Genomic DNA, 121,896 nt, shown 5'->3' on the forward strand with positions numbered 1-121,896 from the left:
CTTTTTATAAGAAATATTATGCTGCCATTCTAAACAAACCAAATGCAGGTTCCTGTGGTGATGGCTTTTTTATTGTGCCTGCACCCTGCCCATATGACAGATGCTTTTTGCAGAACTGATTTAAAGAAGCTTTCATTTACATTTACCTTCATTGCCCTGTGTTTCAAAGCCAGGAGAACTTGGATGGACAATGCAAGGTGTGAATGCATTGATCTCAGTGCATTTCCTCTGTCTGGGTTTCCAAACATCCTTCCTGAGATCTGCTGGTGCTGCAGGATTATGAAAGCAATCCAGTCTCTTTCCAGCATGTGTCATTTGTCCCTGTGTTTTAAAATCCAAATTCCTAATATGCAGCAGCCTTCTTAAAAAGCCTGAATCCAAATTCTGTGTGCTCCTGTATGACAGCACAGGTGAGGGACATGCTGGCTATAGAATATCGGCATTAGAACATCAGCATGTATTACACCCTCTATTATACAGCTCCCAGGCACCAAGGCAGCTATCACCTAACCTGATTTAAAATTATTAACATTAACAATTAAAAAAAAAACACTGGGAGATTTTCCATTGATTTAAAAAGACTTTGGATGCAGAGGAAGAAGCTGTAACCAAGGTTTGCCCTCACATCTCAAGGCCTGCAGTATTCCCATGCTCAGTGAAAATCCTGGCTTTATAAGGCATACATGCATACACAGAGTAGTAAAATAATAATCTATGTCTTTTTCTAAATTGTAATCTTCACCAAGAAATAAAAACCAGATCTTTTATTGCAGCTAATGGGATTAATGTTATGGGATTCTTCTTTCATTAATGAAAAAGCAAATTAGTATGATTTCATTATGTTTCTTCAAGGAATTAAAGCATCATTTTCTGGTAGTTAAGTTTAAGAAAGTGACAACATTTAAATAAGTATTAGTTTTTCTCCTGAACAAATTCTTGGTTTATTGAATTACCAGACCTGAGTAGTTTATTAATAGTTTGGGCTAAATACTTAGAGGAATGTCAGCAACATTATTTTCTGCTGGAAAAGAAGACTAAAATAACAAATCATTATTGAAAATACCTCAAGCAAATCCAACAGGTTTAATAGGAGGAAGGATGTTTCTTGCATTGTATGTGCCAATTTAAAGATTTTGGTGCAGTTTGTTGTAATTAAATGGGAATTAAAAAACAAATAACTTCTCAAACTCCCAGCTTTATGCTTCACCAGAGCAAGATTTGAATGATGGTTTCTGATTACAAGGCCATTTTAAGGCAGTAGACCTCTGCTATCTTCTTTTTTTTTTAATTATTGAATTCTGAAGTCAGAGACAAATTGTACTCTCATTTACATTTGTGTAAATACAAGAAATTGCTTATTTTTGTTTCCATTTTTTATATAGCTGTTGTAATTAATTCAGTATTCAATTATAGAAGCTAGATGTACTGGATATTTCAGTGATGCTAATCTTGTAAGATGAACTACTTTTCCTAAAAATAATCATGTCTTTGTTAGATGACTGTTGGATTGTTACTTATTATATAGTTTGACTTTTTACTTACTTGCTGTTACTCATGGCATTCCCTCATCTTTGCAGGAATAACACAGCTTATTGATTCATAGCCTTTATTTTAGCACACTAGACTCCATGCTTAGAAATTGTAAAAAAAATGGTACTGATGTCTTTCCCCAGGGAGATTTTAAAGCAAGTGATAGAATGGTATAATTTTATGGGATTTCCTTGCCTTTAGTGATTAGGAAGGAAAGAAATGATCACAGGTCTGTGCAACCTGTGGTGAGATAAATTAGACATTGAGTGGAAAACCTCCCTGGGTTCATTTGGGATATTTGGGATATATTCCATTTATATGTGTATGCCCTCATTAAAGATTCCAAAAATAGAACTATGTGGCATGAAAAGAGAATGAGCAGAGAGGAGCAGCACATCAAGACTTTGAGAAAATGTTGGTGATGCTCAGGACACCATTCATTTTAATCAAGAGTAAATAAATTACTCACAGTGGTGACTGTCTGATGATTTAGCCTTTTAATTTTTACAAATGTGTTAGTTACCAGAATTTTCTCAAATGTTTTCTAAGAACATACTTCAGCCAGTAGATTCATGCTAAAATATCTACTATGTCTAGAAGCATTTCTATTTTTCCTTCCTGTGTGTGATTTACTGTGCTATTTCTGCCCAGGACTGAATAAATAGTACCATTTGATGTTCTAAATTTATTTTTCTACCAAATATTTTTTAAAAATAAGTTATGCTCTGAAAATATTCAACATCACTTATATCTGCTGATTTATATTTCATGAGCATTCCTAAGACATAGTTTGTAAAACATCTGTTACAAGAGCTTAGCCTTTTATTTTTGATAATATTCTTAGAAGTAAAATTCAAAATATAAAATAGTCATATAGATGATGTTCATATATATGATATGTTAAAGGTTGTAAAACCTATCAAAATATATTTTTAAGGATAAAAAAAATAAATATTTACCAGGCACTTCTTAAGAGTCATTTTTCATTTCCCTGCAAAATCTAAAATGTCCCTGCTGCATTTAAATGTCAGATGGAAGCAGGAGGTCAATGGAATTCCTTAGATTTACTCCAGTAAATAATCAGTTTGTCCAGCCTTAGGTGGAGCCACAGATGCCTCTGTATACTGCAAGTAGCTTCTGCTGTTATTTCTCATTTACTCCATGACTTTGCTCACCTCCATTTCTGCAGTTGGCCTTTAAAGTCCTTTCATTCCTCTGTGTGTGTCTCAGTGGGATCTCTTCCAACCCCTAGACAGAGGTGAGGTGGATTAAATATGATGTGCATCCAGTTCCCACTTTTCCACTTTATTCTGTTCCAATCTGGAGGATCTGGGTGACATTTTTATTAGGTTTGGATATTCTCCACAGTTTCTTAAATACCTTAGGGAAAAATCCCCAAAACCATGAAGCTGATATGTCCCTACATAAAACCTAAATGTCTGTTTATGAGCAATCAGTCTGTGGAGATTACATATAATTCTAGATTCAGATTTTCCCCTTGGATTCAATTTGTTTTGGGTATCATGTCAATCATGTGTTGCTTGTCTTTCAGCTTGCTGCCTTTTCTTTCAGCAGCTTCAGGAAGCAGTTAGGAAGGAGCCTGGTAGCTCTCCTATGCTCTGTGTATTTCTGTGATGACATTTTTATCTGTCACAGGTGCACAGTGAGAGAATGGACTCCCATGTCCCTTGATGAGTCTGATGATTTTCTGAGTCCTTTCCCCTTTACATTGGCAAATTTTATATTCTTGAGCTGCTGCAGGATATTTTAAGAGACAGAACTCTTAACTCAGAAGAGTTATTTCAGAATATATCTGTTAATTCAGAATATATCTGTTATTTCAGAAGTAACTCTGCAATTTTCTAATGCTGTAAAATTCAGTGAAGCAGTCTGCACAGCAAGGGTGTGAACAATACCTAAACCTGCCTCCTGAGGGGTACAACTGTCTCTGGGACAGAGAAATAAGACATAAAGTAGGCAGATGATTTTTCAGAATTTTCTGTAGTTCCTTGGTTTTAGAGGTGGCTGAGCCATCTGCCACTTTTATTGACTTCAGTGGAAGCCAACATGCTCATCACTTACTTGAGCAGTGTGCATGTTCAAAAGAGCCATGTCACAAAACTAAATTAATTGTTTGATGCATTTAGAGCTTTGCTTCTTTTAGAGTGATGAGAAATGAGTCGTGAAGCAAGCCAATATGGATGCACAATCTGGCTGATATTTTAAAAATGCCTTGACAGAACAGCATTTTTTACTGTATATGGTTGGGTGCTTGTTTGGAGAGTAATGATGGGGTGACAACGTTGTTATATAATAAATCTGTTTCTGCTGGGATTTTGTTTGTTTGTTTGAGGTTTGTGTGGGTTTGATGGTTGGTGGGGTTTTTTTTGTTTGTTTGGTTGGTTGGTTGTTTTTTTTTAATTTGGCTTTAATACATCCACGATAGAGGAAGAGCAATGAATTTAAGGAAAAAATGGTGTTCAGGACATACAGCATGAGTGGAGATTTTTGGGACTGAACTTACCTTTTAGTTCTGTGCACACAGAACCTATCACAGACCACACAGACCACTGGGTCCACAAGCAGACTATAGAACATTTATGTTTTGGAGTGCTGCTCACACCCAGACAGTGTGAGAACTGTCACACTTGAAAGTACTCTTGAGATAAGTAAGTGAGCCAGAGATCTGTGAGCACAACACACTTCAGTGTCTCCAGGCCAGCAGTTTTCCTGGAAAACCATCCTGCTGAGAAATGCAGGAGAACTCTTTGCAGGCAGTGATACACTTCCAACAGATATTGGGACATTGGAAATGAGAAATGTATAAAAGACAGGTGAAAATTATGCAACCCCCTCCTTTTGAAGAAACCCTTCATGTTCCTCAGTGCACAATAAGCTTCTTTATTGAAAGGCTGTGACAGTGATGAAGAGTTTTTCATTCTTTTCATCTTTGTAGAGATTTCTTGAGTCTTAAAATGAAAGGCTGGTTTTAGGGAGGGGGAAGATAAAATTGCATCTAGGGAAACAGATTGCCAGTTGGCTCTGTAATAAAAATAATTTCAAAATTTTTATTCCAAGAATAAGCAGAACTGGAGAGGTTAAAGTGCTGTAAAGGTGAAAAATTGAACAGCTGGAATGAAGGAGGAGACTGCAGTAACAGTTACACAGGTGACAAATAAAAACCAGGTATTGTATGTTTAGTGATGCTCCAGAAACTACACAAGAGGAAATTTTGAAGTCAGAAACCATTACTCTAGGAATTTTAATTGAGCAGATGAACACAGTGCTTGATGAGGGGTTCCTGAGCTGCCAAGATGCAAGGCACGCTCACCTGCCTTCTATTCTTTTGTTTTAAATGTGGTGTAGTTTATTTAAAGACTCAACTCTCCCTGGTGGCAGTACTGAACTGGGTGTTGGGCTTCAGTGGCTCACTGGTTCCTGTGTCTGTGATAATGTCTGGACATCTTGTTGCCAGGTGCATTGAAAACAATGTTCAAATAACTCTATTTCTTCCAGATCTCTGTGCCTGGTGTTTCCAGCTCACTGATTCTCAGTGCTACCCCATCACTTAGACTCTGGTACTCAGGAGTGAGAAGCACATAGCTCTTTTCACTGACCAGACACAGTTTTGTGCAGCTCTTGCCACGTGTGGGAATGGCTCTGAGAGGACACTGTGCTGATCTCCAATTCCCTCATGAAATTTTTATTGATGCTAATGGATAACATGCATGTGGGAGCTCTGCTAAAATCAGGGCTAGGTTAAGAAGCTGTTTGTCTTGTACTGTCAGTTTATGCCAGTGTATCTGAGCCCTTTGTGTGATGAATGGAATGGATTGAGGCTGCAGCTTTCTGGGGATCACCCAGGCTGCAGACAAAGAGTACAGAGTATTAAATCACTGCTTGATTGCTCCTCAGAGGTGTTCATTCCCAATAGATACAAGGGGGAATTACCAGCAGACACTGCCCCAAGCTCCTGCAGAAATCTTGCTTTTCTCCATGGTCAGAGTGGCACCATAACAACTGAGCTGGTGCTTGAGTTGAACACTGATGGGTGCCTTGGCTGTCTGACACAAAACCACTTTGATGTTTCAGGGTCAAAAAAAGGTTCTTCCTTTCTGCTGCTCCTCCTCTGCAGTGCACTAAGCCGGCTGATGTCAGCTTCCTGAGAAGGAAAGGAACTCTTGCCAGACCCACACAAACACTGACTCTTGGGCAAGGGACAAGCTAATCTGTAGGTACAGGTGTTCAGAGCATGTAGATGACTACTTGTGGCATCCTTTTCAATATTTGACCATCCATTTTTACATTTTGATCACTATATTTTGACTCATTTTCTGTGGTGCTTATAAGATAACCTTTAAAATCACAGATTCCAAACAACCTTGCAAAAGAACCATAAGAATGACAAACTTCCTATGGAGTAAATAATAAAAATGAAGCCCCAGGGCAGGCTCACTTGAGACAGTGACCTTTTCAAAAAGTGTTTTTCTTTCACATGAAATGTACTTTTTCTTTCATTTCCAGGAGAGAGAGATGACAAGAGAAAAAACTCCAGTATTTTATTGTTCTATAATTTATTTTTCTATGATTTTTGCCTTTATAAAACAAAATTAAAGAGGCTTTAGTTCTTAATTTAATATTTCAGATTGAGAATCTAATTTTACTTCAAATGCCTTTTTTTTTTAATGTGGTTCCTCTCATTAGGTCTTAAAAGGACATACTAAGCTTTCTGGAAAAGGGTCTAATTTCTGAAACTAGCAGTCAGTCACATGCCTTCAAATATTCTCCTTCTGCATTATTCAGAACACCTACAGCTGAGTGTGTAACTTAGGCAACCTGGCTTGATATTGAATAATGTAGTCACTGCCGTGGCACTCAGATGTCTGTACCCAGTAAATGCTATTTTTGTGTGTTGTCTTGTTGCTTGAGGGATCACAAAAAACTAGCCTGAGTACTACATTTTATTTCCCAGAAAGTATATGATTTGGATGTGTGTTTACGAGTTTCTTGGTTGCTTCTTTTCTTTTCCTCTGCCTTTGTTTATTACCTCAATACATGTTTAAAGCCTACCATTAATTGCTATTGAAGTGCATTTAATCTGAAGCAAAAGTTTCTGCTATTTAAGTCTCTTGTCAGGAAACCAAGTATTAGAGTTGTTTGGTTTCTTATTTCCGAGGCTGTTTAATGACAGCATAAATATTCAGCCTGACTCTGAATAGGTAATTAAAGCTGACTCTTGGCCAGATGTTCCCCTTTGTTGCCTGGCTTTGTGGAGCTGAGGGAAGAGCAGGAAGCTGCAATTCCAGTGCCCCTGTCCCACTGCTCGCTGTCCTTGCCTTTGGAAATTGTGGGAGTTAGTGAGTGTCCCCAAGGACAGAAGGTTTCTCCCATGAGAGCAGAGGAATGAGCTGCTGTCCCCTTGTCCCAGCATTTAGAAAATTCCGTTTGTGCAGCTGATTTTGGGAGGCGGGAGAAATGAGTTCTGCATTTTCCCCAGATGAGACAATGGGATTTCAGGATGAGACAGTCTTTTAAGTGTGTGCAGGGTGGGTGAAGGCTTTTGAGATGACTCAGGTGTGCAGATGTGAAGATATTTACAGCTTTAAATTCTGTGCCACACCTTCAGTCCTCAGCCGCAATAAAGCTCACAGGGAGCACAGCAAATGCCATTAGAGCAAAAAACCAGGGAGCAAATAAAGGGAGGTGCTGAGAGGCACCTGCAGTGTTGGGGCTTTGCTTCAAAATTCCATGGTCCTCAAGGGCTTCACAGAGATCCCACCTTGTGTGAGCAACAGCTTTGGTGAGGGGACTTGGGAGAATTTTGGGTGGATTTTACACTGTCCTGGATATCAGTGAGCTCCTGAGCCCAGGAGTCAGCAAGGACCGAGGCTGTGCCTGCAGTGAATGCCCTTATTTATTTCACGTGAAATACTAGCACTGATTTCAAAAGGCAAATGGCTGCTGAGGCTGGAAAGTAAAGGAGAATTATACCATGAAGCACGGGTGGACAAGAGGAAAACCTTTTCTGGCTTCAGGACTGTTGGGAGGATACCTGCTTTATGCTTATTCTCTTGCGTTTGTAATGGTTTGTTACTTAGTTTGGATAACTCTTAAACTTCATCCTGGATCGAGTGACAGACAGTAGGGGTGTCTCTCTCCCAGGTCCTGGAGACAAGTAGCTAAAAAATCACTGGAAACAAGAAGTTCTTGGCCTGACAGCACTGCAGAACCTCACTTCGGAGAGCTCACTCCGAAGACAAATATAAAGAATCCCATGCCGTATAAGCCACCCCGAAATACACGACGTCAGGGGACCCGTCCATGATTTCTGCCTGTCCGGGTTAGCTGTACCCACACCCCTGACGATCGGGGGAACAGCTGGGGTAACCTCCGCAGCCTCCTCACGCTGCATCCCTGCAGGACCCCGGCACCGAGCCGGGCTGTCACCCCCGGCCACAGACAGGGGTCTCTTTCTGCGGCTGTCACCGCGGACGGCTTTCCGCTTCGGTGGCCGTGAAATCCGCATCTGGGGCCGGCCGGCCCTCACAGGCGGCCCCCCCGCCGGTGCCGTCCTTGTGCGGCTGCGGAGCGGCGGGGAGGGGCGGCGCAGCCCCGCAGCCGGCGCGGGAAGCCGTCAGCGCCGGCCCGGCCGCGCAGCCGCTCCCCCTCGGCTCCGCACCGGCCGCAGGAAGGCGCAGCGGGGCGGGGACTACACGAGCAGCGGAGCCTCCCCCGGGGTGGGCAGCGCAGCTCCGCCGCCGGCCCGTGCCCCGGCGAGCGCGGCGGGAGCGGGCCATGTCGGAGGCGGAGAGCGGTGCCGCAGGTGAGGCGGCCCCGCCGCAATGCAGGAGCGCTGCCGGCTTCCCCCCGGCTCATGGGGGAAACGGTGTGGAGGAGAAGGGAGCCCCGTCCGGAGCAGGGGAGGCGGGAGGCGGCAGACAATGTCCCGGCTGTGGCCGCGCGGGCGGGGCAGGGCAGGGCCGGGCCGGGTTGGCGGTGCCCGGCTCGGGGGATGCCCCGCGGGCAGGGCCGGCTGAGGGAGGCGGCGGCTCGGTGCGGAACCCCCGCCCGGAGCCGGGCAGCGCCGCCGCTCCTCCACGTGCGGTGCCCGGGGAGCCGGTGCCGCACCGCGGGGGGACCCAGGTGACAAAACAATGCGGCGGCACGGCCGGGCGGCGGCGAGGCGAGGCGGGGCGGACGCCCTGGCCGGCGCCGGGCGCTGCGGCGGGCGCGGCATCCCCGCCGGACGGGCCTTTGTGGCTCCGTAACCCCGCGGGTCGGGGTCTCTCCCTTTCCCGGCAGAAAGGGCGCGGCCAGAGGGAGGAGGGCTCGGACTGGAGCTCGGGGGCTGCTGCTGACATAGAGGCAGCCCTCCTGTATAGCGAGAACCCTGATGCACTGGGAAAGAAAGACCTGGCAGCCGGGTGGGAGAGACGGCGCTGTCTGGCTGAGCGCCTGAGCATCCTGGCGCAGTCCCGGGGACCAGGCGAGGTGTAGGGGTGGGGAAAGCCCCACCGGTGCCGTTTTACCACGTTAAGGGGGGCACATGTCTCTGATTCTGCAGACTTGACTCGAGCTGAGCTGTATCGTGTTTTGCCTGGAACAAGGATGTTGTGGGTTTGATGCGTTTGGGGTTACCCTGCCCGATAGGAACCACACAGCCTTTGCAGGACGGGGTGGGCTCTCCTTGTGTGGGAACGGAGCTGGGGGAGGGAGGAGGGTTCCTAGGATACAAATGATATGGGTGAATAACCCTAAGGGAAATGCAGACTCAGCCTGATTTCATTCCATCTCTCCATGACTTCTTCCTCACTGTAGTCTGCAGACTTGAGGAAACTGCAGTGCTGAGCCAACGGCGCTGGCAGAAATGTATAGGGAAACTTAAACTTTTAAGTTTGATTATAGTAGGATTTGGGGAGCGTTTAGAATGACATAGCTTAATTTCAGTGTAAGTGGAATAATAGAGTCATAAAGTGTCCATTAAAAAACCCCAAACTAAACCAGAAAACACTACTTAGAAACTAGTCGAATCTTCAAGATCCTCCACTGGGTTCTTCCACCTCTCTACATCTAAGTGTTCTCTCAATGCTTCCTAAATGAAATCTCTGATGTCTGTTTGGTTTGAAGTAATCTGTAACAATTTTCTAGCATGCAGCTGACGAAGGGAAGAATAGACTGACAGGTTCATTTGTCTTTCAGATGACAGGGTATCACGTTTTGTGTTCTGCCGGGTTGCAAGGTTGGTGCAATGCAATACTGAAATGAAGTAACTTGTGACATAGGGAGAATCTGTGCAGGAGGGATTTGGTTAGAAGACAGAAGACCAGGTAGTAAAGCAATGATTTGTGATGCCAGAAATCTTTATGTTCTTTCCATGCGCTGGAATGCAGAGGCTGTCAGGGGAAAAAAAGGCTTGAGGGATAAAGTGTGATTTAGTGTGTGTTGTATTGACAGTATTGAAGCTGCAGCCACTTCTTGCAGCACAGTACAACGCGTAAAGGAAATGTCTGTATGTAAAATAGCTGAGTGCTGGATGCAGTGCCTGCCCATCATCTTTATAGCTCCACTTAGCACAGCACTGCGGTATCTGCAGCTTGCTTAGTGAAACTGTTCATACCCAGGAGCTACTGCATGTAAAGCTTCTAATTATACTGATTTTTGGCATTTTTCAAGCCTTTGGCTGGTAATTGGGTAATGCTGGTTGAGCTGACAAGTTTTCCTTCATGACAGGCACCCTGTAAGCTTTCAGTCTGAGTGTTTGGTTCACTCCCATGGGGACAGCACTTGGTGCTCAACAGATCTGCCCTGCTCTGTCCCTGTAAAGTCTCCCCAAAGCTTCAATCAGCTGTAGAGTGGCCCCAAGAGGTCTGTTCTGTCCAGAGGCATTTTCAGCTGATGCATTTCTGGGTAAAGGGGCTTTATCCTGGTCCACGGGGAGTGACCAGGGTTTCTGACAAATGCCACTGTCACCAGGAGCTGGAAGAGGATGCTGCAGCCTTGGATGTCAGCTCGAGTTAGAGCAGCCTCTGGGAGGGCAGGTCTGTGCAGCAAGGCCAGAATGCTGCCTCTGCTATAAAAGACCTGATCCCTTCATGAACATGGCAGGGTTTAGGCCATGTTTTGTTTTCTAACTGTGTCACTGCTGCTTTGGGTTATATGGGACTTGACTTGTGCTTTTTTTCTGCCAATGCTTCTTTTGTTGGTTGAGTTGATGTGACCTGCCATGGACAACTTTTCCCACTTTCATGGCAATGCTGTTGAAATTTTTTAGGCCCCTTCTGGACATCATATCTGCTGTTGCAATTAAGTCTGGATTTCTTTTCTTTTTTCCTTTTAAAGTTACAGATCTGGTCAAATATTTTAAAATTTCCAGTTACTTATTCTTCTAAGCTGTTCCAGGGGATTAATTCCTTTTTGCTCCCCTCTACTATGATTTCACCTGTTCTCTCTATAAATTCACAAAGCAGCCATCCCTTTCTTAAAAAAAATCTCAAGAATATACTTTTAACTTTAAAACAATAATATTTAAAGATCCCATTGTGTCAGTTTTCTGTACCTGAATTGGTTCTGCCTTTTGACGATGTGTCAGATGGGATTTCACAAGTATTTGACTTCAAAGAGCACACCAGTTATGGTTTCAGAAACTTCTCCCTGTGGCTGTTTTAGTCTGTAGGTATTGAGAAGAAGCAAATTACCTTTTTGGATTTTTAAAAAGCTGTGCTGGCTCCAAGTAAATGATAATGGAAAACGTGAAAGGAGTAAAAACAATGCACGCAAACAATGCTACTTTCAATTAGGAGGATGAGAACAGTCATGACCTTAATTTGGTTTGAAGCAGCATGACCTTTTTGGGGAGTTTGCATCTGTTCCTTTTTTGTTTTGTTTTCCTTAGGTGAACTAGCTGTTGATATTTTCATTATGCAGCTTTAGTGAAATCTTTGTCCTTCCATAGATGATTTCTTACACAATTACTCAGCTCTTGCGTGGCCCTTGTCACATTTCTATTAAACAGCCTGGCTGGTTGAAAAGGAGGGTGGGTGTTGGTTTTGGTTGTTGGTGTTTCTGCAGTGGTGAGAGAGGTGCCAGGAGGGCTTGCAGTTGTTTGAGGGATGAGCTCTGAGCTCCATGGGCAGTGGCAGTAAGTGGTACACTTGCTTCACAGATGTTCTGCTGCAGAGTGTGCAGCTGTTTGGTGCTGTAAGGTCACAGATGTTGGTGTTGCACTGAGGGAATGCTGCTGCCAAGGCTGAGCCTCGGTGATCTGCAGTGCCTGTGACACATCCACAGGCTTCCTCTCCCTCGCTGTGACAAGTGTCCTGGCTCCTGGGTCACTGCATCCAGTCTGCCTTTTCTCAGTGACCAGGCACATTTTTGATATTTATTGATATATATTCCTTAGCTCTCATTATCCAAAATGTGTCAGCTCTGGCCTGTGTGCTGTGCTGTTAAGAATCATAGTGATATGCATTTAAAATAAACAAATGCAAGTTTAAAATTTTGCTAGAACTGCTATTAAAACAGCGACTTTGCAGTGTTTTAAAATTAGCATGGCAGTGGTGATCTGTGTCAGTAATCAGTATTAAAACAGGAAATTCCTTCAAAGGCTGTCTCAGAGGGATTTGAGAAACGTTTTCATGTAAATGAGGAGGGAAATGCAGTCATTTCTAAGAAGTAAGCAAATAAATAAACAAAACTCCTCAGAATATGGTGGCCAGAAAGCCTAGAGTGCTTTGTTCTTCCCCCAGGAGTGCCTGAGGGGCTTTGGGAGCTGGGCTGGTGCTCCCCTGCCCTGGCTCGCTGCTCTCCCCTCCCCTGTGAGTCACTGGGTGCTCCCTGGCCCAGATCTGCAGCTCTGGTGTTACAGATTTGCAGGCTCTGAGCACATGGATCAGTTCCAAGGGTACCTACATCTGCAAGAATGGGAGACCTGGAGAGGATTTTGCTTTTAGCTTTTAACTCAACACTCTCAGGCTGTGCTCTGCAGATGCAGTTTCCGAGGAATATTGGAGAGAGATTTCTAGTAATCATTACCAGTTGGAGTCCAGAAAAGTGTGGATGTGAATGTAGTTCAATAATAGCAATTCCATGTCATCTAAGGGAGTTAATCCCCATTCTCTCTCTGAAGAAAATCAGTTCCTATTGCAGGAGCCTGCCCAACCTGCACTAGTTTCCTTGGGCAAGGAAGCAGAGATAAATTATTCTCCCTTTGCTACTTCCTTTGCCCAGAGGGAATGATCTGGGAACACAACTTCAGTTTGTCCATTTCTGGATACATCCCTGCTTCTCAGTGCTATTCAGGACCAATCTCTAGGGTGGAAGCAGCTTCTCTCAAAGGGTTTTACAGTCCTGAGTACTCTGTGTCCACCTGTCCCTGTGAGGTTCTGTGCATTTGTATCCATGCTTTCTTTTTTTCCTGTTCCCTGTGAGGTTGAAGAGTGACTATTTGGGTGTCTCTTTCCTCATTACAGGGATTGGGATATTTTTCTCTCTCAAAAGACCATAACACCATTAAAATAACAGTTTCTCAGTGCATCCTTGCCCCTCCTTTTGTCACTGTTTGGGAAATGTGACCACGTGGTCAGTTTTACCATCATTTGAGGATTCTAGATGCCTTCTCCATAATTAAAGATCAGAATACCTGTGATTAAACTGGGCTGACTGGCAACTAGTCCCATTCCCTGATGCCAAACAGATCCAACAAATTTAACATCTATTTCTCAAGTTTCCATGGATACCTGAGCAGAGCACTGCCAGTAATCAGAACGGCAGGGCATGCCACTTCCAGCAGCTTTCAGTGCTGGCACTGTGCAAGTGCTGCATTCAAAAATCACCTTTTGTAGGAGCTCTCTTGCTTACTCAGCTACTCTCCTGTTACGATTTTAGCCACAGGAACTCCTTTGAAGGTTGTGCCAGGGGCTTGTCACCGTGACAGTGTAAATTTGCAGTGGTTTTCTGGCTGGTCACTGTGGTCTGTGCATGCACTGTCATGGCACTTGAGCATAACCCTGATGGGTGTTAGCATAAAAACCTCTGGAAATGGATTTTGGTTGGTGACTCCGTGATTTTGTGATCTACTCTGCAAATACTCATCAGGTAATTTCTTCTTTTCTCATAAGGTATTTTTTCTTTAAGCCTGGTAACTGGATTCGAGACTATCAAATAAAAGAAAGAAAATCTGGTTTTTGATACAGCAATGAAATATTGCTCAGGAGATAATCAATAGCCATAGACTATGGTTTCATAGATGACTTTGCTAATGACTTTTCAAATGTGATACCTATATTTGACATTTTGTCATAGTTACTGTTCCTTTATTTTTCCATCTTTGAACAAAATTGGGTTTAATAGCCTTGAAGAATATGAAGGGATTTATATACAGCATCACTCATGCTGACTACTATAAGTAATGGCTATTCTAGTTTGGCTTTTCTTTTTACCCTGCCCCCTGCTTATCCTTTTTTTTTTCCCCTGTGAATTCATGAGAGTGGTTGGTTTTCTCTTGTCAAGGCTGTGTAAATGTGTGAATCATGTTAAGCCTTCCAGAAGATTGTCAAAATGAAGACAAACATATTCAAATTTTTTTCCCAATTCATGTTTTAAGAAAAAGGTGTCACTACATTCATCCAGCTTGATGCATTCTGAGATGATGTTCCTGAATCAAGGAATGCTTGGAAACTAAATAACCTTTTTGCCTTCTAAGTGAACAAATTCCCCCCAAAATATTCTTATTCCTGTGTGCTGGATGCACAGTCTGAAAAGCTGAACAGTGATTCTTTGAATACCTTGATTGAGAAATGTAGGATTGCATTCTTTTCAGGATACAATTGTATCTTGACATGGTTCTTAAATAGAAACTTGTAGTAAAACATGTTTATAACTGCAATATTTTGATCTTGTTTTTAAAAAGAAAAATCAGTGAACCAGTCCAGTTGAGCTGGGAAATGGTGATTTTCTCAAAGACAGTAATTAACATCACAAATGTTCTGTTTTATGAGCATGGTCCTGGGAATTAGAGCATAATCTCAGTAGTGCCATTCCTGACAACCTTTCAGTGAGCCAAGTGGAGGAGGTGGATGAGGGCAGACATGATGATGGAGGAGAAGCAGCAGGAAACCTTTTCCAGGAAGGTTTCTTTTCACCTGAGTTCTATACATCTTGGGGTTTGTTTTCTGTTCCTTACCTGTTCCTGGAAGCAGCAAGGGAGGAGGTGAGAGGTACAGGAAGGCAGTGCTTGCAAATAGTGCAGGAAGTGTGAAGGAAGCAAATTCAAAGAAGAGCTTGTTGAAGGGAGAGAAGTTTAGTTAGTGTGCACTGAAGGTGTCTCTTACAGAACTGTGCCAGGGAATATTCAGGGAAATCACGGAGAATTGTCTTTTACCACTCTGAGCTGCCAGATCTGTTGTTAACCCACCCCTATCACAGCATAACACCTGCTGCCTTTTGCTGGAGGTAAACCAGGATCAGAGTTGTGTCTCCTGGCTGTGGAGGAGCTGGGATGTGGGAAGAGAGGGATCCCTGCAGGGCACTGCCGGTGAGTTCCCCTCACCCCAGGCTCTGGGGTGTGAGCAGGTTTTGAGCACACTGCAATCCCATCCGGGGTGGGGAAGGAAATGGGAGGGAAAAGGGAGCTGGCTGATCACAGAAGCTGGAAAACTCTCAGGGCATTCAGGGTGGAGCTGGATTTGGCACCTTGCAGTGTAGAGGGTGGAAGGGTTTGAGTTGAAGGCAGCTTAAGGACACACGGAGCTGTTGGTGAGGAGCTGCTGAGGCATCACACACCCAGTGAGCGTGATTGCTCAGCTTTAGTCCATCTTACCAAGCATTAGAGAGATCAGATGAATTGTAAGTAAAGTGTTTTAGCCTATGTCCTGTCAGATAGAGGAGGAGTGAACATAACCCATGTGGCATTTTCAGGAGGTTATTGCGAGTTCTTGCGTGTTTCTTTCATCTCAAATTAAGTTCACAGAAAATTGGTGGCGTCTTTTGGTCTCCCATTGCTGCTGAGGCTCAGGGAAATTAACTTTGTCCACAGAGTGAGTGATGGGATGAAACTGGGGTTGGGTTTTGATACTCTTAACAATAATGGTAAAATCTTAAAATTACCTTAGAAAGCGTTCATAGTGTAGTCAAAATGTAATCCCTCTAGTCAAAGCATAATTGTGATGGGAGACAATATAGAAGCAATAAATGGAAAAGGTCAAAGTTGTAATGACAAACATGTCTTATTTTTAGAATTCTGTGCAAAGTACTGGGAGATTTTTTATTTATTTTTTTGTTACTTAGGAAATCCTTGTGCTCTAATTGGTATCAGTGCAATGAATTCCAGTTCTTCGGGGGACTAGATATTATGAAAGGGTATCAGGAAACTTGGATTTGTATCAGAGATCAGCTATGGCTGTGTTCTTGGAAGAGAAGTGTGTTGCAGTCTTCAGCAAACCAGCTGGATGCCTGCTGGCATTTTAAAACAAAGAACTTTAATTGATGGTCATAACAGTGGTTCCATTGGTTTCAGTAGGAACAGAAGGTTCTTACTTCTGCTATGAAATATGGGATCTTTTTATTATGCATAAGAATATTTTAAGATTTTTTTGCTTCTCTCCATCTCTTTTTTTATTTTTCTGTAATTATTTTAAAAGGCCATCTTTGTATTTACAGTAAAATGCTCTAGGTTGTCACATTGCATTTGGAAGCTCTGACATTTTGTTCCTAATGCAAAGGAAAATCTCAGCAATAGGAAAAGCTGAATAAGGTTTTCTTCATCAGTGCAGCAGTTGCCAGCTAATAGCAATATGGTAAACCCTTCTTTTCTTGGGCAAACATCATTAGGAAGGTTTGCTTGGGTCAAAATTATTCTGATGCTCAAATTTTTTGAATGAAACATAATGGGTTTATTCCATTTTTTTTGTTGCCTGATAGCTAATCTATACCTGTGTTTGGTTCAGTACATCCTTGTTTCCTTTTTATTTCCTTTTTTTTTTTTTTTTTCCCTAAATTTTAAATCCAGATGTGGTGCCTGAATGGGAAATAAAGAATTTGGCTAAGATTTTGGTATTACCCACAACCTGACTGAGAGCAGAGCAGTGTATATACACACAGCAGCATTCACCTTTACCACATGCTGGAGGCTGGAAATTGCAGACAAAGGGCCATGAGATGCTTGCAATGTTTGATTTGTGACACGTTCAGTGTGTTCATGGTGAGTTCAGTTAACATGGATTTATTGGAGCCACAAAGATCAGCTGCAGTAGTGACATTTTTAGTAGGTCTAATGCATCCAACTTCCCCTGTGCACCTGGATCAGCAGCCTACAAATAGCTGAGATGGGATGATTTGGCATTTGGAGCAGTGGCTGTGCATTACACAAATCAAAAAGAGTTATTGCAGCTTTCCTTTTGAGCCAGGGTGGTGTCCTGCACCACTCTCAGCTGGGAGTTTGGAAAAGGCTGTGCTGGGACTCGCTGATGTCTTTATTGTGAAAGCACTTACTAAAATACTGGAACTCTGATCTGAAATGGAGAATGGTATTGATCCAGTTGTTGATTCAGAAAATTGTGGGAAGAGTTTGTGTTGGGTTTGTGGCCACTCTGTCAGGACAGCAATACAAATTTACTTATGATTGGGATATAACACAGACAGGTGTTCGGGCGTGTTCTTACAGATGCTCCTTTGCTTATTCTTTGGTTTGTGAAACAGCTGTAGGAGAGAGATCCAGTCACATGGGAGTGAGGTCTGAGAAGGTTTGGAAAGTGCAACTTCTCTGGTGAATCCTTTGCTTTTGTAGCCATCACTCCAAAGTAATGCAGAATGTACCTGAAATGGTTTCTGATGGCAGACTTGGGGCTTGAATCCTTATTTCTTCATTTTTAAAAAGTTGTTTCTTTTCCATACACAGAACTGGTGACACGAGGCACATTCAGAAATGTCCCTCCTTCCCTGGAGTGACAGCATTTCTGGGCATCATGCTGCACAGCCCCACACCCTGATTCCCAGGTTCCTGATTTACTTGTCCTGTTAAATTCTCCCTGGTGAAAAAGCCCACTTTAGCTTATCCATTGTTTATGGCACCTGGGTTAGACAGAATCCTCTGGCATCTCCTTCACTGAGGAAATGAGCAAGGTCCATAATATATGAAGCAGAAAATTTTACTGATGCCTTATGTAGCTGAATTACATACAGATGAAAACTTTTTCAGACAGATTTCTTATAGAAGAAAAGTTGAACAGAAAAGAGAAGATTTTGTGTGGCTGCTGAATTTTTTTGTTTTTTTGAGTACCACCTTAGTGGCTTGTGACTGGGAGGTCCAGCAGTGACCCTTCTTTAGCTGCTGGCTTGAAGCTGATTTTCTGGGACTGTATTGGTCCATGGCTGGCTTATTTAGTTGTTCCCTAAAGTTCATTTATCCAGTCCTGAGTAGGAATGTGTGGCAGGGGCTCTCAAAAATTCAGAACAGACTGATGGCCTTCCAGCTGCCATTAACTGATCTCTCTAATTAAATAATGAGCTTGGTCCTGCTCTCCAGATCTGTCAGAAAATCAGATTCAGCTGAACACGCAGTCAGTGAAATATCCACACTGCATCAGCAAAGTTTTTATAAATGTTCTGGACTTTGCTTTTAGTCTGCATTCTTTGACACTTAAAGGTTAATCCTTCGTTGCATTTTGTCAAAATCTACAATGTTGCTGATCATTTACTGAAAAACAGAAAGAGCTAAACAGATTAGGGATTGCAGGAAACCACAGAAAATAAAGTCTTGCATCTGTTTAGATGAAAAGAAGGATTAATTTAAATTAAGTCTGCTAAACCAGCAATTGGAGCTAATGTGATAATGGACATGATTTCATTATTAATACAATATCATCTGATCTCATAATTTTGCTAATTCTGTAATGGTTTGGGAGCCTTCTCTGTTTTCCCTTCAACTTCTGATCACCTTAAAAATGCACAAGGTGTTCTTTGCCAATTGCTTAGATTAGGACTTAAGTCAGAAATCCTAATGTGTTCAGATTTAGTCTATACATATTTATTGAAATTATCCAAACCATATTCCAGGTTAATATTCAACTCAGAAGTAAATATAAGAACTTTTATTCAAGAAGATTGCATCATATTTAGAAAAAGAATATTTTAAATACTGGTTTGTTTGAGGACTTATTTAATTTGGATTCTAAATCAGATTCCTCAGTTTAATTTGGTGCGTAAATTGGCAAGAATTTAAGTGTTTATTTAGTGCATACTGTTTAGCTGTGTTTTTGTCATAGCATGTAGTTTGACAGAGATAAAGATCCTTAGTAAACATGGAGATAAAGCTGGAACTTGAGCTATGTAGAACATTACTTGATTATGTTTTTTTGTTGCAGAAGCCATAATAAGTCATTCTAAGTCATTCTAATTCTAGAACTGTTCCAAATACCCTCATCCTATCCAGGACAGTCTAAGCATCATTTTTCAGTTTCATGGTTGCAAATCAGGTTCCTTGGAACCCTTTTCCCATTCTCTGGCTTGGAACAGATGCTTTTGTTTCTGTCAGATCAACCAATCACACAGTGCTTTAGAGATAAGGGATTTTTAAATATCCTGGAATATCCATGCATTTACTGTTCTTCAGAACACAGCTGTAAAAATTGTTACGCATGCACATTTTTTCACCATGGAAACACTAACTCAACAAAATACGAAAGCTCCCACATAGACAAATATATTTTACACCTTGCAGTTCAGATGGGGTAGATAGTATAATGTTACAAATATCTTAATTTCATTTGCTTTTAACCTGCTGAGAAGTTTTGCCATTAGATCCAGGATGCATTGTAGAATTATTTTATTTAGCTGGGTATTTGCAGGAGGAGCCATGAAGGCAGTGCAGGACAGTCATGGGTTTGGAAGGGTCTTTTTTATTAATTAACTAGAATTAATTCTTGGTAGAACACCACCAAAGTCAATGGTTTCATTGGATGGATGTCAGTATTGCTCTGGATATTTATTCACTGCTCTCTGAGATACTGAAATGTGTATCCTGTCACAGAGAATTTTCTGAGTTGCACACAGAGATAAAAATAACTTTTCAAGGCTGATAGCTGAAGACAGGTTGGAAAATGCACCTTAGAAACACAGAGTAGTTTGGGGGGTTGGAAAGGACTTTGAAGATCATCTTGTTTCAACCCCCTGCCATGGGCAGGGACACTTTCCACTGGGCCAGGTTGCTCCAAGCCCTGTCCAGCCTGGCTTTGAGCACTTGCACAGCTTCTCTGGACAACCTGTGCCAGTGCATCTCCAGTGTCACAGTAAAGAATTTCACCCTGATGTCTAAATGTCTAAATCATATCCTGATGGAAATCTACCCTTTTTCATTTTAAAGCCCTTACCCTTTGTGCTGTCATTGCCTGTCCTTGTAAAATGTCCCTTTCTGACTTTTGTAGGCCCCCTTTAGGTACTGGAAGGTGCTCTGAGGTCTCCCTGGAGCCTTCTCTCCCAGGCTGTCCCCACAGCAGAGGCGCTCCAGCCCTGTCATCATCTCTGTGGCCTCCTCTGAGCTGCCCCAGCTCCTCTGTGAAACATGAGTGCCGAAACAGGTAACCAAAAAGTGGCAAAGTGAAACACTGAAAGGACATGGTTGGATGTCTGCATTTTGTGCTTCAAATCAGCATAGTGGCAAAGTGAAACACTGAAAACACATGGCTTGATGTCTACATTTTGTGCTTCAAATCAGCATCCTAAGTGTGGGTAAAGTGCAGGTTTCCAAAGATGTTGAGTCAGTGTTGCAATGTCCTGCTCTGCTCAGGAAGTATAGTTCAGCCAGGAATTACAGCAGGATGCAAGGAATGTATTTTGTTAGTTATTTAATTATATTTTTTTCTGTGCTGAGATACTGTTTTTCAATTCTAAAATAAATACCATGTTGCTGGTGCAAAAATTTAGAGGTAAAAATGGCACAAAGGAGGCTGATAACAGCATCTGTTCCAAAGATGTCTTAATGAACAGAGCAGATTCTGTGCTTGTCACATTTGGCCTGTGACTTTTTGTACTTCACTGCAAGAGGAGTAACTTAATATATTCCTGGAGAATTTGTGTAGAAAATGCAAATACTGTGCTTCTGCAAATACTTCTAAAAATCAGGCTGAACATGCATGTTATATCTTCAAGAAATATATGAAGTTTCAAGAGAAAAATTAAGATTTGGAGGAAGATTTTTTTTCCCTGCAGGCGAATTCTCTCATACTTGCCCACTGCAGGGTTTTTGAATCTTCCCTGGGAAACAAGACATATTTGATTGCCATTTTTCCCTATGTAATTCTGAGGTCTTGGAGAGCCAGTGTCATCTTGGAGTGATGCTCTGAATTGTCAGTCATGTCTAGGCATTACATGCTATGAATAAACGTGTGATGGATCCAAGTAGGCGATAAAAATACATTGAAATGTATTACTTATTATTTAATTGTTATAAATAATGTTCAGAGGCCTATTAAATCATTCTGCTTTACATCTAATTACAGCTTGTATTCTGTGGAAGAGAATTCAGTAAGCACTCAGGGCTTAAATTTTGGAGCAGAGGGGTATGAGCATGGACAGGGTGTGGGGTACCTTTTGTACGTTCTATTTTGATAAACTATTGCATTCTTCATAAGAGTACAGATTATATATAAATCCATCTAAGCCATCAGTGCTTAATTTGTTTTAAGCCATTTCCTTTTCTATCATCATCAATGTAAATGTAAGAATGAAAAATAAAATGAGTGCACTACAGTGTTTGTCACTGATTTGGTCTGTGCCTTTAAATGAAGTTTTAGTATTGTATGCCGGGTAGAAATATTTCTTTGATGACTTGTTAATAATGCTTTCCTTTTTCCCAGCTGGATTCTGTCCTGCAGTAGTATTAACAGCTGCAGGATGTTCCAGTGCAGGGTGTAGTGAAGGATAAAAACAGAGACAGTATTGGGAAAGTTTCAGAATAAAGGCTCAGGATGGACGAATTGCAGCTTACTCTTCCTGCTTTCTCCAGTTGCTCTCAGCTCCTCTTTTTCTTGTAAATGGGTCTGTCTTTTTGGATCTCCCAGCTTGTGTTTAGTTTCTGCATTCATGCATTTAAATCCTAGGCAGTGTGTGGTGCTCAGGCTGCTTGTACCAACTATGATTTTTGAATATGTGTAGGAAGACTTTTAAGATTGCACATGACAATGTAATAAAAGAATGGTAATAGTCATGAAGGTCAGACAGACATTTTAAAACCAAAACAACAGTTGTGTCTTAGCATGTTTTAAAGGCAGAACATGTTTTAGATGGCAGCTGTGGAATTTGCTTTGTGTTTTAGCAGATTCTTTACAACTGGAAAACAGTTTAGCAGTGTGCAAAGTAACTGTTGTATTTACTCCTTCTGCTTGCTGACACTGATGGGTGTTTGCTTCCTTTTAGATGCAGTTTCCACATCTGCTTACTCATCACCAGCCAAAAGCTTGGGAGACCCTGGAATAACTCCACTGTCTCCATCACACATTGTGGTAAGAAATGCACTCTTGAATTATACTGCATGCTTACATCACCTTCTCCTGCCTAATTTCTTTAGAGTTGTGATTTACCCCACACTGATTCCCTTTATGTTATCCATAGTAGTAAGTGAGATTTTGGTCACACTGGAGTTGCTGACAGAGCTCTGATTCCTTTCATTGGGCTCCTGGTTTTGCTGGTTTTCATTTGCTAAACTCATTGATATAAAAATATGCTCCTGCATATCTTTATATCAGAGGGGCTTCTTGATCCTCAGGGTTCCCAAGGTCTGTCCCTGTCTTTATCACTGATTTGTTTAGGCAGCCCCTGAAAAGTATTCTTCCTTTCAGAAAAAAAAAAAATGGAGGATATACATGGTACTCAACAGTAAAACCCAAATTCTCAGAGAAAAGAATCTGCCCAAAGAGAGAGAGAGATGTAGAAGCTCTAAATAGAAGTAACTGGATTTATTTCTTAAGGAGAATAGCCACTTCTGTAAGCTTTTAGAACCAAGAGCATGTCCCATAGGTAGTGTGGTTTAATCTCTTGTACATTGTGCTAATTTTGTTGCTAAACTCCTATTAAAACTAACTCCCACCCTTTTTTAAGATCACTTGTATGATTTGTAACACAGTACATGCACAGTGTGCTTTATGTTATTGCAAGGGATTGTGTTCAGAACACATTTGTATCCTTGTCAGCCTATGGTGGAACACTGCCGTAGCTTTCTGATCCAAATTCAGAATTGTGCAAAAATCCATCTTCAGGATTTCCAGTGCTCTCTCCCATAGTTTTTGGCTCTTATTCCCTTCTTTCTCTAAATACTCTTGAAATTCCTCTTTTACTTCTGTCACACTGATGAATTACATCATATTTCAGTTCAATTTGCTCCTTAAACTTTGAGGAAGACATTGCCTTAGTTGAAAAACTTTCATTAGGAGAATCCAAACAAGTCTCTTATGATTGGAGCCAAAACTTGTTGCTCTTGTTTCTCCATTTCAAGTAGCAGGTGTATGGGGAGATCTTGGAAAATGTAGGGAGACAACAGGAATGTGCAGGAAGTGGGAGGTGTGGAATTAACAGAGATCTGTGGTGGAGCACTGCCCAGAGAGTGAGGCCATGAGGCAGCTGCTCTGTGAGAGGTATCATCACCTGCTTCCAAGTGTTTCTGAGTACAGGCTGAGCAGTCCTGGTGGATTTAGGGCAACAAGGCTGGTGAAGGGTCTGGAGCATATTGCCCTGACTGTGCTTTGCAGGGATTGCAGGATTACAGGTGAAAGGCAGGAGAAGGATTCAAATTCATCATGAGCAGCTGAACAGCTTCCCTCATTCCAGCACAGGCAGGAGGAGTGCAGCACGTAGTGCTGGCTAAATGGGTGTTGTATAAATTCTGCTTTGTAACATGGGATGTAAACCTTATTGCTGTGGTTTGGGTGGGTTTGTCTCTGTTATTTTTGAATGGTAATTGTATTTCATCTTCATGCTTATGATATAGTTAACTCCTAAAACCACCAAGTAGGTCCCAAATATATCACATGGATGGACAAGTTCTTCAGTTGATCAGTTCAAGAAAAAATCAAGCAAACCAGCCCCAAACCCCTAAGTTTTAATAATACAGCATAAGAGGTATTCCAGAAATGAGTGTGAAGGAAGCTTTGAATAGAAAATGATGTCTAAAAGGCTCTAGCATATATGTTGAGTCATGCACTGAATTTCCAATTCCATTGGAATGTGCAGCTTTCTGGTATCAACTTCAGTCACAAGGGCAAATTTAGGGAAGTCCTCATGGACTCACTGAAGAGATATGAAGGTCTTGCAGAGCAGAACTTGTGGCAGGTTACAAAGATTCTAATCAGTGACTGTGTGTGTTTTGCTTCTGCTGTTTAACAGAAGGACTCTGATGCAGAGGATGCTGTAGAACAGTTATTTCTTGTTGTTGTGGCTATTGATTTTGGCACAACTTCCAGTGGCTACGCCTACAGCTTCACCAAGGAGCCAGAATGTATTCATGTAATGAGGTAAGGGCTGCAATGCAGCATTTGCTTTGTGGCAGTAGCCATAGATATTTTCTGCAGGAGCCTGAAGTGTCTGGATTTGTCTGGCATTATCACAGTGTGCAGATTTCTCATGGTTATGACTTTTTGTTGCATCTTATTGTATTCTGATTTGCCTTAGCAGTCTATGGGAGCACATCCCCTTTCTTATTTTGCTGAGGTTACAAGATGACAGAATAGAAGGAGGAATCTGAGTATTCAGAATTGTTCAGGGAGCAGAGTTAATAAGTAAGTCAGGATGCCCTTATCTCAGACACTGATTTTCTAAGGTCATGACATTCAGGAGCTGCCCATCCCCTGGAATCACACTGTGTATAGTTGGGTGTACAACACCTGGTTATTTGCACTGGGAGTTCGTTTGGCTGATGTAAACTTTGTGGTATTAAATCTGAATCAAATCTATGACAATGGTCCATTGAAGTTGGGAAATAAGCAATCAAAAGGCATGAATGTGAAAATGAAGGTTTGATGTGAAATCTGGCTGTGTTATATGTGTGTAAAGGACAGACTTTAGATGCTGTGATGTAGGGAGTTTTTTATTTTTTATTTCTTTATTAAATCAGCACAATATAACTCTATGCAATCACAAATGCAAAAACTGTTATGGCAGCTACCTGGGATGTTTGCCCTGCAAACCATTGCTATAATATTTTATAGTATTTTTAAAATTTTATTTATAACTTAAAACATATTTAATTCTTATCATAGTATACTTAAAATTACTAATGAGAGCAAGATGTAGATAATTTTAAACATAAAAAATTCTATATGGAAAGCTCAACCATAGCTGTTCTTGTAAATGATGCTGCTGTTGCAGAAGTAGGTACTGTGCTGTAATGCTGAGAACAAAAGGTCAAAAAGCCTAATTTGCTGCAGTCCAGTGTGATATACTGCATTTTTCTAAGCAGAGGTGGTGGCTGAATGCAGCTCCCTAAATCTCAGCAGACACTATTGATTGTGCAATCAGCCTGCATAGTTGGTTTGTGTATAGCTGCACACTAATGCAGCTGAGGGATTTAAAATACTGTCTAAAGGAAAGTAAATTTAGAAATGGTACCCTGCCATCCAGTTGCAAAGATATCTGCCTTTTGCAGGATGGACAAGTAATGTTTTCCAGGTCTTTTCTGCATTTCAGCCATGTCTTGTTCTCTGAGCAGCACAGGAAGGTGCACAAGGCTGAAGTGAAAGGACGCACCCTGTGTTGCTGCCTCAGACGGCTCTCAGGGTGGGCAGGCTGGAACCCGTGTTTATCAATTCCTGTTCTCTTTGGCAGCAATTAATTAATTAATTAAAGTCCTTAAAGAAGTTTGATGGAATGAGAGAAAACATCTCTAAGCTGTGTCTGAGCAAGCCTAAATTGTGTTTGGAACAACTCTGTGTTGCTCCTGTAAACGCTGGAGGTTTTACTGTGTGGATTCACTGCTATTTCTGGGAAAGTCCTTGAAGTGCCTTGGGCTCAATTTTACCTTAGGACCTGGTTTTGCTGCTGGATTCACAGAATGGATTAGATTCTCCTTCCCTGGGGAAATCCCTTCTCCTTACCAGGCTTCCTGCTGTCAGTCACTGGGACATTGAAATCCAGATGCTGAGATTATATTCCAAATCTCAGTTGGCATTTTGCTACTTGTGGTTCAAAATATGACATTTTACTCCTTATGCAGTAATGGCAGCATGACTGTGATTTCAGAGCTATGTAGCTGTGATATGAGATACTGAAGTTGAAAGAAATGAAATTAATTACTTTATGTGTTTCCAACTAGAGGGGAGGAACTTTTTTGGGGGGGTGTATTCATATTTCCAACAGGTATTCCAATCAATGGCAAATATTTTAATACCAAGAATTATCTTAATTTTTTAAATAGATATTTCTCTTTGGAAAGGATTTTGACAAGATATAATTGAAACAGACTTACTAAATAATATATGTAATATTTTTATATATATTTATATATATTAATACTCATGAAATCATGAAATTCAATCATGAATTCAACCATTCAAAAGAATGATATATTCATTAAGGTAAGTCTGCAGTAGTTCAGAAGGTATTAAGGGCTGTATATAATGAGGCTTGCATATAGGATGACTTACAAATATTTCAGCAGAGTAAATGTAGCTTCCCGCCAGCACTCGAGAATGTTTACATTAAAATAAAGCACACCAGTGATGCATGGTCCTCTCTACTTCCTAACATTTTTTCCACCTTCCCTCCTTAGTGTTGATTCTTTCCAGATACTTAGGTTTCTGACTGCCTTTTAACAAAGCTGCTTTTCTCTAAAAGGGTAAGATGGGTTTGTTTAGAAGGTCCTACTTTGGAAAAGAGTGAACACACAGGGCTTTAGCTCCAGGTTTGAGTGTAGTGCCAGCAGTGCCATGATTCTTGTTATGTAATTAGGATGCAAACAAAGTCACATTTTTGACTGTGTGTTTATTTGCTGTGATGCCCAGTACTAAAAAAAATATTTTATAAGCATTGACTGAACGAAGTTCTTTCAGCATATATTTATCTTTAAATGTATGAGTGGCCTCACTCATCTCAGCATGTTTGGAGTTGGGTGTGGGTTTGTAAATGTTCAGTGAATGACTTCACTTTGATTGCAAAACATTGGTACTGTTTTATCAGTTTTAGGTAGTACTGACAACTCTTGATAGTTGCCCCCAGCTTCTGTTACAGGTAGCTGTGGTTCAGGTTCTTTTTGCAGAGGGAATGTGTTACAATGAGTGCTCTTTGCAGCACAATTTGAGACTGGAGGAAAGGCATCTGAGCTGCCTGGCCGTGAGCTCAGCACTTCAGTGAGCAGGGCAGTGCCAGAGCCACACAGAAAATTTGCTGCTGTACAATGAGTTAATAGCATCTCATTTGGAGGGAATATATGAGATATTACACAGTTGTGAAAAACTCCTCTTGGGTTATATGCACTTACATGAAGTTACAGATGTTTTGGCTACTGGCTAGGTAGCTGAATGGGAGTATTTCACAAATGGAAATTAATGAAGAAATGCATGTGGCTATGAAACAAATGGCAGTCTGTCTTTGGAAGGAGGGAGAATGTGGTCTCTTTTCAGTGCAACTTCAGGTTTTTCCCCTTTCCCTCTCTTCCCTGTTTGACTGTAATTATTGGGAGGCACACACCTGCCTTTTTTCTGCATACACCGTGCTGGTGGCATTCAGCTGCATTTTGATGACCCCAGTGTTTCATTTCCTTGCCTGTGGTGCTGCAGCTCTGGATCAAATTCCCATCACTCTGCACAAGTCCCTCTCTGGTCTGTCTTAGCCAGATTGAAGTGGAAGTAAAGGCATTTCTCTAACCTTTGTATAACCTCGTCCTTCCTTCCCCACTGACTCTCTTTCCTCTATTTTCACTTTAGTATACAGTGAGATGCTCTGTGGCTATAAACACGTCTATGTTGTTTATATTTCTGTTCAGATACTTCACTTTATATCATCCTAGGAACTCATATGTCTGCATTTGGAAGAAATCTACCTTGGTTCTATTTGAATAGTTCTTTTAACTGTGATTCTGCACTGCAAAAATATCCCCCACATGTATTTATAGCAGTTCTGGCTTGTATAGGTTTATGCCTTTGATAGGCATTTCCTTTTTATTTTTCCTGATTTTTACCATTATTTTGCCTGTGTTGGAACCATGAAAGGAAACTGCAAATGAAAGCATTGCAGTCCTAGTCCTACTAACTAAAATCCTCCTGTAGCTGGAGGGAGGCCAGGGCTCCACCTGGCAAGAGTGTTGCAGCCAGGAATTACCATTCCCATGCTTTTGCATCTGCTTCTCTCTAGAAAAACATCACACAGGAGTATTTCTAAATCTCTGATTGCAGATGGTAGAGTCCTGCTTCCCCTTGTCTTTCCTTGCTGTCCTTTCTGTGACTGAACAATAATACAAGCTGGGGGCTTTAGAAGGTGCTGAGCAATTACTGTGTCCAGTTTCCATCAGAAACTCATCAGGAAGCAAACATCCAATTCTCCAGGTGGCTTTGAAAATTTCATCCCGCGGCGTTGAACGTAAATTTGTCTTCATTTAAACTGCACCTTAAGCGTGCTTATTCCAGAAAGAGAAAATGTGCCTGGCCATAATGAAAAACAAAGAAGCATTGTTATTAGCCACAGCCTATTTATGGCATTTCCCACCAGTGACTCAGAATGAATCATTAATGATTCCAAGCAAAAACGATATCAGTCTGTCTCCTCTGTGCTTGCAGCGGGTGTGTGGGATTTAACAATCTGCTGCAATAGCAGTGTTTTCTGTTCATGAGCTGTGAGATCCCAGCTTCTTCACATTGGAACCATATGTTTGCTGTAACACCTACTCAAAGGTTTTGGAGTTGACCAAGTGCATTTCTAGCAGCAGGTTGGAAGCAATGACCTGGAGCAGAGCCCTTGCCAGCTGATGATGGCTCAGGGGCTGCGCAGCGGAACTGGGCAGATTTAGGGAAGTTTTTTCAAGTGAGTGAATGTGGAAATCATTCCACTCCTCATCATGCTGTTTCTGCTTTCAGGGCAGTGGAATTGTCCTCTGCACTGAGGGAAGTTCAGATGTGTTATTCTCTGCTGCTTGAGCTAAAAAGAGAGATTTTGCTCTGTTTGATCCAGCTGATTGATGTGAAGGGGTCCCAGCCCTTCAGAAATCCCATTCCTTGTTACTTACCAAGTACCAACCCCTTAGATTGCAGTTTGCCATGTCAGTTTTCTGCCTTGGTCTGGAGGTCAATCAATGTTCAATGGATTCAACTGTTTCTGAGAGTGAAATGGAAATTATTTTTTCTACATACTCTTCCTATGTCACATAAGCAGCTACCACAGAGCAAGGCAGACTTTTTGTGCTTCAGAATGAGGGCTTTGGCAGGAGTATGTTCTGAAAGTGCGTTTTGCTATCTTTAGAAAAAGCAATTGACGTGTAGTTTAATAATGAATGCAGTTGCCTGTGTGATCTTAACTTGGCTCCTGTTTGAGCTGTGTTATGATTATGTCTGAGAGCATAAACAGATTTTCCACTGATGCCTTTTTAAGAAAATGTTTTCTGGTAAATGTTTGTTTCTCATACAGAAAGTACTTGTATATGGTGGGGGGAGGAACAGTAATGTGAGTTTCTTCCATTCTGCCTTTTTTTTTGGGATGGAGCAGGAATGCTCACAGCTGTTTCTACAACTTTCTACTGTCTGACCTTTTTGTCCTGCCATGCCCCCCTTCAGTTCCTGCTGCTGGGTGTTCCCATATTCAGTGTTCCTATTTATTTCCTTATTTATTTCCTGATCCATTCAGTGAAAGCAGCTTTGGGTTTACCTTTGCCTTAATACTTTCATGGGTATCCCCTAAAAATACCATCACAATCTTGATGAGTTAGGATAGTTTTATTCACCAGTAGTGACAGAAATATTTTGGTGCCTTTAACATCCTTGGAGGTTGGGGAAGTCTGCTTCATTTTTGATTTTTTGAAACTTGGACAGCATTTTGGGTATTTGAAACACAAAATCCATCAACTTCACATGAGTAGAAAATGCAGTGCAGAGAGCTCAGCATCTGCAGGCATGGATGCCTTCAGAGTTTCAGGTGTCTAGGAAATGAAGCACATGATCAGATGTTGGTTGAACTGGCTTGTCTTGTTTCAGGGAATGTTCTGGGACAGAAATGGGGATTTACTCAACCTCCCCCTGGTGATGTTAGATGACTTAAGCAGGTGCCTAATTCAAAATGGGAGAAGTATCCCTTGCAAGTAACCATTCATGAAGTCTGAATCACAATTGGAAAGGCCATATTTGGGTTTTTATTAGTAGTGTTCTTGGATAATTACTGATTTTTTTCCCCTCTATAATATATATTACATGTGTTGGCTTAAGTAGAAATTTTAAGTACAAAACTGTTTCCTTAATTGTGTATGGCTTACTTCAGGAAACCTGTGTTCTTATCTGAGTGTGATGTATCCTTAAGAATTATACATAATCACAAAAGTGTGTTGAATTACCTGAAATGAAAATTGCACTCCTATTTTCTTAGGTGGAAATAAACCCACTTGATTTTTGTATTGTAAGGTTTGAAATTACTATCTTTGGAGGGAAAAGCAATCTGTGCAATTTGCCACCTCATGGCTTTTTCTCATGATACACTTGTTTTTTTCCTGCTGCTCTAACCTTGAGCATCACTCACTGGAGCTGTTTCACTTTTTGGCCAGACGATGGGAAGGTGGAGATCCAGGTGTTTCCAACCAGAAGACCCCAACCACAATCCTCCTCACACCAGAGAGAAAATTCCATAGCTTTGGCTATGCAGCAAGAGACTTCTACCATGACTTGGATCCCACTGAATCAAAGCACTGGTTGTATTTTGAGAAGTTTAAGATGAAGCTGCATACCACTGGTGTAAGTAACACCCAAACTGTGTTTGCTACTCAAGTTGTTTTCCTCTGAACATTACTAAATTTTTGTGAACTGGAAGTGAAGCTCCTCTACATTTGCAGAGTAAATTAAACTCTTCATTTAGCATTATGATTCCTTTTGTCTCTCACTGCATTTGGCAGCTGTGTATTGCCAGCCTTTCTTGTAGATCTTAAAAGTTCAGAATCTGCTTTGCTTAGATCTTCATGTCCTGTCTGCATGAGGTTGGTTTGTTCAATAAATATGGTCAGCAGGAATGGGATATAAGAGCCAGACTGAGCTCTAGAGCAGCCAAGCAAATTCACCCAGAATTCATTGCCAGAACTGCAAGTGCCAGTAGGGCTGTTAATTTGACATTATTCCTACTGATTGTGTTTTTGTCTTTAATCCATTTTAGAGCTTTGGGAATTGGCCAGTACTTTGTGTTTTGAGGTGTTTTCTGGTTTCATCTGTTGGTGGGAAACCAAGAATCTATACTCTTCACTTGGATTAAGTATCTTGCATATGCAACTTTATTGCAGTTATTTACAGATGTATCTATTGCAGTTGTTTAATATTTAGTCCATATTTCTTTCTCTGCCTGCAATTATCTGTAGGCATGGTAAGTGTTTAAAAACAAAGTCTAAAATAAGCAGCAAAGTGTCATGATCCAGGAAATTCAAGTGATGAGTTAAATCCTCTTCAGAACAGGTTTGTCACTTTTTCCTAATCAGGTGAATAATGAAGAGTTCACTGTCCTCAAGCACTGGGAATTAATTTGATGTTTGCCTTTTTCTTTTAATAACTTCCAGTTATTTTCTTTCATGTAGAATCTTACCATGGAGACAGACCTGACAGCTGCAAATGGCAAAAAAGTCAAAGCACTTGAGATATTTGCTTATGCTCTGCAGTTCTTTAAGGAACAGGCATTAAAGGTGGGGTAATGCTTCCTTATCTAGATTTTCTGTATTTATAACTAGTATAAATATGAGCTTAATATTTTTGGCCTTGCCAAGCTTTGACCTAAGTTGTATTTGATGTAAACAAAGCAAGGCAGGTGTAGAAACTCTAGGCAGGCTGTGGACTCTGGAGAGCTCACAATAGCCTGAAGTAATTTCCCCTTGCACAGGTCAAGCTTGATTCACTAATAGCATCCCTGTGATGCAGAGTTCTGAATAGCTTTTTACTGGCTTAGGTATTTTCTACTGTATTTTTAATGGGGGGAAAAAAAGGTACATTTGACAAGAAAATTTAAAAGCTTATTATTCTCCATTTCTGATTTGAAATGTTGCAGTGCTTATTTGTTGCAGTCTTCTTGGATCACAAGATTGTTTTTCTTATTCTCCAGTGGAATACATGTCCCCAGTAAACAGGTTTTGAGATGTTAAATCTCATGTAAATAGTCAATTGTGAGTTAAGTAAACATTGGCTTCCAATGTGCCACTATAATGTCAATGTGAGCAGAGCAATTCCTGGGTCAAATCAGAGTATTCATCCAAGCAAGTGTTGTTTAAAATAGCCTTGTGGTTCAGAGCTAACCTACTTTTTTGAATGGGTTTAATTTATTTTCTCTGAGATCCCAGTCTGTTCCTTATGGCTGCAGAGAAACAATCCTGCCACTCCAATGCCTCATCTTGTCAGGGACATTTTTAACTGTACTTTTTTGGGGTTGGTTGTGGAGTCACAGACTTGGACCTGTGTGTAGACTGGGGACATTTTTAGCAAATATGAATGTTGGATAAAATCCCATATATTTGCTGTTCTGCCTGCTCAGGGCTACATCCTTTTCCTGGTGTTAATAACTAAATCCCTGGCATTTGTGAGTGAATCCTGGAACTAATTAGACATGCCATGTAAGTGAGCTGTTACTTTGCACTGTGCTGTGTCTGTCTGTGGTGCCCTGTGCAGTATAAAGGTGCTCCTTTTCCAGCATGGATTTTTGAACTGCAGCATAGCTAAACAAACACAACACCTTGGCTCAGCACATGCAGAAGCATTTTTTTTTCACATTCTAAAGGCCTGTTGTCCACCTCTCTGAACCTTTCTCTGTTTGGATGGAGATTTAGATAGGACATATGGTAATGACATTTTACTTGGAACCTTGCCCAAAACATGTCAGTATATCACCTAATTTGCAAATGCAGTACAGACTTCCCTCTTTTTTAAGGGGAGAAAAAAAAGGACAATAAAAGTACTAAACTAGTCTTGAATGTTTGCTTAAAGCAAAATTTTGAAGGACCAATCACTCAATTTTTTTATAGGGGTTAACTGTAACTTCCCCTTGTTAACTGCATTATAAAAGTTTGATTTAAAGGTAAGTGGTGTATAAAGAAGTCATTGAAAAATCCAGATTGTAAAACATAAATGTTCATCAGTGATGCCCCAAATATTTTTCTGTGTATTAATCAAGATGTATGTGTGAATTCTTCAGGCTAACAGCAAATCCCACACCATGGCTAAGGATGTACATAAATGTGCTGTAATATGCTGTAAATTGCTGCTTTTGCCAAAGCCAACTTTTCTGCTTTATTTTGAGCACTAAACTTTTCTATAGGCCTCCTTGAGAAAGCTTCAACCTTAATCCCACCTTTTGGCACAGTAAAGCATTCTTGGCAGGTTGGAAGTAATTCTGATTTGTAGCATGGATGTAACAGGAAAAAAATTTGAAAAGAGGGTTACTGTTATCAGAGCCAGCAGAAAAGAATGTTTTCCTGTAGACACCCATCATTTTACATTCACCTCTATTTTCTTTTCTTTTTTGTTCTTTCCCTTTTTTAGGAGCTCAGTGACCAAGGAGGCTCGGACTTTGAAAACACTGAAGTAAGATGGGTGATTACAGTGCCTGCTATATGGAAGCAGCCTGCAAAGCAGTTTATGAGACAAGCTGCCTACAAGGTAATATTACAGGCTGAATGTAGAAATACCCCTCTAAAGGCCTATTTCATAAGCTAAATGATAAAATTTATTTGGGGCAATTTAGTATAAATACAGTCTAGAAACGTTGAAAGAGGAATTAGCTCTACCAAACAGTAGCTGTAGGTTGTATGTATTCACCTCTTAAATGTCTTTTTCTTGCTATTACTTTTATATATTTGTGTCCCTCACTGCAGACTCTGATATTTTAGTCATCTTGGACAGTGTATTCCTGCTGAGTTCAGTGCACGTGGAACAGATGCAGTTTTGAGACCCTAGGGAAAGTTGAGTTTAAAATATTGGACACAGTTTTGTTTTGTTACTTTCTTTAGGTCATCACAGACTTTAAAGTTTAAAAAAAAGGAAGGAAAAAGGAGGGAAAGAAAAGAGCCTCCTTGGTGGGACTTTTTTCCAGTTCCCATTTTCCCACAGTAAGAATGAAAGGACTGTGAACTGGATAGTCTGGATATAAAATTAAATTCAAATGTTATTTTCACCAGCAAGAGTTTTATCTGCATTTAATTCTTTCCCCCAACTGCCTCTCAGATATTTGCACTTCCCATATGCATGTCCTTTATTTCAAATTCAGTTTGTGTCTCTAATACATGAGATGTACACATTCTTCTTTTCATTGGGATATTCATTTTTAGTTTTTTTTTTTTCTTTTTGATTTTTGGTCAGAGACTTGCGTAACCCATTGGCAGCAGCTATGCAATGCAGTTTGTAAAATACCTTCTAGCACATGAGTAATTTGCAGAGTGCTCCTGGGAAGCACCCAGATTTTTCTGACTCTGTTTCTGACTATCTCTAATGTTGAGCAACGTTTTTCTTAACAGTCTGTATTGTGGGATTGCTAATGCTAGTGCCAGAAGCAAAACACTCTTAAAGTTCTGATGGAAGGACACGGTTGTAGGTAAATCTGAAACACTAGAGACCCATTCATTCTCTCTGTATATTGTTGTCTGCCTGCTGTCTGTGTGCATGTGTGCTCGTGAAGTGGGAGCTGTGGAAGGAGCAGGGCAGGGTGCAGGTAGATCTCTTGGCATTTCTCATTTGTGGCACAATGGAATGTTGTTAATTAGTGTCTGTGTCTGTGGTTGTGTCTGTGGTTGTGTACTTCTATGGGCAAGCTTGACAAACAGCAAGGGCTGACAAGGCTTTTAACTTGGGGTGTGTGATCCACTGCAGGAAAACTGGAGTTTAGGGAAAGAATTCATGTTAACTTGACACATGGCTGGATTTTTTCAAAATGTGGGGATGAAGAAACAGATGCAGAAAACAGAATTCTGAATTGCCCTTCAGTCTTCCAGATTCCTGTTGCTGCATCCAGGTGTTCCTCATGGATGGATCAGAAGTTGCAGCTCTTGTTAGCTATTGGAACATGGAAGCATCTTGAAAATGAGGGGCATCATGTAGAGAAAAGTCTGGAAAGGCAGTGGTAGCAGGAGACACACTGAAGTACAGCCACCAGTCTGAGAGTTAACTTGCAGAAAATATTAATGAGCTGTGGAAATCTGCTGAGCAATCTGTGTCAGCTGAGGTAGCTCCAAGAGAAGTGAAGTACTGAAACAGCTTCAGTCACTGGCTCACAGTGTAAAGCCCAGCCTTCCTGGAATGGTTAAGGAGTTCTCTAGGCAAAGCTAATGGAATTCATAAAGTAAGGTTTTGCAAGTCTGCTTCTGTGCTCAACACCCATCAGCTTGTGACCAACCTATGATCTCAGTGCACCTCTGATGTCCCCTCATCTCTGCTTTGCCTTAAACAAAACATTGCTAACCTGGATCTCCTCATCTGCCCATTGTCCCCTTCCAGCTGCTGTGCTGCTTCCTCACTGAATGAGGAATCTGCTTGTTCCCTTCAGCTCACAGCTCTTCCTCTCTTTCCATCCAGCCTATCAGAATCCTGCTAACTCTGTCTGCATGACAGCTTTTCCTGCCTTTGCACACTGCTGAGCTTTCATCCAAGCTGTCAGGGATTTTGCGTCTTGGTTATTGCAACATCATTTCCTTGGCTTCAGCAGCTGAAGTCTGGCCTGGTTTGGATCTCTATAGAGTACTGCCCCAAAAGAGTTTTGTAGCCTTGCATTTGACAGGGAACCAGCCCACATTTGACTCCATCTGTGTCATCTCAGGCATAAGCTGCATGAACATCTCTATTGCTTACTTATTTTCCTCTTCTGAAACTCTTTTTAAGATGCTGGGTTTTTTCATGCCTACAAAAACTTGACTGTGATTAACCCACGTACATAAGAAAACTACTCCTCATTGCTTCTTGCTGTTGCTCTGCCTGCCCTATCTGTATCCATCTTTTGTGCTTTTGTATCCTTAACAATTTTTATAGCTGAGTTACTACCTCTTTGAAGCAGGTATTTGTTCTCTCTGGGGCCTTGTGAGGGACTCAGTCTGGCAGGCTGTAGAGAGTTGCATGTCTTTACAAATTATGTTGCTGAATCAAAATTACTTTATTCCTGAATGGCAGTTCACAGATGCTTTTTTCTGTGCCTCATGTTTCATTCCCATCTGTCCAGTGATGTCTCTGAGGCTCTGGGACACTTTTGAGGTCTGATCAGAGCAGGAGAGAGCTCGGTGGCAAGAGGAGAGTTTTAACTCTCTAGGACTCACTTTGCTTTAAGGTTTTTTTCCCAAATCATGTCTGCTGGGATTAGTGTGCCTTGCATCAGTGTTCACTACATCCTTAGGAATGACTTTCAGGGTTTATAGTCATATTTGCCATTCTCCCTGCTGGTAAGCTATAAGACATCATAAAATAGCATCAGCTTTTCTTGTTTCTGTGTCTCAGCTGTTTTACTTCACATTCTTTGAGCACAGAAAGTGCAGAACAGAATCTGCAGGCTGGAATTCCTTGAACATGCTATTAGGAATAAAGTCTTAAGGAAGAGTTTGGAGTGTGACAGGAGTATGTGAATGCAGAAGCTGTGAGATAAGAAAGTAAAACATGGCATAACAAATGCACTTAGGGGCAGGGCAAAAGAAGGGAAAGGCTGGTGCATTTTCATAAGCTTGCCCAAAATACTATCTGGGCTTTCAAACATCATTCAGGTGGTCTAGTCTGAGATAATAGTGAGGGTTCTTTTCTTTTTAATATGAACTCTTGAGTTTTGAAATAGAGTTCTAGAGCTCTGAAGTAGATTTATTTTTCAATTACAAATAGTAAATAAAATCATTTGCATGGTAAGTTCATATAAACAAAAAGAGAGGCAATCTAGGTTATAGGATTAAAGCATGTGACCCTAAAATTCCAGAGGCTTTATTTAACCAGCTCCTATGCTGAACATTTATTATTGTTTTCACATCAGTGTTGTCATGGAATGTGCACAATGAGAATTATTTAACACATTGTGTTCTGGGGTCAGTGACATTACATTGATCAATATTGCTTTGCTCTGGAGAAACCTTCTGAGAAAAATAAACAAACTTGGCAAGAGAATAATGTGACAGCACAAGAAATTCCTTGCTAATAAAAACGTGACATGAAGTATATTTGATTTTTAAAAGGTGGCTTGGGAGGCTTAACCAGATTGAAATTTGTGATGCTACTCTTATTCCCTCATAAGTCTGTTCTGTACATAAAATACATGCAGCTAAAATTTATTTGTGTAGGGGTCAGGCTTCTGCTATAAACTGCCTAAGAAGGTGTAAGCAGCACTGGGAAGCTGCTTATTTTTCTGAAACAGAACTTGTTAGTGAGGCAGATGAGGCAGAAGTGTGTTAACACATCAACGATTGTGGGGGTCTGTTAAGTCTCTGATTTCACTTTTGTGATGTTAAGATATTTTTTAATTATGAGGATTAAATTGTTTATTGGGTGATGTTGGGGAAAATTCTGCATCTTATACCTGTGCTTAGTCAGGAAATGATAACTAACTGAGGGCTGAAGATTACAGAGTGGAAAAATGTGTATTCATTGATCTCTGCTCACACATTTGAGTTCCTCAGCCAGGAAGGCAGAGGCATCTGCTAATCCTGTTTTGTCCATTTCTGTTTGTCCACTTTTGTGGCACAAGTTGGAGCATTTGGAGTTTTTTCTTTTTCTAAACAAGCAAAACAAGAGGTTTTCATAGCATTCTCTGTAAGAGTCAATCTGTGCCTCTCTGTTAGAAAGTTTTAAAACACATTTCTCAGATTCTTAAAAATTGACTGAAAGCAACAGAAACAGCCAAAAAATGAATCTTCATTCTGCCTGATGGAAAGGCTGTGCTAGGTGACATTTACCAGCCCAAAAAGAAAATGATGATCTGAAAGGCTGCAAACTACAATCATTAGGGAGTGATAGAAACCCACAAACGTAACTCAGCATGGACAGGGTCTGAAACTAATGGGTTGGATTATAATAAATTCATAGAAAGGGTCAATAGATTGGTCTGAAAGACATCTTAGATGCCAATATTCAGTTACAAAGAAAAGAAATATGAGCTGAAATTGGAACTGTAGGGAAAAATATAAAGGCAAAATGAGAGTGCTCAAGGTACAGAATAAGATGCATCTTACAGAAAATAGCAAGCAGCATTTTTCTCAGTGCAGGTCCTTGTCAGTGAGGGCCACTTGTGTCTTTTTAGTAAAATCAGCTTGAGCCGTAAGGAGCCACAATGAGGATGCTTCTACATAAAGGGAAGGAGAGAGCCTGAGACATTAGGAAGACTTGAATAGGAAGAGTCAGGCTTTGCTGTTGTGGTAACTGGTGCATGCCCCGGGTACAAAAAGCATTTCTAGAGTTTTATAACATTAAAAATTGAAAAGCTTATGAGAATTTAATGGCTTCATTTTTCTAATGCACGCTACTCATCAAACTTGCAAGTAATGTTCTCCTGCACCTTGGGGGATATAAGGTAATGCAGCAAAAAATTCTTGGTAATGCCACTTGGAGCTAAGCTTTCAGTTACTGCCCAAATGTTATCTGCGACAAGAGTCCCTTGGGAAGGAGCTGCAGCAGCATCACCCTGGAGAAATATGGACCAAATGCCACTGTGGTCCCATTCCCAAAAACCATGACTTCTACTTGTTATCATTCAGCAATATGTAACTCAGCTTTAGTAATGCTAATTTGGATTTATTTGTATTCCCATTACCTGCGAAACTTTTTGAGGGCATGACAAAACAAGCAATTTGTGCGAAGAAAAATGTTGGTGAATTCAGTCTCTTGTGGTTATTCCTTACCTAAAAAATGATCCAAGATTCTTCTGCTAGGAAAATTGTGTCTGGGATTGCTTCTGAGAACAAAATGTGATACACTGGATCTAATGTCCTAAGTAAGGTTTGCTGCAATTACTGATGTTCTGTCATGTCTCACAAATACAAGAAATCCGGTTCTCTCTCATGAGGCAGAAATCTTCTGCCTGGCCTGTGTGTAGCAAGAAATTATCTTTCTTTTGAGCAGTTAATAAAAGATTTTTGTCAAATAGGCAGAGGTAAACTCCAGAACCTTCTCCATGAATTGTAAACAAAAGTGCTGCTTCATGACTGGTGATCATAATTCAGATATTTCCTGCCTTATGTTCCATCTTTCCTCCTAAAAAAAAAAAAGGCTTTATAAAATAAAAAGGGTGAATTGTAATATAAAATCTAAAAGACCTGATAGTATAAATTTTACTAATAGAGTCAAGCAGTCTCTACAGTTCTACAGAATTCCAAGCTCAGGTTGAAAATAAAAGAATAGATAATAAAAGTAATGTATAAAATACGAAGTATAGAAATGCTCAGGTAAAGCAATTTGTACTCTTAACTGGGTAATAGCAACACCAGAAGAATAAATTGAGGCAGTCTGGCTGTGCTTAGCAAAGGCATTTATCTCAATCAGACAGCCTAGCTGTCTGTAACAAACTGCTTCATCTAATCAGTGGCCACACAAATGCAGCAGTTCTGGCTGCAGCCAGTGCAGCTCCACACATTCATTATTTTAAGTGTCCTGAAAATAAAAGTCACACTTCATTATGGTTCCAGGTGCCCCATTTGTTCTCTTGCTTTTCACAATGAGATAATGCCATAGTTTCTAGGCAGCCATTAAGGGGGAGAATTGTTCCATGTTATTTCTTACCACAGGAATAGCTTTACTGACAGGTTAGCAAACAGAAGTGAAATATCAAATGGATTCTGCTTTGGCCCAAAGTGACTTGCTAAGTGACATGGTCAGGTATGTGCATGCACAGACAGCCAGGGTGATTATTCAGAGCCTGAGCACCCCTCATTCCAGCAATCTTCAGCAACAGCTCCACTGAAAAACTTAGTATTGATTTGGGCACACAGAAGTTGATGCTTTTTCATTAGTGGGTTGTTTCACCAAATTTGTTCTTAGTGATTTACAAAATGTTATATAGGAAGCTGGTGGCAGTGCTGAATGCAAAAGCTGGGTTTCAAGTCCATGTCTGCTATTTGTATCCTCATGTATTTAAGCATAAAGATCATTTTTACCTCTACAACTAATGAATTAATGAGTGAGAAACTGAATTTCCTTCTCTGACAAGACACTGGACTGAGGCAGATAATTTTTTTGAGTGCAGATTGTGTTAGTGTTGTAAATTCAACTTGTGCACCCCTGATGCATTGAACCAATTGTTTTCCATATGATGCATCACTTTTTAATGTGGCTCATGGCTGATGTTTAGGATTACGGGATTACTTGAGGCTGTTGTGCTCTATATATTTTTAGCTTTAAAAATAAAAAAAATATGCTGTGACAAATGTTTCCTTTTGATTGCAAGACAGTTGAACAAAAGCTCTAATTACTTTTCATACAGAAACCTGTGAGGACCTGAATAGCTGCAGCAGTGAGTCTGGTCCTGCTGTCAGCCTGTCAGACACCATGGGCTCCTTCTCACTGATGCACACAAGGATTTGACACCAGAGTCACAGAGACAAGGAGAGAAAAAGTGTGAAGGTTGTTAGCCTTTGGGAAGGATTCCTTCCTGCAGTTCTGTCCTTTCCCACTGTAGGATACCTGGAACATTTTAGTCATGGAAGCATTAAGTGGGAGTGTTGGTTGGAGATCATCTAGCCTGACCTTCCATGTGAAGCAGGGTTATTGCTACCCTGGGTCAGCAGTGGCTTTATTGAGTGAAGCTTTAAAGCTCTCCAAGGACAGAGATGCCTTTCTGGGCAGCCATTCATGTGCTGCATCACCATCTTAGTAAAAAAGGGGTTTAGTACCCAATTTGGACCCCACAAGCTGCAGTATATGGCTTTGTCCCTCCTTGTATCTATCTCCTGGCAAGACTGAGAAAAATTGTGTTCTGCTTTGGACCTGCCCTTCAGAGAGCTGCAGGGAGCTGTTAACTGCTCCTTGACCTACAAGAGTTACTTTCACTTCAAAACTAATTATATCTGTAGGTAAAATGCTAACCTGAACCTCTTGGTCCTTCAGCATGCATGGTCATGCGCAACTATAAAGGGGGAGTAGTGTAACTATTAATTGGAATTAATTTCTGTGCTGTCCAGTGATGGTCACCAAACCAGCTGTACAGGTGCCACTGTGAGGGACCTTATTGCCATCTATCCTAATTGGCTGCAGATGGGAGGATTTCACCCAAAAACCCTTCACAGGAGCTCACAGCTTGAGTTCCCTGCTTGAGTGGGAGCAGCAGTGGGTTTGGCCCAGGTGGAAACTGTGGGGAGGTTGTGAATTTTCTGTGGGTTAAATTCCTTTACACAGGCTTCTGGTATGGGCAAGCCCTGGGAATTCAGAAAGCACTGCCAAGCCTACACCCTGGTATTTTAAAAGCAGAGAAATAGTGTATAAATATATGGTGGCAGTATCTATATGGCAGAAGGAAAAATGTATGAAGCCCCAAAAGAGCCCTCTCAGGATAAACCCAAAATCCCAAGAAAGGTTCAAGGGCTGATTTATACTTTGGATTTCAACCTTTTATGCCTTTCATGTTATTTCATCACTTATATTTGTGTGAAGTGAGTAAATTAAAACTATTACAGGAGTCTCTTAGCTTCCAGTTTGTGCCCCTCCATTACTGGCTTTTTCATCTTCTATAGCTTGTGTTCCTCTTGTCTGCAAAATGAAATTACTACTGTTTTACCACAGCCTGAGATGGCCTTTGTGCTTTCTCAAGCAGTTTTCTCACAGAGGGATGAGTATCTTTGTCCTGTCCCTGAGCTGTTCAGATGGGGAAGCTGACACTGAAAGAATTCTGCAGCTGTGACAATTATCCACAATGTTCTCACTTGTGAAATGCAAAGTATCAGTGACACCTGATCAGGCTGGGATGAAGGACAGCCTGTGCCACAAGCCTGATTTTAGTTCTACCAGCAGTAATAGTTTGAAAATGTATACATTCATGTATATCTGTATATTAGGTATATGCATGTTTGTGTACTGAATGTTAAGAGAAAGCAAAATGCTCTTGTTTCTGTGAAGCAAAAAAATGCCTCTGACATTGTAGATGTCAGATCTTTGCAGGATCAACTGCCACCCAAACATTGTGTTGATTGGATTTTTTTGAAAAAGTCAATATTGAGTTTTCATCTAGGCTCTTCTATCCAGAGTCTATAATTTTGAAAGAAGGGAAGCACCCAGCAGCTCTTCCCCCTGCCTTTGGGAAACCCAGCTCTTTGCTGTGGTCACCAAGAGGAATCTTTGAAAATCCTGTTTATTTTGTGGCTGTTGAGCAATTTTAAGAATCTGTCTTTGAAGAGATAAGTGGGCAGAGCTAACTGGGCTGTCTGACCTCAGTCTATTCTATTTACCCACAATATTTCCTGTACTGCAGCACTCCTCATCACTCTGAAGTCTAAGAGCAAAGCATCAGGCTATGTGATGGCGTAGTGAGTTTCAAACATTTTTTTTTTAAATTTCTCCAGGCTGAGGATCCAGTCAAAGTGCATTCACTGTGCTTTTCCTGCAGCTTTGTGGTACCCACTCACCCCACTCCCTGCCAGCCCTGCTTCCCCTCCTGTGCCTCTCTGGGATAATGCTGGGAGTCTTTTCCCATGTTGCTCATCTTCTTTCCTGGCACGCTCTGCCTCCGTAATTAGATCTCAGTGGTTTATTTGTGACATCCCAGTCTGATGCCATAGGACTGGAGAAAGTGCTAGCAAGTGAAAAACGAGGAGGATTAGAGGAGCTCACTTCCCAAGGCACTAAGTGGATGGTGTTATCATGAAGCCCTTAACACAATGAACTGATTAGTTTAAACACTGGAAGTTTCACAAGGCACTTAATTTCCAGCCACTGTTTTTGTGTTGCCTTGATTCAGCCTCACAACACTTTCTCATGCAGCCTGCACAGTGCTTAACTTGCAATCATGCCTTTCTTATTGTTACTAATTATGATGAGTATCTTGGAAAATAGGAAAATGTTGATGTTAATTCTCAGCTTCTCTTGTTTTGGCTGAATGATGTTGTCCTCTAGAGCTTTGTTTCCTAATAAACCCCATCGTTTTTACAGAGCTGTTTCATGGAATTCAACTTCTAAATTTTATCTCTGGTGCTTACAAATGGGGTAAAACAGGTTTAAGGTTTTTCCTACCGACAGAAGAATGGATCATTGCACTTGTCTGGTCTGCAGCATTGCTTCAGCAGTGATTAAAGCAGTGCAGTTGGTGGAGATGACAAAGTGGGAGAGGAGAGTGGGACCCAAGGCTGTGGAGGTGATGGGTGAAGCTGTTCCTGCAGCTTCTGCATGTGCTCCATGCCACAGCAGAAATGGAACCTTGCTGGCTGGGGAAGAGTAGCATTTTGCTGTGACACTGGAGTTCTGGGGTTGTGGAGGGAATTCCCACCTTGTTGTGGGTTCCTTTTCCTTAAGGAAAGCCTTTTAGTCTCTGTGCCTTGTTTTTCCACCTGTGTAATGAGGCTGGCTATTTTTATCTTTTCTTTTATGTGTTTATCTGTTTATTTTATTTATGCTACACTTTTGTATCTGGAAATGCTTTATTAATTGAGAATGCAGTTCCTCCAGCCCTGCAGCAGTAGTGAATCAGGTCTTAAATGACTACAAAATATATTAAAGCAGGAAAAAAGTAGAATTCATCCAATCAGTTCTTTTAATAAATTTTATAACTCAAAAGAACAGGTGCACTCCATGTAAGACATGTTCCTTGTGTTATAAATCAATGGTCAGGCTATTTTTTCCCCATTAAAATATATCTGATCTATCTTTCTGAAAAACCAAAAGAAAGAAGTTTACCTGTTGCTCTCAATAACTTGCAAGGATAGGAATAGGAAACAGGTACCTTGTTAATCATGGTGGATTTCCTGACATTGTACTTCTTTTGAGGTCACTGTGGTGAAATAAATAAAGAACACACTGGTGTTCTGTCTGGCAGTGGAGAACTGCAGCTAAATGCTGATGCTTCTAATTACAGCAGCATTCAGAGATGGGACATTTTCATCTAGGCCTACCTTAAAAAGACTGACTACATGGAATATTCTATTATAGTGCTGTCTTTAATGTCATATACGTTACAATAGTAAAAAGAAATAAAAGGGCATTGGTTTGTTTTTTTTTTTCTGTGTGTTGTGGCATGTGGGACTGGGTTTTAAAAGCAGCATCTTTTAATCTGTAGCAATGATGATTCTGCATGTGGAGTGAGTGAAAACAGTTCTCTGAAGTGCTCAGGCTGCTGTAGTGAGCTGCAGTCCAGACCTCAGTATTTGCTAGTGGTGAATTACTCCAGCAGTTGGCAGCTGATGCTGTTCAGGGAATCAGGAATGTGTTGTGGTCAGCTGTGGCTCTCTCCTGGTGACACCTCTCTGGCTATAAAAACAGAGCTGGTGGCCAGGGTGAGAATTCACCTGCATCTGGATGGTGAAATTATTTATGCTCCACTACATGAGACTTTGAAATACTTTGAAGTTTGCTGTCCATGATGCATCTTGGCAAATGAACAGCAATGAATTGGCACCAGCCAATTCAGACCTGTCTCTTGTCAAAAAATGAAATCCTAGTCCTCAGGCATATGAGCAAAGTTGAATTTTAGAGCGGTTCTTTTCATAGTGTTCTTTGCTTCTTCCAGGTGTATAAATGCAGCAATATCTTGCAAATTAATTTAAGAAATTTTTTGTGCTCAATTTTTGTAATCCCATGATGAGTTTTCCACTTTTGTGTTCTTGGGGAAACTGCTCTCTGCTTCCTTCGTGTTCCATAAGTGATGACTGCTAGTGAGGGTTATGGGAGCAAGAAAATTCCTTAGCAGGCTGGAGTCAGGACACTGCTCTGTTCTAAAGTCTGCTGTTAGCTGCCCTGGGCAAAAGCAAATTGGTGTGTCTGTCCCACTGCCAGGATGATCTCTGGAATGTTGGATATTGAGGCATTGTTTAGATCTGCCCTGCTCAGGCCTGTTAATTTGTGAATCCTTGGTGTTTATTACAGTAGTGCTTGGGCAGCAGTGGGCAGGAACACGGAGTGAGGCAGACAGAAAGCAGAAAGTATAAAATACAGCAAATTCCCAAATGCCTGCAATTAATAATTTTAACAAATGCATCACTGTTTCTTCATGTTGGCTGCCTGCTGTTTCCACTCCTCTTTCTCTGCATGCTCAATATTTTTCTCCCATCTGTCCCTTGGCCGTAATGATGGGACAGATGCACTGCCTAAGTCTTGCTCTTGGAGCTTGGATTAAAACAACCTCATTGCTCCATTCCTCCCCAGCAGTATTTATGTGCTCATGTTTCTTTATCATCTCCCCTCTCCCATTTTCCCTGTGCTGTGTATAGATGTGTAGATATATATGTAATATGCTCTTTTTCATGGTTTAAGTAGAAATACTATATACACAAGGTATGAAATATTGATTGCTACATACACATATATATTTTTTTATATGTAAATATATATGTGTGTATATATGTGTGTCTACATATAAAATATGTGTTGGATGCCTTGTACCTTTCACTGTAAAAGATTCTCTGTATGGTCTCTTTATGATGTGAAGCAGCCCTCTTCATTGTAACTGGCCCTTCAAACTCTGTAAGAAAAGCTTTTAAACTAAAATCCTCAGCAGTTTCTTCATGAGGTTCTGTTAGGATCAGCTGTGCTTTGAACTGTTAAAAACTGTCATTTCTGTTGCATGTTTTCCTCAGGAGATACTTTGGGTATGTTAAAATCATAGCTAGGGAGAAAAAGGAGCAGGAATAGCATCTGCTGTGCATGGAGGGTCTGAGAGCACAGCTCGAGTCCATCCGCTGCAGGTCACTGCCTTCCTCTCCTGGCTGCAGTGTGAAAAGTTCATGGTACAGGCTGCTGGAGGAGGGGAGGAAGCAAATGTTATTGTTAATGGTTTACTGTTTGCTTTTAGCAGCACCAGCCTTGGGAGTTTGTACTAAAATTCCCCCTAGAACAGATGATTTGACAATTAATAGTCTTCTCCCCACCATCATGTCCAGTTTGGAAATACCAGTGCATTCCATGTGTGTGGAACTCAGTTCTTATCACCTCTGTAAATGCTTTAGGTTGTAGCCTTTGCATTTTAATATCCTTGGCAGCAAACTATTTTTTCCCTAAAATACAGTTTTGTCTTCAGTGCTTAGGTTAGCCTGAGACTAAGAATGTCTGTGTTGCTGACATGCCCAGTACAGGGAGCAGATTGAGCACTCTTGAGTTCATCCACATTGCTAGATAGTGAAAAAAAACCCACTTGCTGCTCAGATTCAGAGCTCTCCCACAACATGATAATGGATTTAATACAAGTAAAAACTGAAGCAGGGTAGTCAGGAGCTATTTTTTCTCCAAGCCTTACTGGAAGGGCATGGAGCAGGAAGTGCTGCCCTTAGAGCTGCAGCAAGATCCAGATTTGGCTTTTAGCAAAACTCCAAAGGCACAGACAGTTTTGTGCAGACACCATACATTTGTGGAATTCTTGAGCAGATCAGACAAATCTGTTTGTCAGGGACTCCAGTATTGATTCATATCTGGAATGTTGCTCTTTCCAGTGCAACAAACCAAAACTTCCTGTGTGGAAAAGCCCAACTGGAGATAAGTGATGTTGAAGTGAGCTGGCATGAACCCAGCCCTGCCTGTGCCTGCAGCATCCAGATGGGTCACAGGAGGGACTGGGTTTGTCCTGGGGCACATCTTCATCCCCAGTACAGCTCCAGGGCTGCTTCTGCCAGCATGCTCACATGCAAGTGATGTGATGGCAGGAGAGTCTGTGCTTAACTGATGCTCTTTTTATACTTTTCAGGGTTACTCTGGCTGATGTAAATCTTTTTTCCAGAGTTTGAAAGTTTGGTTGCAAACATTCTTTTTGATACAATGTTTTTTTCAATACATGCTGCCACAGAGCTGGCAAGGTTTAAAATTGTGTAGTATTTCTTCAGTATTTTCCTTCCCACACAGTTCTGCTAATTTTGGATCATGCTGTTTGGTCCAGTGGATGTAACCGAAGCGGAAAGGTTTGGCCAACAGCAATAAAGGCTGTAAAGTGACCATAATTCCAGTCATGGTGTGCTTGTAAAATAATGAGCAACCATGATTTAAGAGTTTAACTCTTAACTAATTTCAGAACTTATTTGTTGTTGTTTTGCCTTTTTTTTTTTTTCTGTTACCAACAGTGAGGTAAATGCTTTCTTCAGAATCTGTTTATGTTACTTATTAGGGTGGAGAGGGTAAAGTGAGTCAGTAAATATGAAGGACAGTTTTGTGTCTCAAGTCTTATCCTGGTACTACTTTTTAAACCAACTTTACTTTGAGTTTCTGGCTGCAGTTGTCAATGAGGCAGCAATTCCCACAGCCCACAGTGTAGCTGTATGAAAGAAGCCAAATTCCAGTCCAGGTCTGCTGACTTTCCATGTCCTTTCCTTGCTCTAGAGACACTGTGTGTATGTGTGTGTGTATGTGTGTGTGTGTGTGTGTGTGTATTAGTTGAAGGCTGGAAGACTGACTGTGGAAGCAGGAAAATGTTCATTTTGTTTTATTTGTTTGCTCAGGCACTTAACTGAAAAGTAATAGCAAGTAACCCAAAAGTTGGCAGAAAGAATTGAAAGTTGTCTTATTTTGTAGGCAGAAGTACTGGGAAAAAGAACTTAAAACTGAGTTTTGTGAACTGTTCTTTGAATATTTTTCTTTAAGCCCAGTTTTGAGAGTGATGTAGTTACATAAGAACTTGTGGCTTTTTGAAAATATCTGTGTCTGAAGGCTGAAAATCCAGTAAGAAAATAGAAAGAATGGCAAACACTGATTTTATAATGTGGTATTATTTTTAGGTTTGTTCTCATTACATTTTAGGGAACCTGCCCTGTTGTATTTTGTCTCCTTTAATATACTGAGCATTTTGAAGATGGTATAAAAGCAAATGTACTTTAAAGCATTTTGGAATAGAAAATGTTGGTTGTAAGACAGAAGATGCATTACTGGCAAAGTGTCTTGTGTATTCCTATACAGTTAAACAGTGCAGGAACCTCATTTTGGCAAGGACTGTGAATATCTGGGACATAAAGACATACTTAAAATATTGTTGTGGCGAGGAGAGGCAAAAGGAGGCTGAAAGGAGGCTGGGGCCCCTATTAGCTGGCATATTCCCAGGTTAATTAGAATTGAGTTCAGGTTTTAGGCCAATTATTGCAGGTTTCAGACCGATTTCCTTCGTTTCTCCACCTGTCATGTACACAAGTGCTCGGTTAGCCACTTAGCATGGTAAGTGCATGCAATCCTCCCTGTTACAGCCTGTGCAGTTGTGCTGTGCAGTGTGGGCAGGACAGTTCCCAGTGCAGACCTTTCCCCTGGCAGCAGCTCCTGGCTGGGGCGGGCTCTGCAGGGCGAGCCAGCGGAGCCCAGGGGCTGGGGACAGCCTTGTGCTGAGAGGGGCTGCAGGGTTCCCATCCCCACTTCTCTGATCCCTTCTCTCTCACAGGCAGGAATGGCATCTCCTGAAAACCCCGAGCAGTTGATCATTGCCCTGGAGCCCGAGGCTGCCTCTATCTACTGCCGAAAGCTGCGCCTGCACCAGATGATAGACCTGAGTAGTAGGGCACCTGTCAATGGCTACAGCCCGAGTGACACTATTGGAACTGGATTTACACAGGGTACTTCTGTTCATTCACTTTGCAGATTCTCATTGCTTTGTCCCCCAGGGCTGGTTTCTCACCTTTTCTTGTTGTTCCCTTGAAATGTTTCAGGCTGGCATCAGTTTGTTTTAAAAACTTTTTTTTTGCTGCTTACCATAGTTAGACTTGTTTATATGTTGACCCAGCAGACATCACCGAATGATTTGGGTTGGAAAGAAACTCAAAAATCATCTGTTTCCAACTCTCTGCCGTGGGCAGGGACACCTTTCACTATCCCAGGCTTCTCCAATCTGGCCTTGGATACTTCCAGGGATGGGGCAGCCACAGCTTCTCTGGGCACCCCTCACCACCCTCACAGGGAACAATTTCTTCTTAATACACACTTGAATTTTAGCATGCAGGTAGCTTGTCTTGCCTTTATTTGGATGTTGTGGGAGTCTTTTAGTATTTTCACACCAGTATTTTTCTGCCTTAATTTAAGTTAGTACTTCATGTTGGATCATTTTTTTGATTTAATTTGTTGGAAGCAGTTATGTGTTTGATTATCTGTATTATTGAGGCAGTGCTAAATAACTGGATCTGCAATGAAACAATTAGTCTGAGGTGTTCCCAAGTATTGGCAGATGCTTTTTGATGTCATCTTTATGAAATACTATTAATGACTTTCAATACTCAGTGGAACACATGGCATTGGAATGTAGCAGTGAATTTATCTGCATGTTGAAGAGCAGCTGGATAATGCACTTCTGATTTATTGAGCTGGGATCTGTTGCTGCTGTCACTGTTTGAAGGGGAGGGACAGAGATTGGAGCATTGTAAGTCACTTGACAGAACATCCTTCATCACCAGAGTTTTTTAAGCTTGGCAGCCTAGTGAAACTGGAGGCAAAAAGAGGAAACAAGAAAGGAAAATGGCCTGCAGCAGTAAGATCTGATGGCTGCTTAATGTGCACATCTCTCTGTATCTCTGTGAATTGTAACAGTAGCCCTGATACTGATGGTAGTGTGTCAGTCTATCCTAGGAGGAGTTTCTCAGAAGAGTCTGTGTTTTATCACATTTGCTAGGTCAAAACAGTAGAGGCAAGTGGGAGGTTAAGCTAGTAGAGCAATTCCTGGACTTACCAGAACATTTTTTTTTTTAGTTAGGCAGAGTGACTACATAATTCTCTCCAATCCATGGCTCTCCCAGCCAGCACTTGTCAGATGTGTTCAGTGTTTGGAGGCCCACGCAGAGTACAGGACACAATCTGTTTTCAGGATCCTGTCCCTTCAGGGCCCCTTGGCTTCTGTCCCCCTCATTTGTGCCCTGAAATGTTCCAGTTCCATGTGATGTTACATGAACTCACTTTCAGACAACACAGGGATTTGCTTCTGGGAAAATAATAAAGGAGTTTATCTGGTTAAGGTTTTGAAGCTGGGCAAAATCTGGCAGATTGTGGATTTCTGCTAATGGGCTTTTTCTTGGGTGGGGGTACCACTCTCATTCTTGACTTTGTATGGTAAAAAGCTATTGGGGATGAGAAAGGTTTAATGTCAAAATTAATGAAAACAAAGTTTGGAGTGAATTAATTTGGGGTTGGAATTAAAATTTCATAAAGGCATGGCAAGCACCCAAGACAAGCTGAGAACAGATTAAGGAGAAAAACCCTTTAAATATAAACAGAGAGAAGCACTCCAAGGGCCATATTATTGCTGTGAAGTCAAAACAGAAATTTTAGTGTTCATAGTAGCAAGGATAAGCTTGCTTCAGTTGTAGTCAAAGACTGGCTCTTGTGTTCACTTCTAGCCCACAGAGGGGAATGAAAGGATTGCCATTGATTTCTGTGAGCTTGACAGGCCCTCACTTGGACCTAGTTCTTGTTCTGCCATGGAATTCTTCATCTGAGCTCTCCCTGTGCTGCCCAGTCCCTGAACTGAGGCTGGGGCAGCTTCTCTGCATTGTGGAGTCTTCTTGGGGAGGGTGCAGGAGCAAGTGGAGCTGATGCTCTATTTTCTGATAACAGGCACTACAGAAATAGGAAGCAAAGTGCATTCTGTGATTTGCATGCTGGTATTTTCAGAAAGAATTTCTACTTATGACAGGCTGCCTCTCTTGTAGTGTTTTATGAAGTGCCTTTGAAGGTGAGTGATGATAACACAAGGAATGTAGGGTTTTTTGATCGTTCAGTTATGGAGGTTGATTTAGAGGCATAAATAGCAGAGGTTCTCACTACCCTGCTTTCTCCTGACAGACTGTTCTGCATCTTTAAAATGCCTAAGTAGCAGTTAAGTCTTTTAAGTTAATGGGTTGTTACAATAAGTAATAAGTATTCTTGCAAGATTACACTTAGTTTTTAATTGATGTATATTTTAAATATTGTGAGGTTCAGCCCTGGTGATCACTGTGTCCTTAAGACTAATTCCAGTTCTTACTTGTCCCTAAGATTAACTCTGACTAATCTGAGCAGCAGCGCTTCTGGCTGCTTGTTTTGGGGTAGACTGGCATCCTGAGAGGCTGGGGAGGCGTATTTGCCTGAGCACTGAAAATGAGCAGTGGCTTTTGGAAATGTGGGAATGTTCTCCCTCCCGGGTGGTGGGGGCTTGTCTGGGCGTGGGCTGGGGCTGCCACCTGCTGGTTGTGGAGGCTGCCGTGAGCACAGCTGGCTGCTGTGAGCACAGCTGGCTGCCAGCCCCCCACCCTGCTGCCAGCACACGCTTTGCAAGCCAGAGCGTATTGAAAAACTGCAAGTCAGACCTGTTTATAGCTGTCTTATTATTAGATTGTCACTATATAGAATTAGTTTGCATTATTTCTGTTAGGTAATTCATATAGATTTAAAGACAAATAAGTATATATAACAATATCAAGGAGGATCAGGGCGGCTGTAAACCATTTTTCCTTCTTCCCAGGAATGACATTCTAATGTTCCTGGTCCCAGTGCAATAATTTTTGTACATTTGTTCAGAAGGGATACATACAGATCTGCCAGCCTGCTTGTATTGTTGCCTGCAGTTTTTTTTATTTTATTTCTTCATGCTTTTTTATGCTCAATAACTTTTTTCTGGCAATCACTAGGGAAGGAGCACGTGCGCCGGAACCGGCAGAGCCGAACCTTCATGGTGGAAAATGTCATAGGAGAGATCTGGTCTGAGCTGGAGGAAGGTACTGTCCTTTCTTCAGCAAACTTGGCTCTCACTGGTTTTGTGTTACAGGCAAATATTGTGTTTCCCATAAAGGTGCTGTGCACTGCATTGTTCTCACAGTGGTTATAAAGGGGAAAAGGAAAAAAATTCACTAGTTCACGTGCTGTTCTTAGTTACAAGCGCTGAATTGCAATTCTGTATGCTCTAGCATAATAAGATTTATTAATGAGATAGTGGAAGTATTATTCCATGCAACTGGAATATTTTCCTCAGAACAGGCTTTGTAAATATGGTATAATATTTGGTAGCCCACTAGGATGTACACCAGCAGCATGAGCAGTCCCACTTTTCAGCTGTGCTACATTAACAGCTTTTGACATCTGACTTTGATGTTTGTTATCAATCATTGTGTTGTAAATACTAGCAAAGATAGGTCTTCAGCAGGGCCATTGCTGGCTGTCTGTAGGCCCTTATCTGGTGCCCTCAGGAGCTCTCACTGCAGTGAGCTCTGTGCTCACAGTGGTGTAAATGGGCCTGGCCTGTCCCCTTGGCACTGCAGGTGATCGGTACATCGTGGTTGACAGCGGAGGAGGCACAGTGGACATGACTGTCCATCAGATCAGGCTTCCTGAAGGACATCTGAAGGAGCTCTACAAAGCAACAGGTAATGTCACCTCCACTGCTTGCTTTATGTAATTAGATTGTGTATTATATATTTATGTAATGTTTTGGCTTGTCAGTGGAGGAAATGTGTGCTTTATTGCATTTTACTGACAGTTCTTCCTGAAATGAGACCAGCACACAAAATTAGTATAACCCAGTGTGGCATTCACATTTTCTGAACAGAGGGAGACATAATTCTCTCTCCCAGGATTTTTCGTGGGAAAGGCATTGAGAAACCTCAGAGAAGATGAGAAGACAATTCTTATCTCTATTCACTGCTCCTCTTGTTTTGCACCTGTGGAATGCCTTATGGAGATTGTTTTTAATAAAAGTGATTTGGTTATTGGACACCAGTGAAGATTGTTTTGTTTCCTTGGCCAGTTGGGTCAAAGCTGTGTCCTGGCTGTCTCAGACAGTCATGGCTTTTTCTTTAATATCTTTTGTATGGTATAGTATAGTATCTCTTCAGTATAGTTTTAATATTAGTGTAATATAGTACAGCTTTAATAAAGCAGTTGTTCAGCATTCTGAATCATGGAGTCAAAGCACATTATTCCCTGGCTGGGGGATTCCCTATTTCTATGATAACCCAGCTGCTGGGTGGCTGAATCACTCATTTATAGTGTTAGAGTGGCTGTGATGATACAGGAGTAACAGTTGAGACAAAGGTAAGATCATGTTGTGTATTAGACCAACTGTTACATTTAGCAGAGATCCTCTTTTTGTGAACCTTCTCCTATGACAGTCCTGAGAGTGTTGTTCTGATGCATGTGTGGCCAACTCAAAATGTCATAGGAATATTAAAGAATATCCAGAATATTAAAGCTGTGTTTTGTCTGTGCTACAGGTGGCCCATACGGTTCTCTAGGTGTGGACTATGAGTTTGAGAAGCTGCTGTGTAAAATCTTTGGGGAAGATTTCATTGAGCAGTTTAAAATCAAGCGCCCCGCGGCCTGGGTGGATCTGATGATCGCGTTCGAGTCCCGCAAGCGGGCGGCAGCTCCCGACAGGACCAACCCCCTGAACATCACCCTGCCCTTCTCCTTCATCGACTACTACAAGAAGTTCCGAGGGCACAGTGTGGAACATGCCTTGAGGAAAAGCAAGTGAGTAGAGAAGCACATGGATGCAGAATTAACTACTGGTAGCAAAGACAAATGATTAAAATACCCTAATTACATTAGGAGTGACAGAGAATAGTGTTGAAGTTTAGTGCAAGGATGAGAAAATGGGGTTGCATCCGGTGCAGTTTCCAGAATGAAAAGTTCTCATCAATTTCTAGCAAAAGCTTTTCTGTACAAGACTTGCACTTTTCAGGTATTACTTTCTATGACTCGTTAGGTCACCGCTGCATCACTTTCTTTGACTGTATATTGTGAGTCTCTTGCATGTTAATTAGGAATGTCAGATCAAACACAGAATTTATTGCCTAGAACCTTAATTTTTAGCAGCCTGGGTCCTAAAAAAGAAGTCCAAGATTGTGAAATGTGAAAATATGTTCATGGCTTGAGGGAAGTTATTAACAGTATCAGATCACTGGAGAAAACATACACTACTGCATAAAGCTCTGTAAGGGGAAGCATTCAGCTTTTGAAGTGATCGCGGGCTTTGCTTCTTATCTTGCCTCTTTAACAAGCTTGATAATTTACTTGATAGGCAGGGAGACATAATCCCCTCCAGAGATCTTAATTCATGATTTTCAGTATCAAGAAGTCATTCCAAGTGACAAGATCGTGGGCTGCTGTAGAAAAGGAAGTGAGCAGAAAGTAGAAGTGGGCATTTTGCATCTCTTGAAGTTACATATTATGGAAAACCTGGAGTTTAATGAGAATGAGCAAGAGAACCTGTGAATCTGGAACAGAATGCTTGGGACCTGAGAGAGGAAGATCTGATATTTAGTACCTGTACCCTAATTTTTTAAACTAGCCAGTGTTGAATGTAGTATGCAGAGTGGAACTCCTGCATCTCTTCAGAAGTTATTGGTGAATGTACTGGAAGCTTAAGTGACTTGGAATCCAGCTAAAAGTTGCTTTATAAATGAGGCTGAGGTTCTGAAATCATTAAAAATTTCTGGAAATCCTCCTCCTCATGATGCCATCTCCTCTTTATTAGTAGTCTTAATGGTGAATCTTAGAGGAAATGCTAAATGCTCCCTTTAAATGAAATTAAATCAATTGGATAAGAGGATAGAAAGAGTGTAAAGGTTAACATATAATGTGCATGAATGTAAGGGACATTACTGAGCTATACAGATGTGTATCAGTGGTAGAACAGCATAACGCCAGTGTTCACTTAATAAATGTTATGCCTCATTAAAAATGCAATTCTCTCTTCTGCCTCCTGAGGCTTCCCAAGTTGCTTGTTTTCCTTGTGTGTTTCCAGTGGCTTTGGCCTGCCACTGCTATAATCTAAATGTTGCCCTTCTGGGGATGAATCAGTGCTGTTTCAGATGAGCGAGCACTGCATTGACTGCCAGCTGTTTCAGAGAGCAGTTGAGCATTGCTAATGCTGCAGAAGGCAATCAGGCAAAGAAAACAACAATTAGACAAGCCAAAATAATAATTCTCCCTTCAAGTTTTACATAACTGCAGTTGGTATGGGGTTAGGGTGAGGTGGAGCACTTTGTTCCAAGGAAAATGCATGCAGATTCTGTAAACTCATTAATTTGTTTAATGCTGGTTGTTTCACAGCTCAGCTGCAATGCTTTAATGCTCTTTCTCATGTTCCTTTGCAGTGTGGACTTTGTGAAGTGGTCCTCCCAGGGAATGCTGAGGATGAGCCCAGATGCAATGAATGCTCTTTTCAAACCTACAATTGACCAGATTGTTCAGCACCTGAGTACGTATCTGCGTGGGGTTCCACTTCCTGGCTGAGCTCAAACTGGAGCTTTGCTCACCCATTTCAACCCAGTAACAACTCCTGGTATTCTCCAGTTGTGGCAAGGAATTCAATTCTGAAACTTGCAGTTCTCTACAGACCAGCTAGGAAAATAATAAAAGTAAGGGATGTGTCCTGAGCACACACCTGCCTAGCTCTAGTGCTTGTTACTGAGTGTGATTCAGTTCTGTTACTGCCTGAACTCCAATTACTCTGTGCTTTCAGGGCTGCAAGCATTCAGAGGGCTGACATCCACTGAGAAACCCAGATTATGCCAGAGTTGTATCTCATTTCTGAGTATTCCAGCTATTAAGACCTCCAATTCATTCCCCCCTAGTGGAAGGTCACATTTGTTCATGACCATCACTGACATCTCTAAAGCACAAATAGTAAATGATGCATCATGGTAAAAGTACTTCCAGGCATGGCTTAAGCAGCAATGAATTTATTTGTCCAGTAATGGAAAGTGACATGTGTTTATTGGGAAAGTTACTATTTAAGGTCTTCCTAGCTGAAGATGAAATTAGTATCAAGTAGAGTATAATGCTTGTGGTAAGAAAAGTGTGCTTTTTACAAGATTTAAAGCACTATTTGGAAAAAATGTCCAGCTTTGCTCATCGTGTGTGAGGGATTATTAGCTAAATTTCAGAACTTAATAAGACAACAAGTATAGAGCAGCTTATATGTGAGCAGGGAGGGAGACACCTGGGACTACAAGAGTTGTGACAGGTAACTCACTTGTTTGAACTAAAAGTGGGCCTACAACTGCACTGCATGGTTTTCTTGAAAGTAGATGTAGGCTTAAGCTAAGAAGGAAAATCTGTAAAAAATGTAAAGAGGGATTATTTTGCAGATGGTATTTATTGTGGTTCTGCTGGGGTCAAAAATAATAAGTGAATTTGGAATGGAGTGATTTATCTGGAATGTAATAAAGGGTTGGTTTTAAAGGCCAACTTCATAAGTGTTGTTTGGTTTGAGGTGAGTGAATTCATAGTGAAATACACTAGAGATAACAGAAGTGGGACTGGTGCTGAGGGGGTGGCAGTGTGGGCACGGATGTGGCAGTTTCAGATCATGTGCGTGGAACACTCGGGGCTCTCAGACATTGCCATTTTCACTTGCATTGCCTTGTCAAAGTGGATTTTAGTGGATGCTCTCTCTTTCTGCTCAGGTGAGGTGTTCGATAAGCCAGAGGTGACCAATGTGAAGTTCCTGTTCCTGGTGGGCGGCTTCGCCGAGTCCCCCTTGCTGCAGCAAGCCGTGCAGAGCGCGTTTGGCTCCAGGTGCCGGGTGATCATTCCCCAGGATGTGGGGCTGACCATCCTCAAAGGAGCTGTTCTCTTTGGCCTCGACCCTGCGGTCATCAAGGTGCGGCGCTCCCCGCTGACCTACGGCGTGGGGGTGCTCAACCGCTTCGTGGAGGGCAAGCACCCCCCGGAGAAGCTGCTGGTCAAGGACGGCACGCGCTGGTGCACCGACGTCTTCGACAAGTTCATCTCAGCCGACCAGTCTGTAGCCCTGGGAGAGACTGTGACCCGCAGCTACACGCCTGCCAAGCCTTCCCAGTTAGTGATAGTGATCAACATCTACAGCTCGGAGCAGGACAACGTCAGCTTCATCACCGAGCCCGGCGTGAAGAAGTGCGGCACGCTGCGCTTGGATCTCACCGGGACTGACGCCTCCGTGCCCAACCGGCGCGAGATCAAAACGCTGATGCAGTTCGGGGACACTGAAATCAAAGCCATGGCTGTTGATGTTGCCACCTCTAAAAGTGTCAAAGTCGGTATTGATTTCTTAAATTACTGACGGCCCTTTCCCCCGCCACAGCCTGTTTGTGAGACTGATCTTCCACTGTTCCGTTTTTTGACTTCTGTCTGTCATGTCATCACCGTGAATTTCAGCAGGCTACATGAGAACAGCTAAGGTGGGGTGTGTTGTGTTTGTGTCCTTTGGTGACCAAGGACTGCATTTTGAAAGACCCTTAAAAAGTTCTAGGAGCAAAAGTTCCAGAGGTAGTAAAAGTTACCGAGTTACTCACGCATGCTTAAAGATCTACCTTTATAAAATAAACACTGATTATTGTTGGGTCCTGAAGGTTAGTTAAAAAAATACCAAGTTGTAATCTCTTTGCCTTGTTCTTCTTCCTCCTGAGAAAAACTCACTAACCCACGTGGCTGTTGTAGGGGGTGTATCTGTGTGGGATATCTGTTTAAACAGCACCATCCTCTGGCAATGGGAACAAATTAGTAGTTTTATTGTATTCTTTGGATTTTGCCCAGTGCTTTCAGAATTTAAAGTGCTGAAAATTAATGACTCAAAGAAATAGGATCTCAATTGCTTAAATTCTGTGTAAAGGAAATCCCCAGAAATTCTTAAAATTATATTTAGGAAATACATATGTGTTTTGGGGGCCTAATATTGATTGCTCCAGGTTAAAAACAAGGCCTTTGTTGTCAGAGCTCTCAGAACAAGCTGTCAGATTAATTAGCTAGCATTACCCTCATTATACTTTGGAAAATAATATTAAGAACAAACCTATTTCTCTTTTGGGTCTTCTAAACTTATTTTATTAATCTCCATCTGAAACCACAGAATCACAGAGTAGTTAAGCTTGAGGGGGACATCCACTGACTGATAAAACCTCTCCATTCTAAGCACTATCAGTCAGAAGAAGTTTCTTTTTCCAGTTTTATGGTCTCCAAAATGAAGATCCCTAAACTCCAGGCAACTTATTTGACAATCCTCACTGCAAAGGTTTTTTTTCTTACGCTTAAAAGGAATTTATTGAGTTTAAATTTGTGCGTGTTGCCTCTTTCTTGCTCCTTCACTGGATACCTCTGAGAAGTCTGGCTCCATCCTCTTTCCTGTCAGCTCTCACATGAAAGATCCCCCAATCCCTTCTCCCCTTCATGGCCCTGTGCTGCTCTCAGAGCTGTGTCTGTGTGTCCTGTCCTGGGAAGGCCAGAGCTGTTCCTGGCACTCAGACGTGGTCTCTGCAGGGCTGAATCAGGGAAGGATCCCCTTTCCTGACCTGCTGGCAGTGCAGTTCCCAGTGCAGCTGCACATTTCTCATCATCCCTCTGACCCATCTGCTTTATCAAGCACTTCCCCAGGTGATTGTATTTCTTTTCCTTTTTCATTCCTGTGTTAAGATTTGGAAGCGCAGCTAGATGATGGCTGTCCAGAAACATTTAAACAATTCTCAAGAGACAAAACATTCAGATCTAAAATACCGTAATACATTTTTTTGTAGCAGACATTTTAATTCAGTAAAACATATTGCTGGGTTGAGTTGAATGGCCAATGAAGTGGAAGGCAGAAACCAATAGAATGAAACTATAAATAGCATTAAATAAAGCATTCCTTACCTGGCAGTGAGCACTTGATGCAGGAGAAATGCACTGATGGCCATGGTAGCATCTTGTTTTCCAAATAATAACTTAGTGGAAATGTTTCCTTAAACATGCTCACCTGGCAAATTTCTTTTGCAACTAGAATAGTTTTTATTTTGCAAAACGCTACAGGAAGAAAATGAAACCTACATTCTGTGTCTGCCATGAACTGACAACTTCAGATTCAAATCCTAATTCCACTCCAGATTAGCAGAGTGGTACCAACCTGTAGAATCACCCTAAAATGCTGACACTTCCCAGTGCATTTATACAGAGCTGCCTGACTACCTGCTGGAATTCATTACATTTTCAAAACATTGCAATGTTAATTATTAACCTAGAACTTCCTTTTAAAAAAGTTGAGCATGAGTTAAATCCATTACTGACACTTTTGGGAGATTAAAGCTTTAACAGTTATTTCATTAATTTATGTTCCAATCCTGCACTTAAACTTTCTGTGTTTATCCTGGAGTTTTGCCACAGTACAGAGCTGGACAACTGATCCACTGCATTTTGTCATTGAGTTTTCTGTGTCTCCTGCAGAATTCCCTGATTTAATGGGAAATGTGTTCTGCATTCAGCTTTAAAATAAATAAATAAAGGACTATGGAGAATGCTAGTCACAGTATCCTGCTGGATACTTTCTATAATTACAAAGTGTGCTTGCTAGCAGTCGATTTCCTGCTGCCTGCTAAATGCTTTAAAAGCTAAATACTGGGATTTTTTTTGTGTGTGCTGCTTTCCATGGTTTACAAACAAGAGAAACTTTAAGATGAGTTATGAACAATATAATTTTATGTATATACAATATTTAAATATTGTACAGACTCTTTCTTTCTACAGTGCTATTTTCTTGTATAAAAATGCACTTTGCCTCTGTTGATTTCATTCAGCTGTTAATTTTAAATAACACAGTTTCTCAATCAGCTTCTGTAATTATAGGCTTTTAAAGATGGTAAGATATGAAATGTAAAAGGCCGATCTTTTAATAATAGGAAAGAAATGTTGGTGTGTCAGAGAATACAACATTCTTCCTGCAATGCAAGTCATACCAGCTAAGCACATCACACAAATGCAATAGTCTGTTGCTGGGGTTTTCATTTCTTTGTTTCAGATGGTGACCATTCCATCTCCAGCAATTCTTCATAATAATGGATGAATCCTCCTGTAAAACCAAAAATCAGATTGTCAAATCTGGGTATACAGCTTCTTCACTAGGTTTTGGGTTTTTAATAAGGGTATTCTCTAGTTTAAAAAGCAACAACAACAACAAATGAAAAACTACCTCCCAAAGCCAGGCAACACTCTTTTATTGTAGCTGCAGGTAAGGCACAGTCTCTGTCTACCACTTCCACCTGCCAAAAAACAGAGTTCTTAGAGAAAAATAGGCTTTGCTGTCTTTGCATGCTATGTTAAGCTGAATCTGTCCAGTTCTGCACAGATTTGTTTTCAGTGGCCTTAACACAGGATTTGGTTTAATAAATGGCTGTCACCCCTGTCCCCCCTGTGAAGAGGAGGTGATCTGCAGGATCCGGTGGCCCATGGGCTTTGTGCTGTTTCCAGCCTGCCTGCAGGGAAGGCTGCAGGTGGGTTCTGCAGCTCTTCTGAAGCACAGCTCCCTGCCCAGCAGATTCTCTGCCCTTTCTGATTCACCTTTTGTAAGATCCCATCTGGATCCAAGCAGGGGCTCGTTGCTGAAATCCCTGTAAAACTGTAAAACGTGGTTTACATATTTTTGCACTTCCTCCTTCAGTCTGGTGAGAACACCATCAAGCTTATGTTTGCAGAGCACTGAACTACTGAACAAACTCCCAGCTGTCCTTGTTGCCCTCTTTCAGAATGGAAAATTAGCTTATCTCTCTAAGGAATTAGAATTGTTAAGTAGAATATTATGCTGTGGTCTGTAGACAGTAACCCAATTAAACAACTTTACATTTTAAGAGGCATGTGGATGCCCATTTCGATAAAGGATGTTAGGTTGTAAAATTTATATGAAATTTACTAGGAAATGAGGCATTTTTAGAATTGTAGTTGTGACACTTTTGCAGGACATTTGTTCCCCTGCAGAGCATTTTTTTGGTAGGGGTTTCAGATGACATTGTGCAAATTAGTGTGGGAAAGACAACAAGGCCAGCTATCCATAGGGAAAGCAGAAGGTCTTGGCAGGGGTTTTGCTCCAAGCAGCAATTTGCAAGTTTGGGTCCAAGTTACTGAACTCTAGACTGAAGTTTAGCAGCTAATTGTGATGGAATGGTTAATTGTGCTAGAATATGATAAATGTGCAGTGGTGGTTAGGACAGTTTTCAGTGGTATGAGTATACCAGTATTCATATACAGGAGTTTTAATGCATTATTATGAGAAGGCTAATTATATATTGCAGAGATTTAATAGCCAAGATAAGCTGCATATTTATGATATGAAGTGGCTTAAGCGGATGAATAGTATAAAAGTTGTTGGGCATAATGTCACAGTACTCACCTGCTTGAAATAGTCTTAAACTATATTATAAAACCAACCATTGTGGTCTTGTTCACCTCTGTGCAAGATAAATTCAGATTTCACTGATACTTGGAGCTGTTCACAACTTGTCTGGATTGTATCTTGAGTGTTCTTGTGTCTTCAATCATGTCGAATAAAATACCTTAAAACTAATTTCTCTTTTTGGGTGCTACTATTCTTATGAAAATGGCTATAAGAAGAAACCTAATTTATTATGGAAGTGAGGCAGGCCAAGTGGTTATGCGTGAATTTGGGTGCTCCTTCATGTGTGTGACTGAGCAGAAGTGACACCAGCCATCTGTATGGCTTTATTTCCCTTGTGTGCCCAAGGTGGATCTTCACTGCTGCTCATGGCTCAGCTTCCAGCAAAACTGGTGTAGCTCTCTGGGTAAGGTGTTTGTTGGAGTTCAGGCAGAAAGACTTTGGGCAATACCAAAAGCAGATCAGGTGTTTTCTGTAATGATGCTGTCAGCCAGAAAATTAAATACAAAATCTGATATATCAAAGAGAGGTGTAATCTCTTAGGTCTTGTATTTTTAAAAGCTGTTTTATTGTTAAAAAATCATAATCAGGCCAATAAGCTGGCCAATATCCAGGTATATTAGCATGAGAATGAGTGTATTTATAGATCTAGGGTTCAGTAAGGTCCAGCTGCACTGCAAAAACCCTTGCACAGCAGTTTGTGCAGTATTACATTTTCTGCTAACAGCTGTAGGCCGTGTCCCTCTGAAATTCAGCAGTGTTGGCACAGGCTCTGGAGGTGATTCAGTGGCACAGGTGACCTTGGTCCGTGATGCTGCAAAGATGCAGGGGGTGAACTGAGAGGCTTCAGCAGCCACTACACCCAACTTCCACCTATTTGCTGCAATGAAGGTGTTTTACAAGTGCTTTATGACTATAATTATAAACACCATCCTAATAGGCTAGGTACTGTATTTAACTTGTAATGAACTTGATTTCAGCTAAACATTCAATTAATGTTACTAGTACAATGGGAAATATAATTACAGTCTTCAGAGACACATTAAGAACCAGATTTTGCTTTCGGTGTTCTACCACAGTGCTGAAGATTCCAGTGGAGTTTCATGTGTGTGCATTCAGAATTTGGTCCTTACTCTGGACTTTTCTAAATCTTAAGGCTTTCTCATAGGAGTGTGTTTAGATTTAAAGCTACAGCCTCATCTTGATAGAAGGGATTTTGTGTAAGTTGTTGGTTCTACAAAATCACCTAAGTCCTTACTGAAATTTGCAGATTTTGTATTCATGTGAATAGTTATGGAATAAAACAAATTGTAAAAGGGCCTCCCTGACAGCAGTGTCCAGCTCTCTGGCTTAGGGACAATGGGTTCAGAATTCCTTTACTCAGTGCAAGAACTGCTTGGTTTTCAAGAGATGCAGCCTGGATAAATTAGTGAGAAGTGCAGATGCTTTGTGTGACTGGAATTCAGGCCTGGTTGTTGCCAGTCTTGTATTTCTTTTTTTTTTTTAAGGAATAAATTCTGTTTTATTAGTTCTCATTCGTGCCTTGCTGTGTTCTAACAATCCAAAGCAATTTTGTGGTGGAATCAATGCAGAGTCACAATAAGGTATTGTACTTTTTCTCTTCAAGTTAGAGACTTGAATGTGAGTATTTAAAAAAAGGAAGAAGTTTCTACCACAGGCTGTGCACAGATGCAAAGATCAATTTCTTACAGCAAAAACTGTCCTATATGGCCATCATTATGCCATATATTGAGTCTGTTAAGTGCAAATATTTTTCTGTAAATGTTCTGTATTGTCTTTAGTTAATGTACAATTGATTAGGTCAATTAGGTCAAATGGCTATTATTTTAAAGTAGTACCTGTTTTCTAATTTTTCAGGGATTGTAATACTGGGGAAAGGTTTACTGGATGCCATATCCCAGGAGCTCTGGCCTTGTGCCCAGAGCAGAAGTTACTGGATGAGGCCATGGTGTTCATTACCATGCAATGGCAAAACAATTAAGAACTTGGTAGATTGCAGCCACTGTGACCCTTCTGTCAGTGTCCACAGGTGAGCTGACACAGACATAGAGAAATGAAAAATAAATCTCAGTTTGCTCTGGGAGTATTGTGAGTGCAGCAGAGGAGGACGATGCCAGACGGAGTGTGAGGATATGGGAATAAATCACATGGACCCCATTTTCTTCATGGTGGAGAAAAGCTCATTCTTTATTCATGTAACTAGTTTTTATGCAGTTTTAAAGACCTCATGTGTGACTCCAATTGGTCAGTAGTTTTCTTGCCAATTACTTTCATTGGTTAGTAAGAAGTTGTTATCCTGTATTGATTGGTCACTCAAACCCCCAGTGTGTACGTGCAGGAAACGTTGTTTGTGAGAGATAGTTTTCATTTTTCTGTCTAACAATATATAAACAGTTTATACAGGTGCTAGCTGTTTTTTTTACCCAGGAATAGATTCTTATGCTGAGAAACTGCTCACACCAGGATAGCCTTCACATGGGAATATGCAGGGTGCTAGCTTCCCTTAGAAGAAATGACAGGCTAACAGAGCAGGCCTGATATTATGATTATAATTCTTATAATTTTTCCACTTTACTGCAACATAAGGAAAGAAAGGAATTGGCTGGAGAGAAGTGTGAGTAGGCCCTGGATGTGCTGGAACAGAGGCAGTGGAGTGCTCCAGCAGTTACAGGGATGATTTCAAAGCCGAGTGGTGAGACAGAGCTGTGGCTGCCAGGGTTTGTTCAACTGCAGCAATCTAAGCAGTGAGAAAGGTGACTCTCCCTTTCCTAAGGGCAACAAGGAGTATTTCCTTCCCTTTGAGGAGTAATCTCTGCACCTCTAGTGGGAGCTTCCTTCTGCCATCAGCTGATAAGGGCAGACACCAGGCTGAGCACATCCTCTTCCTCTGCAGCCTCGGTGCTTCTCACACATTGGTAACACCCACAGGGCTGCAGCTACAGCTCTGAGGGACTGCATTGCTCACAAGGTTTGTTCTTCATCTGTGACAATCACAATGGATCTGTTTTCTCAGCCTGTGCCTCCCCACCAACACTTTGCCTGGAAAGCTATTGACTCTTCAAAATGAGTGGAGTTGAAGGAAATTAAGTAAGTCGAGCAGAACCCAGCAGAGAAGGTGCTGGTTCTGCTTGATGTATGCAGGAATTGTATCTAAATCTGGTTTTTTTCCCACAAGCAACATTCCAGCATCCTCCTTCAGATGATTTTCTCCTGATATTCTTTGTGTTGGCAGAGGTCTGGATAGCAGCACTGTCTGCAGGGTGTTGTGAACACACAGCCTTGTCCATGAGAAATTCCTTACACAGGGGACAGGAGAACTGATTTTTCTGCTCAGGAAACAAGGTCAACATTTCTGCCTGATAATTGTGTATGGCAGATGAAGAATCAGGTAGCATCACTGAGGATGTTCCAAAACACTTTAAGATTAGTGTTGCAGTTCTTCTGTTTTGTCTTAGGGGTGAAACACTTGAGATTGAAGATCAAAAAGTACCACACACTGATTGAGGATGTTCCAGGACTGAGGAGATGTACAAACTAGGCTGACCATATCCCACCAAAGGAATTTTAATTTCTCCCTTCAGAGTCAAGTACCATATACTAATTCAATAGCATATAATAATTCAATAGCATATAATAATTCAATAATTCAAGTAGGATTTAATAATTTTTTTTTCTTTTTTCAGATCCATCGAGTATTTTTGCTGACTGCAACTGCAGCTCTGTCAGAGCATCACAGGAGTTTCATGTAGCTGGAAAGGATTTCAGGTATCAATCATGTATAACCTTCTGATGCAAAACAATATTAATTCTGCCTAAACTACTCCCAACTTTTGTTTAATATGTTTTAAAAACTTCTGATGTTTAAAACTTCTGAAATGGTGTTACCTGCTCTGGCAGTTTGTTTGTTTCCCTGTCCTCATCTGTCTGAAGTCTTACATAATGTCAGCTTTGACTCTCTGTGGTTGTCCTACCCCTAGAGAACATGGGAACAATTCATCTCATTCCTGCCCTGACACATTTTGACATATCTGAAGACCAGTTTCATGCATGCCCTGAATCTAATTATTTAATTAAATCCCAGCTCCTTCCATCATGTTTTATAGACCTGTGATCTTTTTTATGGCTCTGTTGGGAGCTTTGAGGATTAGGCAGTGCATGCTGGTTTCTGGCAGATAAGCATCTTATTGCTGGGAGGAGATTTGGGAGCTGATGCTGAAGTTGTTCTGTGGGAACACACGTGAAGGGCTCGTGCTGGGAGCATCCCTGTCCAAAACAGCCCTGAAACATCAACAACCAATGAAAAGGGACTGGGGATTTGAGGCACGTTGTGGTTTTGTCTTTTGCAAACATTGATTAAAGGCCTTCCTGTGCTTAAGCTGAAAGGTATGTGTTTAAACCTTGGGAGATTGCTGCAGGAGTTATATTGGCTGGGTGTGTTTTGGATAAATGGTGCTTAGGAGGCAACCACCAGTCATGGTGTGAAGCAGACTGTGAGTTTTCCACTCAGAGTGCTTTTAGAATTTGCATCATTAAAGCATTTTCCTTGAACTCCTGCACTGTGGAGGTTCTGATAAACTGCTGGTGCTCTGCAGGCCTGAAGTGTTTGTGAGCTGCAGGAAAAGTGCTGCAGTGAAAACTTCAAAGAGGGTGAGAAATCTCTGACTTCATGAATGACTTGAGGGGGAAGGTTTGGCAGGGTACATTGAGCTTTTTACTCTGAATTTAAAATGCAGGAAAATACACCAAGCACAGAAAATCAGGTTCCACTCTGAATTAAATATTAATTTAATCTGGTAGTCAGATTAAAACCCCCTACTTTTGACTAGATGTCAGCACCTCTGGGGGTCTAAATCTCCCTCACACACCCCTGTTATTAAAATCCCTGGCTTTTCTCTGTGGCTGTTATGACACATCCTGACCTTTGGAAAATGTAGATCTAAATGGAGAGTTTTGGAAGACAGTGCTTTAGACTCAATTATTTAATAGCTGTTTTACTCCAGTTGATGGCTGAGGAAGAATCCCATGATCTCTTGGGAGATTCCCAATGCTCACCTAAAGCTATGAATGGTTTGGTGCCAACAGTGAGTGATAAACCTTGTGCATCACTATTTCCTCTCTGCTTAACCAGAAAGCAGAATTGCTATAAGCAAGAAAACAGCTCACTGTAGTGCAAACTCTGCACACAGGATTTGTTTCATCTGCTCTATTCTACTCCTCCAAAGCTGAAATAAAGCATTTTTTACAGTCTCCATGCCCAAAATACCTCACAGGAACAAAGATTATGGGATTGGTATGGGTAATTTGGTGTGCCCAGAAAACCCCAAAAGATCTGCCCTGTAGATGAGCAGTCCTGGGAGCAGCTGGACCAGTTTTGGATACTAAAGCAAAGCAAAAGCAACTGGAGAAACTCCTCAAATTTACTGAACCTTCTGGGGCTTTTTGTCTGTGAAGTTATATTCATCTTCCCAGGGTACTATTAGCATATTCACCTACATTTAAATAATTAATTTCCTTGTTATACGCCAACTCTTAATTTTTTGTTCTTTCAGAATTATTGAAATCTGTGACAAGAGGTAGTGATATGAGGAAATGCTTGGTTTCTGGTTTGTTAATCAATTCCATAATATCTCATTCTTCACAATTGCTTTATTTAATAGCACCAATTTCTGCTTTCAGGTCTTGACTTCCCTGTTAAGCATTTAAGTTTCAGAATTTTTTTTAATCTTTTAACCTTTATCCCTTTGATTTTTTTTTTCTCAGCCTATAATTTATTATACAGTCTCCTGTCAGAGGAGGAGGTAGACTAGGTGATTTTTACTGTATTGCAAATTATAATTATTATAGTTATTTGCATTAGTAATGGATTCATTCTTATCACTGAAAACAATTCCATTATCTGATCAGACAGTTATCTTCACACTGTCCGTGCTCATATACTTTTATTAAGCACCTCTTTCTCTGTGGGTCAAAAGGAGAATTGTTCTTTGGTGCAGTCACTCTGCTCTCCACTTTTAACAGTTTTCCCTGGTTAAAAGGAAGTTTTTTATTACCTTATGCTGTACAAATATGCTGCTTTCTGCTGCTGTGTTTCCATCCCTTCAGAGCCAACAAGGGAGGGCACATGAGCAATGTCCCCTCTGTCACAGCCACCAGGAGAGGATTCCTAATTCAGGTTCTGTGGGAGGGAATGAGAGGCTGGTTTTCATGACCCAGCAAAGATATTTTGGCTCCTTTTGGAATTAAAGCAAAGGCTTGAGGATCTACAGTCTGGCCTTAATGAGGGGAGAATCCTCCTCTGCCAAGCCCTGGGTGATGGCAGAGGGGCAAACACATCCTCTCTGGCTCCTGCTGAATTTTCTGTGCCTCTGCAGGGCTACAAAAGGGTCAGCTGCACTGATTTCCAACCTGCTGGCAACAGGGAGATGAGGAAGGCTGGAAGGAGATGTGAGGTCAGGCCACAGAATCCCCCAGGGGACTGAGAGCACCTTGGTGGGAGCTGGGGGTGGTGGAGAACCCTTGCTCACTTCCCTCCTGGTGATTTCCTTCCCCTCATCAAAAGAGAGGAGGCTGGTGTTTGGGTAAAGAACTAAAGGTTAGTCTGAACCAAGAGTTGGTTTAATTTCTTTTTGAGCAGCTCCTGTGGTATTTTCTGGGCTGTAGGACAGAGTGCTTCGTGCTGGGAGAAGGAAGGGGTGGCTCCTGCTCCTCCATCACCCCAGGCAGGTCAAGCTTATCCTGTGTTTTACATCCCACATAATTAAGGTGATGACTGTATATATTCCTCCTCCATGAAGAACCTCTTCTGAGAGAGAAATGGTGCTGCACTCAGGGCTGCACTCACTTTCCAAAGAGGATAATCAGGACTCCCAGAGAATCCATCCTCTGGAACTGCACACCCCCAGCTCAGGCACCCAAGCCACCAGTAATGTTCATTGCTGTTATTTTTCATGCGGAATTGACTCTTAGGTTATATAAATTGTATGCTAAATTACACTAGTGGGAATTATGAGCTGAACTAATGCATTACTGTGGAGGTTTAGATCCCTTTTTTTCCCCTTCACCTCCCTAATTGGTTGGATGTGAAGCCGTTATCTACTTAATGCAATTAAAGGTAATATCTTTCTTAGGATAAACACACAACAATAATTCCATGGGCCAGAGCACAAGGAGGGACTTGAATGCAACTTTTTTCTTTGGCTCTCACAAAATAGAGGTCATCAAAGTGATGGCAAGTTCAAATACACAGTTGTTCCTGTGTATTTGAACACAACATTCAGAATAATTTAAAGAGTACTTTGGTTCTTGTTTCTGTTTGTCTGCAAGCACAGTTTAGCAGTAAGTGTCATGTAGGGCACTATTGGTATTTTTTGATTTAGAGCTGTGGAGCATCACATCAACCCTCTCCTTTCTTCCTCTGCCCTCTGCTGACCTTTTTTAACTTACCTTTCTCTTGCCTTCAAACTTTAGAAGAAAAATGGTATCTGAACTTATTATATAATTTCTTTGGTATTTATTTCCAGTGAACATCTCTTTTGTCAAAGAAACTGCTCCCAGTTTCTACCAGCAACAAGATGTTAACAAATTTAACCCTTTTTCCACACTTTTTTACAACCACACATGGTATATATTTCTGAAAGATGAAGGTGGGGCAAAACAATGTGGGAAATTACACTCCAATCAAGGAGAAACAGCCTTCAAGGCATAACATCATAAAATTCCTATTTGCAACCTCTGAGGACCCATCCCAGGAAGGTATGGAAATAAATACACAGCCAACACTGTCAGCTGGGGCTAGGTGATGAAAGCTCTAAAATGACAAACTAGATTAAAAAAAACCCTCCAGAGATTCGGGAAGGAGAATTCATCAATGCCAAATTAAGATACGCTCAAATATTTCTTGAAAGATAGAACCTCATTATGCTACTGATTTATGGAGCAAAGTAATGACTGTGGACAGCATTGTCTAAAGACAACAATGAGCACTGCAGTAATAATTAGAGTCACATGAAATCTTCAATTTTTGGTTTTTTTGTCTGATTCTAAGATGATTTGTAATAAAGGGGGAAAATGCATCGCACGCAGCAGTCTAAAATGTAATGGAAATACGTGGCCCAAGTTGTTCCCATATTTAAAATATTTAAAATTCTTCTTGCAATGCTGCCCACCAACAAAATAATAGTAATTTCTGGCAGGAATTATAAAACCTTAACTATAGCACAAAGCGTTTTTCACCAAATTACTCACTCTATATCCACAATTACAGCCCATTTTTTTTCCTTATGCTGATAACAAAAGATACATTTTAAGATCCTTGCTGTGCTACTCTTCCTTTAATAAATAAAGTGAGCTTTTCAAAAGCAGATAAAAATCAAAACATTTCTACATTTAAGGATGCAATCAAAGACTTGCCGTGAATGGTGTGATATTAAAGTTTAAAAAAAAAAAACTAAAAATCAATTTGCAGTGTATTTTTGACCATAGTTTGTCACAAATACCATTCCCAATAGATAAGAATGATTATATGGTAAAGAGCATAATTTATATATCTCAAGCGTTCTGCTTTTGTCACCGCCATCGTTAAGGAATTTGACACGTTTGCAGGAGAACAATATATGTCAACTGAAATATATACCAATTAGCCCTAAATGGGACACTGAAATGAATGATGCATGTGCATGCTATACTTACAAGTAATAACATGTGGTTTAAAGTCGCTCGCGTTTTCAAACAAGAATTCTTTTTATGTTGTCATTTAAAAAATCTAATATTTCAAAAGGTCAGGAATAAATAGCACCATTAGCATTAAAAGCTAGCTAAAGGGAAAGTAATTTGTTGTTCATTTAACATTGCATTTTATGTAATAGCTTTGTAAAGTGTTCGGGAGGGGGGGAGAGATTTTACTCTGCTGAAACAGGATGACGGCAGCTCCAGTTCATTATTAAAAGGAGATTTTTTATTATGCTATTGTCAACTTTAACGTCTTGATTCTGTTGGGTGTTTGTTAAAATTACACGGGCTGCTGAAGTGGCTATGGCAGAGGATAATGCTGAGAATATCATAACTGTCAAAACAATTGTGTAGGCAAGAACATGCTTATTCCAAGATAATGGAACAAAAGACAAAGGAGAAACTCTTCTGCAGTGTTAGGAAGTTAATAACCCTGTTGAGGTTTCCTCAGCAGGAGGCACTGAGATCAGGACACCAAATCCTGGGAGACACAAACAGGGAAGGCAGAAGGAAGCAGGGGATGCCAGAGGGACGGGGGCTGCGTGAAAACCCAGCATCAGACACCAGCTCCCCTGTCCGTGGCTATTCATAAACCCACAACTATTTATCTTCCTGGAGAGGTTTGTGTGCTCCTCCAAGGACTGGATGAAGTGTGAAACCCTCTGTTCCTGTGGCTGGATCCTCTTCCTCCTGCCCAACTGCAGCCATGGAAAGCCAAGGAAGGCATTGCAGGAGCAACCCAGAGCTGGACTTAGCAGAGCCTGATGCAGGACAAAGAACTCAAATCCTTGCATTTATTAGGCCTGATTCTATCATTCTATAAGACTGACCACTTTTGGGAAAAACTGGAGACAAAATAAATGTCAGCTTTTAAGTGTCCTTCAGGACAGCATAGGCTGGGAGGAAAGCACACAAAGAGAACTCTGCTGTGTGCTTGCTGCTGCACGGGGAGAGAAGGAATGTGACAGGGGGATACTCCAGGAATTCAGCAAATTCAACCAGCCTAGTGTTGAATATTTCCAGAGATGGGGCACCTAATACCTCTCAGGGCAACCTGGGCCAGTTTTAACACTCCTGTAATACAGAACTCCTTCCATACATCTAATCTAAGTCAAATAGTACCTTTTAATCTGGGCAAGAAGCAGAAGTACAATTTAGGTTTTCAAGCATAAAAGCAAGCCTGCATGTCTCTGACTAAAACTGAAATTGCTGGAGGATATTCTCTTCAGTTGTGTTAAAGCAAGGAGCACTTTGGCTTTTATATAAAGAACTTACTTCAGCCCAGAGCATGCCCATAGGTTGTTAATCTTCAGTGCTGATGTTTCTTTGTCTATTATTCACATCCCCTATCTCCTTCCCATCACCCTGTGAGGGCTGGCAGAATGCACTCAATTAAAAAAACAAACAAACAAACAAACAACAACAAAAAGACACCACTTTTTTTTCTATACTAAATAAATTGGTTTCCACCTCCACCACTACACAGAATGTAAAGCCCTGCTGGGGGTTGATGTCCTTCAGGACAGGGTGTTCTGGGTGAGGAAAACTCACCCAGAGAGACCCAGGAGAGGTCAGGAGATACTGAGAGAGGATCCCCAGGAGCAGTAGATGTGTGGAGCAGCAGATCCCCAGCAGTTCTCTGAGGTTTTATCAGTGAGGATGAGATTCCTCTGGCAGCAGAGGAGACAAAGCCCCTTGTCCAGCAGAATGCTGAGGGACATGAGGCAGGATTGCACGGGGACAGAAATCAATTTGTTTCTGTTACCTGCCCCCTTTCCTCTTGCTTGAAATTATTTTGAAACAGGCTGAAAGCAAGGAAATTCTTCAACAGGTTTTGGCACATTCACTCCTAAAGCCACTCTAAAAATTCTGTCTCTAGAGAGGCATCCACAGACTAAACCTCTGCCTCCCAAACCAGCAAAACCCCACCCCAAACAACACACACCATCAGTAACACACGTTCCAGTGTTTTCTGCATGAGTAGCTTTTATTGGTAGCAGGATTTGGGGATCTGAACACGGTGTTAGCAAGCAGTCAGAGTCTGCAGGACATCCTCCCTCACGGTCTCAGAGCCACAGAAACGGTACCTGAGGAGAAAGGAAAGGAGAGCACCTTGAGCTGCTGAAATTACACGGGTGGATTTACACTGATGGTAACACAACCTGATCTGCCATCAGACAAATGAACAGAACAAACTTTGAGCTTCCAAATTTGAAATACAACTGCTGGGGAAAGCACTGATAGACTGTATTCATTCTGCTTCATTGCCCACCTTACTTTAACGTTACAGTTTTGGGGGTTTTCCCCAGATTTTGTGCTACCATCTCTATAGAGGTGGCCATAACTATTTGTGCAAAGGCCATAAGTCAGTAGAAGAGTGAGTTCCTATTGTGATATATGTTACACTATCTACAGAAATACACTTTGTCAGCAATGTGCTTTGGTGACTGGAAATTACAACCTGACTTAGGACCTCTGCTTAAGATGAGTTCAAGTGCTACTTGGCTGTAATAATTTCACTTTGCTTGAAACTGTTTCCACCTCTCATGTTGTCTTTTAAGTGGTGGAATTTTAACTGCTCATTTGAAAATAGAATAAATAAAATTTAAACTGTACCTCTTGTTCTAGATACCAACTCATGATCTGGATAAAATAAAATAACTGATCAAGAAAATGAAGGAATTAATGTTTAAAATCCAGGAAAATTAATAAAACTGGATCAGTAAACCATGCTTCTATAATCTGAACATCCACGTTGTGCTTTACAAAGTCTACAGAATTCAATTTTAGCCTTTTTCCCTCAGCTTTATAGGTAGCTTTTCAGTAGGCTCTAAGTGTTGCTGTTCCTCATTGGAAAGGTGGATTTTTTATCACCATCCTCTTTAGTCAGTCATGACCTTTAGGGGCCATCGATACCAATGGAATACTTGGCTGGTTCCAGCTGACAGTGAATCAGACCCACAAATAATCTGTTTTTATGGACAGAAGGAGTTTGGCAAGAATGATGCTGACAATCCAAGCCAGCATTAATTTTTCTCACCCAAAAGGTTTTACAGAAAGTTTGTTCTTCTAAAGCCTGGAGAGATTTTCAGTTTTTCTTTGAGGTTATTTAAGGCAAAGGGTTGAAGTAGCAGTGAATAGAGCTATGGATGAACAGTGTCTTGAAAGGAAGGAAAGAAAAGGTTTCCTTGAGAATCTTTTCCTTTTAACACCTTCAATAACTTTTCTTGTGGAAAGGCTTCCACTCCACTTATAATTTTGTCACCTATCTTCTCCAGTAACTTTCAAGACTTTCACAATACTTACTCTCTTCTAGTCTGCCCAACTTCCACTGTGATGGTTGCAGCTCCCAGTTTAGGAAGAGTTGGGTTGACCCAGTTGTTGTTCCAAAGGAATTTAACCTTGGTAACTTCTCCTACATTAACTTCTGCATCAATGTAGGCTGTGTAAGTGTTGCCTGGTTTGAGGTTACCCCTGTGAAAAACAGCATTTTATGGATGTGAGGCATGGCAATATTTACTGTTAACTACCAGTCTTGTCAAAGGCTCTGCTGTGGTGGCAAGAGGGTAGGAATTCAGCAGAGACACAACATTTATCCCATTATATGGCAGCAACATTACTGCCAGATTTCTGATGTAATTCATCCCAAATCATTTATTCAGAGGCAGCAAAGGCAGGTGGGCCTGAAATGCTGCCTTTTTGTTTCTCTCTTCATAAGACCAATTAAAACAGAATTATTAATTACAAATACAAATTAAGGGTTCTAGAAGAAAAGTTTCTTTTCTATTGAATTTTTAACTTACTTGATGATCTGGTGCTGCTTTGTGTTCCCACCAGTGCCATAGAGGGCCACATTTACGTATCCTTCTAATTTGCTATTTCCAGAGAGGGTCACGGAAACTTTGTACCTCCAAACTACACAGAAGAAATAGAATTATTTAGACTGTACCCAGGGAGAAACAGTCCCCAAAACATCAAATTCTAGGGTGTTTTTTTATCTTGTGTGTCTGTACAGTATAGTTGAGAGCAGAAAATATAAAACACCAGTGAGTCAAATCTGCTATGTCCTAATGAGATCAACATGAGAAATGGAAGACATTTGTGTTACTTTCTGGGAGAGAAAAAAGAGAAAACTAGTCCATATTGTAGTAAATACTATACAGATCTCAGCATTTTGACCATTAAGGTTTTCATACAGAGTCAAGCTGGAAATAAAGGGATGTTAGGCAATAAATACAGATGCAGAATCTAAGCAGCATGAAAGAATCCTGAAGCTCCAGGAAAATAATTTTTGTTGGTGGGAACTTCCTTTTAGAGTGCAATTACCAAAAGGAGCTCAAGGAGATTCTGATTTGTGCTTCTACAAGAGCAAACTAAGCAGTGTGTTGTGAGAGCTGGCACTTAGGATAACTGAGGTTGCAAAGGAGCTCATCTTGTCCATCCAACAGCTGTGATCAGCTTGTTCTTGGCCTTTGTCAAATGGAGTTTTTGGTATCTCCAATGATGGAGATTTCCCAGCTTCTCTGGGCCCCTCTTCCTCCATTAACCATTGTGATCTGATGTAATTTTCATACTATTTAATAAGAAATTTCCTTTCTGCAACTTCTGTGCATTGTCTCTCCTCCCTTCTTGAACCTTGCAGTTCTCCAAACATCTCAGTAACCTCCACTAGACTCCAGTTTGTCAGTGTCTTGTCCTGTAGGGCCCCAAACTGGCATTAGTGATGGGGCAAAAGAAGAAAAAGCATGAAGAACAGAAGAGACTTTGCACTGTGATGAGATCTGCTAAAGTTAACTGTCGAACAGGAAAAGAAAATTTTTATGAGGAGTAGGTAGCAATGGAAGCATTCAGAACTCACGAGGAAAATCCTTGGCCTCTCTAGTATTCAGGTAAAGTTTTGTGAACTCATTTTTAACCTGGTCCTTGAATCTGTCTGCATAGTGACCCATAGTTGGGCATCCCGCTTCTGGGCATGGGAAACAGCTTCCCTAGTGAAAACAAATGTATCTATTAATAACATTATCCAGCCAGACAAGGAAAAGAAAAAACAATTAGATAAAGGATTTATTTTTAATAATGCTTTCAATAGGGTCCATCCTGAAGCTCTGAGAAATACTTACTTCTTTAAAAAGATCATATGAAGCACAGGCATAGCCTAAAAATCCATCAGGGTAGACAATACTGTCCGAGTAGTACTTGTAACTCCTCAGGTGATTGCAAGCCACGAAGTCCCGAGTTCCTGTGAAAAGATGCGCCCAGGTTGGTTCTCCTTTTCTCTTCCCACTCAAGGAAAGAAACCCACGTCACCGGGATGCAGCATTCCTCCTCAAAAACCTCGTTTCAATTCTTGGAGAGTCAAACGTGAGGTTGGAACCTTTCCTGCTTCGGATGCGCTCACCCCAAGGGATGATTCCCTAAGGAATGTCACTGGCTCAACAGGTACAAAATGCAAACTTGAAATGCTTTGTGGAACCGACTGTGCAGCCCAGCCCAGCCCCTGCCCCTCAAAAAAACCACTTATTCAAGCAATCTGACCGAGTTTAACAATAGAAACCAGAGCTGCCTGCAGCAGGTCTTTTGTAGGCAACAGTTTCATTACCATAACAAAAGAAAACCAAATGAAAAGTATTTAACAGTGAACTTCCTAGGGCAGTGCAGATTTGCTCCAGCTGAGGGCTTCAAAACAAAATTATTATTATTTGGGGGGTACTTAGGAAAGGGAGACTCTTAAAATTAAAATAATGAATATATTATTTTCCTTTGTGTTGCCTGTATTTTCCTGACTTCAGGTTAAAAAGAAGACCATACACTACGCAGTTATTTCTTTGTGCTTTAATTCCCCATTATGATAACAAGTTTAGTCTATTAAAAAAAAAGGGGGGCAAGAATGAAAAAGTAATGCCTCCAGCTGCATTGAATAAAACGTGGAGTAAAAAGCTAGCGATCACAAATCAGAAAATGGATTCCCAGAGTTTAAGTTGTTTGCAGTAGTGTAAGAAAGAGCTCAGAAAATGTACTGAAAAATCTCCACAGCAGAAATCTTCGGGGTTTTATTTTTTTTTAAATCTTATGTGCAATTTAATTTTAGAAATATACATAGGAACCCTCTGATACTTAGCGATTTTATAAGAACCACGTTAAACAACAAAGAACAGTGTATTTGAGCAACTACGTGCCAATCTTTTTTTAGCTGCCTAAAAATAGGCGCAATGAGATCACTTCAATGCAACTCCGGTTGTAATCTGTAACTTAACAATGAATCGAATTAATTGCTCTGTCTCCGAAGAATTTCAGCCAAAGACACTCTCCCAGGAGAAGCTGTGAGCATCTTTGCCCAATTCCACCAGTGCTGCTGCTGGGCACTTAGGCACAAAATGCAATGTGCTCTTAAAAGACCCTGCAAAATGTTTGGCACAGCTCCAACAACTTTTGTTTCTGATATTAGATCCTTTAGAGGAAACACATTTTCCAGAGGCAAACCCTTTGTCTTGTTTATTTTTTAATAAGCTCTGGAAAAGTGGCGTGTTTTGAGCATTTTAACAGCTTCCGTGCAGCCTGCAGCTGGTGGATAATACACCAAAAGCCAATGTAAAACACCTGAATGAAGGCAAGATAAGTGCCTGCACTTAGAGGGCTCCCCCTGAATTTGTGATGCAAACAACACGCTTACCTTCCCAGATGCCATCGAGATCTACGATCTGTGAAATGGGGTTCTTGTCACAGCCGGGCATCTCAACTCCTCCGTTTGGATAAAAGTCAAGATGTCCTATAGCTGGCGCCATGCCAAAACCTGGAGCATTGGAAACGGGGGTAAGCACGTTTTAAATGAATGTTATCTCATACCTGTAGCTGCTGGCTCCACGTTTGCCTGTGCACGGTGCTTTAGGACAGGAGCTGCTAGTGACTGAAGTGGTGAATTTGTTCTGTTCTGCCCCAGAACAGCCTCGGTGAACAATCAGGACACTGAAGTGCCACAGGGCATAGATAATCCAGTGCAGTAAATAATAAATAATCAGTAGAGTAGAGCTGCATACTCACCTAAGTTGGGGATTGTGGGAGCTGTGTCTGTGTGGATAACGTCAACAAATTCTGCATCAGATTTATCCAGTCTGACTTCAATTGGAGTGCCTTGAAAATAAGGTTGTGCAGGGTCCAGTCCTGAGAGAAAAAGAGTAGTGTTATGTATGAATAAAGAAATGTAGGTGTAGAATCATTTTACATATAGATGGTACATAATGAATGTCACAAATCTAGTTGCCTATGGTTCTTATATCTAAGTAATATTGGCATTAATAAAATGAGGATGTGTGCTCTTGACTTCCAAGTGGCTTTTCTCCCAGGAAGTCACCTGTGGAAAGCCTATTAAATGTCACTGCTTTGCATACTTACAGCAATACTGAATGCCAACACTTAGAATTAACTTTTTTTTCTTTTAACTGAACTTCTCTTTAATAACCCTGCTCAAACTGAGGTTACTGTGTCTGCATCCCAAGGAGCTGATCCATCTGGGTGGTTTCTAGAGTCCCTTGTTTCAGAGTGCTCAGAGGAATTTGTGCTGATAGCACCCCCTGCTTGGAGGTGTTGAAATGTTGAAACCTGCCTGCCCACGTCAGGCTCCAGTCAGATTTTGGGAAAAAACATCTTGTTTTGAAGCAATGAGCTTTGCTTTTGAACCTAGCAGAAAATGGAATCAATTTGCTTCCCAAATTGCTGCAGCAATTTCAGGTGCTTGTAAACTCTTGTAAATTGCACAGCTTTAGCTGCCTTATACTTGCATCTCTTCTTGTCCCTAGGCAGCTTATTTTGGGTTTGCTTTTAAACTGAATTTTGTAGACTATTAGTCCAAGTTTCACAAAGCCTGAACTCCCCGAGTAAAAACAACAATTGAAAAGGGTTTTGTTAATAACGTCCAAAATTGTCTTTTATCCATGAAAGCCACTCTGCTTAATGCACAATGCCCTTGGCATTGCCCACATGATGAATAAGGAGCTCAAACCCACAGCTTTAACCTCTGGAAGTACTGAATTAAAAAAAAAAATCCCTTTGCTGTAACATGTGCAAGGAAAATAATGATCACACTCTTTCCCCCACTTAGCACAGCCCTGCTCCTTGGGGTACAGTGTGAAAGGAGCATAATATCCCAATTGCCCTGACTGTGCTGCAGCCCAGAGAAGCAATCACAGTGGGATGATTCAGAATGAATGTCACAAATATAGCTGCCCATGGTTCTTATATCTAAGTGATGCAGGCATGAATAAAATGAGGATGTGGGTTTTGGGAGGTGGCTGCAGCACTGACCTGTGATTCTGCCGATGCCCGGGTACCTGCGGCCGGCCTCGCCCGCAGCGTGCGCTCCCAGGCTGTGGCCAATGATGTGAACATCAGCTGGGGAGTACCCGTACTCCTCCTGCAAAACAGCAGAAAACACACATTGCCATGCCCCTCTGCATCAGCAGACAGCAACAGGGAGGATTTGAAAGGGGCTGGGAAACTATAATTTTTCCTGTTGACTCAGAATCTCCTCTAGGGTTTCAGCGTCTCTTTGCCAGTTACTTCTGACCAACACAGAGATTTTTCCAAACCTCCTTATTCAGCTGCTGCACTGGCTTGGAGGTTGTTATAACTCCAGACAGCTCTACCAAGAGTCCTGAGGGACTCTGGATCCTTCAAGAGAGGCTCTGGATCCTTCCAGAGGACCTATTAAGGTTCACAGAATGCTTGCAAGAATAAACCAGGCAGGAACTCTTAGTTACACCTGGCAGGTTAAAGCACCACTCCAAGCTGGAGGAGGCCATGAGATGAGAAATGCCTTCAGCCTTTTTGGACAGGAATTCAGTAGTTGCAATGCAGATGTGGAGAGTGAGAGGTGGGTCAGAGCACTGCTGGACCCAGTACACTCTCTGGTTTTAGTTATTTATAGTTCTTTTATGGGAAATTTGTGTTGAAAGCAATTAGATTAAGAGAAGGCTTCAGACCAAGGTTCACTTGCCATGTGAAGCTGGCTGCAAAAGGAGCCATCCCCTGTGGGTTTGGGCACTGTCCACCACAGCTTTCCCTGGGACAGCTGGTGGGTCCTGCTTGTCCCCAGCCAGTGCTGCCAGCTGGTTTTATGGTGTTCCTGTGAGCTCATTGGTTGTCTACATGAAAAAGAAGTTTGCTAATCCATTATTTCTGCATATTTAGTTTTACACTGCATTGTTAATATCTACAGAGTAACTCTTTGGCTGTACTGTGAGAATTTCCTTAGCATTTCCTCTCTTTAAGCTGGCAGGCCTCGCTGCTATCACAGAATATTCTCCTTTTAAACAAAAAATTGTGCTGCTTGCTTTCAGCACAACTGACGGTGGAGTAGAGGACAATATTTTCTGCTGGTTACACCCACGTTTGTGAAAGCTCCAGAGCTGTATTTCTTTGACATCAGTATTACAGAACAGCTTTAGGAGCAGCAGTCTCTTACCTTGAGGACGTTCACGAAATAAGCGATTTCAGCGCCCACGATGCGGACGTTGTTGGACGCCTGGCTGTACGTACACATTGCACCTCTCTGCCAGTCCACACAGATGCAGTTCACATCTTCCACAGTAAGCATCCTCTGTTTTATAAAACAAAAGGAAAATCCGTGGTAAATACAGTATGGGATCAGTTCATGTTGGTCATTGTGGCTCAGCTACTAAAGCTTGTGTGAACTTGTGTGAGAATGGTTTGAAAAGCAAAGCTGCAGCATGGATGTGTGCTCAGAGGGGTTTGTGTGATCACACAATGCTGGAAGAGGGTGATATGTAATGTAGTAATCATTTCAAATACCCAGAGCAGTATTTTTTACAGAAAGGAGAACAATATCAATAATGAAACGTTCAATTTTTATTTTCAAACAAACTTGGTATGTAACACTAAATAAGAGCTCTACTTATGTACCCATTCACTTCAATGATTTAAAAGTACTACTTTAACTCAAATTCAATTAGAATATTTTTGATAGTTAAAGCCAATAGTGGTTTTCTGATGCAGATTTGTAAGAAAGAGAATGTGTTTTTATAAGATGGTGTATAAAATGTTGGTGTTCATTTCAGATTTATGGCTCTATTTGGAAATATGTATATGCAGGCAGAGACTTTGCCACAGAATCAGAAGCTTTACTGTTCTCCATTGAGCTGGATTGTTTGGCTAAAAGTATTTTGTTTTAGCAGCTGAAGTATAGGGCAACAACTGACAAAGGACAAAAAAGGCAGTAAAAGTGTCAGTGACCATACTAGAAGTAGTAAAAATCAATTTGCCGATAGGATTGCTGCTTAATGGGAAGGGAAGCAAGTAACAGATACACAGAGGAGGATTGATGTATTCACAATCCCCTTTGCTCTGCTCTTTATTGAAAAGATTCATTGAGACCAATTTGTTTCTAAATATGAACTAGAGTATTGTGATAAAACACAGGCTACCATAATAGATGAAAACTGATCAAATGGATTTAAGGGACAAGCTGAAAAATATATTGTGAGCTATCTCATTGATTGTGAAGTTCCAGGAAATAAACCTCTATTTTAAAATGCGAAATGTAAGACAGAAAAATATAAAAGCATCAATCTGCTTCTGGTACTTGAAACAAATTATTAACTGACAAATCCAATGATCATCCATCCTTTTTCTTTTGATCTGGCATCAAAAAGAAGCAGGCAGTGGGAATGCAGTAAACATGAAATACCTTTATTTTAGTTTCACGTTGTTCCTCATAGTGTTCTCATAAGTAAAATAGGAATACATTATTTTTAAAAATTGTATTTCTGTTCATGATTGAAAAACCTTATCCTCAACGTGCCATCAAGGGTTATTTTGCTCTGTGCTGCATGACTATGGGGCTTTCATTAGTTCTAGCTGCAATTAAAAGCATGTTTGGAGGACTTGAGAAAACCACAAGCTGGAATTGCACTTTGCATAGGGACAGAGTTAGGAAATAATTTGTGGAATTAGCACAAAAATCAATAAAGCAAAGTGCTTTACTACATCCAGTGCTCATAGCAAGTCCTGGATTGAAAGCTTTATTTGAAATGCTCCTCCTGAGGTCCCTTTGGATGTACATTTTTATGAAATTTTTGCTTTCTTATCGCTACAAATACCATGAGAAAAAATTGTTAGAAATGGGGAAAACGGACAATTTACATGAAAGTGTTTAAAAATGCAAACTAAGGGTGTCCCTGTTGTACCTACCTTGCACATGTCTGCCAACCAGGTTTCTTCTCCATCGTCTACAAATCCATGTACAATAAATCTGGTCTTCCTGCTTGCCTTAAAATTTGAGGCCTTGATTGTTGACTTCTGAACAGCAGACAGCTCCTACAATAATGTAAATTAAAAAAAAATAAATTAGCATAGCTAATTAAGAACTTAATAAACCTTTAAACCTGCTTTCTGTAAATAAGTTTTCAAAATTGCAAAGACCTGAACCGTGCTTATCTGTGCAGGTGTTTAAAAGTTTTGCAATGTTGAACTCATCTGCAAGAATTCACATGAAGGTTCACGTGAATTCAGACCAAGCTTTGACACCTATCTTAAAGCAAACAAGACTTCAGCGTGCTTTCATTTTCTTTGTGGAAAAAAGTTACCCCAAAATGCTCAGTTTCCCAGTAGTTCTCAGTGGGGACCCTGCCAAGGAGCTGGAAGAGGTGTTCTTTTGAATAAAGCGTCAGTTTGGCCATTTTTAAGGAGCACAGCTGTAGTCTGTGTTTAATTACGAGTTTTGCATGTGATGCACCAATGTTTAAACCACAACAATTCTTACCTGAAAGTTATTCATGTTCTCTTTAGTGTACAGGAGGAAGTGAGTGTCTACACTCTCTGGTTTCCAGGGCAATTTGTAGATGGGCCTTTCTGCAGTCCCAGACCATGGTATATCGTCTGTGAAGCACCCAAGCCTATCATAGCAAACTTCTTTGCCTGTAGCATGAAGATCAAAAACAAAAAAGTGTGGATGGGCAGAGAAACGGAGCAGTCAGAACTCATAACATGGCTTTGATTTTTTTTTTTTTATTCTAGAAAATCCCACAGTTTACAGAAATCCAAGACCAGCAGTTGCCCTATCCTAGATTTTGAGGAGTTGCAGTTTATCCCAAGGAGAGAAGCCACCCTATTTCTCATCAACAAAGTCTTCAGAGGATTCCTTTGTGGTATCCTTGGGTACCCTCTCCCAGCTGTTTGCTTTGCCCAAGGCAGAGACAGCTGATGAGTTTCTCCTGATGCCAAGCCAAAATATTGCTGATAATCAGCAATAATTTGGGACAGTGCTGAACAGCTGAGTGCACGTGGGAAGTCTTATAGCACACAAGCCAGTGTCTTCTGCTGAATACAAAGCTATGCCCTCATTAGATTGCCTCCCCCCTTGCCCTGGCTTTTTTTCCCCATTTCCATCATTAATAAGAGTACAAGAAAGAATTCCCTATGTTTAGTAGAGCAGTAGCTTTGTTCTGAGATAGGAAACATCAGCTTTTCTTGCTCACTCTTAGGTCAGAATTCCCAGAGGGGAGAAGAAAGACAACACTCACACTCTCATCTCATCATTCCTCTATGGAAAAGTGAACGACATTAACCTCAATAAATAAGTTTTAAGCCATCAGGGTGTAGAATAACACCTAAAAAATAGGTGGGAAATAGAGCAGGATAGAGAGACAATACAAACACTAACCCATACGCTTACCTTCTGCTGCGCTGAGCAGAAACAGGGCAAGAATCCAAATTCCAAGCATCTGGAACAGTAGAAAAAGAAGCAGCTAGGATTTGCTAACCCACTCGTTTAGCAAGCACACTCAGCCCCCTGGTGCTGAATTTTCTCAAGGTGAACAGAGTTCTGCAGGATGCACCCCTGACTGCTGTGTGCCAGACACACTGTGTGTCAGTCAGCTTTGCTCTGTGAGATATTGGGGGCCATAAATATACAAAAGCATAACTTAAATCCAGGCTGATTTTTTCCCCTTCTAATCAAATGTACAGGAGCTTCTTTAGAATTAGCATGAGGATTAGAGAACATGAGCTGCCATTGCCCTCCACGCTTCTGTGCTATGAGAAGCCACAAATCTGACAAGGTACAAGGAAAAAAAACCCAGACCTGAACTACTTACGATGGAGTCTTGGAGCTCCTGCCACTAATGTGTGAACGAACATTGCATGTGGTTTTATAGTCTCCTTTATCCTTGGAAAGGTTCCTAGAAAGATAGGAATATTTGTTTCAGATGATAGTTTATAGATAAACTAGCAAACAACTTTAATGGTTGGTTTCTCTGATAGCTCCAATATCCATGGACATAGATTTCTGCAATCAGTGAGCTGGCTCCCACAATATGTTTGGAGGTCCAGAGGCTGGTAATTCCCAGGCAGCAACTCATCAGGAGAGGCCCATGAAAGAGAATTATATGGATGTGTGTGTCTTGTCTTGGCTGGGAAGGCTTTTATTTTTGGTGTTGTATAGTTGGGGTGTAGGAGATCTGCTGGGGGAGTTAGTAGAGAACCACATCATTTTTAAGCTCCAGTCCTCACCTTGTATCAAGTGACTTCAGATGTGAAATGCTCCTGTGTTTTCTGGGTCTTTTGAGGAAGGCTTATCCCTTTTGGGAAACTCTCAGTGGGCTTGGTACATTCTTTTCATAGTGAAAGAGTCTGACCTTCTCCAGGCATCCCTTTAATTTCCTTGCTGAATGAAGTAGATGTAGGACAGTTGTGTAACCACTGGGATCCTTTCTGTACTACCCATGAAACCCAAGATTTGAGAGAAGTTCTGAGAGATTACTGAGATTAACAGTAGTGTAACCACTGGGATCCTTTCTATACTACCCACGTAACACAAACTTTGAGAGAAGTTCAGAGTGGTGAACTGAGAGCAAACACACTGGAAATATATACAAATGACATGCAGAATTCCCCTGGACACTGGGGTATGGCTGGAATGTTACAAAGCTCTGTAGATTGTTCTAGTAGAAACATAACTAAAAGGTGAAAAGCAGCCTGTGCAAAATGCACAAGACAAGGTCTGGCAACCCCTTGGACCTGTTTGTCTCTAGGAGAAGGCCCTAAGTGACCTCAAGAAGAAATGACACTTGAGCTGACTCCACTTAGAGAATTTCATCAGCTTGGCTCTGCTTTTTGTCCTTATATGTTTGCAGAGTTGATGTTCCCTGATCTCCACTCTGGGAACAACCAAATGGACACCAGGTGTTCCACTGCTATCATCGGTGATAATGGAGTTTAAAGAAATAAACAGCTACATTTCATTTTTATTAAGATACCACCTTTGCTACTGATTTAGAGCTCAGTGCTCCTGTCTTTAGTTGAAGTGGGATTTTGCTTTGTAAATAGGTTTGTGTCAGTGGAATCAGCACATGTCCCAGTGCACTAACAAGATTTAACACTTGTTCAAAATGAGGGGGGAACAGTTTTTCCCACTTAATTTAAGAGCTGGTGGAAAAGATTTGAGTTAGGATTTTATCAATTAGTCTGCTGCTCTTATTCAATACTGTAATAATACAGGAGATGCTCTGGTTCTTGTGGTCCCACACTTGGGGGCTTTGGAAGGAGGATGGATTTTGATTTAAGAAAAGAAAAAAAGTAACAAATTAAGGCACAGCTATGCTTCTCCAGTCCTGAAGAAGGTATAGTCTGGAATAGGAAGCAGGCAGAGGAGAGGACTGGATTTCTGGTGTTCAGGATGCTGTGGCTCTCTCTTGGGACACTGTGGAGCTTCCCAGCATTGTTCACTTTTCCTTGCCATGTGTCAGTTGCCTTGCAGGACTCAGAACTGCAGAGCTCTCTGGCTGAACCTCAGTCTTGTGTTTAATTATGCTTTAATGTTTTTACGCTTGTGTTTAATCAAGGATTCAACAGGGCTGGGTTTTTTCTTTAAAAAAAATCATTCAGAAGTCTATACTCATAAATGTTTTCTCATAGTATTTCTGCCTCTATTTCTTAGAACTTTATCTGCCCAAGTGCTTGTGTGTAATTTATCAAACATGGGGGAATGGGAGTAAATGAATTATTAACTCCTTCTTCATTAGCTCAGAGTTTGGGTTTTATACTTGGAAAAATATCCCCTGCCTTGGTCTCTTACAGCTGCAGGAGGCTCATCATGCTGTGCTTTGCAGAGCAGTAATGGTCATTTTAAATGTGAAATGGTCAGTGCCAGGTTTTGCAAACCTGGTTACTCAGTTTCTCTTCAGGACTCTCAGTGGCCACTGCAAATGTTTGTGTTTGAAATTAAACAGCATCCGGGAGCTGGGATTCAGTGTTCAGTTCCTTCCAAAGTGGGGAGCAGTTGAGGTTTGCCTTGTCTGCCTTTCCAGGCAGGTGCAGTACAAAGGGCTGTGCTCACCTGCAGCAGGAATCACCTTGTCCTGCTCCTTGTGCTGCTCCTGCCCCATCCCAGAGCCTCTTCTGGAGGCAGGGCTCCTGTGCGGGGCTGCAAAACCCTCATCAGCAGCACAGGCTGCAGAAAGGAGCTGTTTCAGACCTGCAGGTGTGCTCTGAGGACATGTGCTGCCTTGAGAGTGTTTGATAATATCCCAGATTTATCTATCAGTGTGGAAGGACTCAGCTCTTGCCTTGAGGAACAGGCAGAGTGAGGCTGTGCACTGTTTGAATTGGATTTTAGTATCTGTGATTTCTGGTTGCTCCATAGTTACAAGCATAATAAACGCGGCTCAAACATGAGAAACACTGACACGTGTGTTTGCAAAGAACTAAAAAAAACCCAAAGGGAACAACAATTTATTATTTTTTAAGTTGCTTTAATTGTGTTTTGTGCCAAGATCTCCATGCACAAGGCTGAGGGTTTACTCAGCTGCCATGTACAGACCTTGGGCACCTCTAGCAAGGTGTGAGTAACTGAGGCTCTCCATATGCCACAGTTCCATGGCCACAAAGAGTTGACCTAGGAAGAAAAAACAAAGCTTAAATCAAGATTTATCTCTTTTTGCCCAATGAAAAATGAAAGGGTGCCAGCTGTCACCTTGAGGGTTGTTAGCCCAACCCATAATCCCACTGAAGGCTTCCTAATAGCCTGCTGTAAAGATTATTAATATCTGCTATGAATAGCAAGAAGGTGAATTTCCTTCTTTTGGGGACCAGCTGTAAAATTTGAGGTTTAATATGCTTTGTCTCAGTTTGTAATTGTTTTGCTGTAGAAAAGCTGAACATTTCAAATTATTCATTGCTGTATTCTTTCCCAGACAGTTATTCCCAGGTGCATAGTCAAACATCTGATTTTTCTGGTTTTTTTTCTGTCCAAAGTGCAATGCCTTGTATTTTTCCTCATTGAAATTCACATTGTTGATTACAAACCATGTGTCAAATTTAAGACCATTTCTCCATCTTTTCTCACAGGGTTTTTTCAGGGTTTTGTTTTCTGACCTCTAAATGGGATACACTCACCTATGCCCATCTGCTCCATGTATTATATTGACTGTTTCTGCTCCCAGTCTTGCCCAGAGCAGAGAGAATATGGCTTTATTCCAGAGAAATTCAATTTTTGTAGTATTTTTGGGGTTGATTTCAACATCAAGATACTGTGTGTAAACATCATCTTGAGAGAGGTCTCCACTGCAAATAGAAGGAAAAATGGCATCACTAAGTTTAACAGTTCAGAGATCAGTGCAATAAATCATATGCTCCATGTATTTTCACAATAGAAATTTTTTAACAATAGAAATTTGCATTTTTGGTGTTCTCTGTAAGAGCACAGGGCACTGGATCAGGGCTCTGAATGAGGAGAGGATGAAAAGCAGCACAAAACACTTTAAATGTGGCCATGGGGAGGTGACAGGAGTGAGACTGGGGCTGTCCCCAGAGCCCCTGTGTGCTGAGTTTGCAGGGATCACTCACCTGGAGTTCAGAAACACAGAACTCATGGAAATGGAGATGCCTTCCACTCCCTTTTTACAACCATCCATCTGCCCTCATGGTTCTAAGTAATAACTTCTTTCCTATCTGATGTGAAGCAGATTATTTGCAATGCAGGATGAAATGTGTGGAAAGTATGTAGATTAGTGCTAGCAGCATTAAATACTGCAGAAAAATATTAATTTCACTTACCTGGCAACTTCATATTCTTTTGAGTTCCCCTGTGTGTCGTAGTAAACCAGGTTTATGTCTCCCCTCGTTTTCTTTACACCAGACAATTTGACAAATACTTTTTGTCTCCAAGCTGCATAAATAAAAACAGAAATAAATCCAGAATATCACTGGTGAGCTTGGCTGCTACATTGCACAAGTCATGCAGCATTTTCTGTCAGGCTATTAGCAGTTATTTACAGAAGCAGCACAGGTGCAGGGCTGTAAATCACATCAAGGCACTTTGCAAACTTGAGAACAACTGTAACAAACCTTCCCCACTTACTAGCAAAAGGCTCATCTGCTGCTGTATTTAAAAAATACTTTTGGTCTACCCTCTTCAATTTTTCTGGGAATCTGTCAGCATAGTGCCCCATCATTGGACATCCCTCCTGTGGACATGGGAAACAGTTTCCCTAGGGAAAATAAGAGCATCAGTTAATGAGGAATTTTGTTTTTCATGCTAGATCTTATGAAATTAAGGCTCCAGATGCTGTCCTGATCTTGCAAAGCTGTGGCAGTACTGTGTGTTTTCCTAATTTAACACCAAAACCTGACAAACTTGTTTTAGATAATGGCTTCTGCACCCAAGAAGGTGCAGAATGAGCAGGTTTGGTAATAATGAGCCTGTGTAAGGCAATAGCCTGAAACTTGTGAGCTCAAATACTTTTCAGGTAGATTCTGGTGCAAAATACAGGCCAGTTTTGCCCTCCTTGCCAAGGGGGACTTGCCTGCAATCACAAATGGGGGAAAATGAAAGGAGCAATGTTCATAAATGTGGTTTAGGTGCTCCAATCTAATTGGGCATTAGTGCCTAACACAAACTAGAGAGCAGTCAAGGACACTGGAGGCTTTAAATGTAGGAATTAGTAGAATACATCTACCTAACTTCCATTCCCTTTGCATAAAGTTTGGGGTGGGAATTCCACAAGCTTTTATTTCTGTCCCCAGTATTTGGTGACACCATTTATGCCTCAGGATTCCTTTTCCAGGGTGGAACAGTGGAACTGCTGTGTGCTCTGCTCCCTCCCACCCAGCCACTCCATGGGACCCCAGCCACCAGCACCCAAGTGCTGGCTGCTCCACAGACCTGGAATATTTGCTTTGCACCTCAGCCCTTCCTGGGCTGAAACACTTACTTTCTTAAAGGCTTCATAGGAGTCACAGGGATATGCAAGGTACCCAGTGGGGTAGAGGATACTTGCAAAATAATACTCATGGCTGCGTGAGTGGTGGCACCCCCCAAAGAGTGTAGCATCTGTTGGAAAAAAAGTTTAAAGTTTATGAGCTTTGATAAAACAACCTCCCCTTATCTTCTGCAAGAGTTGCCCTTGGCTCACCATGGAAACAGCTCAGGCACACAACAGAACAGCAGCATGGGCCTGTAATAATTTCTTTTTTGGTCTGAATTTCTAGTTGCAGGAGAAATTGCTGGGTTTTTTGTGTTTTTTTCTGGAGAATGGTGTACCATTATCCTAAGATTTCGAGTGAGGTGCATATTGGTTTGCTATGATGTAATAGTCCCTTTTAAGAAGACAGTCATATGTCATATATATACACACATATATATATATATAAACACATACACACACTTTATATATATATATATATATATATATATATACACATGTGAGATGTCATAGCAATATACCATTTGTTACATTTTAAGGGCTTAACAGAGCAAAGAGAACCACCCAAGTGTCCAAAATCTCTGAAAATAGAGAAGTTCAGAGGTGAGGCAAGTACAGTCCCTGGGAACACTCACTGCTTTCACCTAATCCATGCCTTAGAGGTGTTGGATGCCCTTTACAGCACCTGCAAGAAACCAGAGGTGGTGCTGTCTGTCACGCTGCTGATTTGGCCTTTCTCAGCCTGGAAAGTCTCCTGCTGGGGTTGTTGGACCTGCAGACCCCTGCTTCCTGCCTTTTTGGGGTTTGCATCTGATTTCAAATTAGAGAAGCAAAGCTTAGGCATGTGTGACACATCCTTTCCCTGCAGAGTTCTCTGTGGAGCACTGTTCTGCTCCAGCCTTTGCTGTTTCTTACTTCCTTTTAACTTAGGAGTAAACAGGCAAAAAGTAATTTTGTTTTCCTGTTTTCTCCCAATGGGCAATTTTCACCATTCATGTTTCAGAACTGAACAAAAATAAAATAATAGGTGTGTTGGAATTGCATGTTTACCTGCAATGATGGCTTCAAAATCACTTTGTTTCATCTCTGGAATCAAATCAGCACATCCAGGCATCACAGTTCCTCCGTTTGGGTAAAAGTCCAGGTGCCCAGTGGTGTTATACATTCCAAACCCTGAGACATGCATGGGAAGGTGTCAGTGCCTTGGTGCCCACCCCTGCAGGTGCCCCCTGGCACAGGAGCACTCACCTGCTGCAGGGAAGTGAGCAGCATTGCTGTGGATCACATCAACAAAGTTGGCATCTGTAGGATCCAGTCTCACCTCGGGGGGAGTACCTTCAAAATAGGGCCCAGCAGGGTCTAAACCTAAAAAAACCACCCCAAATTTATTGGTTGAGGGAGAAAGAGAAGTGTTGTACATGTTAATAAATCTTTTGCCAACTCATGAAATCAGTTGTTTCGTTTTCCAAGCCCAATAATGATGTGAGTTCCAAGCTATTTGATGTGAATTCCAAGCTATTTTTTATAGTGTTGGAATTGCATGTTTACCTGCAATGACGGTTTCAAAATCACTTTGTTGATTAAAAAACAACAAAAAAAAAAGGGCAAACAGTATGGTTTTGTGAACCTTTCTGAAAACTTATTCCAAGAGAAGTACAGATTATATAATGGCATATTATATTACTAGGAAGGAGGCAAGGAGGCATTTATTACCCATGGACTTATTACTGGGCTCTAAAGCTGTAAATAGGGAAAACTAAGGGTTCTTGTAGCTTGATGTAACCCACTGAATGATGGCAATGCTACAAACATGTTAGCTATGCTTGTCCTTCCACTAAAGAGTATTTCATTTAAACACAGAAAAATGTAATAATTACCCTGTTTCTGAGAAGCATAAATTTGGTCTGCTCTCATGACAGGTATTTCCAGCACTGCCAGTAATTTAATTCCAATCTACAGACCAGTGTGTTGCAAGTTTTTTTCCCTTTAAACACACGCTGCCAGCTCTGGATCTTGGTGAGCAGAGTAATCCATTACCTGTTATCCGTCGGATGCCTCGGATCCTTCTTCCTGCCTCTCCTGCAGTGTGTGCTCCCAGGCTGTGGCCAATTAAATGGATTTCATAAGGGGAGTACCCGAACATTTTCTGAGCATTAAGGTGGTGGTGGTGGTGGTAGGAGATAAGAACACAGGCTTTGAATAACAAGCAAAGAGAAGCTCTGACATTATGGGCCTCTGGGAACATCTAGGCCGACTTTCTGCATAGCAAACAGAGGGGGAGTTCCTTGAGTTAATTGCTGTTTAAATTACACTAAGAATTGACAGAAAAATGATCCCATCTGGAATTTTACATGCATAGTGATGAAGGGTTCACTGCTGCAGTGTTGGCATATGCTTGCTGTATTCCATTATCCTGTGTGACAAATATGGACAATCTTTCCCACTTGGATCAATGCCTAATGTCATCTTCCATAAAAATGATCTTTTTTCCTTATTTATTCTACTTTGCAGCCCTTTTTTTAGTGACATATCTATTCTCCATGTCTATTTAGAATATGTGCTCATATAAAGAATAACATTTTCACTGCCAAGCTCAGGTGGGGTGACATCCATTCTGCTCTTAGCCAGGTCTCAGCTCTACAAGGTCTCAAGGTGTTGCACAAGCTGTACATCTCACTGCTGAGATTTTACACTTGCATTGAAGGTGGAAAGAGAGACAGAGGGGACACATTCATTGAGTTTTGTAGCAATCAAAACCAACAAAGTTGCCAATTGCTTCCATTTTTTACATTAAGTTTTGTAATGTGTGTACCAAAATTAAAGCAGATCTGGAGAATGGACCTGTCTGCCTTTATTGTTAGATGGCAGATTCCTCTGAGAACATTTTGCTGCAGGGCTTCCATTTACAATGCAGCTGAACCTTTATGACAATGAAACTCCAGACATTTTTAAATTAGGGAAAAGAAAAGGAAGCCTAAGCATCATTTATGCATTTTTGTAAGGGAAGAAAGGGTGCCCTAGACTGCACATGATGCAGTAACAGAGAGAGTAAATAAGAAACTGAACACATCTTCAAATGACCTGATATTTACACACAGAGGAGAAAGATCCAGAAGCCAAATGTGTGAGGCTACACATGATTTTCCTGGGAAGGAACAGTAGATTTTGGTAAAGTGCTTTTTGAGCCTCAGGTTCTTGCAAGGTTGTCACTTTGCCTCACGGGCTCTGAACTTCCTCTTGCGGCACTTTAAGATGAACAACTCCTGGCCAGGGTCAAGTCCAGTGCCAGGCAAAATTCTGATTTTCAGCAGCTCCAAGTACCCCTGAGTGTTTCTGAAATCAGTGGGAAATGCTGCTGCACAAACCTTGCAAGTGTTCTGCACTCTGTGTGCACAAGTGAACACTTGCCTTTGGGAGCACGAGGCTCACAGCCAGGAGGAAACTGCATAGTTTATGGTGCCTGCAGATAGCAAACATGGAATTATCAAGCAAGGCAGCTTGTTTTGGCGATGCTAAGCTGAGATATTAATGCACTTCTGGCACAGGTATATAATGCTGGGGAACTCTGGGTAGCGCTGAACTCGCCTCATTTCCGCAGCTTGCCTGTAACATCATATGGAGATGTTGCCACCTACTGTCTCTAATTAATAGGTACAACTCCTCGGTCCCAGCTTCCTCTGTGTCCTTTGAGGCTGTGAGAAGTCCTTACAGGGCTGATAATTAGTATAATTAGCTGGATCTCAGCTGTACAGCCCTGCCTGACCGTTCTGGCCAAGGTGCAAACCCCAGGCAGCAGTGTCACAGCCCCAGCACTGCACTGGGAATGGCAGCAGCTGAAGCAGGGAACTGCACCAGGGTCCTTACCTGCAGGGCTGTTATAAAATAATAAAGGTGAAGGGTCCTTTACCTGCAGGGCTGTTATGAAATAACAAAGGTGAAGGGTCCTTTACCTGCAGAGCTGTTATGAAATAAGCAACCTCAGCCCCCAGCACACGGATGTTGTTCACTGCACTGACGTAGGTGCCTTTTGCTCCCTCTTTCCAATCCACAGCAATGCAGTTGATGTTTTCCACCTCCAGTAATAACTGACGTGGGAACACACAAAGCAAAGTATTTAAAGAAACAAAATATCAATCAGAGATTCAACATCAACTGGACTAAGGATTAAAATGCAACATAAGTTTCTCATTCTTTACTACTTCACTGTAGCCTGTACCACACTGAAACATGTCTTCTTACAAGACAGAATGTAACAAGCCATTCCTCAAAAAAAATTATGAAAACTGTAATAAAAATATTTTACTTTATACCCCATTTTTATATTTGAAATACTTCTGAAATGCCATACAGCTGCACAGTAGATTCTATGTACAGTACTGTGGCTTTCTTTGAGGGATGTTGGTAGTTTAACTGAATTGTATAAGAAGTATACTGTCTTATTTACCAACTGGGATTAAAACTGTCAAAGTCATGTCACTCAAAAAAAATTTGGAGGAGAGGAGAAAGATTCTCTTTCAGCAAAGCAAGCATTGGTCACTTTGGTACTGGACACAGTACCAAAGATAGTGATTTTTCCAGTGGAAGAATCCCATTATTCTGCAGTTACAGTTTTCTGTGAATAAGGTTCACTTAAGGTTTGAGATAGAACAAGGAGTGGTAAAAATTAATCCATGAAAAACAGCCAAAGGTGAATGGCAAGGAAAACAGAAGTGAAACTATAATGCATCCTGGACTCGCTCCTCTCCTGTGGGGACCATAAGTTTGTAGTGTAGAGAGCCAGAAAGAATTCTGCTTATTTTCAATTGAAAATAACAGAAAAAGGAAATTTAGTATTTCAGATTAAAAGTGTTCATAGATTTGTGAACAGAAGTAGTGCTGCTGGTTTGTGATTTAAAATCCAGAGGTGTCTTTTCCAGCTTGGGCTTTCCCTGCCAGTACAGAAGCAGCAGCAGGTAGAGCAGATCTTGCTTGTCTGCCAGAGCCAAGGTACACTCTGCTGGTTTTGTGGGAGCTTCCACATTTCACATTTGAAATGGTTTTTCCACTGGGCTCTGTAACCAAACAAAAAGCAAAAATTTTGGTGGTGTTCTTAATGTTTGTTTGTTTGTTTGGGTTGGTTTTGTTTTTCTCTAAGAACAAATAGTGGTGAGCCAGGGTTGTATTTATAGACTGAAATTTGAGCTTTACAGTCAGGAGGGCCCTTGGACTGAAAGAGTTTTCTGCCAATGGGAGCAGCTGTGATTTGGTGTCTGCACATGGATATAGAGGCTGGGGACAGCTCTGCTCAGTTATTGCCTTGATCTGATCTAAGGGTTTGTGAATGGAAATTCTAGAGGAAAATAATATCAGAGAGGACCAAGGGACCTTGATATGCTGCATCTTCCTGAGTGGGAACACTGGTGTGTGTGAAATTTAATTCTTCATTTGTATCTTGTACAGCCTATATGAACTGTAAATGCATGGTGGGCATTAATGCCTAAAGGATGCCAGGAGAGCTGATGGGAACCAGAGGATACTGTCTCATACCAAGCACATTTCTACCACCCAGCCTGTTTTTCCAGTGCTGCCAAATCCATGAATGATGAAGGAGGTTTTCCTATGTGAGGAAAAATGTGACTTCGGGATGGTCGAGGAGTTTATCGCCGAGATCACCTATAGGTTAAAAAAAATAGAAAGGTTTTATCTGTTCCTACTTTCAAATATTAAAAGAAGTCAGCTAGGCCATAGCCTCAGGACTAAAGGGACTCTACTTTGACAGGACAAAGTCTGTGGTTTTTGGAACTCAGGGACCAAAAATCTCATATTTCTCAGTTCCACTATGGTTTCCACAGAAATTGAGCCCTTGTGGTTTTTGCTGCTCCCATACTCTCCATGCAGAACCCCCTTTTGCAGGATATGAAGCAACCTAAAAGTACCACATGGTCACAGGGTGTCTCCTGGCCTGAGGTGATGAGTTTCTGCAGGGAGCAGCCCACCAGATCCACAATTCCTGCTCCAGCTTGTCCTTTGCTGACCTGACCTTTGATTCAGTGCTGCTGTTTCCAAGCTGCAGCCTGTTTTCCTCATCAGCCACTCCAGAAAAGCTGGAAGGGCTTCATGCAAGGGCTGCATGCAGCACGGGTGGGGCTGATCTTCACACACTGCTGCAAGCTACCTAATTATCTATTTTTTCTTGAGAATGTTATCTGTCTGTATTGTTTTCAGACAAATACAGGGGCTGTGATGTGAGCTCAGGGAGTTTGGGTGTGGAAGGGCTGTGTCCTAGATCATAGATATGCTAAAGTTTAATGGGAAGTAGTGGAAGCTGTATTTTGATTTATTTTATCAGCACCAGAAGTGCTGAGCAACCTGCTGCTGAGTGTATCCCATGTACTTCAACCTTCCTCAGAGACTCAAATACATGCAAAAGGTAGTCTGCCATAACCTCTATCCTAAATTTCAGGAAAATACCAGGAAATCTCTTCTTCATTCATAACACTTTTTTTGTGTTTTACCCCAAAGTATATTCATTATTGTACCTTCAAACTAACTTCTGATTCTGACTTGTTTGCCTATGGTGACTGACACAGACTTTGTAACAAGTTAAACCAACATTTTTAGGTTCAGTCAGCTTTTGATGTTAAAAATAAATGTCACCTGTGAGTTGTTTCCTGTTTCTCTGGTGTAGAGAGAGAAGCTGATGTTCATCTCTTCTGGGGGATCAGGCAAACCTGTCAGAAGCCTCCCTGGTACCCCAGACCAGGGTGGGTCATCTGTAAAACAGCCAAGCCTGGGGTAGCAAACTTCTTTACCTAGAGCAGAAGAAGCAACTTGTTTATATGAATGACCCTCTTGCTTGATGATGTATTTGAGACTAAGCAGTTTGAAGAGCAAAAATCTAAGGATTTATTTTCATTATTGATTTTGAAATTAATTTTTAAAGGTCATTTATACGTCCTTTGTGTGTATTGCCTCAAGTGGGAACACAAGCAGAGCTAAATAAACCATGTAAAGAAGGATAAACCAAGTCAAGACCCACACAGTGTTTTGGCACCACTTTGTAGGCTTGTAAAAGATTCAGTTCCTTTTTAAAAACAGCCTAGTAAGAAATGCTTGTTAGAGTTTCTCCTGCATACCTTCTACTCCAAAGCATTGTGTCTCTGTCATGGGAATGAAGGTAACCTTGTACAAAGAATGATGTGAACATTTCCTTCAATATAGTAATTTTTTCTAGATCAAGTGGGTCTTGTGCTCACTTAGACTCAACTTTTATGCTTGAGCATTGGTGTGCTGAGCACCCTGTTGCTGGTCAGCTCTTTATATAAAGCAGCAATATAAAAACAAATCTTGCATTGCCTTGATAGAAATAGGACACACAACTCGGAATTTCTCTGTGGATTTTCAGCACAGAGTTATCTCTCTTGCGCTCTTAAAAAATAAGTTTTAAACATAGCAGAGCCTTTTAGCATTAGTTCCATGCACTGTAACAGGCATTGCCCTACCATGACCCACAAATGATACCACAATTTCAAAGTAAAGGGAAATAACAGTTATCATCTGCTATGTACCACTTCATCTGAATTCACCTTCTAGTGGCAGCATTTAAAAATACAATTTCTCACCTGCTACTGTGCCAAGGAGATAAAATGCAACAATCCACATTCCAACAACCTAAAGCAAATTGAATACACAGGTTAAGCAGTTTATTTCGAGTGTTTTGTCCTTTTTAAAAAGAGTGTAACACAAAGAGAAATGCAAAGACCTTCACGTGAAGAGGGACAACCTCACACATTGGTCTGTGCACATCAGCCAGAAGGAGGCCTGGGGGTTCTGACAGACAAAAACTGACCATAAAACAATGTGCCCACAGCCAGCAGCATCCTGGGCTGCTTAGGGCCAGTGTTCCCAGCAGGATGAGGGAAGGGATGTGGATGCCATGGGACAGAGACAGTGAAACAGCAAGTGTTTCTCACAGCGGCTTGTGAGAAGTTTTAAATCGTTGTAAGGATGTGATAACTTGTTAAGCATAAACAATCTGCAAGTGGTGTTTTTCTACTTGTCTATTCTTCTCAAAGACTGTGTGCAGATGTTTTTGTTAGTTAGCCAATCAAGTAGAATCAATCATATTGCTCTATAAAAACTGCACAGTGCTCTTTAATAAACCTTCTTTACCCTTTCTACAGTAGTGCCCCCCACCTGTTCCTGTGTCATTCTCAGCACAGGAGTAACAAAGGGATCCCTCCCCACCACTCAGATTTGCTGTTCTCTGCATTTCTTGCACAGACAATACTGCATGCCTGCTGCTGCTGGCATCAATCAGACCACAGCACCCTGATTTGTTTTCCTGCCATGGTGGGAGAGGTGAGAGGTGTGGTACAAGCACAGTGGTACATGTAACTTGTTGAAGTCTGCACTCTTGGCAGCTTAGGCTCCTCAATGCAAGAAAAACTTTGATCAGATTCCTTTCCTCTACACTTTCCTTACTGGTCTTTTCCATGGCAGAACTTCCTTTAATTTCACCTCCTCACCTCTCGTTTGCCTCAGTCACTGTTCTCAATTTCCTCTTTTAGGTGTTTGCTATGGCACCCACATTCCCATTTCCAACATACTGCTTTACTTTTAAACCAAAAATCTGAGTTGGCACCCCTGGCCACTGGGGTAGCTCATTAGAAATATTAAGAAAAAAGTGGTAAATCCAGTAGTTATAATCTCACTATGTGCATAGCACTGCCCAAGGATGTTTTTACAGATGTGAGAAAGGCAGAAACACAACACCCCAGAGGTCCCTGACACTACAAAATGCTTTCAGAAACAAAGAAGAAACAATTGGGAATTTTACAGAATTTGTCCTTGAAGCCTGTGTGACACGTGTCAACAGGAGGAACGTGTGATCCACCTCTGTGCTTGTTTTCGATGGAAGTGGGATTACCTGGCTGTAATGACATGGTTTCCTAACAAAGCCAAACAGGATAGGTCAGAGCACTCTCTAATAAACTCTGAAGTCCCTGTTTGGTAAGAGCTTGTTTTGTTTGTGTGTTAGGGCAGAGGAGTGAGGATGAGTATCTCAGCAGTGAGCAGGAGCTGAGAGGAATCATGAAATTTCCTCAGAAATACAGATCTGATCCTAAACCTCATTTATTGGTATAGTTACCAGAGAGGAAAACTATCTGCTCGAGGAGAATGGAAAGCAGAGGGAAGTCTGGCAGTAAAAGAGGAGGGAAAAGGGTCAGGAGCTATTCTAAGCAGCTGGTGAAGGGCAGGAACAGAGAGGTCCCAGCTGTTAGCCAAAAGGAGCAGCTCCACTCAGCTGGAATGTCTGTCAAGGTGCCCATCATCCTGATGAGAACCTGATGAATGACAGTGCAGGAAAATCACAGCTGATGTGGCTCATCCAATGAACTGGAGAGCTCCACAGGATTTGTTAATACTAATGGACAGCCCTCACACCCAGGAGATGGTCAGTCCCTGTCAGGAACACTGCAGCAGGAGGGAGAGTAGAATTTCTTTTCAGACCCAAAATCTGAAAGAAAATTAATGATTTAAGGAGAGATGGGAGATCATTGCCAAATAAAAGTGGTCAGTAATTTCCTTCAAAGGATCTTCCTTTGAAGGCAGAAAATAGAAATAAACATGTGGCCAGGGAAATAAAAGGAGTAGTAGAAATTTTATCATCTGTGGAATGTTGATACATTCTGTAATTAAGAGAGTTGTAGTTTGGGTAGAAGAGAATTTTTTTAGTGGGAAGCCTTTCTGTATCAGCCTATGTTAGTGACAAAAAGATTGCAAAGAGGTTAAAAAACTATGCAGAAAGAGTTCAGGCAGCATGCAATTTGGAAATTCTTTCACTGGGCATTTGGGAGGCGTAGTGCTGAACAAGAGGAACTGGAAGGACTTGTTTGTGAATGAGAGCTCAGCCTGCCCAGGGCTGCTGGCAGGAGGCTGCTCTGTGCTGAGCTCAGGTGGCATCTCAGTGCACAGACAACATGCTAAACCTGCACTAAATATTCATAAACTGATGTTCAGCCTAGAAAAAACTGCAAACATTCCTAGCCTGCCATCCTATTGGATAAAAGCTGCACTGGAGCAGTGGTGGCTCCTCACTCAGGACATCAGGGCACCTTCAGGACACTGTTGCTCCATCAGTGACTCATGGGCACAGCTGGGGCTGGGGAGATATGAGAAAGTCTGCATAATGAGTGTCTGCAGTGCATTTTTCAGTCCCACACATGTACCCACACACCTTCCTGAGGACATGCACACAGAGCCTTAGTGAGAAGCAAGGCCAAATCTCAGGAGTTCTCTTTATCAGCATTTTAACCCAATGATTTCACTGCCATAAATGGATTTTTTAAAACATTTTAAACAACATTTGTTATTTATTGAATTGCTAAGAATTTTACTCACCATTCTCTTATAACACTTGTAATCTCTTTTTCTGGTGGGCAGTACCAGGGTACAAAAATGGCTGATGTTTTCTTTAATGAAAATTGAAGAGCTTTATGCTGAAAAAAAAGTAATACAAAATAAATTAAAAACCCATAGGTAACTTGGTAAAGTGGAAGAAATTAGAAGAAAACAGGGGGCAAAAAAGAGCAATATTGGTAACTGGGAATTAATGGCTAAAAGTTACAGAGATTTCATAGGGAAAATAACAATTTCAACATGTATAATTTTTGGACATTGGAATTAAGGAAAAATATTTGATGCATGAAAAAATTAAGAAGATACGTTTTTTGTCCATCTTTACCAAAACCAGGTGAAATTCACAGCAGTTAAAAAAGAATTCACAGTGATTCTCTGTTCAGACAATTGTTTTAGATCTGATGTAGAATAGCTTTTCGAGCTGGAAATTCAAAAATCACTGGACTTAAGTAACTCATAGCTGAGATTCTTTAAAAAAAGAAACTATTAAAAAAATTGGTAATTTTTTTAAAGTTATTGATCTGTAGGAAAAGTCCATATATATATTTTGAAGGAAATTAATATGATATTAGGTAAAAAATTAGGATGAATGACCTGAGGAATTTCAGACCTGTGGAATTTCAGTCCAGCATCATCCTGAGGCAGAATAATGAAATTCTCCATAGGAGAGTTTCTCCACTCACCCATGAGAGAAAAAGTGTGAAGAACTGTTAAAAGATTAAGCTGTGTAATTGAATTCACTTACATGACATGACAAACTCACTGACAGTCTTAGAAGATCAACATTTTAAGCCACATGATACTTGGATTTTAGGAAGATCTCTGCCACTTGATATTTTGATTAAGTAAAATTATATACACGCAACACTACAACAGTTAAGTAGATTAAAATTAAATGCATGGATTAAGTAGATTAAAAATTGAGTAATTATTGCATTTCAGGCTTTAGTTGGAAGAACTAGAAGGCAGCTCCTGGATTTACAAATACTGTTCTTGCTGCTGTGAACCATCATGTCATATAACTTATAATATCATATGTCATATCATTATCATATCATATATCAGAGTTTACCACAATCAAGGTGTGATTTTGGTTTTTTAGCTTTTTAGCTTCAGGGTTTTTTTTTACTCACTGTTCATGCTGGATCATCACTGACAAAGGTTTTAGAGGAATCAGTTTTTGGCATTACACTGAATTCCAGCTTTCAGCACTGATGTTACTGGATATGAGCTCACTATGAAACAATGCTGACATCTAGGCTAAAGTGTAGTAAAAATGTACAGTTTTGGATGTAGGATTGGTTTAGGAGTTTGGGAATTAAATGCTGTCACGCTGTATATCATGTTTGCAGATCTCAGGTGAACATTTGAGGAAGCTCTAACTGCAAAGACCTTTGAAGTCTTGCTTGTGTTAGTAGCGACTTTTGAAGTGCCAAGGAACTTGTTATTCTTTGTTTCCACACATAAAACTGGGACAATAGTACTTTCCAATTTTCAGGTCTGCTTTATCTCCTTCAATACTGAAGTTTAAGTTCTCTGCCTCCTTTCAGGTCCTTTTGATGTGTGGTAGTTTTTTTTCCAATTATTTTCTTGACTTACCACTGCAACCACACTTCCCATATTCCCTGCACTGGCACTGTCCTTAAGCAGAGAAAATCTTTGCAGTTCTGTCTTTTCTGTTTTATTTCTTTCTTATTTTTCAGCAGTTTGGCTCAGCATTCAGTTAAAATTGTAAAGCAATACAAAGGAGGAGAACCCATCCAGAGTTTAACATATAAGCTTTGGATATAGGAGTTGTAGGTTAAATTTCTTGTTCTCCCAGCAAATTCTTGAGTGTGAGGCATTTAAAGAACTACTTGCACACCCAAGTATTGAACATTATTTTAAATGGTAAAAGAAAGAAAATGAAAAATAATTACAATAGTATCTTTAGGCCTCATAATGGGTATCATGTACATATTTATGCTTTATGATATATGTGAATACCTGAAAGTACAATATGATTTTTAGTTGTTTATTTGAATGTAATTTTGTTGTTCAGCCCACTCTATACAAGCACAGAAACAATACAATTTTTCCTAGGCACAGCCCACAGTCAGTGGCTCAGGCACCCTATTTGAGCAGACTATCAAATAACTATCAAATACTCAAAACTGGTGTGCAGAGTACTGAGGAAAATGCTGGTGGTATGGTGTGATAACTCAGGTAGCAGTACTGATAACTCAGTAGAGTAATTGGCATAATTGCTAACGACTTAATTTCATCTCCAGCTCCTCCCCATGGACCCAATGCAGGGTTCTGGATGAAGGTTCTGACACTGCTTCAGTACAAATGAGCAAAAATAAATAAAAATCATCTTGGCATTGGTCAGTCTCCCTTCCTGCTTGCTCACCAGCTTTTAGGTACAGTGAAGTTCTGCAGGAGGATACTGGCCTTAATTGAACCCACAAATTTAAAATCAAAGAAATCAAAATCTGCTATTTTGTAGCAGAGCAAAGATGCGCAGAACCTTTTGAAAATTTTCTTCCTCCAAAGCACCAAATACAAAGTAATAACCATGGCAAGGCAGGGCTCACACACATTGTCTGCTCTGGGTAGGAGATTTTTCTGAGTGCCAATTGACCTCTTAAACTGAATCGGAAACAGTGGACTGGGACATTGACCTGAATGACTCAGGATAGTGATGCAAATTATTTTCTTGAGGCATTTAATATGGGAAGAGCTCCAATAAAAGGTGAGGTAGGTAAGTTGGAGGGTGCAGTAAGATTTAAGTTGTTTAGGTCAGTTGCTTAGAACTGGTGAACAACTTAGGAAATTGCAGGATAACAGTGAAGAAAACATATTTAATAACAACTCTGGCTTCCTACTGTGCACTATTTGTTCAAATTTCCTAAATAATAGGGTTCTCACCTTGACCTTACACGGTATTCATACATTCAAGTTTACAGAGGCAATTATGATAATTTAATCTAACTACAAGCATCATAAAAAGCCCAAAACAAACCAACAACACAAGTGATTCAGTTTGGAGAAGTGGCTGTGCCAATTCTGAGCAGCCAGGGAGCCTTCAGCCACCACTGGCCACTTGTCTATCCTGCCAGGGTGATCTCCACTGTCCATCTCCATGATCAGGCTGCTTTTAAACTCAGTCAGCTCCAAGACCAACACCGTTGTCCTTTTGTTGTCCATTTTTGAAGTGCAGAATAACCCTTGTCAATGACTAGTTCGAGTTCCCCTATGCACAGCAGTCTACCAAAAAAGTGTCATTTTTCACATTCTTCCACAAAACAGCTCTAGAATTCTTCCCCATTTCTATTCTCCCTTTAAATTTTCAGTGCTCTTAATAATGCTTAGACATGTAGCCTTTTTTATCCTCCTTTTTAATTTCTGTTGTTACTTGTGTTTTGATGCAGCTTCCCTTAAAAATGAAAGAAGCCCAGCCACCATCTGCAAATACTGTCATTTTGTTCTTCCTTTAAAAACAGGGATATATTGAGTCTCAGATTACCTTAGCCCCACTGAACCCACCCTGTTTTCCTAGCTGCACTGCATTGTCACAGCCCAGCAATTCTCATCCCCTGCTGGGATTTCCTGGAATTGAAAAGTTTTAACCCTCCTAGCTGCTGCCCAGGTCCCTGTCTGAGCGCTGCTGTTTGCTTTTTGCGTGTTCACTCAGACCACACCACTCAGCCTGGCCATTTTTAAGCTAAGGAATCCTTGAAATCCCGACCTAGAGCTTGTACAGACACTCATCCCCAAAGCCCAGGGATTTTCCAGCACTTACCACGGTGAATGCAGGAGGGGCTGGTGCTCTGCAGGCTCTGCTCAGGCAGCTCCCTGTCAAACCCTGGAGGCTGCTGGCCTTTTTCACTCGGAATCAGCGCCACGACAGGAGGCGCAGGCCGGCCCACACGGTGTCTAATTACAGGGTTGGGGTGGGTGAGTGAGAGCCCTGTAAGAGTGATCCCCTCAGTGCTGCCTATAACAGATGCTGCCTTTCCTTGTCTCTCCTTGTGTGTAATTCAGCAAGATTTCCCCCTCCTGAAGTTTTGTTAGTTTGAAGAAAAGCAGAATGGGGCTGTTTCAGACTCCTCAGAGGGGTTGTTGTGTGTGACATTGATCCAACATGGAATTCTCTCCTGAGTTACCTGGTTATTGTGAGCTGGTGGTGCAGGTAATGACTGACCCTGCACTGCTGGGCAGGTCAGAGCAGGAGCTTTATTTCCTTCCTCTGGGTCCCCCCCAGCAGCCACCAGCTGTGTTTTTGTTATCTGCCTGGTGGACAGGCCTTGTCAAAGCAAACCCTTGTACATTTTCATGAAATCAAACCTGTTTATATAGCTTCTTTTAAAAGAAAAAAAATAGGAAAAATAGTCTTAGAACTTAAGGACAATATAAGTGTCTCAGTTTTTACCAGTGAAGTTCCTCAAGCTCTGTCTACCCACTACCATTTTGTCTCATCTATGTCCTCTTAGGCCATGTGGGATTTACACTTTAGGTGTCTCTGTACCAAGCTCTATTATCAGCTGGTATGCTCTGGATATAACTGGTGTAAACTGACATTATTGTGATCCACCTGGATCAGAGAAACCACAAGCACTTTCATTCAAAATTGTTCCAGGAGAAGGATAGGGTGATGATAATCATGTCATTCATCTTTTCATGCCTTGTCCATCATGTAAATCCCAGATTCTCCTCTGTGCTCTGCAGACTGTGAGTCACAGCCATGTCAGAGCCCAGTTCTTTCAGTTCCTGAGCCAGGCCTCAGGTCCCCACAGTGCTATCTGCAGGATGAGTGCTGCCATCATCACCTGCCTGGGAAGGACTGTCACCCTTCACCAGGGAGTGGCGCAAGTGCCTGAGGGCAGGAAGTCACTTGGGCTGGCTCTGTGGTTCACATAAGGAGCCAATTTGTGGTCCTGAGAAATGTGCATTGCCTGAAAGAAGATATTTCAGAAATTACACCAAAGAAAAAAAGTGTTTCTCCATATCCTGAATTGTATGTAAGGCAATCAGCCTGCCAGACATTGGAAAAACTGAGTCAGGAGTGTCTGTCAGTCCCTGTGGCACAGGGCACCCACAGGAGGGTTTGGATCTGGCTCTGGGTCTTGGTAGAGTGGAGCAAGGCAGTGTCATATATGAAAATAATCATTAGAAGGAACTCTGAGAGGAATGTGGAGGGACCACTGGCCAGCAAGGGACTGCATCTCATATTTAATTTCTGCTTACACTGACAGTGTATGTGTGTTTTCAGATAAGACAGAAGAGATCCAGCTAATAAGAAATTCTTGACACTTGAGTCTACCTTCACTGACTGGAAGATGGAGAATGGCAGGAGTTATGGGACACATTAATTGTTGTGCTCAGAACAATGCAGCTCATTAGATAGGTCTGGGATAGGGAGTTTGGGGAGCCAAGGAGAAGAGATAAGGAATGTCATGTGCCCTCATGTGCCTCATGTCAGAACTCAGGCATGAAACTCAAATGCAAAGCAGCCACTGAAACTGGTGTCTCTGTTCATGACGAGACACCTTCAGAATCTGATGGACATCTTTGTGTGGCAATCAGACCCCTCTGAAACATTTTTTAGGGGACCAGGACTTCTGGATATGCTCAAATATTTTGCTGTTATTTCCACAGAGTCAGTCTTTGTGTGTGAGTGCTGAAATAGTGCCACTGAGTTTCACTCTCTGTGTATTTCAGAGAGTATCTGAATCACACTGGTGTGATTAAATTAATGTGGGCTACAACAAATCAGAATTAATAACCCATATTGTAGGCTTTTGAGGTGTAGCTCCTTTTAGGAGTGGTAATTTTTTCTGGGCCTGTTTCTATGTCTTAAAACAGGTTTTAGTAGGCAGGAAGAAAAGTCTGGCTTTTGCAGCTGCCTCTTACAATGGGCAAATGAACACCCAGTGGTTTTATAAATGTCAGCTTGAGAATTATCAAGGACATAAATCCTTTTTGGTAGCAGTGGCATTCACATAGGTAGGAAAAAGAGAATCAAAACACTCGCAGAGAATCATGTTCTCCAAAGGAATCTCAGATACTGTGTTTCAAGTGCAGCAATATATAAATTACCATGGCTTTCATAGAAGGGTAAGTGTATAAAACTGTGAAAGCAACTTTTTTTTGTTCTCATTTCAATTTTAGATTGAAGATGGTTAATGAATTTCTTAGCTTGCATGGAGGTCATCTGGGAGCAGCTTTGTGTATTCAATCCTCTGGAGAATTGCTAATATGTATAAAAGAAGGCCACTCAGCTCATTGGAGAATCTTACCTGCAGTATTTGAGTGGCAGAGCCAAGAATAAGAGATGTGCTTCATATTTCTATTGTTTAACTCCAGTGTTTTCTTTCTGGTCAAGTGAAAATCAAATTTTAAATTGAATTGAGACAAACTTAATTTACCTTAGTGTAGCCTTTCCAGTATCACTCAGCAGCAAATAAAAGAATGTTTTGGAACTTATAAATATTTATGATTTTCCATAATACATGCTGGCTGTTAATTAAATCACTCAAAGCAAGCAAAGCTAATATTAACTATTGGTTTTGTGAGGTGGAGATTTATGGAGTGTAGTATTTGAAGCAAATAGCACTAGAAAAGAAAGTTTTAGAGGCAGATGATGAAAGTGACCCAAGGCAGAGGGGAGTCCTTAGGGACAGCCAGATTTTCTTCACAAGGCAGAATTAAAGGGAAGAGGGTGAAGTGCATTATTCTGAATGCTTTATCTATTACTGCTAGAGTATTGAACTTATCTGAACAAATCAGGTGAGATAAAGGGAATAACTATAGATTTGCCTTGGAAATTGAGAGGCAGATGCAATTCTTGAATATGCATTTTGATAAAAGCATGGCTCTGAGCAGCTCACCTACAGCCCAGTGGCTCAGAACAAAGCTAATCCTCTGAACATCCACTCTTGGCCCCAAGCTTTCCTAGTGTCACAAAAAAAGGAAAAATCTCTGGGATGACACCGCTGCCAGCCTGTATTTGCACATATTGCTTGTGCTTCCTGTGTTGCAAAACCCTTGTGGCAGCTGGGAGAGGTTTGTGCTCCTCACACAGCACCGTGGGCGCGCTCTGTTTGTGCAAGGCCTGGTGATGAGCCATGTTCTTTCTGGAAAATTTTATATCCTTGATATTTGAAGATAAAGATTATTGGCTCTGTTTTGTGCTGGAAATAAGCCACAGGAATAGATTTGGGCATGCTATCAACTTCTGCTCCCTGATCACTGGAAACAGAGCAACTTAAAGCAGCTTGGAGGCTAATTGAAATGACAAAGTCCCTGATACTGTGTAATGGCAAAAGGACAATAGGAAAGCCCCAAGTTTTGTAGAGACTCCACCCAGACAGATTTACTGATAGGTCAGAGATAGCTCAGTTGTTTTGTGGAAACTCCAGCTCCAGTCAGTTTTGGTTAGAGAAGAATAACTCAAATAAATGTTGGGCATGTGCAAAGATTTTTGGTTTTGCTTCTGTCCCAGCTGCCTGTCAAGCAACTGTGAGACCCAGGGCCTTCACAAAATACCTTGACTGCATTAAAGTCTCAGAAAAAATACCTTCCAGATGTTGGGTTTTTAGATCTTCTGTATGACAGATATTTGAGGATTGGAACATGTAGGAAAAAAAAAACAAAACAAAGATGAAAGACCAGAAGATCATGGAAGGCTTATTCCTGCAAAATTCTGGTTATTTTGCAAGGATTTTATCAATTTATTGAAGTGGATTACAGTAGCATGAAAAAAATCTGAAAAGTCACAGATTAAGATAGGATCAAAAGTAGGAAAAGAGACAACTGCCCAATCTGAACGCTGAGGTCTCTGTCTATTATTCCTATTTAGTTAATTTCTATTATTGTTGTTATTTTAGTTCTGGGCTCACAAACATTTGGGAGGGTCATTTTGATAGGCTGTGATTTTGGAAAGAAGAGAAACTGCTGTGCTCTGCAGTAGAGTATTTTATTTTTGTTATCAGAGAATTCTGACAAAAATGGTCCTTGTTGTCTCTTCAGCACACCTGCACATATGCCTTTATGACAAATGTGTGTTTTCTTCCAAAATTATTTTTCTGTCACATATAAAGTACATAAAGATAATGTAAGTGGACCAGATAGTTCATATTTTGGATTGCTAACTGTTGCTGTCCCTTTTTCTAGAAAAGGCTTAAGAGGTTTTTTTGTGTAGTTGTTTTTTGTTACCCTATTGTCCAAAAAGTGCCATGAGACAGGAAAGTGTCTGGGGCTGAAAGCTTCATAATGGCTTTCTTATCAATTTACCTTTGGCATAATTTTTGTAGTGAACACACGTTTAAGGAGTATAAAATTAAATTTGTATTGTAATTCTGAAGCATTTATAATTTGTCAAAATATTTAAATGATGTAAAAGACAGAATGCAAATCATAGTATGTCCTTTAAATCCCTGGAGAAATGAGGCATGTTTGATTTTAAAAAGCACTACCTTTCCACATGACAGCCAAACATATGGAGTGGTGTGTCTCACTTGACATTTTAAAGATTCAATTTAAATTGTTCTGAAAAGATGGCCTACCTTGTTTTAAAGATATGAAGGAATTGCCTGTCCAAAGCTTTGTCAAAATCAGATTTTCTCATGAAATATCAAATCCTTGCATTATATGGACTGGCACCATTAATATGAAGTGATAATATCCAAAAATTTCATACTAGGAAGAATTTTAATTTTTATATACAAGAAACAAGAAGGAAGATTATTTGCCACCAGCAACACACAGGTGCTGTCAGTGTGGGTTTTTTCACCTTTATCTCATAAAAAAAAACCTGTCCTGTTCTGTCTAAAAATATATTAAACAAAGAAGGGCAGTGTTGATGTCTACTATAACAAAGAATAAAAATTAACTCAAGAAATAGCATATGACAAGAATGAAAACAGAACACAAGGGGAAGAAATTAATGCAATGTTCTAGTTTTAGCTGAAAAAGTTGGGTGATAAAGTGCGTCTTTTTAAGTGGTCTTATCAGCTGTACCACACTTGTAGCACAAGTCAGCAGCCAAAATGTTCTCACATTTTGTCAGAACACAGTTGAAATCTATAGCTTAAAATTAAACAAAATGAAACTTGTATTTTTGAAAGAATATTATTTATTATTCATAAAAACATCAAATTAGTTTTTAGAATTGCAAAAGGAGCACAGTCAGGTTTGGAGGTAGGAGAGGATGGGCTTTAAAGAAGCCTTGAGTCCAGCAGGACTTTGTTTTCTTCCTGTGAGGAGTGATGCCTTACATGGCACTGATCCCACTCCTGTTTGTGCCATAAAACCTGGGGTTTTGTGATCCTGAGGAAAATATTTACATTTATTTTGCTTCGGTTCCTGACTGTAAGAAAGGCAAAAAATAGAGTCTCCTTAATTTGTGCAACTCTGGGGCAGAGAGCCATGCATGGTTTATGGAGGATGTTCAAGGTGTTGTAATTACCAGTTACAGATATTTCCAAACTGTGTAGAAGTACCTGGGGCTTTTTTATATCTCCAGGGGAGCACAGGAGAGGGAAGCCCCTTCTTGCTCAAGAAGAGAATGTTGCCAAGAAGTTTCCTTAAAGGGTAAAGAAGGACGAATTTCCTGCTGAGGATGGTTTCTGGTCCCACCCTGCTTCAGGGAGATGATAAATAAAGGGTACTTTGAGAAAGCAGACACCTGATTTATCAAATATCCTGAGCAAGCTCCTTCAGCAGACTGCACAGGAGGTGACAGGGTTGTGACATCTCAGCAGTATTGCTGCATCATTTGGAACACACCTGATCATCAGGCACGTTCAGCCTTGTGTAACACCCCAAAACTTCTGGGGAACCTCACTGGGAGCGTTCTGCAAGAGCTGCCTGCCAGCATGGGACACCACAGAATTGCCCAATGTGATTGATACACCTAATTTCTGCCCCCAAATGATAAACCTCGCATCAGAGGCAGAAATCTGTTGCATGCCTCAGACAGCAGCCGGTAATTAAAAAATGAAAGAGTTTTTGTGGGTAGCCTGTGTTGAAACAAAGGAACTTTAGCTTATTTTGGCTGATGCTGATAACTCTTAGTGGTCTGGTTTTGCTGACCAGTACAATCAAAGTGCTGACAAATTTGGAGAGGCAATGCTAGTCCAAATGATGTAGCTCAAGTCTGACTTCAGCATTTTCACAAAGGCAAAGTAGAGGTGGAAAATTCAGTTTCACTGGCAAAGAGAAAATAGTTTCTTATTGAAAGCTGCCCGAAAATTCAAGTTCCTCGGTACCACAATGTAGTTTTGATAAAGGAGATGCCTGATTCGGGTATAGAAAAGAGTCCAGCTGGTTATTATTCATCCATGTGTTTTCTGTCATTGCAACCATAGTTCACAGGAGTGTAGCTGCCCTGCGTGGAGAAAAGGTGACAGCACTAACTTGGAAATTGAGCTTTTATGGAGGGCTGGACAAATTTCTCAAAGTCTGTTGAAGGATCCTCGTTAACCCTTTGTTGTTGCCTGCAGGGTTCTCTTGCAGCTGGTGAGGGTTGGGAATTCCTGGCCTCAGCAAAGAGCCAGGGCTTGCCACATGCTGGGCTGCACAGTTCCACACCCACAGAACACTGACCTGGGAAGGGGAGAGAGTTTAAGGAAATACTTGTCAGTAAAATGGGACATTTTCAAGGCAGCTAGCCAACATAATCAATATAAACCCCGTTTTTATTTCATGTTAGGTCAAAGCATAAGTTCCAGTAGACAGAACATTAAGTGTGTCTTATTAATTTTTTTTTAAAGACTTACTAGTTCATGACTAATTATTAACTTCTAGGATGTGTTTGCCTTTTTGATCAGGCTCCCTTAGCATCAGGAACAGGAGGGTGCTTTTGAAGGGAATTGCTCCCTCCATTTCTCCCACTTACCACACTTTGGTTTACATGACAGAGTGGGATGTGTTGGAACCCTGGATGCTGAGAATTTTAGACTTTCTCTGCTGACAGGCACTGACTCCCAAAAGAACACTGCATTTGACCTGAGGCCATGGAGAAGCTTCCCAAATGGAATGACAGAACTGGGATTGTGGGTGTGGAGTTTGAATAGAAGTGTGTAATATCACATGGGGGAAAACTTAGAGTTTAAGGTTTTAGAATATAGTAATATATATAAAGCAAGATGGAGGTTTTAGGGTGGAGGCTGGTCCTTCTTCTTTATCTTCTTCTTTATCTTCTTCTTCTTCTTTATCATCTTCTTCATCATCTTCTTCTTCTCCTTCTTCTCCTTCTTCTCCTTCTTCATGGATTTGGGTGGTTTTGTGTAATTGGATAGAAAAGTTCGCATTGCAGGCCATGGGTGGTTATTGGTTAAAAATAATTTAGGTGTAATTTCTTAGTTGGACAGTTTATCCTTAAAATACCTTGTAGGGAGAGCTACATTGCCATTTTTTACCTTTTTAGAATAAAGTACTATAGAATTCACAGCTTGTGAGACTGTAACATAGATAAGAACAATTAAACATCTGAGTCCAAACAAGAAATACCGTCTAGTGATTTAATCCTGACCTTGGCAGAAAAGGGGCAAAGAATCCATTAAGGTGGATGCATAACCTGGATCAATTTTGGTTAAAACTAAACAAGAGATATGTTCCAAAAGTGTATTTAAAGTCCTGCAGATGGCAGTGGCAGCCAGGCCCATTGGCTCAGGCTGGAGCCAGCATAAGCACCTGCCCAGGCAGGCACAGGGCTGAACCCTGCAGAGCTGTTTCTGTGTGCTGGGCTATGTGCCATGGAGGGCTGGGCACATGAAAATGCAATTTAGGAGAAAAACTTCTACCTTTACATCATTAGATTATGTACTTACATATTCCCGTTTTCCCCTGATATTATTCTGACTTCTTCAGCTCCCATGCAGCCTCTGTCTGCATGACCCAGTTGCTTTTTCCAGAGGAACTCAACTTTTGAAATGTTCCCAGAAATTTCTGTATCAATGTAGTTCAAGTATGTGTTGCCTGGTTTGAAAGTTCCCCTGCCAAAAGAAAAGCACAGAAGTGATGCTCAATGTTCTACACAAATGAGGGGGAAAAGAAAATTTGACTATAGGGAATAAGGGAGATGAGCTGAGGGGTACCATGGGAGTTGGGGCTTTGAATGCTACTGCTGGAAAATTATGAGTTTTTTTAATAGTTTTGCTGAAATTCCTGTGCCTTTCAGGATGAAAACACTTATCATTTAGCACAGCCTTTGTCAGTATCACTGTGATTTATTCTATACATTGCTTTTGAAAAATAAGATCTATCTTCAAATAAATCCAAGTCAAAAACTTCTCTCAGTGTTTCAGGTTGCTCTCAACCATGAAGGAAATTGAAAATTATAGTTTACATTTGTGCCTTCTGTGCTATCTCTGTTCACTCTAACAAAACACAAATTGCAATGTGACATTAACATTGAAATTATCTGTGAGTTTATTGCTGCAGTGGTGTATTTATAAGCAAAGGTACTCCTGGTACACACCAGTAATGAGGCTGTGTTCAAACACAGAGGAGGTTGGTTTTGTCATATTGAAGCTGGGTTGCTGACCAGCATCTATTTATTGAGATTTAAATTCCCATTTACTGGAAAAGGCCAGGCTGAGTGGACAGGAATCCCATATTCCAGCACAATTCATGGGTGAGCTGCAACTTTCTAATTCAAATATCCTCCAGAGGAGGGGATAATTGGATGACTGTAGATCTCTGAGCTTTGTATTCTCAGAGATCACCAAATCATGTTTGAGTCCTGCAGCAGCCACAGAGCTCTTGCCCACTTTGCTGGGCTAACATCAACCTCAGAAAACAAAATACACAAAGCAAGAGGGACCAGCAAACAGATTTTTACCACAGTCTGCAGCACAGGGAAATTCCATCACTTATCAGGTACAAGTCCGTAATTTACAGTGTAAATCACAGGCCACACAGAACAAGGTGACACATGTAAGAAAAGCTGTGTGTACATTCCATGTGCTAACAGGGATAGAGCCACGTCTCCAACAGCCACATTAAACTTACTTGTCAATGGTATATTTTTTTCTGAAGCCATTAGTTTCAGTCAAGGCTACATCTATATTTCCCTTCATGGTTTCTGTTGCACATACTTTGACGTGTATCTCTTTTCGCCAGCCTTGGGAAGCAAAATCAAATGGATTACAGTTGTAAGAAGATTTCTTTCCTAAGTGTTAAATTTCTTATATGTTTCAGTGTCTCTAAGAGAGAGAAAAGGATTGCAAAAACATGCTTATAAGCAAAAAACACCTGTGATAAATTGCAGTTCATTTATTAATTTTTATATTTCCCAGTCCTGTGGCTGTTTCTACATTAATCACAACTAAAATTGTATTTCTTATTGCTCCCTGCCATTTTGACTTGATGAACTTGGCAAAAATATCCTGAAATGCTCCAGTTTTATAAATTTTGCCAAGAAAAACAATGCAGCATTTTTAAATTTGAAATTATGCTCTTCAAGCATAAAATTCCTCCCAATTTCAGCTTTATAGAATTTTTGAAGTCATCATGTAATAATCAAGTTTAACCCAAAGGTGAGCATCATTTTATCTGTTTTTACAATTATCTCGGTTTCCCAAAATAATGCTGGTACTGGATGTTCCCAACACCTAAAATTCTGGATGTTTTATTGAGTGCAACTCATGAACTGCAGCAGCTCTGCAGAAGTGTAAGGTCCTTTTTCACACATAATTCATTGCCATTTTAGAATACACCACAAAATGAGCACTTACGAGCATATGGAGGGGAAGGCCCTGTGTTTAAATAAACCTTTTGCTCTTCTTTTTCAGTTTTATGTAAAAACTTATCAGCATAATGACCCATCAGTGGGCATCCTTCTTCTGGACATGGAAAGCACTCTCCCTGGGGGGGAAAATAAAAATGTGTGTTATAAGACATCATCTATTTAAATCCCACTTCTTGAATTTTAGAAAATTAGGGTATTTCAGCTTTTTCCCAGTTTTTTGTTTGTTTGTTTGTTTGGGTTTTTTGTAGGTCTTTGCTTCTCAGTTCAGATCATATCTTCAGTATTTATCATTGTGGTTCTAAAAGGAGTTGAGGTGGTCAGTCATTCTTATTTCATCTTGTTGAAAATCAGAGAGAAACAGGTTGGGCATCTGTCCTAATTCCTTGTGGTCTTGCACGGACCATAAGTAAATACCACAAAGAGTGTTGTGCCTTGCTACCTGAGCTGTCATGTCCAGGTAATATGTTCATTTTTCATAGGGTCCACTGGGAGGTTTTCTGCTGGTTATAGAATGCATAACCACATTTCCAAGTGTTTCTGGCTGAATATCTCGCTCATACAGTAAAAAATATTTATGTTTAGGAATACTGGAATTTAGGAAGGTTGGGCTTTCCATTTGGGATTTGTTCTGTCATCTCTTTATCCTTTATTCCCATGCAGAGCCTTAATGAATTTAATCTACCTAGACAGATCAGACAATCAGATCAAGACCTTGACATCCATTAAAAGAAGGTAAAACAAGATAAGCATGAAAGCAGATTTATTGCAGTGGGAAAAAATAGCTCTGCTGTGTTTAGGCAGTTCAGTTTTGATATGTGGGAGGTTCTGTTCAAACTGGTATTTGTAGACCTTTGGCTGTTTGTGCATTTGATGGAAAAAAGGCAAAATGATCATCATCCCTTCTGCATAGTGAAATTGCTTGGGTTTGGGTATGATCTGGTTCTGAATGTCCCCTGTTCCCATATCCCATGATCCCAAGTGTAGAAGTTGTCCCAGGAATTATTGAAAGAAATAATTAGGCCCTCAGATAAATCCAGACCTGGCACTTACCAACACAAACTCTTGGTATGTGTCACACTGGTACCCAACAAATCCATTTGGAGTGATGATGCTCTCAGCATAATACCTGAGACTTCTTTTGTGTCCACATCCAAAAGATCTGTATGCTGAGGAAAAAAACAAACCAACAAAAACCCCAACAGGTAAAAAGTGATTAAAGCAATACACTAACATAAAGTCCATGCCAGTGAAACATTTTGGGGTCTCTTTTCCTCAAAAGCACTTGCACATATAGTGATGTCTCAGGTAAAAGAAATAGCAATGATTAAAAGACATTTATATTGGGAATTATTTGGTTTTATAGTAAGACAGTGTACTTATCCCTACATCTATTATTTTCTGTTGGAAAGAGGTAGTTTTTAACAGAGGTGGAGAAGCACAAGGTGAAACAAGAAATATTTGGGAGTGTTCCTCTTTGATATTTCAAAGACTGGAATATTTCATAGCTACAGTTTTTGTAAAGCATACAGTAGTTACAGTGAAGTAGTTTCCCTTTTCTTGCAGTTATCACAACATGGTATTCTGTAAAATCACAGTTTCCACTAATTTCTAGAATTAAAGGTAATTTTAGCAATTATTATAAATTCAGTGGCTTTTTGTTGTTTTTAAGCACTAGAAAATGTGCAGTCATTTGATAGCAATTCTGTGAAATCCTCTGAAAAGCAGGATATTTGGCAGCGTGTCCTTGATTTTTGTCAGAACTCTTTGAAACTTTTCCGCATCAGACTGAAATTTATAAGCAGCCAGTAAGGAAAGCAGGAAGTGCTATTTGGGCTGTATTTACACATCCCTTATAGCAAATGTTGTCTTCCTTGATTCCAAGGTCTCTCCTATATCAAATATCCATATACTAAAGTTTGGTTGTTTGTATCAAAATGGGTTTTATTCCACTTCAGCATGTGGTGGGGGCTCACCAAAGCACAGGGGCAAGTCTGGGAGGCACTGAAGTGGTTGCAGACTAGCACAGGTTGTAGTGAAATAAAAATTTCCCCCAACTGCAATGTTTATGCATCTTAAAGATAGACCAGCTGGCGTTGACCAGTTGACACATTGTTCCTTCCATAAGAAAAGAAAAGAAACCTCACACTAAAATCTCTTTGAAAAGTCTTTGTTGTCTGTTTTTTCTTGGAAATAATCTGCATCATCAAGGCTTCCTGAGTATGTTTTCTTAGTAGCTCCTTCTTTAATTCAGAAGGGTTTGTGCTTTTAAACCCTCAGCTCTTACAGCTGGCTCAATTTATGTTAGTGGCAAATTCACTTAACACCTATAGTCTTTCTACTGCATCAAAAACTGTAGGGAAAAAGTCACTAAATATTATTTCTAAAGCACTTCATGCATAAAAACACTACATAAATGTAAACATTAGCAAACAATAGAGAGGTTACCAAACAAAGTAAGGTTTAACCAAGAAGAGGGAGTTAAGGCTGTCTCTATTTTTAAGAGCTCCTTGAACAACCAACTCCATCTGCTCGTGTTCAATAGAGTTGAGTTTCTCCTTCATGACAAAACATTGCAAAGAGCCTTTTGAAATGTTTCTGGAAAAATATTGATTTTTTTTATTTAAATGCAGACATTTTATGCATTCCAGTTGGAAAGTGTTTTTGTTCCAAGTGACTTTGAGCACAGCCAGATTTCAGTTCTCTTTGTTACTAAGTTCTCAACCAGTTCTAAGGGAGAGCATTTTAGAAAGCAAATTATTTAACTAGTGGTAGGGATTTCAAACCATTTAGCTGTGAATAACAGATGTTCTCATTTCTGTAGGTTAGGATCAGAAGACAGGATTTTGTGGATCTATTGTACTGGATCCCAGGGTAATTCTGATTAATGGTCCAACACTCTTTGAAGAACTACTAATGGAGCAGTCATTTTATCATCTTTTGTATTTCTGACCTTGGACTGTTCCCTTTGAAGAGACTAAAGCTTGATGGCATGCATGAATCCCACTAATATTGGGAGTAATATCTTCCTAGGGAGAAGGAGAGCTCAGATTTTAAAATACTCATTTTTGGATTATCCATGGATGAAATTTTACCAGTCCTTCATATGAAGAATTCCCACTGAGTTCAGCCTGTCAGCACAGTGGCAGGCTCTTAGAAAGCTTGTGATGCACAATTTTGCATGCTTTAACTGAAGTTTTCATCTAGAATTTGTCTTGTTTGGTACAAAAGAAAATTGGAGGGTATTTCAGAGGCAGCTTTAAATGTTCCATTTTTGAGCATTGTATCCCTATCCCAAATCTGAACTATATAAAGGTCTTACCTTATCCTAGCCTTTGTTTCTACCTGTAACTTATTATGAGGTATTACTTCTTTAAAATATATTTACCTCTCATCAGGTCATTGATATCCCGAGTTGCAGGAGGCACACGAAGCTGCTTGCATCCTGGCATCTTCTTCCCACCATTTGGGTAAAAATCCAGGTGGCCACAAGTCTGAAGAATCCCTGGAGCTGAAATGCACAATGGATCCTGGCAGATCAGTCCCAGGTGTTCTGTAGACAACCTGTGTGCCAATGGCATCCTTTCAATGAAAACTTACCAAATGAAAACTTACCAAAACTTACCAAAGTCAAAGAAAAGATGACCAGCATGAGTGTGAATTATATCAACAAATTTTGCATCTGAAGGATCCAGCCTAACCATTGTGGGAGTGTACTGGAAAAGGGGCCCAGCTGGATCCAAACCTAAATGAATGGAGATACATCTGATTGAGTAAATAATATTATCTGTATATCACTACACACAGGTTATGTATGCTATATATATGATTACATTTCTGCCTTTTCATAAAAAAATCCATTTTGTGACCCACAGCTAGAAAAACAGGCAGGGTATTAATAGAAAGCTGATTGAAGACATTGCAGTATAGTAAAATGGTGATGGCTGCTTGGCTTACTTTTGGGAACAATGATATAAGAGATTTGGTTTATTGGGATTTTTTAATCATTTTATTGAAAAATATGAAATCTTCATATGTTACTCTGAGCACGTAGATTTATTTATGAATTTTTATTTGGCAAGAAGTCTATTTTTATTTCCAGAATATCTTGGTTGAAAATGGTATCCGTTCACGTCAGTGTCAGTGAGGTCTCTTAGGAGATGTAAAAAACACAGCTCTGACCCCAGTTTCCCTGAATTGCTCATGTGACTGCTCACTGTGTGCATGGCTTAGACAAAGCAATGCCTATGCAGAGAAAGAGCTGACTGGGAGAGAAGGAAAGCAGAAAATAGTGAGTTTTTAGAAGAAAGCAATGTGTGACTGTGTCATGACTTGTGTGCCACCATGCTGGCCGGACACTGTTATTTATGACAAAGCAGCACATTGCATTCTGTGTTGTATTTTTATAAAGCAGCAATTCTTCAGTTCTCTGAGCTGAGTGAAAATATAAAGTTTTATCAGCTGATAAAACTGCAGTACCTGTTATTCTTCCAATGCCAGGCTTCCTCCTGCCTGCCTCCCCTGCAACGTGTGCTCCAAGGCTGTGGCCGATGAAATGGATGTTGGCAGGAGAGTAGCCATACTCCTTCTGTGAAGGTTTATGGAAAGGAGAAAAAACCAGTGTGGGTATGCAAGTGACACTGCAGCATGTCCCCATGCAGTGCCAGGACATGGCCAGGTCACTGGGCAGTGGAGATGAGTGGAAAGTCACAGTTCTGGGTGATGGGATCTCTACCGAAAGAGAAGCAATTCCCCAATCATCCCACTCCTTTTCATTTTCAGGGTCTTCATGGCTATTTACCATCTTATCCTCATACACTAAATCTAGGGGATTTCGTTTTTCATTTCAGATTTTCAAACCTTTTGAACTGCTGAAAATTCATGTTAGTTTTTCAAAGTCAATTATGACACTAAAGCAGGTATTTTCATTCGTGTGGGATTAAAGCCCTTCTATAACATTTGGACCTGCTTTACTGGGTGCTTCTTGTTCTTCCTGGCTCTATTGAATCAAACCTAAAGGTGCCACCCTGAGCACAATGTTTATGTGGACTGGGCACATTCCAGGGATATTTTTTACCTCGAGGAAGTTCACCAGGTACTCCAGCTCAGCCCCCACAATGCGCACGTTGTTGACGGCGTCCGTGTACAGACCACTGGAGCCTCCCCTCCAGTCTGTCAGAATGCAGTTCACATCTTCAGAGTGAAACATGAACTGGTGGAGAACAGGAAGAGAACAGAGGAGAAGGGAACAGCCATTAATTACAGCTGTAGCAGGGCATTTGTAAACTGTATTTTGTTTCGTTTGTGTGATCGGTGATGACACATCTCCAGTAATTCCTGGTGATGCTGAAGATCAACACAAGGAGGCAGAGTGGAACCAGTGATTAGAGGACACCCACAAGCTTCCTTCAGCTCTTGTTCTATTCCAGATGCCTTGGTTGGCTCTAAGGTACCAACTTCTCTTAATGACAGTACCCCTGTTACCAAAATAGGTCCAAGCTTTATCCTTCAAAATTTTTATGCTTGCATCATCTAAAAGAATTCTCAAATTTGTGCATGAATTGTTCAGCCCTGAAGTTCATAGATTATAAGCAAAATATTTTGTTTAGACACTTCTGCCAATAGAACATTCTTATTTTGTATTTTATTCTGAAACAATTTCATTTCTGGAATGTGCCAGAGTAGAATGAAACCAATCTGCTGAACAAAGCCTTTTGGTTTTATTAGCTCAAATGTGTCACTCAAACTGACACATTTATTGAGACCTTTTGCTGAGGTGAGAAAACTCACTCTTTTTTTCCTCTTTATTATTGGCAAGGAATTGAAAAATCAATTTATTACAGCTTTCCCTGAGGAGGTGAATGCAGCAAAAGGGCATTAAGGAGAAGGCTGAAGTGCACTGTACTCCTAGCCAGGAACAAGACAGTGGTCATGTGGAACTGGTCTTCATTCTGACTTTTGTGCTCCCTGAATTAACAAGAGAACAGAGGTGCAAATTTTACACGGGAATTTTAAGCTAGATGTGGATATTTAGACTTTCAAATACAAGCAAAATGACTATTAAAAATAGTTGTACCTACCCTGCAGATGCTTGTTATCCAGGGGAGATCTGCTCCAGCAAGGTGGCCATGGATAATGAAACGAGTTTTCCTGTGCGCTCGGAAATTCGAAGCTTTTATAGTTGAAGGATTTGTAGCTGAAATTTTCTGTGCCAAGGGAACCAAACAACCAGCAAACACAACAAGGATGTGACTGTTCCATCCCACTGTACATTTTGGTAGAGGGCAGAGTGCCCCAATGGTTAAGGCATAGTTCTAGACCTGGAAAAGATGGGTCTTACTCCTCATTCCTAAACTGCCTTTCAAGTCTCACTTAATCAATTAATCACTTCAACAAATGCTTCACTTCCTCTGGTTAATTGAATTAATGATACTGGCATCTTCTGCATGCTGCTTTGTGATATACTGGTACAACATGTCATGTAAGTACAAGATTTTATCAAACTTGGCAATAGAAATGCAAAGATAGCATCTTCTGAAAGGTTTTATGTGGTTGACTTTGAAATTATACCTATTATTCTTTCTTTTTTCCTTTGAAGATAAGACCTTAATTGCTTCATTTTTATTTGATGGGAAATCCCACCAGGCTTACAAATTCAGAGGCTGTGGGTATTTTGGTGTGTATTGAGAAAGAAGACATTCTTTTCTTTAAAAGAAGATCTGAGTACTAGCTCTGACATAATTTTTTTATGGTTTTGTTGACTTAAAAGGGGGATGTCATGCACTAATTAGCAGACATCTCACCTTCAGTGAAAGACTGATTTGTCAAAACCCCATAGGCCCTCAGTTGGAGGAGTTGGAGTTGTTCTGAAGTGACTTAATAAACACCTCCACTGATTGTGACTGCCATTTATGTAAAACCCCTTAATTCTGGAGCCTTTTACCTGTAATAACTTGTGTTAGAGGGCTGTGATTAATGTATGTTGTAAATATACCTGGCTCCTCAGGGAGCTGAAATGAGGAAAAAGGAAAAAAAAGATAGAAGAAAATTATCATGTGTCTAATATAGAATTTGAGGTTCTCCCAGGAGTCTTATGAGCAAAATATGTGAGAAAAGAAACTGTCCCTACAATTTATTGAATGTATTGTACACTGTCAGTATTTATAAACAAAGCATTTTCTTACTTGGTATTTCACCATGTTATCTCTGGTGTAGAGAAGGAAATTTGTGTTCACAGCATCTGGAGAGCTGGGCAAGCCTGCCAGTTGTCTCCCCGGGATCCCAGCCCATGGGGGGCTGTCTGAAAAGCATCCAAGCCTTTGGTAGCAAACTTCCCTTCCTGGGGTGCACAAAGAAAGAGATACTTGTGTTTGGGAATGTCACAGGTTCTGTACACGAAGCTGGCAGGAGAGGGTTTACACCAGGAAAGCAAAACGAGCCTGGTTTGGATTGGGAGGGCACTTTGAGCATTTCTCATTAAGGGGCTCAGTTGTGCTTGGGTGTTTGAGGTGAGGACTCGAACTTCAGGAGTGGTTCCTGCTGCAGACAGAGCCTGGAGCTCAGCCTGGTGAGCTCAGGATGAGTTTAGTTCAACATATTGTTAACACAACCCTTGGAACCAGACAATAAAATCTTGATTCAGGGAAGAAAAAATCAGCTTTTGCTGTCAGCACAGAGTAGTCCTTTAAATCAATCCTAAACTCCAGGGATTATCTAAATTGTTATTTCTTGTGCAACAGCTCATGAGGGAGCAAAAAGAAACCAAAACATTAAAATAGATACTTCTGCTTGCTCCACAACAGACATTAAACATCTCCCTTATTGTTTTCATCACCATAAGGTTTTAGTGGAAGCAATAAAGTGGAATTTGAGTGGAAGCCTAGAGCGAAGCACAGCCTCAGGATGTGTGGTCTGTGCCTGAAGGACCAGTTTCACAATTTCTTTTGTGCCTTTAATACAGTAATGGTGCAAATATGACATGAGGGTGTTGCCATTAATTGTCATCCTTCCACACTGTTATAGCACAACAGTTGTGAAATCCCAAGAAATTTTTATTGCTATTGAAAAGTCCATTCTTTCCCGTCATTGAAGAGGTGTTTTGGACAATGACCATTTTCTTGTTCTCTGCATAGCACTGTGAAGAGTAGGTGCCTAGACTCTCATTACCAGGATTGTAGCTACCATGAGTGATTTCAGGGTAGGAAATGTTCTGGAAGAATGTCAGTATCAATTTGTATATAAAAATACCTTTCTGATTCCCATTCTGTTTACTAGCTGCAAAAACCTTTACAGAATTAAAAAGTAATGAGTTAAAAGTGGGAAAGACATGACATGACTCAGTGGTCCTAATGAAGAATTATTTTAAATCCATTCCAATGAACAGGTTTTTTCTAGAATATAGATATCCTGGTGTAAGCTGCACATCATTTTTACTCTTTATAGAATTTATTAATGATATGTCTCACCTCTGGCTGCATTGAGAAGAAAAAGAGTAGTGATCCATACTGCAAGCATCTGAAGTGAATAAGAACACAATTCAAACATAATTGAAATTAGAATCTGGAATTCACCTAAGGGTTCCCTTAACCCATTAAAACCCCTTGAAACTCAGTACTTCAGTCATTTACTAAGATCCAAAAAAGCAACTCCTCCTCAAAAATAGTGAGGTTTCAAAAAAATAGCTTTGGGATTATTTTTGTTTGCCATGGGAATTTTGCATGATCAGGATATCCTCTAGGAATCCTTAAAGATTATCTTCCTGTCCTTGACAAACAGAAACTTTTTTTCTCTGTACAGGCGCACTTTATGGGCATGCAATTTAAATTCTAACAAGACTTGCAACAACATATTACAGACTGAAATTTGTCCTAGGATTTCATAGAAAAGTTACTCACAGAACTGCCATCAATGATTGCATTAAAACAAACAACCCAAGAACAAACTTCGTTTGTGCTTGTAAATCATACAGATGGTCTTGAAACTCATTTTGATCACTGCTATCAGCCATGCATGCTTATCAGCCCTCATCTGCCTGATCACTTAATCACCAGCTGGTAGGTAAGCACAGGGGTAAATGGAACCCATCATTTACTCCAAGGTGAAGAGGGAATGTGCATTCTCACTACTACCATGAGCAACTTATCTTCAAAGGAAAATAGGTAATTCTTAAAAAATCTAATGTCATGCCCAGATCATCCAACCAGAGCCCTGCATCCTCTGAAATCCATAAAACACTGTTAGGAGCAAAGAGTTCATCCCTGTGAAGCCAAGTGCAGGTTCAAGCAGGTCCTGCTTCCATCTCCTCTCCTCCAGCCACTCACCAAACACCCTGCCCCTCACCACCATCATCCTTATTTCAGTCCCTTAGATGTCCTTGGCTCCAGTGCATCCCATTTTACCTTGGCAAGGCTCAGAGCAAGTTCTCAGGGTCAGCCTCTCCGCTGCTCGTGGCAAACCTTGCAGGAGCTCTTTGAGGAGCCTGGAGAGAGGCAGGGCACCTCCGTGCCTGCCCTCCAAGGGCACGTGGCACAGGGATGCTCACCCTCTGCTGCTCCACAATGCTTGGATTCCACACAGCTGCATCTGTGGCTGTGTTGGGTAATGCCAAAAGAGATCTCCCTCTGTCAGCCTTTATCTGGCGAGATAACACCAACCAGGTCCGACCAGTTGCTGCATGACCCCACCCACTTAATGCAAAGTTTCAAACACGCTGCTATTGCCCTCCATTGGTTATTATTTTTCAAGCTAAAAATTGCTGGGAAGTGTGATGGAAATATTGAAAAAACACAGGGCCTTTCAGGATTAGTGGGGCTGCTCATCTTGGTGTGAGACTGTGTTATAGGGCTTTGCAAGGGTCTTCAGGGTGAAGAGAGAGAGACGAGAATCTTGGCTCTATGATCAGAAGGCTGGATTTATTATTTTATGATATATAATACATTATGACTATACTAAAAGGAA

General features: G+C 40.9%; 4 protein-coding genes across 5 annotated transcripts; 1 reads left to right on the forward strand and 3 right to left on the reverse strand.

The window, feature by feature from the left end:
* The first annotated feature begins 8,141 nt into the window (after positions 1-8,141).
* HSPA12A (heat shock protein family A (Hsp70) member 12A) lies at positions 8,142-61,014 on the forward strand. Of its 2 annotated transcripts, none has more exons than XM_064716319.1 (13): positions 8,142-8,353; positions 19,947-20,099; positions 21,937-22,022; positions 23,899-24,026; positions 30,248-30,434; positions 31,259-31,363; positions 33,207-33,323; positions 48,154-48,325; positions 51,362-51,448; positions 51,989-52,093; positions 52,940-53,198; positions 54,827-54,930; positions 56,141-61,014. In XM_064716319.1, the coding sequence occupies exons 2-13, from the start codon at positions 20,084-20,086 to the stop codon at positions 56,773-56,775; spliced, it is 2,001 nt and encodes a 666-aa protein (XP_064572389.1). In that variant the 5' UTR covers positions 8,142-8,353; positions 19,947-20,083; the 3' UTR covers positions 56,776-61,014. The 2 variants fall into 2 exon arrangements, with proteins under 2 accessions (XP_064572389.1, XP_064572390.1); XM_064716320.1 differs by having other exon boundaries at positions 23,902-24,026.
* Positions 61,015-71,553: 10,539 nt separating this feature from the next.
* Positions 71,554-82,325, reverse strand: LOC135449921 (pancreatic triacylglycerol lipase-like). The gene is made up of 12 exons (XM_064717376.1): positions 82,277-82,325; positions 81,365-81,519; positions 80,794-80,919; positions 79,049-79,183; positions 77,890-77,998; positions 76,630-76,749; positions 76,262-76,381; positions 74,712-74,830; positions 74,450-74,579; positions 73,395-73,506; positions 72,898-73,065; positions 71,554-71,678 (listed from the first exon to the last, which is right to left on the reverse strand). The coding sequence occupies exons 1-12, from the start codon at positions 82,323-82,325 to the stop codon at positions 71,615-71,617; spliced, it is 1,407 nt and encodes a 468-aa protein (XP_064573446.1). The 3' UTR covers positions 71,554-71,614.
* Positions 82,326-85,360: 3,035 nt separating this feature from the next.
* On the reverse strand, positions 85,361-102,085 carry LOC135449919 (pancreatic lipase-related protein 2-like). The gene is made up of 14 exons (XM_064717374.1): positions 101,989-102,085; positions 98,187-98,284; positions 95,405-95,453; positions 94,440-94,594; positions 93,330-93,455; positions 91,754-91,888; positions 89,841-89,949; positions 89,052-89,168; positions 88,854-88,976; positions 87,813-87,931; positions 86,960-87,089; positions 86,656-86,767; positions 85,996-86,163; positions 85,361-85,495 (listed from the first exon to the last, which is right to left on the reverse strand). The coding sequence occupies exons 2-14, from the start codon at positions 98,187-98,189 to the stop codon at positions 85,432-85,434; spliced, it is 1,410 nt and encodes a 469-aa protein (XP_064573444.1). The 5' UTR covers positions 98,190-98,284; positions 101,989-102,085; the 3' UTR covers positions 85,361-85,431.
* A 6,535-nt stretch (positions 102,086-108,620) lies between these two features.
* LOC135449690 (pancreatic lipase-related protein 2-like) lies at positions 108,621-121,432 on the reverse strand. Its single transcript, XM_064716911.1, has 13 exons — positions 121,338-121,432; positions 120,405-120,453; positions 119,124-119,278; positions 118,020-118,145; positions 117,017-117,151; positions 116,419-116,527; positions 115,565-115,684; positions 115,328-115,450; positions 112,993-113,108; positions 111,929-112,058; positions 111,204-111,315; positions 110,021-110,185; positions 108,621-108,789 (listed from the first exon to the last, which is right to left on the reverse strand). The coding sequence occupies exons 2-13, from the start codon at positions 120,451-120,453 to the stop codon at positions 108,621-108,623; spliced, it is 1,509 nt and encodes a 502-aa protein (XP_064572981.1). The 5' UTR covers positions 121,338-121,432.
* Positions 121,433-121,896: the final 464 nt, after the last annotated feature.

Source organism: Zonotrichia leucophrys, chromosome 6, assembly GCF_028769735.1.
Source record: "Zonotrichia leucophrys gambelii isolate GWCS_2022_RI chromosome 6, RI_Zleu_2.0, whole genome shotgun sequence".
Taxonomy (NCBI): Eukaryota; Metazoa; Chordata; class Aves; order Passeriformes; family Passerellidae; genus Zonotrichia; species Zonotrichia leucophrys.

Bases quoted from the DNA above. Each gene is read 5' to 3' on its own strand.
- HSPA12A (XM_064716319.1), top strand. The intron at 30,435-31,258 runs GTAAGTAACACC...TCTTTCATGTAG, and splicing joins TGAAGCTGCATACCACTGGT to AATCTTACCATGGAGACAGA. The intron at 48,326-51,361 runs GTACTTCTGTTC...GGCAATCACTAG, and splicing joins TGGAACTGGATTTACACAGG to GGAAGGAGCACGTGCGCCGG.
- LOC135449921 (XM_064717376.1), bottom strand. From the start codon at position 82,325: ATGCTTGGAATTTGGATTCTTGCCCTGTTTCTGCTCAGCGCAGCAGAA. The intron at 77,999-79,048 runs GTAAGAGACTGC...GCTGTTTTGCAG, and splicing joins ATTTCGTGAACGTCCTCAAG to GAGGAGTACGGGTACTCCCC. The intron at 74,580-74,711 runs GTAAGTATTTCT...TGTTTTCACTAG, and splicing joins CATATGATCTTTTTAAAGAA to GGAAGCTGTTTCCCATGCCC.
- LOC135449919 (XM_064717374.1), bottom strand. The intron at 93,456-94,439 runs GTGACATTTATT...TTTAACCTATAG, and splicing joins AAACAGGAAACAACTCACAG to GTGATCTCGGCGATAAACTC. The intron at 88,977-89,051 runs GTGAGTGCTCCT...TGCATGTCTCAG, and splicing joins TGCTCACTTCCCTGCAGCAG to GGTTTGGAATGTATAACACC.
- LOC135449690 (XM_064716911.1), bottom strand. From the start codon at position 120,453: ATGCTTGCAGTATGGATCACTACTCTTTTTCTTCTCAATGCAGCCAGA. The intron at 118,146-119,123 runs GTAAGAAAATGC...CCCTTGGCACAG, and splicing joins ATAACATGGTGAAATACCAA to AAAATTTCAGCTACAAATCC. The intron at 117,152-118,019 runs GTAGGTACAACT...GTTCTCCACCAG, and splicing joins GGATAACAAGCATCTGCAGG to TTCATGTTTCACTCTGAAGA.